We start from the raw sequence: 131,484 nt of genomic DNA on the forward strand, positions 1-131,484 counted from the left end.
AATAAGGAGAAGAGAGGTCAGTGAATATTAATAGTGAATAAGGAGAAGAGCGGTCAGTGAATATTAATAGTGAATAAGGAGAAGAGCGGTCAGTGAATATTAATAGTGAATAAGGAGAAGAGCGGTCAGTGAATATTAATAGTGAATAAGGAGAAGAGCGGTCAGTGAATATTAATAGTGAATAAGGAGAAGAGCGGTCAGTGAATATTAATAGTGAATAAGGAGAAGAGCGGTCAGTGAATATTAATAGTGAATAAGCAGAAGAGCTGTCAGTGAATATTAATAGTGAATAAGCAGAAGAGCGGTCAGTGAATATTATGTGAATAAGCAGAAGAGCGGTCAGTGAATATTAATAGTGAATAAGGAGAAGAGCGGTCAGTGAATATTAATAGTGAATTAGCAGAAGAGCGGTCAGTGAATATTAATAGAGAATAAGGAGAAGAGCGGTCAGTGAATATTAATAGTGAATAAGGAGAAGAGCGGTCAGTGAATATTAATAGTGAATAAGGAGAAGAACGGTCAGTGAATATTAACAGTGAATAAGGAGAAGAGCGGTCAGTGAATATTAATAGTGAATAAGGAGAAGAGAGGTCAGTGAATATTAATAGTGAATAAGGAGAAGAGCGGTCAGTGAATATTAATAGTGAATAAGGAGAAGAGCGGTCAGTGAATATTAATAGTGAATAAGCAGAAGAGCGGTCAGTGAATATTAATAGTGAATAAGGAGAAGAGAGGTCAGTGAATATTAATAGTGAATAAGGAGAAGAACGGTCAGTGAATATTAACAGTGAATAAGGAGAAGAGCGGTCAGTGAATATTAATAGTGAATAAGGAGAAGAGAGGTCAGTGAATATTAATAGTGAATAAGGAGAAGAGCGGTCAGTGAATATTAATAGTGAATAAGGAGAAGAGCGGTCAGTGAATATTAATAGTGAATAAGCAGAAGAGCGGTCAGTGAATATTACAAATATCCTTTATTTACAACATGAAATGATCGGCCTGTGGAGACGATCACGATATGGAGCTGTGGCAGAGAGGGCAGAAGCTGAAGGCGGCGATCTCACGGTCCTGCACGCCATGTTTACAGACACTGCACATCCAGAACTGATAATCTGTGATGGGTCTTCCTGAAGCAATGCATGTTGGGAGTTTACCTTCCCCTCTGTCAAGAGGAAAAAGAAATAAAACTAAATGAATAGTTCTGCATTATCGTTTTGGTCGTGCGATGCTGGTGGCGGAGTTGTGAGTTTCCATGATGCACAGCGTACTCACCCTTCTGGGAACACGTCCGCGTCTGACTTCCGGCTGTCCTTCGGGCTGTGCTTGGTGAAGATTTCCAGGGCGAGGTCTTCGTACTGCTGCCTCTGCTCGGGGACTATCGTCTCTAATGATTCCAGTTTAATGAAGGCCTTGGAGGATGTACCGAACGCCCTGTTTGCACAGCCGCAAAGTGCCACGAGTGAGTAGATCTCGACAGCAGGAATGATGTCCTCATAGTCTCGTAGATGGAGAGCTGGAGATGACAAAGATACAGAAATGAAAATTTCCTTTAAATTAGCCTTAATAAATATCCTTAGGATGTATCATCGATGTGCGATCAGTGGGGTCCAACCCGCCAAGACTATGGCTGAAAACGTGTGATTGAGGCGTCTCTGCTGGTCTATCAATTTAAGAAAATTCTTTAAAGCCTTTTGCCACAAGTGACTGTGCTCCGTTATGTGAAGTACGGTGTTTAGTCTTATTATCGTGAGCTCTTAAATGTATTGTCCGGCCTTAAGGTACAAGTCTGCAGTGACTGGACAGAGGCTGGAAATCCCCTTTAAGGCTCTCAAGTTCTTTGTCTATCACGAGGGTCTTCCCTATGTCAGTTCTCCCTGCCAGCCAACACAGAAAGGGCTCGCCGTACCCCACTACTTGTGCCGACAGCGCCCATTCTAAAAATGACTAAGCCTGGATGTGAATCTAATGAGGTTTAGTTACTCATATGAAGTGAAGAGGCGCCCAGACGTCGAGCTGCTGAAAAGGAATCTACAAATTAATCCAAGGGCTCACCTATATTTCTTTCTATCGACTACTGAAAGAAAAATATTGAATTTCCTGATTAAGAAGTGCAGCTCAATACCCCTCTCAATATATTGTATGGGGTGCGTGGGTGTATCTACTACACTGGTCTGAATGTAGTGTGAGTATTTACATAAACATATACTATACTGAGTAAAGAATTGGAACACACATATTAATCATCGAATTCAGCCCAATCACCCCTCCGGTACATAACATCCAGCCCCATTGTTCCCAATGTATAACATCCAGCCCCGTTGCCCCTGTGAGGAGCAGAGAGCAGAAAAGTCACCACCACTCTGCTGACCCCATAACTGCAGAGTCCAGACCTCCTCTGGTATAACATCAACACAAACACTGCGCCCGCACTGGGAGATTCATGGTCGAGCAGCTGCATACAGCTTTACATCACCAAGCACAATGCTGAGAGCCAGATGGAGAGGTGTAAAGCCTCCATCACTGGACTCTGGAGGAAACATGTTCTGTGCAGTGATGGATCACACTTCTTCATCTGACATCTGATGGACGAGTCTGGGATTGATGAATGCTAAGAAAATGTTACCCGCCTGACTGCATTGTGCTGGGTGGAGAGTTTGGTGAGGAGGGATAATCCTGTGGACTTGTATTACAGATATAATTGCAAAACCATTTCGTAGTTATCATAGTGAATATGGAAGCAAGGCTAGCACTCTATTAAACTTTATATGCGGCTGAGGCTTTCGAACCCCCTCCTTTGCAAACAGGTAATTAAAGAGGATCATCTAATGGATAGCAGATGCAGTCCCATCCCCAGATTGCCTAAGAGTGCAGAAGGCAACAGATTTATGGCGGGTAGAAATAACCTATCACCTCTAGCATCAGCTTTGTACAGAAAAGTAAGTAAATTACTTAAAATCCTTTGTCCTCCTTTTCGAGATTATGAATTGAGTTTTTTATGAATGACATAGATATGAAAGTCATATTTTCGGAGTCGTGACGAAGTGGTGAATGTAAAGCCTTGTCTTAAGTCACTGGGCGGCGACCATAACGCCTTCAAATTAAATATCGGTCAGATGGATGATGCTATCCATGCCATGTCCATGCTATCTTTCCCAGCTATATAAATGTGAAATCGTAATAGGAAACATGACAGTAATATCTCCCGACTGAAACCTCCATGGGCAAAGATAACGTAGAATTTGGGAATCTCTTTTATTTTCTAAGACTTAGCTGCATCCTATGGTTTTCTGAAGACCAGCCCTGTTCTGTCTGTTCCTCCTTCCCCCACCTACCAAAAAACTATTAATTCCACTTCATAAAAGCCAGGACTAGGGTTGAGCGACTTTTGCTTTTTTAGGATCGAGTCAGGTTTCGTAAAACCCGACTGTCTCGAAAGTCGGATCGTGTGAAATCGGCCGATTATTGTGAAAAGTCGGGGGGCCGACCGAAACACGAAACCCAATGCAAGTCTATTAGGATATTATTATTATTTATTTATTTTTTTATTATTTTTTTTCTCTATCTCTCTCTCTCTCGCTCTCGTCCCTGCAAAGTTTGTGTTTCACTGTGCAAATCGCTATATCCCAAACGTTAAGATGGCGGCTTTACCCCCTGTGACGCCACACAAAGCAAGCTGGAACCTATGTCATCACGCGGCCCACACTCCTTCATTGGCTGAAAAAAATGGCGGGGAAAGCGTCATGTGAAACGCGACTTTGGCGCGAAGATCGCCGACCGCATGGCCGATCCCACAGTGGGATCGGGTCGGGTTTCATGAAACCCGACTTTGCTGAAAGTCGGCGACTTTTGAAAATGTCCGATCCGTTTCGCTCAACCCTAGCCAGGACCAACCAAGCAACATCAGGTTTTGTAAATTTCGTCTGTTTATCCTTTTAATATGATGTGATTTTATATGCCGTATTATTAGGTCAATTTGTTAACATCTGTGTATATTTTCATATAAACTGCCTACTTTTTGGATTAAGTAAATACATTTAATAGCTTTGTTCCTCTTGCTCTGTAAACCACACCCCTGAAGCCATATGCTACCTGTTGAGTGTCCAATCTGCCCAGATAAACGATTGGTGGTGGCAGCTGGAATCAGATGTGCATATACTATATGTTCACTGTGAGCTCCTTAATATTGAGCCTAGTAGTGGAAGCAACCGTGGCCAATTACATAATTGTCTTGATGATTGGAGGCGGAGGAGAGCTGGTTCTTGATCATCTGGCAATGGCGGGAAGATATCTGCAGGATCTCCCAGCTGTTCCCCTACAGCTTGTTTTCAGGGATCGGCCTCAGAACCTTAGTTCCAGTGAAGGGAAATCTTAATTCTTAAAGGGAACCTATCACCCCGTTTTTTTCGGTATGAGATAAAAATACTGTTAAATAGGGCCTGAGCTGTGCATTACAATAGCGTAGTTTGTGGACCCCGATTCCCCACCTATGCTGCCGAAATACGTTACCAAAGTAGTCATTTTCGCCTGTCAATCAGGCTGGTCAGGTCGGATGGGCGTGGCTTCTTCCCCCAGATATTGCGTAGTTTTCCGTTGGTGGCGTAGTGGTGTGCGCATGTCCAAGGTCCCCAATCCTGCACGGGGGGGTGAAAATAGCAGCGATGTCCGTTATTCCATTGGTGGTCGGTGGGCGCGGCCATCTTCCTTTGGCCGCGCGTGCGCAGAAGCGGCGCTCTGCTGGCCGCGGCTTCAGGAAAATGGCCGCGGGATGCCGCGCGTGCGCAGATGGAGATCGCGGCGGCCATTTTCCTGAAGCCGCGGCCAGCAGAGCGCCGCTTCTGCGCACGCGCGGCCAAAGGAAGATGGCCGCGCCCACCGACCACCAATGGAATAACGGACATCGCTGCTATTTTCACCCCCCCGTGCAGGATTGGGGACGTTGGACATGCGCACACCACTACGCCACCAACGGAAAACTACGCAATATCTGGGGGAAGAAGCCACGCCCATCCGACCTGACCAGCCTGATTGACAGGCGAAAATGACTACTTTGGTAACGTATTTCGGCAGCATAGGTGGGGAATCGGGGTCCACAAACTACACTATTGTAATGCACAGCTCAGGCCATATTTAACAGTATTTTTATCTCATACCGAAAAAAACGGGGTGATAGGTTCCCTTTAAGCATAAGTTATTGTGGAAAATTGGAGCCTACAACTTTGTGAGAGCAGTATGGTGAAGGTCCATAAAGAGCACACAGACATGAAGGGGGGAGTTTGGTGTGGAAGAACATGACTGGCTGAACAGAGCCCGACCTCAACCCCATCGAACACCTTTGGGATACACTATAATGGAGATGATGAGCCCGACCTCTCCTCAATCAGTCTGACCTCACAAATGTTCTTCTGGATGAAACCAAACTCATGTAGAAATCCTTCCCAGCAGAGTGGAGGCTGTTATCGCTGCAAATGGGAAGAGCCTGTAGGAGCTTTTTTGACCTCCCACTCCATGAATCCATAGGCACTAATATGGAGCTGTTCCCTCTTCACAGCTATAAAGGCTTCCAATATATATACATCATTGGTAAACAGTGAAGATGCAAAGAATTGTACATGTTAATACTAGATCTCTACAGACCTGTTCTCATGGCGGCATCTACATAGCCCTCGTAGAGCTGCCTCTGAGCCAGCAGGAAGAAGTGGTAAGCCTCCGCTCCTCGCCAGGGGTGGTCAATTATCCGATTATCAGATAAGCTATCCTCCTCCAGCAGACCAGCTATCGCAGAGGTAGCCTGCCAAAAAAACACATCGTAACATACAGACCTTTTCATCACCTAAATGACGGACATGAGGAGAGCACGATTCAGAGCTGATCTCATCATCTCAACTGTTCAATGAGCAGTGATCACAAATCAGATTTACAGGGTTTCTATTATTATATTAAGTGTTAGCTTTTATTTCTGCACGCTGAGGTCACGGGAAATACTACCAGGCTGTAGGCTGATGCCATGTCCCAATTCCATACTTTATACTGCAGCTCTGTGTACAAGAACAAGTTCACAAGTCAGTGCTCACTCATCGTATTTCTATTGTGAAATGAATAGACTGATTAGATTGGCATTTTTCCATTAACCTAGCAAGATTATAGCTGGACGAGATGCAGGGTTTTGGTTTTTTTACACTTTTGGGGTATTAATAAATTACTGGCAGACTTCCCTTTATTTTCCTTGTGCCATACAGTACCTATAATAGATTCCAGCGATACCATATATTGATTTTAACGGTTAAACTATTTGCAAACAATATCATACATTTTGCCTAATATGTTGTGAATTATTTATTTATTTATTTTTGGGGGGATTGAGCGTTAATACATTTTTCATTTTATATCACTGTACTGAGAGGGGGACATAAAGCTGTGATCACTAGATGTCTTGGGAGTGGTAGTATTGCGCCCTGTACTTGTCGTACCTCAGTCTGTTTCCCCTTCAGTTTCCCTTTCTGTGTATTCTTCACGTGTGTCTGATATTGTTCCACCAGTAAAGCAGCCAGGACATACAACTTCTTCACACGCAAAGGCTTTGTGCGTTTTTTAGCTTCATCATCAGCGATCTGCAGAAAGGAGAAGAGGCAGATTATACTTAGGATTGCAGATGAAACATGACGGAATAAAAAATACAAAGACTTTGGGCACAAACTTTGATGCCCAGATTCACTGTTCAAAAATGATGTTGCGAAGGCCGAACTTTTAAATTCCTATTTAGCATCTTTGTTCTCTAAGAAAGCAATTGTAACATCTTCACAGAGCCATCAAAGGAATAAAAGAATCCACACTATCCATAAACAGAGAGATGGTGAGGGAACACTTAGCTAATTTAAATGAGTTTAAAATCTATTGGTCCAGGTGAATTACATTCTAGGGTACTGAAAGAATTAGCAGAGGAAATTACAGAACCACTAGCCAGAATATTTGAAAAATCTTGGACAACAGGAAAAGTTCCTTAAGGTAGGAGAGGGGCAAATGTTGTCCCCATCTTCAAAAAAAAAGGAAAGAAAATGGAGCCAGGAAATTACAGGCCAGTGAGCCTTACTTCTATACCAGGAAAGATCTTTGAACAAATTATTAAACAGCGTGTATGTAAGTACTTGGATAAGAATATAGTAATCAACCAGAGCAAGCATGAGTTTGTAGCAAACAAGACATGCCAGACTAATCTAATTTCTTTTCTATGGTAGAATCACCGACTGGGTGGATCAGCGAAATGCAGTAGATATAGTATATCTCAACTTCAGCAAAGCATTTGATAAAGTATCACATACTATCCTTATTGAAAAAAGGTCAATGTATGGGATTGACAAGGCAATGGTTAGGTAGATTCATAACTGTCTCAGTAATCTAAGTCGAAGAGTGGTAATAAATGGTTGCATATCCAATTGGAAGAGTGTTTCAAGTGGGGTGCCACAAGGCTCTGTCCTGGCCCTAGTGTTGTTCAACATTTTTATAAATGATCTAGATAAGGGAACTGAAAGTAAATTAATCTAATTTGCAGACGATGCAAAGCTAGGAAGGATAGCTAACACTAGAGAAGACAGAGAAAGGATTCAGAAGGATCTAGATAAGCTTGAACAACGGGCAACAGCTGCTAGAATGATATTCAACAGGAAAAAATGCAAGATTTTACATCTGGGCAAGAAAAAACGAAAATTACATCTACAAAATGGGAGGAATAGAACTAAACAACAGCACATGTGAAAAAGACTTGAGTACACTAATAGATTGCAGATTACATATGAGTCAACAGTGTGATGCATAAGCAAAAAAGGCAAACACGGTTTTTACCGTCCCCAGTCTTGTGATCACCGTTATTCACTGAATAATGGCGATCACAAAAAAAACAAAACAATGATCTAGCATTCCAGGAGGAGAGAGAAATGGGGTCCCCCGAGCCCACCGGTACCTCCGGCATCACTGGACCCTCCGGCTCCATCCCCCGGCTCGCCGTGTAATTTTCCCGGAAAAAAATGGTGGGCACGTGCGAAGTGCGCTTGCCTAGATCTGTCAGCCAGCACCCAGCAACAATAGGAGATTTTTCCTATTGGTTTATTTTGATCACTGTGATAGACCCTATCACAGTGATCAAAATAAAAAAAATAGTAAATCAAACCCCCGTTTGTCACCCCCTTAGCTAGGTAAAAATAATAAAATTAAAAAAATTTATTTTTTCCATTCTTTGAGGTTAGGTTTAGGGTTGAGGTTAGATCTAGGGTTAGGGTTAGAGCTAGGGTTAAGGTTGGGGCTTGGGTTAGAGATAGTTTTAGGGTTGGGCTAGGGTTAGGGTTGTGTTGGGGTTCGGGTTGTGTTGGGGTTAAGGTTTTGTTGGGGTTATGGTGGTGTTAGGGTTAGGTGTGTGTTGGAGATAGGGCTGTGTTACGGTTGGAGTTAGAATTGGGGGGGTTCCATTGTTTTGGTACATCAGAGGGTCTCCAAACACGACATGGAGCCAGCCATTGATTCTAGCCAATTTTGCGTTCAAAAACTCAAATGATGCTCCTGCCCTTCTGAGACCTGCCATGCACCCAAACAGTGGCTTTCTCCCACGTGCAGGGTATTGGCGTACTCAGGAGAAATTGCACAACAAATTCTGTGGTCCATTTTCTCATGATACTCTTGTGAAAATAAAAAAGTTTGGTTCCAAAGTAAATTTATTGTGAAAAAAGTAAAATGTTCATGGTTTACTTCCACTTTGCTTTAGTTCTCGTGAAGCACCTGAAGGGTTAATAAACTTCTTGAATGTGGTTTTGCGCACCTTCAGAGGTGCAGTTTTTAGAATGGTGTCACATTTGGGTATTTTCTGTTATATTGACCCCCCAAACTCACTCAAATGTGAGGTGGTCCCTAAAAAAAATGGTTTTGTAAATTTTGTTGGAAAAATGAGAAATCGCTGGTCAACTTTTAACCATTATAGCTTCCTAACAAAAAAATGATGTTTCCAAAATTGTGCTGATGTAAAGCTGGCATGTGGAAAATGTTATGTATTAATTATTTTGTGTGACATATCTCTCTGATTTCAGGGTACAAAAAGTAAAAGTTTGAAAATTGCAGAATTTTCTAAATTTTTGCCAAATTTCCATTTTTTTCATAAATAAACGCAAGTAATATTGAAAAAAAACCCCCCACTAAAGTGAAGTACAATATGTCATGAAAAAAAACATTCACCGAATTAGTGGGATACGTTGAAGCGTTCCAGAGCTATAACTTCATAAAGTAACAGAGGTCAGAAATGTAAAAATTGGCCTGGTCATTAAGTACAACCCCTGGCAAAAATTATGGAATCACGGGCCTTGGAGGATGTTCATTCAGTTGTTTAATTTTGTAGAAAAAAAAGCAGATCACAGACATGGCACAAAACTAAAGTCATTTCAAATGACAACTTTCTGGCTTTAATAAACACTTAAAAGAAATCAAGAACAAAAAATGTTGTAGTCAGTAATGGTTACTTTTTTTAGAACAATCAGAGGGAAAAAATTATGGACTCACTCAATTATGGGGGAAAAAATTATGGAATCACCCTCTAAATTTCAATTCCCAAAACTAACACCTGCATCATATTAGATCTGCTCGTTATTCTGCATCTAAAAAGGAGTGATCACACCTTGAAGAGCTGTTGCACCAAATGGACTGACATGAATCATGGCTCAAACACGAGAGATGTCAATTGAAACAAAGGAGAGGATTATCAAACTCTTAAAAGAGGGTAAATCATCACGCAATGTTGCAAAAGATGTTGGTTGTTCACAGTCAGCTGTGTCAAAAATCTGGACTAAATACAAACAACATGGGAAGGTTGTTAAAGGCAAACATACTGGTAGACCAAGGAAGACATCAAAGCATCAAGACTGGAAACTTAAAGCAATATGTCTCCAAAACAGGAAATGCACAACAAAACCAATGAGGAACGAAAGGGTGGAAACTGGAGTCAACGTCTGTGACCGAACTTTAAGAAACCGCCTAAAGGAAATGGGATTTACATACAGAAAAGCTAAACGAAAGCCATCATTAACACCTAAACGGAAAAAAACAAGGTTACAATGGGCTAAGGAAAAGCAATCGTGGGCTGTGGATGACTGGATGAAAGTCATATTCAGTGATGAATGGTGAATCTGCATTGGGCAAGGTGATGATGCTGGAACTTTTGTTTGGTGCCGTTCCAATGAGATTTATAAAGATGACTGCCTGAAGAGAACATGCAAATTTCCACAGTCACTGATGATATGGGACTGCATGTCAGGTGAAGGCACTGGGGAGATGGCTGTCATTACATCTTCAATAAATGCACAAGTTTATGTTGATATTTTGGACACTTTTCTTATCCCATCAATTGAAAGTATGTTTGGGGATGATGAAATCTTTGGTGGAAGTTGAAGAAAATAGGGATTTTTGTGTACTTACCGTAAAATCCTTTTCTCCGAGCCATTCATTGGGGGACATAGACTGTGGGTGTATGCTAGGAGGCTGACACTAAGTAATACAAAGCTCCTCCCCTGCATTATACACCCTCCTGCTGGCTCTCAGCTAACCAGTTCGGTGCAAAAGCAGTAGATCAATAACACCATATGTATTTCTCCTTCGTCTCATTGGGGGACACAGACCGTGGGACGTCCCAAAGTAGTCTCTGGGTGGGGACAACATCAGATCAGGCCCTGTGTAACGGCTAATTACAAGTGCGCCACCGCGGCCTGCCCAGACTCACATCTGTGGAAGTGTGGGAATTATAGTGCTTCAAAAATGCATGTGGACTGGACGAATCCACAAGCTTGCAGCCGTACTTTGCCGACGCCTGGTGCCTAGAACCCTCGATGGACAGGGAGATAGGCTGACATCTAACACGGAAGGACTCCTGGATGGTGAAATGAATCCACCAGGCTAACATGGCCGATGAAAGGCTAAACCCTTCCTGTAACTGTCAGGAAGTCTTCCTCTTATCGTCAGGAAGCCCAAATAAAGTGTCCAACCTTCAGAAGGACGCCTTTCTCAATACGTACCTACTCAGAGCACTCACTTCGTCCAGAATATGGGGAACCCATTCAGTTTTGTGGACTGGAGCCGAAAGAGATGAGGGAAGAACAATGCCCTTGTAACAGTGGGACTACAATACCACCTTGGTAACAAGGGAAGGGGATGGCCTGAGGACAACCTTGCCTTGATGGTAATAAGGAAAAAAGTCTGAAAGAACAGAGCGGCAAGCTCTGAAGACTCATCAGGATGACAAGGTCGCAGAGAAAAAAGGGCGACCTTCCCTGATAGTAAAGTCTGTCCGGATCAAAAGGAGTCTACTGTAAGACTCCCAGGACCATTAAGGTCCCAAAGATCTAACAGTATGCGATAGGGAAGAACTACATGCGAAAACTCCCTGCGAGAAAGTCCCTACTTGCAGTTTTGTTGCACTAAGATGGAAAGATACTAGCTCCGCAAACAAAAAACTGACGTGGTCAGTGTGGATCTCCGAGGATCACTTGGGCCCTTTCTGCTTCCGAAAAACTTTCAAGTAGTGGAAGAGGGGTTATGGAAACTGGTACCACAAAAGAACCAGAACATGCACTGCAATGGCTCTTGGATCTCCAGGCTGAACCATGAACTCGAATACATTGGTGTTCACTCTGGACGCCATCCAATCTACATCTGGAGAGCTCCAGTGAAGGCAGATCTGATGGAAGACATCTGGGTGAAATTCCCACTCACTTGAGGCGGAACCCTGACGGCTGAATATGTCTGCCGCCCAGAGTTCTACTCCTGGGATATGTACTGCCGAGATCACCGAATGATAGAACTTGGTCCATCAGAGAATGTGAGGTACATCGGACATGGCGCCTGACTGTGGGTACCTGCTAGATGATTGACATATGGCACAGCCGTGGCATTATCCAATTGAATTTGGATGGGGTGACAAGCCAGAAGGCAGTGGACCTGCTGTAGGACTAGCCATACCGTTCGGATCCCCAGAGCAATGATTGGGAGAAGAAGACTGGCATTGGTAGTCACTAATAACCACTGAACAGGGAGAAAGGCTCTGGATGAGGAAGGTGCTCAGAGACTACCCTCTGAAAGCCTGTTGGACTTGCTGAAAACGAGCGGAGTGAAGGAAACTGCTTCCATTGTCGTCACCATTTTTCCTCAGAACCCTCCTAGCACATTGAATGAAATGAGGGGATCAGTGATCAAGTGCGCAAGCTCTCTGTTGAAGGGCCACAGCCTTGTCTCGAGGGAGAATTACCATCCTTCTGGAAGTGTGTAGGATCATCCTCAAAAAGGATATCTGCTGGGCTGGAAATGAGGAAAACTTGTCTAAGTTTAGCTGCCAGCCCAGGTGAGAGAGGCTATAGCAAGTGATATAGACGACTCAGCGTAGTCCTGGAAAAGCGGCTAGAAAGTCGACCAAATAGGGCAGGACGATCACGCCTCTAGGGTGCAAGAGGAACATGACAGCCGCGATGACCCTTGCGAACACTCTGGGTGTGGTAGCAAGGCCGAAGGGCAAGGTCGTGACTTGAAAATGCTGTTCGCGAATGGAAAAGAGAAGGAATTTTTGAAGAGGGGAAAAATAGGAATGTGAGGGTAAGCATCCTGAATGCCGATGGATGCCAGAAACTCCACCTTTTTCTGTTGAAGTAATGGCTGAGCGGAGGGACTCTGTCCGAAGAAGGAGGACCTTATCAAAGATTGTTAGAAGTTTGAGGTCCAGGATCGGTCTTACTTTTCGTTCCCCCTTTTGGAACTAAGATCCCTTAGATCTAGACTGTCCTGGACAATCCTTGCACTGCTGGTTGGGTCTGTAGGAAACATACGATCCTTTGTTAAGTCTCCCGCTCAAAAGACTTGATTGGCCAGCTGTACTATCTTCGGGAAAAGGTTACTGGTGTGAATCAAAGTAGTTAAGGTCTCCAACCAGGAGACCATTGCTCTAGCAACCCATCCAGCGGCTAAGGAAGGGTAGAGCGCTGAACCCGAGGCCGCAAGAGGGAATGAACCAGATTTCCTATCTGACAGCCCATGGTATTTTCAATTGATGACCCATCGGGCAGGGATACTGGTAGGTATACCACAGGAAATTCTATCCGGTTAATCTGCCAAGTGGCAGAATGCGCGGCTGCATCCAGCAGGTCAGGGAAAAGCCGTCTCTTGACATTGCCGCTCTCTTTTGACGGTGCAGAGTTAAAGATTAGGAACCCTCGATTCACCATTCTCTTAACAGGGAAGTGGAGAGGGATTGTCCGTCTTCTTGCATCATCTGCTAAATAGTGGTGATGCAGAAGGGGGTGCTCAGACGCCAAAAAGGGTGCCTCTGTACATCCACAGAGTACAGGTCTCCGGGTGGACAGGGCAGGTTGTCTGGCGTTAGGCCTGGATGCAGAAGAGGATACATGGAGGCGACACTCCATGTGCTCGTCTGTTGATGGTGTGGGGAGATCGGTGCCCTTTAAAGGACCCATCACCCTTAAAAATCAGACCAGGCATGGCATTCCACGTCGTAGGGGGTATACATGGAGGGGACACCTCACGTGTTTGCATATTGGCTGGAAAAAAAAGGATACCGCGCTTGAAGAGGCTTCTGTCCAGTGAATCGTTTTTCTGGACTGAATGGTAAATGCTCTATAAGGAAGTTTAGTCTCCTTATGAGGGACACTACATGGTCTAGAACAGAACTGGAGTCCTTGTCAATGTGGAGAGATTGGTTGATGATATAAATAGGCAAGTCCATCCTTTTCTGAAGCTCTGGCAAATCCAGATCCAAGGCAATATCCGATCCATATTCAAAGTCTTGTTCTCAGCAAATCATTGGTGAGAGAGATCAGGAAATGAAAACTTCCGTTTTCTAGATGCCTGTACGTTTCTAGACACCTGTACGTTTCTAGAATACTTGCGGTCCCTGCTAGCCGACGGCTCCCATGTAGGAGAGGGACCATGTATATCGGTCCTGCGAGCACTCCGAGCCACAGAGGGTTCACGGAGGGATTCAATCTCTTGGTCAGAGAAATCATGGATTGCGGTCAGTGACGAAGCCCACTGAGGGGAACTAGGTACTCTGGGATAAACTGGGATCAGCGGCGGAGGGCTCCTGAGCTCATTTAGGGTGACCGGCTTTGGATTGGTCATGTGCCTTTAACCCCTTTCTGACCTCGGACGGGATAGTACGTCCGAGGTCAGAAGCCCCTCTTTGATGCGGGCTCCAGCGGTGAGCCCGCATCAAAGCCGGGACATGTCAGCTGTTTTGATCTGCGATCTGCCCGCGCCTATTAACTAGTTAAATGCCGCTGTCAAACGCAGACAGCGGCATTTAACCTGCTCTTCCGGCCGGGCGGCCGGAAATGAGCGCATCGCCGACCCCCGTCACATGATCGGAGGTCGGCGATGCTTCTCCTTTGTAACCATAGAGGTCCTTGAGACCTCTATGGTTACTGATGCACGGTAGCTGTGAGTGCCACCCTGTGGTCGGCGCTCACAGCACACCTGATTTTCTGCTGCATAGCAGCGAACATAAGATCGCTGCTATGTAGCAGAGGCGATCAAGTTGTGCCAGCTTCTAGCCTCCTATGGAGGCTATAGAAGCATGGCAAAAGTAAAAAAAAAAAAAATGTGAAAAAAATAAAAAAAATATAAAAGTTTAAATCACCCCCCTTTCGCCCCATTCAAAATAAATCAATAAAAAAAAAATCAAATCTACACATAAAAAAACGGGAACAAAATTTGAAACGCCAGAATTACGTTTTTTTTGTCGCCGCGACATTGCATTAAAATGCAATAACGGGCGATCAAAAGAACGTATCTGCACCAAAATGGTATCATTAAAACGCCAGCTCGGCACGCAAAAAATAAGCCCTCACCTGATCCCAGATCATGAAAAATGGAGACGCTACGGATATCGAAAAACGGCGCAATTTTTTTTTTTTTTATTTTTTTTTAGCAAAGTTTGGATTTTTTTTCACCACTTAGATAAAAGAGAACCTAGTCATGTTAGGTGTCTATGAACTCGTAATGACCTGGAGAATCATAATGGGAGGTGAGTTTTAACATTTAGTGAACCTAGCAAAAAATCCAAACAAAAAACAAGTGTGGGATTGCACTTTTTTTGCAATTTCACCGAACTTGGAATTTTTTCCCGTTTTCAAGTACACGATATAGTAAAACCAATGATGTCGTTCAAAAGTACATCTCGTCCCGCAAAAAATAAGCCCTCACATGGCCATCTGGAAGGAGAAATAAAAAAGTTATGGCTCTGGGAAGGAGGGGAGCGAAAAACGAACACGGAAAAACGGAAAATCCCAAGGTCATGAAGGGGTTAAGACCAGGGAATACTTGTCATGTGCCTTTAAGACCAGAGAATACTGGTCATGTGTCTTTAAGACCAGGGAATACTGGTCATGTGCCTTTAAAACCAGGGAATACTGGTCATGTGCCTTTAAGACCAGGGAATACTGGTCATGTGCCTGTAAGACCAAGGAATACTGGTCATGTGCCTGTAAGACCAGGGAATACTGGTAATATGCCTTTAAGACCAGGGAATACTGGTTATGTGCCTTTAAGACTAGGGAATACTGGTCAGGTACTTCCTTACCCGGGTACTGATGTTGCAGAGTCGTTGTGCCCCCTTTAATGCAAAACCGTCGCCCTTGTGTCAGCCGGCCGGGTGGACCAAGATGACCACCGGGAGTTGCAGAGGTGATAAAATCTCGCAGAGAGCGAGAAGTGCCAATTCAGGAGGCGGAAGCCACAGACATGATGTGGGCGGAGCCTCGAGACTTCCATGAATAGGCCCAAGCCAGAGCCTACATTTCTGCAGCCGGCAGGAGCAATACCAGCGGTAGAAGTGAGGGGCGTTGGAGTGGCTGAGAAAATTGAGCGCTCCCGTGCCAGGTGAGAAGCGCCAGAAAAGGTGGGCGGAGCCGCCTTAGCGTGTCATAGTGCGGGCGTGGCTTCCGGGATGCGGCCTACACATCGGCCGAAGCCAGGGGCTACATATTTGCAGCCGGCCGGAGCATTACCTCAGGGAGGTGGGCCACAGGGAAGCCATGGCTGCCTGTCAGCATGTTTATATCCCGCTGCAGAGGCCCATCGCTGACTGGATCCACTCACCATCGGTGCGCGTCCCGGCATGGAGCCGCCGCGGATGACTGAGTTTCAGCGCCGAGGAAAGCGCGCGCCTCTACTGTTCTTCAGGTATTGCAGCGTGGATGGTGAAGGGAAAAGGGGGAAACCTCAAATCGACCATCCCTTTGTTAGGGAGGTGGAGAGGGACCGTCCGCCTCCTTGTGCCATCCACTTTTACAGTGGTGGGACAGTGGGGGCTGCTCAGACGCCATAGAGAGGGGCCTCTGTACATCCATGGAGTTCAGCCCCCGGGTGGACAGGGCCAGTTGTCCGGCATTAGGCCTGGCTGCAGAAGAGGGTACGTGGAGGCGACACTCCATGTGCTCGTCTGTTGATGGTGTGGGGAGATTGGTGACCTTGAAGGGACCCGTTGCCCCTAAGAATCAGCCCAGGCTTGGCACGTCGCAGGAAAGGATACGGAGAGGCGACACTCTCCGTGCTCGCCTGTTGTTGGTTCGGGGAGATCGGAACCTTGAAAGGATCTGTCGCCCCCTTCGTCCGTGGAAAAAATAAAATCAAAAATGTAAAAGGTAAAAATAAAATAATAAAGAGTTTTGGGTCTGAATAGCAGACCTGTCCGTGTGCCTCCTACGGACACTAAGCAAGAACTGGTTAGCTGAGAGCCAGCAGGAGGGTGTATACTGCAGGGGAGGAGATCACTTTCTTTGTATCACTTAGTGTCAGCCTCCTAGTGACAGCAGCATACACCCACAGTCTGTGTCCCCCAATGACGCGAAGGAAAAATGGTCCATGACAAGGCTCCAACCTGCAAAATTGATCTGGCAACAGCAATCAGAGAAGGTTGGAGCCAGATTGATGAAGAGTCCTGTGTGACACAAGTCCATGCTTCAGAGACTGCAAGCTGCTATGAAATCCAGAGGTGGTGCAACAAAATACTAGTGATGTGTTGGAGTGTTTTTGTTTGTTTTTCATGATTCCATAATTTTTTCCCTATGCTTGGTTAAAAAAAGTAACTATTACTGACTGCCACATTATTTGTTCTTGATTTCTTTTAGTGTTTCTTAAAGCCAGAAAGTTGCCATTTGAAATGACTTTAGTTTTGTGCCATGTCTGTCATCTGCTTTTTTTCTAAAAATTAAAAAACTGAAAGAACATCCTCCAAGGCCGGTGATTCCATAATTTTTGCCAGGGGTTGTACAAATTTGGCTCTGTCACCAAGGGGTTAAATCTCCTTGAACAGATGGAGCAGGTATGATCAGTAGATGGCAGCACTCGAATACTTATAGGATTTCTTTGCGTTCATAGTGATTCTGCCTGTATCAGCGCTTTGTAAAAGAAAGTGTCACCTTTCTGACGACTATATGTCGGCTGCCTGCTCAGTGTAAGGCCAGGGCTTCATGTAGACTTTTCACTTAATACAAAAAAAACTCAGCGATATTGCTGTCCATAAGAATGCATTGGGTAGCATATTGTTGCTTAGCAGGCACAACTCCATACAAATGGTAGTGGCTGCGCCTGGTACTGCAGTTCAGCACATTTCACACAATGCAATACCTGGTACAACCACAAGGAGATATTTATTGTCACTGGGCTCTTTGAACACTGACAAAGATGGCGACGGTCATGCTGAATGGATTTTCTCTCACTCCTCTTCCATCAGCCGGTAATTATTGTTCATTTGTGACTAATTGTCTCTTTCTCCCCTGGTAAGGTATATATACAGGTGCATCTCACAAAATTAGAATATCATCAAAAAGTTAATTTATTTCAGTTCTTCAATACAAAAAGTGAAACTCATATATTATATAAAGTCATCACAAACAGAGTGATCTATTTCACGTGTTTATTTCTGTTAATGTTGATGATTATGGCTTACAGCCAATGAAAACCCTAAAGTCATTATCTCAGTAAATTAGAATACTTTATAACACCAGCTTGAAAATAGGGATTTTTGTGTACTCACCGTAAAATCCTTTTCTCCGAGCCATTCATTGGGGAACACAGACCGTGGGTGTATGCTGCTGCCACTAGGAGGCTGACAATAAGTGATCCAAAGAAAGTTAGCTCCTCCCCTGCAGTATACACCCTCCTGCTGGCTCTCAGCTAACCAGTTCGGTGCAAAAGCAGTAGAAGATCAATAACAACATATGAGCGTATAAAATGTCAGATTATCTATGAGAGTATAGAATATCAAATTATAAAAACAAGCACAAGCTAATAACAGGGTGGGAGCTGTGTCCCCCAATGAATGGCTCTAAGAAAAAGATTTTACGGTGAGTACACAAAAATCCCTATTTCTCCTTCGCCTCATTGGGGGACACAGACTGTGGGACGTCCCAAAGCAGTCCCTGGGTGGGGACAACAATAGATCAGGCCCTGTGTAACCGCTACTTACAAGTGCACCACCGCGGCCTGCAGAGTCCACCTGCCCAGACTCACATCTGTGGAAGTGTGGGAATTATAGTGCTTCAAGAATGCATGCGGACTGGATGAATCCACAAGCTTGCAGCCGTGCTTGCCGACGTCTGGTGCCTAGAGCCCTCAGACAGGGAGATAGGCTGACATCTAGCACGGAAGGACTCCTGGATGGTGTAATAATTATAGGGGATAACTCAGGAGACTCTTTGCGTGGAACAAGACAACTACAGACACAGTTTTATAAGTGGTAAAGTCTATATTATCACACGGTGATTCAAACAGGTGCAGAGAGAACTCAAGTCCACAACACTTGGTGCAAATAATAAACGCAGCTTAGCAGTCTATAGGAAACTTCAGAGGAAAATGCAATCAAGCAGAAAGTCTATGAAGCACAGTTATTCTTGAGGATACTTGACACGAATAAATCCTTGTCTTAGTCCAGGCACAGATAGATATGCTTATTAGGCAGTTCAAATCATATCTTACCTCAACCAGGGAGGCCTGGTTAATAGTCTCAGGTTATTGCAAAGCAGAAACAGCTTACATGTCCAGCAAATGCAGATGGAGTAAACACGAACAGCAGATGAAGGAGGATTACTGGAAACTTGTGTATGCAGCAGGAACTCAGAGCAGAGTAGCAGGATCACCACACAGGTTCACAGGAGCAGGTGTATAGCCAGGGAGTAATCAGAGGTCAGGAGCTGGATGCAAGGCAGAATACTCTAGCACAGACTGAAGGCTGGGGTGGAGTTTTATAGCAGGAAGACACAGTGCACATGAGACCAAAGACGCCATCTTGAAAAAGGGCAGTAATGCACAAAAGGTAAAAAATGTTCAGAGTCCTGACAGATGGTGAAACGAATCCACCAGGCTAACATGGCTGATGAAAAGGCTAAACCCTTCCTGTGACCGTCAGGAAGCCTTCTTCTTACCATCGGGAAGCCCAAATAAAGTGTCCAACCTTCGGAAGGATGCCGTAATCGATACGTACCCACTCGGAGCACTCACTTCTTCCAGATTATTGAGAACCCATTCCGCTTTGTAGACTGGAGCCGAAAGAGATGAGAGAAAAACGATGCCCCTGTAACAGTGGTAATACATTACCACCTTGGTAACAAGGGGAGGGTATGGCCTGAGGACAACCTTGCCGTGATGGTAATAAGGAAAAAATACTGAAACAACAGAGCGGCAAGCTCTGAAGACTCATCAGGATGACAAGAACGCAGAGAAAAAAGGGGTGACCTTCCCTGATAGTAAAGTCTGACCAAATAAAAAAAAAGGAGTCTAATGTAAGATCCCCAGGACCATTAAGGTCCCAAAGATCTAACGGTATGCGGTAGGGAAGAACCACAGGTGAAGACTCCCTGCGAGGAAGTCCATATTTGCAGTTTTGTTGCAATAAGACGGAAAAATACTAGTACCGCAAGCGAGAAATCCTGACATGGTTAGTGCGGGTCTCCCAGGATCACTGGGGCCCTTCCTGCTTCCAAAAAGATCTTGGAAGTAGTGGAAGAGGGGTTATGGAAATTGGTACCATGGAAGAACAGAGAATGTACTGCGATGGTCTTGGATCTCGAGGCCGAACCATGAACTGGAGTACATTGGCGTTCAGTTTGGACGCCATCCAACCTACATCTGGAGTACTCCAGTGAAGGCAGATCTGATGAAAAACTTCAGAGTGAAGTTCCCACTCACTTGAGGAGAACATGTCTGCCGCCCAGTGTTCTACTCCTGGGATATGTACTGCTGAGATCACCGAATGATAGATGTCGGCCCATCAGAGAGTGCGAGGTACCTCGGCCATGGCGCTTGACTGTGGGTACCTGCTAGATGATTGACGTATGGCACAGCCGTGGCATTATCCAATAGAAGACGGATGGTTGACCCGCCTGAAGGCAGTGGACCTGCTGTAGGATTAGCCGAACCGTTCAGATCCCCAGAGCGATGATCGGGAGAAGAAGACTGGCATTGGTATTCACTAATAACCAGTGGACCAGGCGAAGGCTCTGGATGAGAAAGGAGCTCAGAGACTACCCTTTGAAAGCCTGATTGACTTGCTGAAAACGAGCGGAGCGAAAGAAACTGCTTCCATTGTCGTCACCATTTTTCCTCAGAACCCTCCTAGCGAATCGAATGAACTGAGGGAATGAGTGATCAAGTGCACGAGCTCCCTGTTGAAGGGCCACGACCTTGACTCGAGAGAGAATTACCATCCTTCTTGTGCAGGATCATCCTCAAAAAAGGATCTGCTGGGCTGGGAATGAGGAAAACTTGTCTAAGTTTAGCTGCCAGCCCAAGTGAAAGGATATCGCAAGTGATATAGACGACTCAGCGTAGTCCTGGAAGAGCGGCTAGAAAGTCGACCAAATAGGGCAGGACGACCATGCTTCAAGGGTGCAAGAGGCACCTGACAACCGCCATGACCCTTGCGACCACTCTGGTGCGGTAGTCAGGCCGAAGGGCAAGGTCGTGACTTGAAAATGCTGTTCGCGAATGGAAAGGCGAAGGGATTATTGTAGAGGGGAAAAATAGGAATGTGAGGGTAAGAATCCCGAATGTCGATGGATGCCAGAAACTCCACCTTTTTCTGTTGAAGTAATGGCTGAGTGGAGGAACTCCATCTGAAAAAGGAGGACCTTGTCAAAGGTTGTTAGAAGTTTGAGGTACAGGATTGGTGTTACTTTTCATTCCCACTTTTCGGAACCAAGATCCCTTAGATCTAGATTGTCCTGGACAACGCTTCCACTGCTGGTTGGGTCAGTAGAAAAGATACGATCCCTTGTTAGTGTCCCCCTCAGAAGATTTGATTGGCCAGCTGTACTGTCTTCGGGGAAAGGTTACTTGTGTGAATCGAAGTAGCTAAGGTCTCCGACCAGGAGACTATTGGTCAAGCAACCCATGTGGCGGCTAAGGAGGGTAGAGCGCTGAACCCGAAGCCACAAGACGCAACAAACCAGATTTGCTATCCGACCGTCCGTGGTATTTTAATTGATGATACATCGGGCAGGGATACTGGTAGGTATACCACAAGAAATTCTACCCGGTTAGTCTGCCAAGTGGCAGAATGCGGGGCTGCATCCAGCAGGTCAGGAAAAACACATCTCTTGCCATCGTCGTGCAGAGTAGAAAATTAGGAACCCTTAATCCACCATCCTCTTAACAGGGAAGTGGAGAGGAATTGTCCGCTTTCTTGCATCATCCGCTAAATAGTGGTGATACAAAGGGGGGGTGCGCAGAGCCCTCCAACCGCTCGAGTCCCGGCACTTACCCAGTATGCAGCTTTGTTCGGCAGGTCAGAAGGTAGGCTGTTGCTGCTGTTTGGACGGTGCAGGGATAAAGAAAAGCCCTCAATCCATCGTCCCTTTAGCAGAGAGGTGGAGAGGAACCGTCCGCCTCCTTGTACCATCCGCTTTTAATAGTGGTGGTGCAGTGGGGGCTGCTCGGACGCCACGCTGGAAAGTGCCTCTGAACAGCCAAGGGTAAAACCTGGTGGGCAGGGCTGAATGTCCGGCAATAGGCCTGGCTGCAGAAGAGGACACTGGAGGTGACACTCCGGTGCTCATCTGATAAGGGAGGGGGGAGATCGGTGCCCTTGAAGGGGCCCGTCGCCCCTAGAATCAGCTCAGGCAGTGGCTTCCCACATCGCAGGAGAGGATATGGAGAGGTAAAACTCCCGTGCTCGCCTGTTGTTGGTTCGGGGAGATCGGAACCATGAAAGGATCCATCGCCCCATTCGACCCTTGTAAAGGTAAAAAGAGTTTTTCGGGTCTGAATAGCAGACCTGTCCGTGTGCCTACTACGGACACTAAGCAAGAACTGGTTAGCTGAGAGCCAGCAGGAGGGTGTATACTGCAGGGGAGGAGCTGAGAGCCAGCAGGAGGGTGTATACTGCAGGGGAGGAGCTGAGAGCCAGCAGGAGGGTGTATGCTGCAGGGGAGGAGCTAACTTTCTTTGTATCATTAATGTGTCAGCCTCCTAGTGGCAGCAGCATACACCCACGGTCTGTATCCCCCAATGAGGTGAAGGAGAAAATGATTTTAACATCTGAAATGTTGGCCTACTGAAATGTATGTTCAGTAAATGCACTCAGTACTTGGTCGGGGCTCCTTTTTCATCAATTACTGCATCAATGCGGCGTGGCATGGAGGCGATCAGCCTGTGGCACTGCTGAGATTCTATAGAAGCCCAGGTTGCTTTAATAGCAGCCTTCAGCTCGTCTGCATTGTTGGGTCTGGTGTCTCATCTTCCTCTTGACATAGATTCTCTATGGGGTTAAGGTCAGGCGAGTTTGCTGCCAATCAAGTACAGTGATACTGTTATTTGTAAACCAGGTATTGATACTTTAGGCAGTGTGGACAGGTGCCAAGTCCTGCTGGAGACTGACATTTACTTCTCCAAAAAGCTTGTCGGCAGAGGGAAGCATGAAGTGCTCTAAGATTTCCTGGTAGACGGCTGCGCTGACTTTGGTCTTGATAAAACACAGTGGACCTACACCAGCAGATGACATGGCTCCCCAAACCATCACTGATTGTGGAAACTTCACACTAGACCTCCAGCAGCTTGGATTGTGGCCTCTCCATTCTTTCTCCAGACTCTGGGACCTTGATTTCCAAGGTCTAATGTGAAGTTTCCACAATCAGTGATGGTTTGGGGAGCCATGTCATCTGCTGGTGTAGGTCTACTGTGTTTTATCAAGACCAGCGCAGCCGTCTACCAGGAAATTTTAGAGCACTTCATGCTTCCCTCTGCCAACAAGCTTTTTGGAGATGGAGATGTCATTCTCCGGCAGGACCTGGCACCTGTCCACACTGCCAAAAGTACCAATACCTGGTTTATAAACAACAGTATCACTGTGCGTGATTGGCAGCTAACTAACCTGTCCTTAACCCCATAGAGAATCTATTTGGCATTGTCAAGAGGAAGATGAGAGACACCAGACCCAACAATGCAGACGAGCTGAAGGCTGCTATCAAAAGCAACCTGGGCGCTTCCATAACCCCTCAGCAGTGCCACAGGCTGATCGCCTCCATGCCACGTAGCATTGATGCAGTAACTGATGCAAAATGAGCCCTGACCAAGTATTGAGGGCATTTACTGAACATACATTTCAGTAGGCCAACATTCAGATGTTAAAATCATTTTTTCAACCAGGTGTTATAAAGTATTCTAATTGACTGAGATAATGACTTTTGGGTTTTCATTGGCTGTAAGCCATAATCATCAACATTAAAAGAAATAAAAACTTGAAATAGATCACTCTGTGTGTAATGACCCTATATAATACAGGACTTTCACTTTTTGTATTGAAGAACTGAAATAAATTAAGTTTTTGATGATTTGCCCTGAAGAAGCCCCGTATGAAGCTGGCTATACGCCTTGGGTCTGCTCCTCCACAAATTTTCTACTGGTAAAAATGACTCCAAATTTATATATATATATATATATATATATATATATATATATATATATATATATATATATACCGTATATATATATATATATATATATATATATTTATATATATATATATATATATATACACACTCACTGGCCACTTTATTAGGTACACCTGTCCAACTTCTTGTTAACACTTAATTTCTAATCAGCCAATCACATGGCGGCAACTCAGTGCATTTAGGCATGTAGACATGGTCAAGACAATCTCCTGCAGTTCAAACCGAGCATCAGTATGGGGAAGAAAGGTGATTTGAGTGCCTTTGAACGTGGCATGGTTGTTGGTGCCAGAAGGGCTGGTCTGAGTATTTCAGAAACTGCTGATCTACTGGGATTTTCACGCACAACCATCTCTAGGGTTTACAGAGAATGGTCCGAAAAAGAAAAAAAATCCAGTGAGCGGCAGTTCTGTGGGCGGACATGCCTTGTTGATGCCAGAGGTCAGAGGAGAATGGGCAGACTGGTTCGAGCTGATAGAAAGGCAACAGTGACTCAAATCGCCACCCGTTACAACCAAGGTAGGCCTAAGAGCATCTCTGAACGCACAGTGCGTCAAACTTTGAGGCAGATGGGCTACAGCAGCAGAAGACCACACCGGGTACCACTCCTTTCAGCTAAGAACAGGAAACTGAGGCTACAATTTGTACAAGCTCATCGAAATTGGACAGTAGAAGATTGGAAAAACGTTGCTTGGTCTGATGAGTCTCGATTTCTGCTGCGACATTCGGATGGTAGGGTCAGAATTTGGCGTAAACAACATGAAAGCATGGATCCATCCTGCCTTGTATGGAGCATCTTTGGGATGTGCAGCCGACAAATCTGCGGCAACTGTGTGATGCCGTCATGTCAATATGGACCAAAATCTCTGAGGAATGCTTCCAGCACCTTGTTGAATCTATGCCACGAAGAATTGAGGCAGTTCTGAAGGCAAAAGGGGGTCCAACCCGTTACTAGCATGGTGTACCTAATAAAGTGGCCGGTGAGTGTATATATATATATATATATATATATATATATATATATATATATATATATATATATATATATATATATATATATATATATATATATATATATATATATATATTTGCTAGCAGGGTTTCCTTGCTCTTAATAGCTTTTTCTATTTTTTTTCTAATTCACCCTTATGTATTTTCGTTTGGGATAATCACTTTACGGGTCAGACCTTCTGGTAGTCCACAACCAGCTGCGTTTTTTTGTATTTCAGTCCTTGTGTACTGACAGGGTGTTGTCAATAGGGTTATTTAGCCTTCTACTGTCTTCGTATTGTGCGTGTTTTTTTGCTCATCTATGGGTTCATGGGTTTAACCATTTACTAAGATTACATATCAATGTTCTGTTTTCTCATGAATCTTTGTTTATATGATTTTTTTCGGCTGGTATTACATACTAATATACGGCCATTTGGGTTTTGTGTACTTCTGTGGAGGTAGGTTATTGCCATATCAAGGACATAACCAGCTACTGAACCTGTTTTCGGTTTTTTTTTAATGTTTTTATGAGGCTGTCTTGTTGCACGTGATGTGTGGTGGTTTACATTAAGGGTATGTTCACACTGGGCGTTTTTTTTACTGCATTTTTTAATGATAATTTTCAGCTGCTTTTTACGGTACCAGCAAAGCCTATGAGATTTCAGAAATCACATGCACACACATTGGTTTTTTTGTCATCAGGATTTTGTACTTTGCTGCTTTTTTTTATTTTGGACATAGAGCATGTCACTTCTTTCAGCCTTTTCAGGTTTGGCTTGAATGGGTGTTGAGGTGTTGAAAAAACGCAGCAAAAACGCAGGTATCATTACTTGCAGCCTTTTTTCAGCAGAAAAGTCATGGACATTAGCATGGACATAGAGACACAAGTTAGCCCAAAAAAAGCACCAAAGCAGCAACAAAAACGCACCTAAACCTGCGTTTTTGACGCAGCTTCTTTCCTGCCAAGAAATCAGGTTTTGCTGTAGAAAAAAAGCAACAAAAACGCCCTGTGTGAACTTACCCTAATAAAGTTCAAATTTTATATATTTTCCTGGGAGTTCCCTATTTTTTAGCATGCGTCTTTTTCTCTTCTATTTTCGTCATTGCTATGCAGCATGCTTTAGGAAAACTCTTCAGTTCAATTATGAATTAGCGGTGCCATCTGTTTCTTAAAGGGAACCTGTCACCCCCCAAAATGGAAGGTGAGCGAAGCCCACCGGCATCAGGGGCTTATCTACAGCATTCTGTAATGCTGTAGATAAGCCCCCAATGTATCCTGAAAGATGAGAAAAACAGGTCAGATTATACTCACCCAGGGGCGGTCCCGGTTCTGTTCTAATGGACGTCGCGGTCCGGGGCCTCCCATCTTCATAGGATGACGTCCTCTTCTTGTCTTCAGGCTGTAGCTCCGGCACAGGCGTACTTTGTCTGTCCTGTTGAGGGCAGAGCAAAGTACTGCAGTGCGCAGGCGCTGGGAAAGGTCAGAGAGGCCCAGCGCCTGCGCACTGCAGTACTTTGCTCTGCCCTCAACAGGGAAGATAAAGTACGCCTGCGCCGGAGCTACAGCCTGTAGACAAGAAGACAACGTCATCGTAAAAAGATGGGAGGCCCCGGACTGCGACGTCCATCGGACCAGAACAGAACCGGGACCGCCCCTGGGTGAGTATAATCTGACCTCTTTTTCTCATCTTTCAGGATACATCGGGGGCTTATCTACAGCATTACAGAATGCTGTAGATAAGCCCATGATGCAGGTGGGCTTAGCTCACCTTCCATTTTGGGAGTGACAGGTTCCCTTTAAGTCTTGCAACACTATGAGATATTTGGCGCTGTGCCTGGTAAATGATGTGGTGCAGAGCTCCCCAGAAGGTCGTGGTCTCCTTAATCATTTGATCACTTTCCATCTGAATAACAGAAGTCAGAGAAACTAACGTAGGAATAGGATTAGATACTGCAGCGAGGTTCTGGGGATGGGTTGGGGTCCTATATTCCATCCTTACCTGGAACAGGAGTTTCGCTGCTTCCAGGAAGTGGTTGGCTTTCCGGTAAAGCTCAATGGCATCCAGCGTCTTGTTCTTCTCTAGCAAATGAGAAGCGTGCTTGGCAAGTAAGGATCCGATTTCTTTCATGTTGTGGTTCTTGGCAAGTTCGACTGCTTTGTTCCACTGTAAAAAAAAAACAAAAAAAAAAACTTCTAATAGATTTGCCGATTCTTTGACATTTTTCATAAACTAGATATCCCATGGAGAGGATGAGTATATACAACACAGGGCTGAAGAGAGCAGATGAAAATGGAAGTACAACCATCAACCTAAGTGTGAAGTGACGGAAGCCAAAATTCAGAACAACCTGCAAATTCACTGGGATAGAAAACTACTAAAGAGGCACAAGGCCCAGGATGCCTCCATGATGTCTCACTATTGTCACGTAATTTTGTATTATTATTTACTTATAGCACGGGCGCCGGCTGATGAGTACTCACACCGGTGGGGCCTGGGCACGCTGCTATCAGCAACAGCAGGCGTAGGCTGATGAGAGTAGTACTCTCTGATCAGCCGACCCCTGTGAGCCGTGATAATCTTTTTACTGCCAGTCACAGCTGCTGGCTCACGCTGTCAACTGACAAGAGTGGGACCGCAGTTCTCTCACTGGCGATAAACATATTACCAACAGTCAGATACAGTGTTTGCCTTGCTGTCTCGCAGATGACAGTGTGGCAAACAACGAATATTCAGGGTGCCGAACTCGAACAGCAACATTTTCTGGAGAAGTCTGTGTTTGGGGTCCGTGCACGGACACTATGTGTTTGGTAATTACCCCGAACTTTACTGTTCTGGTTTGCCCATCTCTAGTTGCCTCCCAAAAAATAGAATACAAATAGATCAGAAAGTTGTAGGGACCCTGAAGTGACACTGATAAAAACTACAGCTCATACTGCAAAATATACGTCCCATATAACTCTACTCATAATTGATGAGGAGAAAAAAAATCAAAAGTGAGCAGGGGCCCACTGGGCCCCAAGGACCACATAAACCTGGCTTAACCATGCTCAGCCGCTTCCGTAGCCCACTTCTTGTGGCGGCACTTGGGTGGAGTCATTCTTGTCCTCATCATGAAAGGCCGAGATGGGAAATACGGTTGAGCAACATCAGGAGCCAACCCACGCTGAGAAAGACGACGCCGAGGAGTTGTCACTCCCTCTGCACATGGGAACTCCGGGGCCTTCTGCTGCAGCTTGGCTCCATTCAAGTGACTATGGCTGCCTACGGTTTTGTTCATGGCCGCGTGGCCGGGAGCCAGCATGGATCGGATTAGTGTGGGTCCCAGAGGTCAGACCCCCAGCTGACATTTGGTGCATAGCCTATAGATATGCCATGACTTACTGAGATGGGAAGACCCTATAACATGATATAATACCTAGGTTTTGTTTTTTGTTTGTTTGCACGACCATAATAAAAGCTAACAAGACTTCCAACAGCAGTGCCGACACTCCAGTGAGTGACAGCAGACAGCTGCCTTTTGTATACGGTACTTGCGGTTACATGACTGCCTGCTCCCAGCACCAGAGAATCCTCACAGCGCACACAGAATGATTGCATACTTGCACCTTAAGGCCGGACAACCCCTTGAAGGCTCTTCTGTTCATCCATTCCATGGCAGGTTCCTGGGATCTCCCAGACTGCATACTTGTGGCATATCTGGCAGCTCCAGATGCCACTCCACCTCCCGACACCATCTTTAGACTTCCAGTCCTCCTTGCATACAATACATTCCCTGTACAGTATGCCCACCCTTCCTGGTAGGTGTCATCAGTAATGTTGTGTTCATTGAGAAAAGAGAACTGTATGCAGGAGATGTCAGTGGAAGCTAAAAAAAAAAATCTAGCCGGAGTGCAACTACGTAACCTGAGATGAGATTGGGCAATCCTGGATCTTCCAGCAAAGCAAATATACTTCAAAGTGCCATGTATTTCCATCCCCATGGGTTGCACATAAGGCAGAAGATGCTTGGCCTGGAAAACCTCCTTAAAAGGTTATTGTCAAGAAAACAATTATTCCCTATACACTGAATAACGTAAAACCTGCTGGTTGCTGGGGGTCCAACCGCTAGGACCTCCAGCAATCCCGAAATCAGGGCTCTGCAGTCCTGACCTGTCAGCAGTGTAGCTGCGAATGCTGGACCTCCATTCCATTCATTGTCTATGGATCTGACATAAGTAGCGCAGAGCTTAGTAGTCCAAAGACACTAAATGGAGCACAGCAGCGAAAGACCAACATGTGCAACTCCGCTCTATTCAGGACAGGACTGCAGAGTCCCATTCCTGAGCTTCCAAAGCCCCAATCTCGACATCACCAGGGGTCCCAGCGGTCAGAACCCAGCGATCAGTAAGCTATCCCCTATCCGATGTATAGAAGATAAGTTAAAGGGTTATTCCCCTAAAAATCTAGTTATCTCCAAACCCGACCTATTGATATAGATCCATAAAAGTCCTCCATGACACCACAGCGACTGATAGAAGCCAGAAGAGATGACATGCGGTCAGAGTCTCTCCCTAGTATGGCCGCAGGTTTTGGGCCTGGAATTTCACGTTGAATGGGGGCAAAACATACATTTCTGAAGTCACTCTAAAGGAGTGCAGACTGCAGCCAATCCCCTCTGATGCCAGCTCGAGAGGTCTGCAGACTCGCAGGATTCAGCAATCTTTATTGCATAGAGTGACTGCAGACATTTCTGTTTAGCCCAGAAATCTCCAAATGTTATGAAGAAAAATATGACCATCTTCAGGTAGGTCCCTCAAAGTTCTAGACATGTATTTTAATCTAGTGAGGAAATGTTCTTAAAAGAGATAAATACAACAAAAATGAAGCAAAGTCAATGTGTTCCACTGACAGCGCTCACCTGATTGAGGTGCATGCAGGCATCTACCGCAGCTTTCGGCATGTTGCACTTCAGAAACGCTGCCACGGCCTGCTCACACATACCCACGGTCACAAACATGCGGGCGATGTCCTGTGCATGAAAAGTGGCTATTAGAAACACTGCACATACATGTGATATTGGGCGGTAATCACTCACTGCTGCGTTACTAGTATGTATAGAAGCATCAATCTATCCATCCAATATCTATTGTAATTATTAGGCAGGTGCGCAGAAAGTGATGCAAAGTAAGAATGGTTTCAAAGAAAGAAACGTTAGTAGTTTATTGTCAGCAATTAACAAAACACAAAGTGAATGAACAAAAGAAAAATCTAAATAAACACAATATTTGGTGTGAAGGCACAGTTTTTTAAGGAGCTCAACAAGGAGGTTTGTCAAGACATCTTGAAGGACTGACCACAGATCTTCCGTGGATGTCGCTTGTAGAAATCCATCTGTTTCCTCATGTAATCCCAGACAGACTGGCTGATGTGAGATCAGGGCTCTGTGTGGCCGTATCATCACTTCCAGGACTCCTTGTTCTGATGACATATCCTGTAAGTTTGGGGTCATTGTCCTGCTGCAGAATAAATTTGGAGGCTGCATGAAGGATCACAATAAGTGACATCACGCTTTTACCTGCACTGGAAGTCCGCTACCTCGGAGTAACCCTTGACCATGCCTTGTCCTTCAAACCGTATATCCAAGCTCTCGCCACCTTCTTCCACCTCTAACTCAAATATATTTCCAAAATCTGTCCTTTCCTCAACCATGAATCTAATAAAATGTTAGTGCATGCCCTCATCTCCTGCCTCGACTACTGCAATATCTTCCTCCTTAACTCTGCTGCCCGAATAATCCACATTTCTACTCGCTACTCCTCTGTTTCTCCCGTCTGAAAATCCCTTCAATGGTTCCCAATTCCCCAACGTATCCAGTTCAAACTACTAACACTGACCTATAAAGCCATCCATAAACTGTTTTCTTCATATATTGCCAAGCTAATCTCCTGATATCTTCCAACACGAAATCTCTGGTCCTCCAAAGACCTCCTTCCCTCCTCCACACTTATATGCTCCTCACCCAATTGCATCCAAGACTTCTCCAAAGTATCCCCCATCACCTGGACTTCTGTGATGCAACATATCCGATTCCGAGAAATTCAGAACTTTCAGACCGAACTTGAAAACCCATCTCTTCAGAACAGCTTACAGCCTGCAATAGCCCCACTGCCACCTCACCACCACCAGAGCTGCTGTCACCCCCTGCCAAACTGTCTCTTTCCTCATTACCCGTAGGCTGAAAGCCCACAAGGGCAGGGTCCTCTCCTTTCTGTAACAGTCCGTCATTATTAGTTTGTTCTAACTTACATCCGTATTTTGTACGTTGCTCCTTCTCATGTACAGCACCATGGAATCAATAGTGTGCTACATAGAAAAAACAAAAATAATAAAAGGAAAAGCATCTGCCTGTATTTCTCAGCACTGAGGACACCAAAAAATGGGCAATGTTGAGGACCTTAGAAGCAGTGGTTGGTTAAGGAAACTTAGTGCAGCAGATAAAATACACATCATACTTATCTTTGAAATTGGAAGATGTCCAGCAGTGCCCATCAGCTCAAAACTGGCAGCAACCAGTGGACTCTAGCTAGTCCCATCTAATGTTCAGAGAAGACTGGCCAGAAGTGGTCTTCATGGAAGAATTGCAGACATAAACAAGTTCACAAAACAATGGGAAATACTTGTCAGTTACAGAAGGCAGTCTGTTGTGTGAAGGCTGAAAAGCAGTACAATAATGAGTGTCTCCAGGAATAGTGAGGTCTAGTGGATGTCCTTGCAGGTTTGGGGCTACATTTCAGCAAATGGAGTAAGGAAGATCTTTATCCATCATGCAATACCATCCGGCAGAAGTATAGCTCCAAATGTAAAAGTCCAAACGTCCATGAAAAACAGTCCGAGTACAGATGGCAACACAAGGACCGGCCATGAATCTCCTGACCAGAACCTGACATCCTCATATATGCCAAGGAGCCTGTCAAGTCTGGGTTAGGAGACCCGCGACAAGTCCATGCATCGCAATCCAAAGTGTGAACATGATACATGAATGTCTGATTTTGGGCTTATTCTGCCACAGGACAACGACCCCAAACATCCAGCCAATATCATCAAGAATTATCATCTCTGTAAATAATTATAAGGAGTCCTGGAAGTGATGATACGGCCGCACAGATCTCAACATCATGGAGTCTGACTAGGATTACATGGCATATACAGAAGATCTGTGGTTAGTCAAGATTTTAGGAACAACCTCCCCGCTGAGGTCCTTCAAAAAAATTTCTGCAAGTACCTAGAAGAATTCATAAAGGTAAAGGGCAGTAACCAAATAGAGACTAGATTTAGATTTATCTTTTGTTTATTTTGCACTTTGTCAAATTATTCTATTCTTGAAACCATTCTTACTTTGCAGCATTTTTTTCCCTCATCTATGATATCTATATACTATCTATCTATTAATTTCCTTGGGGAAATTCAAGAAGAGCATTTAATCACTGATTGCCGTCCTGTCCCTTCTTGAGTCTGTGCAGTACGCGTTCCCCTTCGCGAGCAGTGATCAGCTGTGATTTCTGAATACTCAGCTTTTCATAGCTGTGGGTTCTGTTGAAGTCGTTGGAGCCCATAGTAGTCTAAAGACACTACCGTTTGCTACTGTATACACTTCGTAGACATCTATGATCCTCACCAACTTCGAGAAGCCAACAGAAGACTACGAGGTGTGGAGAGTGTCCTGATCATGGCAGAGCACTCCAGGAGGTAAAGGGGAAACATACTGCACACATTTCACCAGGAGTAAGCAGGATGCCATCCTGGGAGGTAAAAACAGTTCCCAATTGTTTTTTTCTCGTCTGTCTCTCTCCTGTACAGAGCTACCAGACTCTGTGTTCCCTACGAGAAGGCCACTGACAGACTCCTCTGGTGGATTATCCTGCCAAGCAGTCTAAAATCAGACATGCCAGATCCTTATCTCCCCGACATCAGCTGTTGGTGGCATCGAAACACATTAGACCGTCAGCCAAACCTATCAATATTGGCCGACATTAGGCCAATGTCTATGAAGGTCCTAAGTTGGTCAATACTGGGTTGAAGGCTCCAATCCAATGTCATTCCACAAAAGATGTATAAGGGAACTCTTCACCCCTAGATGTGTTCACAGACTATCAGAAAATTCCAGGAAGCCATACAAAGCAGAAGGAACTTACTGGGAGCAGTTTATTGTTTTCAGGCAAGGAATTAGCCAGAATCTCCAGCCCGTCATAGTCCTCCAGCATGTAGTAGCACTCGGCCAGACGCTCCTGATTTCTGCCCTGTACATAGTACTGCACCGCATTTACCCTACAGAGGAGGAACAGGTTGATCACAGGCCACAGCATTACGCAAAACGCCCAACTGAGGGAACGCACAGTCAAGAAGCGATCACACATGACACACCATGGCGGATCCATCATTTATACTGAAGCTGCTGCCTGCCCCCTAACGTCAGCACGTAAGGAAAAAAGGCTGAGTCATGAAGGATATTAATGTGTACAGTCAGCATTACATGTGTCCTGCAGAAGATTATCCTGGTCTCACAAAGAAAACCAACAAACATAAAATGCACGTTCACCCTACTGCACCATGCACGTGTGACGTGGGGTCCAGGGAGAGAGAGGGCAGTTGTAACTTCCTGACAGAGTGACCACCATTTCAAGGGGATGTCTTCAGAAAGTAATATATTGCTTACATGAAGGTTATTTATTTAATTTACTTTTTTAACTTTTATTATAAGAATTTTGGAGATCTTTCTTTCCTTTTCCATCAGTTTTTAAATAAATCAATCCTGAAATCTTGCACTTTTGTTTCTGATTACTGAGTCTTACAATTAGTCGCCATTCTGTAGAGATCAATCCTCAGTGGTCTCGTTATCATCACAGACAGGAACACAATGACTGATTACACAGGATCCACCATTCGCAATAGGTGATGTCACAGCTCACCTCCTCCTCCTGTACAGTGACTGTTATCTACTGTATATAGAGGTGTTATCACAGGATCCACCATTCACAAAAGGTGATGTCACAGCTAACCTCCTCCTCCTCCTGTACAATGACTGAAATCACCTCTATATACAGTAGATAACACAGGATCCACCATTCACAACAGGTGATGTCACAGCTCACCTCCTCCTGTACAATGACTAATAACAGCTCTATATATAGTAGATAACACAGGATCCACCATTCACAATAGGTGATGTCACAGCTCACCTCCTCCTGTACAATGACTAATAACAGCTCTATATATAGTAGATAACACAGGATCCACCATTCACAATAGGTGATGTCACAGCTCACCTCCTCCTCCTGTACAATGACTGATAACATCTCTATATACAGTAGATAACACAGGATCCACCATTCACAATAGGTGATGTCACAGCTCACCTCCTCCTGTACAATGACTGAGAACACCTCTATATACAGTAGATAACACAGGATCCACCATTCACAATACGTGATGTCACAGCTCACCACCTCCTCCTGTACAGTGACTGATATCACTTTTATATACAGTAGATAACACAGGATCTACCATTCCATTTAGGTGATGTCACAGCTCACCACCTCCTCCTGTACAGTCACTGATAACACCTCTATATACAGTAGATAACACAGGATCCACCATTCACAATATGTGATGTCACAGCTCACCACCTCCTCCTGTACAGTGACTGATATCACTTTTATATACAGTAGATAACACAGGATCCACCATATACAATAGGTAATGTCACAGCTCACCTCCTCCTCCTGTACAATGACTGATATCACCTCTATATACAGCGGATAACAGAGGATCCACCATTCACAATAGGTGATGTCACAGCTCACCTCCTCCTCCTGTACAACGACTGATAACACCTCTATATACAGTAGATTACACAGGATCCACCATTCACAATAGGTGATGTCACAGCTCACCTCCTCCTCCTGTACAATGACTGATAACACCTCTATATACAGTAGATAACACAGGATCCACCATACACAATAGGTGATGTCACAGCTCACCTCCTCCTCCTGTACAATGACTGATAACACCTCTATATACAGTAGATAACACAGGATCCACCATACACAATAGGTGATGTCACAGCTCACCTCCTCCTCCTCCTGTACAATGACTGATATCAACTCTATATACAGCGGATAACACAGAATCCACCATTCACAATAGGTGATGTCACAGCTCACCTCCTCCTCCTGTACAATGACTGATAACACCTCTATATACAGTAGATAACACAGGATTTACCAGTTACAATAGGTGATGTCACAGTTCACCTCCTGTACAATGATTGATATCACCTCAATATACAGCAGATAACACAGGATCCACCAATCACAATAGGTGATGTCACAGCTCACCTCCTCCTCCTGTACAATGACTGATAACACCTCTATATACAGTAGATAACACAGGATCCACCATTCACAATAGGTGATGTCACAGCTCACCTCCTCCTCCTGTACAATGACTGATAACACCTCTATATACAGTAGATAACACAGGATCCACCATTCGCAATAGGTGATGTCACAGCTCACCTCCTCCTCCTGTACAATGACTGATAACACCTCTATATACAGTAGATAACACAGGATCCACCATTCACAATAGGTGATGTCACAGCTCACCTCCTCCTCCTTTACAATGACTGATAACACCTCTATATACAGTAGATAACACAGGATCCACCATTCACAATAGGTGATGTCACAGCTCACCTCCTCCTCCTGTACAATGACTGATAACACCTCTATATACAGTAGATAACACAGGATCCACCATTCACAATAGGTGATGTCACAGCTCACCTCCTCCTCCTGTACAATGACTGATAACACCTCTATATACAGTAGATAACACAGGATCCACCATTCACAATAGGTGATGTCACAGCTCACCTCCTGTACAATGATTTATATCACCTCAATATACAGCAGATAACACAGGATCCACCAATCACAATAGGTGATGTCACAGCTCACCTCCTCCTCCTGTACAATGACTGATAACACCTCTATATACAGTAGATAACACAGGATCCACCATTCACAATAGGTGATGTCACAGCTCACCTCCTCCTGTACAATGACTGATAACACCTCTATATACAGTAGATAACACAGTATTCACCATTCACAATAGGTGATGTCACAGCTCACCTCCTCCTCCTTTATTTATTTATTGAAGAAACTGTCTGTGCGAAATCGCAGACACTGTGTCTTAAAAAAATGCCGCCGGATAGCCCTGTACAAGCACACGCTGACTTAGGCGTCATTTCATTAAAGTATTGTACTACAATATTAACATAGCACTGCGCACGCCCACACTTTGGCGCCATTTAAATTTTAATACACCGTGGGCAAAGCATACAAATGCTGGCCACCCGGGCGTAGAACGGGGTCAATAGCTAGTGAATATATATCACTGTCTGTTTTTTGTGATATATGCCTTTTAACTGCGTGTAACAACCGCTGTACTGTTTAATTCACGACCTCTACAATATCACACTCTATATACATCAAGCCAAAAAAGGACAAATCTAAAAATCTGTCTTAATTTATAGATTCACTGATATTATTACATAACCACCATGTATTGACCTTTTAAAGGAGCACTCTGAGCAAACTTATGAACTGTGGTTTTATCTAAGCAGAGCCTGAGCGGGGGCGGAGCATGACAATCAAATAGGGAAGACAAGCTCCGCCCCTGAGGTCCTGGATGACACATTACATGGTGTATTAGCTTTGCTGATTGGTCACATGTGTAATATACTCAGCAAGGGAGGAATGGGGGACTGCCTCCACTTATCAGATCCTACCATTTCTGTCTGTCTGCAAAGTAGTCACCGATGGCATTGTACGCCTGCTCCAGCAGAGAATCATCAGAGTCTCCGGATCCCGTCCTCAGCAGCTGCAACACACGGAACCAGTCTCCCAGCTTTATACGGAGACTGATAGCGAGGTCTCTGTGAAAGGGATTATAGCCTGATTTGTAAAAACAAGCCACAAAGACATGCATGTTCCCCATCATTTATTATTGGCAAATAGTCCTCAAAAAATACACACAAAAAATGAGATATAAGGCTGAGGTTCACACGGCGGTATTTCAGGGGCGCATTTCACGAGCCGTGTCTGGGATTGCAAGGCAAGTGCCAAAATCACTGATAAACCCCCAAGTCTAGGCTTGCTTTAGAAGTTATCACCTATGAAAAGGGGAGATGGCAATTTACTGATCGGTGGGGGTCTGCATGCTAGGACATCCACTGATCCACAAATAGGGCTCTAGCTGACTCGAGAGGTGGTAAACAGTGATGCGCGAGTGTGCTGGGATAGGGCGTTATCTGAGCATGATCATGTACTAACCGAGGGTCTACGGGGTGCTCAAGTAATATGTTCGAGTCCCCGTGGCTGCATGTCTTGAGGCTGTTCGACAGCTGTAACATATTCATGGACTGCTTAACAATCAGGCAATCCATGCATGCGTTGTGGCTTTCGAACAGCCGTGAGACATGCAGCCACGGGGACAAAATGGAAACATATGTATGACAGGTAGAAAGTAATGCTCGGCTTATCACTATAACAGGGGTTGTCTCATGAACGATTTTGGAGCTTGAAAAGAGGCAGGGTATATATTACAATGTAAATTTCTAGGCGCAAGAACCCTTTATCCACAGAGTTACCCCATAGAACTCAATACAAAAGCAGTTACCGGGTCAGGCAACTTCTTACCTCCTGTCCATGTCCAAATACATCCTCTCTGCTTCTTCGAAACGGCCAAAATAGGCGGAAACCTCGGCTTGTTTCATGGGCTCACTCTGCAGATTGCCCAGCCGTTTCACAAATTCTATGCCCTGGTAATCCTTACACCGAACAAAGGCTTGTTCAGCAGTAGAAAGGTCCAGTTTCTGCAGCGCAGCTTCAGCAAGTAAACGCCTGTGTGGAGAAGTCAGGGAGTCCTAGGTCAAAAGCCAGGAGGGTGCTTCATAAACAGAGCGGTGAGGCAAAAGAGTAGTCAAGTCACAGTCAGTGTCAGAATTCCAAGAAGGTAGCAAATCAAGACAAAGGGGCTAGGCAAAGGGATAGTCAACAAAGATCACAATACTATAAATCAAAGCACGGAGTAACACACACCAATTGAGCAGAGCTACAACTGGCAGAGATAAGAAACAGCCACCAGCTAAATAGCCTAGGAATCACTCCAAATACCTTTAGGAAACCCAGCACGTAACGGTCACTCGCCACAATGACAGCTCAGCACGCCCAAGCCTCAGATTAGACAGTTGAAATGTCCATCACGATACAGTTCAGCATGCCCCTGCCCCAGATTGGACGGCTAAGCAGCCACTCGCCACACAAACAAGGAATCGTGACAAGAAGCTTACATTTCTTAAAGTGTACCTGTTTTTTCGTGTCTGTCCTCATCACCCACATCAAGATAAATGTGCTTAGCAATCTAATATGTCCAGGAGCCATCTAAAATCTCACACTCTGCAACCTGCCATCCACTTTTTTGAGTGGGAACTTCCTCTTGAGCAGCATACTGCCAGAATTATAGGAGTTGGAACTTGCTTTCTCTAATTTCCCAGCAGGAACTGTGCTTAATATTATCAATGGCTTGCCTGCCCCAAACAGAAAGAGCACCTCTCTAATAAACCTGTATGCCATATGAAAGACAGCAGAGCAGGAGCAGAGAGACAAAGACCCAGCTCCACTTTCTTTAGAGAGATAAAAGCCTGGCTCAACCTCACAAACAACGATAAAGACTCCCGTCCACTTCCTGTAACGAGATAAAGACCCGCCCCTACTTCCTGCAGAGATAACGATCCACCATCACTTCCTGTAGGAAGATATTCACCCCAACTTTCTGTGGAGAGATAAAGATAATCCCCAACTTCTTGTAGAAAGATCAAGATCCAAACTCACTTCCTGCAGAGATATAGATCCACCCCCACTTCCTGTATAAAGGTAAAGACTCGCACCCACTTCCTGTAGAGAGATAAAGACCCCCACTTTCTGTAGAGCACCATAGACTCATCCGACTTCCTGTAGAGATAGTAAGCCGCCCTCTCTTCCTGTAGATACCCACCTCCACTTCCTGTTAAAAGATAAAAACATGGCTCACTTCCTGTAAAGACAACACCCCCCCACTTCCTGTAGAGATCAAGACCCGCCCCACTTCCTGTAGAGAGATAAAGACTAGCAAGATCTGCCTTGACTTCCTTAAGAAAGATAAAGATTTACCCCCTCTTACTGTAATCCGTCCCAGCATCTCTGCTGTTAGACATGGATTGCACTTGACAACAGGCAAGCAATGGACAGTAAATTACACAGAAGGTAGACACCCATTGCCAGGTACTATGAAGTGATTTTTAGGTGGTAAGAAAACATATAATAAATATTATAAATAAAATAATATTTTGCAGGTTGTCCATTTATTATAATATGATGAAGTTGTGTCAAGGTACAGAGACCATCTAATATGATCTGTAATTAAATTGCACTGTTGTTGGATGCTTTGGACAACAAAAGGGTGAACATCAAAATAACATAAAGTGCAAAAAGTGCTTAATACACACTGGGTACCTCTCTATAACTGATCCCTGCTGATATGCATCCTACCTGCGATATATGTATATACCAGTTATAGCAACGGGGTACTTATCATTTCTGATGTATTCATAGACGAACACCAATGTGGCTCATCAGGAGGCTTGGATAAACAGATGCTGCCATCTGTTGCTATAACTGGTATATACATATATGGGATTACAGTTGTGTATCAGTACTGTACCCTTGTAGCCTACCTGGTGTTTAAGGTGCATGGTCTTAACATTTAGGGCCATTGATGTGATACCTTTGTAGGGATTAGTGTATTTTGTAGGGCTTGCTTTTAGGGTAAGCCGACGTTGAGTGGGGGCGCCATATCCGCTGAACAGTAGGGTGCCAACCTCCACAGACAGGCAGGAGACAGATCAGCAGGGAGCAGTTATAGAGAGGTACCCAGCGTGTATTAAGCACTTTTTGCACTTTATGTTATTTTTGTTGTTCATCCTTTTCACACTGTTCTATGGTCGCCACTAATGAACCAGTTATCGATTGGCAATCATGGTTCTCATTTATAGTTGACAAATAGGAGTCATAGGGACAGCCACCGTTGAGCGGGGGCGCCTATCTGGTATATATTTGTAGGGTGCCAACCTCCGCTGCAAGGCAGGGTAAATTAGTATCAACAGTGCGAGGGGCTGCTTTAGCCCAGCACGGCTGCTTGCATGTTGATTGTCTGTTTAAAAGTGAGAAATAAAGATTTGGTTTTATCTATGATCTGATAAGATACAAGGTTTTTTTTTGGTTTTTTGCCAGAGTGCCAGATTTTGCTGCTATAGGTGTTTTCCACGGTGGAAAGCTCAATATTGCATTGTATGGATATTGCTTCTGAAATATTGCTCATTCACCATGGTCATCATGAAGAAGATCCCGAGGGTAAGGTAACTTGGTGCAGATGATAAATACGGGCAACTTACAGAAAACCTGTTGCCTATCTGGAGCATGCTGATGTATCCTTAAAGGGGTTGTCCAAGCTGAAATGAAATGTCTGCAGACACTACACTGTGTGCAGAATTATTAGGCAAGTTGTATTTTAGAGGATTATTTTTATTATTGATCAACAACTATGTTCTCAATCAACCCAAAAGACTCATACATATCAAAGCTTAATATTTTTGGAAGTTGGAGTGGGGTTTTTTAGATTTGGCTATCTTAGGAGGATATCTGTTTGTGCAGGTAACTATTACTGTGCAGAATTATTAGGCAACTTAATAAAAACCAAATATATTCCCATCTCACTTGTTTATTTTCACCAGGTAAACCAATATCACTGCACAAAATTTTAGAAATAAACATTTCTGACATGCAAAAACAAAACCCCCAAAATGAGTGACCAATATAGCCTCCTTTCTTTATGATGACACAACAGCCTCCATCCATAGATTCTGTCAGTTGCTTGATCTGTTAAAGGGAACCTGTCACCCCGTTTTTTGAAGATGAGCTAAAAATAGCGTTAAATAGGGGCAGAGCTGGGCGTTACATTAGTGTCTTTGTGTGCCTTTATTACCCACCTATGCTGCAGAAATACCTTTGTAAAGTCGCCGTTTTCTGCTGTCACTCACGCTGGTCTGGTCCTATGGGTGTGGTGACAGCGCTGTTTCTCCCCCAGAATCCTGCTCATCATTCCGTTGGTGGAATAGTGGTGTGTGCATGTCCAACAGAGAATATCCACTGCCCAGGAGATGAAACATAGCGCAATCTGCGCTATTCAGCCGTTTACCGGTGGGCGCAGCCATCTTTCCTGTGGCCGCGCGTGCGCAGATGGAGCGCTCTGCTGCCCGGGGCTTCAGGAAAATGGCCGCCGCAATCTCCATCTGCGCATGCGCGGAATCCCACGGCCATGTTTTTCATCTCCTGGGCAGTGGATATTCTCTTTGGACATGCGCACACCACTACGCCACCAACGGAATGATGAGCCTGATCTGGGGGAGAAACAGCGCTGTCACCACGCCCATAGGACCAGACCAGCGTGAGTGACAGCAGAAAACGGCGACTTTACAAAGGTATTTCAGCAGCATAGGTGGGTAATAAAGGCACACAAAGACACTAATGTAACGCCCAGCTCTGCCCCTATTTAACGCTATTTTTAGCTCATCTTCAAAAAACGGGGTGACAGGTTCCCTTTAAGGATCAACATTGCGTGCAGCAGCCACCACAGCCTCCCAGACACTGTTCCGAGAGGTGGACTGTTTTCCCTCCTTGTAGATCTCACATTTTATGAGGGACCACAGGTTCTCTATGTCATGTCTGCCATGTAATTATTTTTTCTTCTTTAAAACCCTTACTGGCCAGCTACGCTGTGGAGTAGTTGGAGGCATGTGATGGAGCATTGTCCTGCATGAAAATCATGTTTTTCTTGAACGATAGCGACTTCTTCCTCTACCACTGCTTGAAGAAGTTGTCTTCCAGAAACTGGCAGTAGGTCTGGGAGTTGAGCTTCACTCCATCCTCAACCCGAAAAGGTCCCACAAGTTCATCTTTGATGATACCAGCCCATACCAGTACCCCACCTCCACCTTGCTGGCGTCTGAGTCGGAGTGGAGCTCTCTGCCCTTTACTGATCCAGCCTCTGGCCCATCCATCTGGCCCATCAAGAGTCACTCTCGTTTCATCAGTCCATACAACTTTTGAAAAAAGTCAGTCCAGAGCAGCAGGGAACGGGAAGAGGCGAGTAATTTTTTTTTGCTTGCTTTTGAAATCAATAAAGTATGGGGAGATTTGGGGACCATTTACTGTATGTGGGGGTGAGCGAACTGCGTGGAAGGCTATATTGGAGGGTATTATTCTGTGTGGAGGGCTGTATGGGGCCATTATACTGTGTGGGTCCATTATTCTTTGTGGAAGGATGTTTGGAGCGATTTTACTGTGTGGAGGGCTAAATTGGGGGCCATTATACTGTGTGGATGACTAGATGGGGACCATTATAGTGTGTGAAGGGCTATATAGGGCCATTATACTGTGTAGAGGGCTAGATGGGGTAATATTATACTGTGTGGAGGGCTAGATGGGGACACTATACTGTGTGGAGGGCTATATGGGGCCATTATACTGTGTGGAGCTCTATGTGGGGACCATTATACTGTGTGGAAGGCTGTGTGCAGCCATTATTCTGTGTGGAGGGCTGTTTGGGACCACAATACTGTGTGGAGGGCTAGATTGGGGGCCATTATACTGTATGGAACCATTATACTGTTTCGAGAGCTGTTTGTGGCCATTATACTTGGTGGAGGGCTTTGTGGGAGCAATTATACTGTAGGAGACATAATGAGTTTTGGGTCTGTGGGGGCCATCATATTGTGCTGTAGGACTGTGGGGGGCTCATACCGTGTGAGGGACTGTGGAGACATCACTGTGTTGATGACACTGATGGGGCATCAAACTGTGCATGTGGAGGGTACTGTAGAAGAATTCATTGTGGGGGTATCGTACTTTATTTGGGGTTCAATTGTCTTGGCACCGTACTTTATGGGAGCTATGAAAGGTTTATCGTACTGGGTGAGAACACTAAAGGTCTTCAATAGGGGCAAAATTCCTTCATAAGTGCCACAATACAGGTCCCCTGCCTTTAAAAGTTGGGTGATATGGCCTTTTATGAGGAGGCCTATGTGCCATTACCCTGTCTACTCCGCCTCAATGATGATCTATTGCAAAGTTGCTTAATTTCTCATTGTAAATGCATTGGAGCTTGAATTACCTTCCTTTTCCCCAATTAAAAATATACTGGTAAAAAAAAAAAATAAACATTAGTAATCACCAGGTCCGCAAAAGTCACATTATTCCACTGTAGGGTAAACCATGTAAAGAAAAAAAAATCAAAACACCAGAACTGTGTTTAGCAGTGATGAGCGAATATACTCGTTACTCAAGATTTCTTGAGCACGCTCGGGTGTCCTCTGAGTATTTTTTAGTGCTCGGAGATTTAGTTTTCTTCGCCGCAGCTGGATGATTTACATCTGTTAGCCAGCATAAGTACATGTGGGGATTCCCTAGCATTCAGGCAACCCCCACATGTACTTATGCTGGCTAACAGATGTAAATCATTCAGCTGAGGCGATGAAAACTAAATTTCCGAGCACTAACAATTACTCTGAGGACCCCCGAGCGTGCTCGAGAAATCTCGAGTAACGAGTATGTTTGCTCATCACTAGTGTTTATTTTGGTCATCACACTTCACAAAAAATACACTAAAAGGATCTAAAGATTATATTTACAACCAAAATGGTCCCAATAAAAACTTCAGCTCGCCACAAAAAAGCAAAATATCACTCAGCTCCATCAACAGGAAAATGTAAAAAAAAGTTATGGTTTTCAGAACACGGTGACACAAACCAAATATTTTCTTTTACAATGTTATGAATTTTTTTTCACCACTTAAAGAAAAAAAACTAATACAAGTTGGTATTGGCGTAATCATACTGACCTGAAAACTAATGACGTTGGGTTATTTTTACCGCTCAATGGAAGCTGTAAAACATAACCCAAAAGCAATGGCTTTTTTTCCCCATTTGTGTACATTATATGGAAAAATGATTGAAGTCGAACAAAACTGCAACTCGTCTTGCAAAAAGCTACGGAAAAATAACAAAAGTTCTTAGTCTTCAAAAAAGGGAATTTGCAACTCAATTCCTTCCTGGGGTTTTGAGACACAAGATCGATGTCCGAGAAAAGCCCAATGAAGCCTAAAAGGAAATGAGGGCTACAGTATGGACTTGTCCATCCCGGGTGGAAACAAAACCCTGGACGGGGAATAAAAAGAAGAAGTTCTGTTTATTGTCCCTGTGTGTAATCCCGGACCGGAGTCCCGGGCTGAACTATCCGCATATTGCTGGGATGGGTTTATGGCCCGTATAACACCTGGGTAGAAGGTGTCCACGTAACAAAAAGCAGCCTTGTGACGGAGTTTATTTTCATACTCGGCTGTTTCCATCGGTCCGGCATCAGGCGGCATTCCTGCCAAAGTCTAGACCTCAACGTATCTGACATTCCACACGGCCATGCTGGAAGTAACACGTACAGTACAAATCCCCTCCACGACCGTCGCAGTATAAATCATCCCCCTAATCGGAAAACAATCCCATAAACTAGTCCTTTCACGGGGAGAGAAAAAAAAAAACAAAACACACCACATTTCTCAAGGGGAAGAGCACAGAGCATCCTAAGTGATTTATATTTTTAGATTTCTGCTGAAAATCATCATCTCTGAGATTGTTCGGTCAAAAACAACAACAAAAAAGTAAAGAACTTAAAAAAAAAACTAAAAAAAAAACTTGACAAGTTGAAATAGAATGACACAACTTTTTCATTTTGCTATGATCAAAAAATCCCTGTCTTCCCATTTTTAAGGGTCTGATGATATCAAGGAGATGACCGCGTTATAGCTCCTTCCTGACCAAGCAAATTATCCTTGTTGGTTTTGTTTTGTTTTTTTTTGCATTTACTTTTTTTTCTTCCCCCTTATTCCAAAATTAGTAACCTTTTTTTTCCGGAGACATAGCTCTATAAAGGTTTTTTTTTTTGTTTTTTTTGGAGAGACGTATTGTAGTTTTGAATGAAGCCGTTTAATTAACTATTTAAAGTACTGAAAATGGCAAAGAAAACAAACTGCTTTCATTTTTTGGGTTTTGCTTTTATGGCGATTATTACCCTAATCTAGAAAATAAGAAGCAGGCAACAAAACCTTTCAGGGCGGTACGTTTACTTTGATACCAAACTTATACAGTTTCTCATTGAATTTAAGTGGCTAAAAAATAATATTTGAGTTGTGTCCCCATTTTCTGAGACCCAGAACTATTTTGTTAATTCTCCATCGATGGCTCATTTTTGCTGACTGGCAAGCTGACGTTTTTCTTGATATTATTTTGGAGTGCATTTAATGTTTTAATTTCTTTTTATTATTCAATCACCAATTCTGGAATTTTTTATTTTTTTTCCTCTTGATGACTTTTATTATTAAAGCTTTGCTTTACTTTTACATTGATGACCTATTATCTTATGGAAAGGACATCGATATCAGATCGGTGGGGATCCGGCACGTGGCGCAACCACCGATCAGCTGTTCCTGAAGCCGGATATTAGCAGTTATGGAGCTTAACAGCACAGATCTATCAGCTGTGTAGCAGCCGCTGCCGGGTACTGCAGATCCGCCCCGATCTCAATGGATAGGAGAACAGCTGCAGGCACTTCAATATACTACAGTGTAGCTGTCAGGGACAGACAGTGGCTTAAAACTTAAAAAGTTAAACAGCAGCAATCGGAGCGCGCTCCTGTCGCTGCTGTTACAGGCAGATGCTGAGTAACAAAGACGGAATCGGAATCTTCGCTCAAGATTATGATAAACAGACAATCGCTTAATATTTAAACGTGTCCCCCCCGACTGCAGCAAGATGCTGCGGCTGGCAGCATGTCCGAAGCTCCACTCATAGGCGTGACCAATGGGAATAAGATTGTGTCTCCCTCGTTCCAGTGATCCCTTCACTAAGAGCCCGGTTCACTTCTGTTGGCGCTTGTTTTTTGTCCACTTTTCTTGTGTTTCGAAGACTTATTTTGATTTGCAACAAATTCTTAACTTTCACTTTTTTTCCTCTGCTCGCCATTTGTGGGCATGTTTTTTCTTTACTTTCTAGATGTTTGCAGCCGATTTATCAATTCTAACTTTCTTTTAAAAAAAAAAAATAATAATTGCCAAATTTTGGCTCAAAGTGCTGAGTGCATCATGCATTTTAACGGCTCAAGAAACTTTAAGAGCAAAAAAGCAAGACAAAAATAAAAAGCTTTTTTCTTTTCTATTACGTGCAAAATACATGAAACAAGTTTGTCATTTTTAAAAAGTGTGATGCAAACGATGGCAAAGAATACCACAAGCCAAGAAAAGTGACTTAAAATAAATAAAAAAAAAAAAAAAAAAAGACTGATGAATCAGGCCCTAAACGTTCAGTCATACAGTAGGAAAATACAGAATTCCCAGCAAACATATCTTGCTGCGGATAACCTACAATGTGTGTACTGGGCATTATGGACGGGCTTGTCTTATGATTTCACCATGTGACACCTCTGGGCATTTGGGGGGCTTTTTAATACGAGTAATGGAACTCTTAAATGTAATGTGGTGTAAAGCAGTAGGTCCTTTTTTCAGAGAATATGAATGATAACACCAAAACTATTTCTCCACTCATGGTTAGTGGTTTGGTGAAGCCATTTATTCCCAAACTACTGTGTTTTCTCTTTTTAAATCATAATGGCCTCTGAATGGCTGACAGTGTGTTTTACAGCGCATGAACCAGACGGTTCTTGGCACCGCAAAATACACTTAAGCTGAATGTGCGTCCTCGGACGCACATCCAGTTGAGGTTTGAACAGATGTCAGAGGGCCCCCTCACGAGCTGCGACCGCGATCATTACACCCCTGGTAAAATAGTTTTCACTGGTTTTGGCCCTAAAAAGGCTCTCCCACCAGCCCCCACCATGTTCCATAACCATACAATGTGATTATATATGGTCAGTGTAATCCAGTAATCTCTTACCATAGTCTAGGGTGGGGGTTGTCCTCTATAAACTGAGAGGCGTCTTCGATCCCAACTTTTTCAATTAACGCTCGGCTGTCCCGTAGTGAACGGATTTCGAAGTTTATGATGTAATCCTTGTTAGGATGCTCAGGATCCTGAAAGAAAATTTGTTATGTCCAAATTCTATCATTATACACATGGCTGCTTTCAGGGAAGTTTACATACAGCAGATACCTATGGATACCATGATACATATATACTGCATGCATACATGCAGCACGTACCTTTAACAGTTCATCCAAGAGAACAGATTTGATCTCCAAGTCTTCGAAATTACAAATATATCCTGAAGTCTGAATGGGTTCCTAAAATCATTAAAAATGACTTGATAAGAAGCAGGGGAATATGTTACGCAGCTCTACACTTGACCACATCCAAGCCATTCTGAGAAATATTCAGGAACTAACCCAAAAGTGGTCCTGGGCTACGCAGCAAATACCATAGGCATGAGAACAGTTATGAATCATTTACCTCTGGATCCAAGTTCCTGAACACATACATCCTAGTCTTCTCCATCATGGCGAACAGGTCTGGGTTGTCATTGGCCCACTTCATGTCCCAGACATCCTTACGCTCGAACTTCAGCTGCTCACCGATGATCTGCTGTCCGGAATCGTCTGTGAAGCGGGCCTCCAAGTCCAGAAACATGAGGACTCCGGAAATATCTATAACAGCTAGGCGGCTGGAAAAGGGAGGACAGAACACTGTGATAGGAGGACACCATATTGTTATAAAGGACGGAGTCACTGCTAGCAAAGGAGTCCACCATAAACCCCCCACCCCAACTGCAGCAGCAGTGGTCGTCTAGGGGTCGGGGCACTGGTGAGACAACTAACCATAGGTCTATGCTTTCAAATTGGTCCACGTATAAAGAAGATGAAACAAAATAAAAACCCTTGCCAGGAAACATACACACAACACCTGTCCTATTCTAGTGATCGGAGGGTATCATACACCTGTCCTATTCCAGTGATCGGAGGGTATCATACACCTGTCCTATTCCAGTGATCGGAGGGTATCATACACCTGTCCTATTCTAGTGATCAGAGGGTATCATACACCTGTCCTATTCCAGTGATCGGAGGGTATCATACACCTGTCCTATTCTAATGATCGGAGGGTATCATACACCTGTCCTATTCCAGTGATCGGAGGGTATCATACACCTGTCCTATTCCAGTGATCGGAGGGTATCATACACCTGTCCTATTCTAGTGATCGGAGGGTATCATACACCTGTCCTATTCTAGTGATCGGAGGGTATCATACACCTGTCCTATTCTAATGATCGCAGGGTATCATACACCTGTCCTATTCCAGTGATCGGAGGGTATCATACACCTGTCCTATTCTAGTGATCGGAGGGTATCATACACCTGTCCTATTCTAGTGATCGGAGGGTATCATACACCTGTCCTATTCTAGTGATCGGAGGGTATCATACACCTGTCCTATTCTAATGATCGCAGGGTATCATACACCTGTCCTATTCTAATGATCGCAGGGTATCATACACCTGTCCTATTCTAGTGATCGGAGGGTATCATACACCTGTCCTATTCTAATGATCGGAGGGTATCATACACCTGTCCTATTCTAATGATCGGAGGGTATCATACACCTGTCCTATTCTAGTGATCGGAGGGTATCATACATCTGTCCTATTCTAATGATTGGAGGGTATCATACACCTGTCCTATTCTAGTGATCGGAGGGTATCATACACCTGTCCTATTCTAGTGATCGGAGGGTATCATACACCTGTCCTATTCCAGTGATCGGAGGGTATCATACACCTGTCCTATTCTAATGATCGGAGGGTATCATACACCTGTCCTATTCTAATGATCGGAGGGTATCATACACCTGTCCTATTCCAGTGATCGGAGGGTATCATACACCTGTCCTATTCTAATGATCGCAGGGTATCATACACCTGTCCTATTCTAATGATCGGAGGGTATCATACACCTGTCCTATTCTAATGATCGGAGGGTATCATACACCTGTCCTATTCTAGTGATCGGAGGGTATCATACACCTGTCCTATTCTAATGATCGGAGGGTATGATCGGGGCAGCACCAGACACCACCCGCAGCAGCAGCACCAGACACCCGCAGCAGTGGCAGCGGACATCACTCGGAGCGGACATCACCCGCAGCAATGGACACCACCAGCAGCAGCAGTACCAGACACCATCCGCAGCAGCATCGGACACCACCCGCAGCAGCACCAGACACCACCCACAGCAGCAGCACCAGACACCACTCGCAGCAGCAGCACCGGACACCACCCGCAGCAGCACCGGACACCACCCGCAGCAGCACCGGACACCACCCGCAGCAGCAGCACGAGACACCACCCGCAGCAGCATCATCGGACACCACCCGCAGCAGCAGCATCGGACACCACCCGCAGCAGCAGCATCGGACACCACCCGCAGCAGCAGCATCGGACACCACCCGCAGCAGCAGCATCGGACACCACCCGCAGCAACAGCATCGGACACCACCCGCAGCAGCAGCATCGGACACCACCCGCAGCAGCAGCATCGGACACCACTTGCAGCAGCAGCACCGGACACAACCCGCAGCAGCACCGGACACCACCCGCAGCAGCAGCAGCACCAGACACCACTCGCAGCAGCAGAAGCACCAGACACCACCCGCAGCAGCAGCACCAGACACCACCCGCAGCAGCAGCACTAGACACCACTCGCAGCAGCAGCACCAGACACCACCCGCAGCAGCAGCACCAGACACCACCCGCAGCAGCACCGGACACCACCCGCAGCAGCACCAGACACCGCCCGCAGCAGCAGCACCAGACTCCGCCCGCAGCAGCAGCACCAGACACCGCCAAAAGCAGCACCAGACACCGCCCGCAGTAGCAGCATCGGACACCACCCGCAGCAGCAGCATTGGACACCACCCGCAGCAGCAGCAGCACCGGACCGGACACCACCCGCAGCAGCATCGGACACCACTCGCAGCAGCACCGGATACCACTCGCAGCAGCACCGGACACCACCCGCAGCAGCAGCACGGGACACCACCCGCAGCAGCATCTGACACTACCCGCAGCAGTAGCATCAGACACCACCCGCAGCAGCAGCACCGAACACCACCCGCAGCAGCAGCAGCATCGGACACCACCCGCAGCAGCAGCATCGGACACCACCTGCAGCAGCACCGGACACCACCCGCAGCAGCATCGGACACCACCCGCAGCAGCAGCACTGGACCGGACACCACCCGAAGCATCGGACACCACTCGCAGCAGCACCGGACACCACTCGCAGCAGCACCGGACACCACCCACAGCAGCACGGGACACCATCCGCAGCAGCAGCACCGGACACCACCCGCAGCAGCAGTATCTGACACCACCCGCAGCAGCAGCATCAAACACCACCCGCAGAAGCAGCAGCACCAGACACCACCCACAGCAGCAGCATTGGACACCACCCGCAGCAGCATCGGACACCACCCGCAGCGGCAGCAGCACCGGACACCATCCGCAGCACCAGATACCACCCGCAGCAGAAGCACAAGACACCATCCGCAGCATCGGACACCATCCACAGCAGCATCGGACACTATCCGCAGCAGCATTGGACACCACTGACAGCAGCAGCATCGGACACCATCTGCAGCATCGGACACCACCCGCAGCAGCAGCACCGGACACCAGCAGCAGCAGCAGCACAGGACACCATCCGCAGCACCAGACACCACCCACAGCAGCAGCACAGGACACCATCCGCAGCACCAGACACCACCCACAGCAGCAGCACAGGACACCATCCGCAGCACCAGACACCACCCGCAGCAGCGTGCCGCACATCCAAGCACTCCCTCATCCCAGCCTTCCGCCTGCAGCAACGCTCCACTCTTGCCTCCTACAGCAGTGACCCTGGGACCCTGCTCCACCGCAGCCACCACCCCCGGTAAGCAACAAGACACCTGGATTATAAGAAGTAGAACCATTTTATTAAAAAAATGTTTTTTTTTCCTATTTTTCTCCTCAAAATTTGGGGTGCGTCTTATAATTTGGAGTCTCTTATAATCCGAAAAATACGGTATTTTTCATTTCGGAGACAACTGGCGCACAAGTCGGACTAGGGACGATACAGAACTAATAGTGATCGATGGATCCCTATATAGAGGCAGAATGGGGGTATTCACTAAAAAGAAGATGAGGCAGAGCGGAGAGAACATGATCCAGGCCATGCCCTCACCTGGAGTTGCAGTTCATGCTCATCTGGTACGCTCGACAGCTCATGCTGTACTTCTGCACTAGACCCATGTTCGGTAAGCTGTACCTGTGCACCGTCCCAGACTCGCGTGCCTACAATAGCGAACAGGCAACACTATTATAAAAGGTAGATAAAACCAGGCCTCAGGAGACAACGGTAACCTGTTCATACCCAAAGGTCTTTTAAGTGTAGCAAAACTTTCCAAACCAGAAAACAACATTTTTCACGAGCAATTCCCTAAATCCTCCAATGTTGTTAACACTGTAAATATAGCTCGCTAGCTAGAGGGTCCATTCACAGATCTAGGCCCCGACCTGTAGGCAGAACGGATTCCCTGGTCTCCTGTTTAAAATGTCAAGTGACTGTAAGTCAGATTTATAAAAGAGTTAAAAGGGTTATAACACAAATTGAAAAAAGAATTCTAGAGTAACTCAGGAAGGTAAGGGGTAAGTTTTCTCCTTGTAGTGAGTGGCATGCCAGTGTGAGGAGACTTGAATGCCTTGCATGCTCCTCTGGGACATTAAACATGCAAATTGTCTCTTCAGAGCAGAAGAGGACTAGAACTCCAGTGTCACTTGGGGACATCAGACTTCTAGTCCTCTTCGTCTCTGAAGAGACAATTTGCAGTCATTCAACCATATCAACACAAAACACGCCAATTTCCAGTGTAATTTTCACCACTTTCAGCCTCTTTTCTCGCTCTTTTGCAATTTTGGTCTCTTCACTTTCTGTAGGCGGGCAATGACACCTCCTATGTCACCAGGAGCCAACAGAATGTCCAAGGAGTGAACTGCAGTCAGACTCTGTCTATGGATCAGATCTCTATCTCTATAGTCGTTACGTGTGGTATCTACTGTACATCGTCCATATTAAAAGTCTAGACACCCCTATTGAAATGCTGCGTTTTGTCATGTAAAAAAAAAAATCATACCAAGAAGAATAATTTCCGAACGCTTTCCACCTTTCATTTTGTCAGGTATAAAAAACATCAAGAAGAATCATTTCAGAATGTTTTTCACCTTTAATGTTCACTACAATCTGTAAAAATCCATTAATAAACTCAAATCTTTTGGAGTGGGAAAAAAACGTGGATGCATAAATATGCACACCCTTAAACTAATACTGTTCTGAGGTAACCTTTGAATGTGGTTATAAATTGAGTCTTTTTGGGTAGGAATCTATCAGTACATCATATCTAGAATTGGCGATCTTTGCGCACTCTTCCAGCAGTAGCTACAAATCTGCCATATTGTGAGGATATATCTTGTGTACAGAGCCCTCTTTAGGTCTGGGTTTTGGCTTGACCATTTCAAAACTTTGATCTCCTTCTAGAGAAGTCATTCTTTGTTGATTTGAAGCTATGCATAGGGTCACAGTGGTGCTGAAATTTCTTTTCAGCTTTTTAGCAGAGGCTTTAAGGTTTTGCGCAAAATTAACTGACATTTTAAATACTTCATAATCCCCCCCCACCTTCATTAAAGTTCCAGTCACACTATTCGAAAAGCAGCACCAAAGCATAACACTGCTTCCACCATGCCTCACTGTGGGTATGGTGTGCTTTTGATGATGCACAGTATTGGCTTTTTTCCAAATATACCTTTTGGAACTGCGGCCAAAAAGTTAACCCTTGATGTCATCATATGATAACACGTTTTCCCTCATGCTTTTTGCAGGCCTGATGTAGGTTTTGGCAAAACATGGCTGAGTGTGGATAATTTTCTTTGTAAGAAAAGACTTTAGTCTTGCAACTCTACCCCACAGTTCAGACATATGAAGAATATGGGAGATTGTTTTCACAAGCAGTGCAGAGCTAGTACCGTACTTGCCAGAAATTCCTGCAGCTCCTTTAGTGTTGTTATATGCCTTTTGACAGCCTCCTGGACCACTTTTCTCCTTGTCTTTTCATTGATTTTTGAGGGATGTCCATTTCTAGATAATGTCACTGTTCTGTCAAATTTAAGCCACTTCTTGAAGATGTATTCACAGTCTTCCATGGTATTTCTACTGCCTTGGAAATGTTTTTGTAACCTCTGCTAACTGATAACTTTCAACAATGAGATCCCTTTGCTGTGTTGTAAGCAGTTTAGGGACCATGGCTTTTGATGTAAAATGCATTTAAGAAAATGTCAGGAAAATCCTGCTAGAAAAGCTGAACTTCATATGGGGTTAATCAAAATTACTACTATTAACATGAGTGTAAATGTGACTGGCTAATTCTGAACACAACCACATTCCCAATTATAAGAGGGTATTCACACTCGTGCAACCACATTATTTTAGTTTTGTTCATTTTATTTTTCCGCTCAAAATGATTTTGTGACAGTGAGTCACTTCTCACGGACAAGCCATGAGTCGGAGAAGTCAAGGAGTCCGAGGTCAAAAGCCAGGAGGGTACGTCATAAATAGGGGGGGAGAAACAAAGGAGTAGTCAGGTCACAGTCCGGGGTCAGAACTCCAAAGTCAGAGAGCATTAAGGCAAAATGGATAATACAAACAGGAAGGTAAAAGGCAAGTTCAAGGCCCATCAACAAAGATCAAAATATCAGGTTACAGAGCAAACACATCACAGCTTATTTAATTCTGCCCAATACTGTGGGATAAAAATGTATATAAAACAATAATAATAATTAGCAGAATTAAAGTCGACCGGTTGGTTTGGACCTCCACAACAGTCACGGTCTCTCGTGTAGCCCCTTAGGAAAATTAATTGTTCATCCCTGCTATAAATATATAATATGGTATGTAACAGTGACATCAAGTAATGTGAACACGTACCACAATCAAGACTCTATCAGATGCGGTTACGGAGCAGATGAGATCTCTTGTTGCCTAAAATGAAAAATAACATTTACAAAAGAAAATAAATTGAACGACACGCAGACCCATATTTCTGCGTGATCGGATGACAACATTATGTGTATGGCCGTAATCTCAGCCATGTTTGATTTCACAATGCCAATTCTTTGTGACCGTGAGAGATAATGCTCTGTCACTGGTGTGTGGAGACGTCATACTGCATGGGTGGCTGTGTGGAGACATCATACTGTGTGGGGATAATAAGGAAGCATGGTTTATTGAGTTCAGTGTGCATGTGTATGGAGGGACCGGGGTAGAGAGCTGACAGCTACCTTACTAGTGTAGCAAGGTAGCATGCTTAAATCACGTCATACGGCCAAGACAGCTTTCAGCACTAACAGGGACTGCTGCGATGTTCTTCTCCTGCACAGCGGCGCTGCCAATGCTGCACCCGGCCCCATGCACTGGAATGGGGCACTGCTACATTTCCCTTTGCACAGTGGGGAGCTCATGCAATACTGTGTAGGAAAGGACCGTGAAGAGGTCACAGATTTGAATCAGTGTTGCGGTCCATTCATTTTTAGGACAAATTTGGGTCTAAAGGTAAGACCCCAAACCTTTAATAGGGCTCCAATAGCTGAATAGTGATTGAATGCAAAAGTTAGCGCATATAACCGCTCCTCCTCGATATGCCGGGGTGAAGGCCAGGACAGGTGTCAATGAAAGATAGGTGATAAAATATTTGTTTTGAATATTTCTGATTAGGTATCCATAATGAACACTGATAACAAGTCACTGATCCCTCACTGACCCGCCCCCTAGTTTGCATAATGATTATGCGATATATTTAAGAAAAAAAAATTAAATATATACAGTACATATCCATATATATATATATACAGTGTATATATATATATATATATATATATATATATATATATATATATATATATATATATATATATATATGGAGAGAGAGAGAGAGAGAAAAAAAGCCAACCAGCACTCCTAATGTGAACACATGCAAAGCTGCAAACTGCATCATATAGATAAAAAAACACAGCAGCACATGTACATGAATCTAGGCCATGTGAAAACACAGACAAATATTCAATATGAATTATACTTCTCAAAAATATTTTTTTCACAAAATTTTTTTTTCATAAAACTTACAGTAATAGATGAAATGAAGATTCTTAGCGCATAAATTGGCCAATTCATGTATGCCCATCAACCACGGCAAGGTGACCTCCCTCTGATGGGTCCTACTCTACCGTACATGCCACTCTTGGGCCACCAGCCTACAACTATGGACAAAACATGTCACTCTGGGCTAAACGTACAATTTATGGGCAGGTAGAGTTGATTACCGCCACCTGCAGGGTCAATGGGAGGAGTGCAAGATCAGTCTGGATGCAGCCACATCCAATAACTAGAGAAAAAAAGCCAACCAGCACTCCTAATGTGAACACGTGCACTCTGCAAAACTGCATCATATAGATAAAAATATCTATAAATAGATGAAATGAAGATTCTTAGCGCATAAATTGGCCAATTCATGTGTGCCCATCAACCACGGCAAGGTGATTTATGCGCTAAGAATCTTCATTTCATCTATTACTGTAAGTTTTATGAAAAAAAAAATTTTGAAAAATTTGTGAAAAAAATATTTTTGAGAAGTATAATTCATATTGAATATTTGGTGGGGTTTTCACATGGCCTAGATTCATGCACATGTGCTGCTGTGTTTTTTTATCTATATGATGCAGTTTGCAGCTTTGCATGTGTTCACATTAGGAGTGCTGGTTGGCTTTTTTCCTCTATTTATATGAATGTGGCAGCATCCAGGCTGATCTTGCACTCCTCCCATTGACCTTGCAGGTGGCGGTAATCAGCCCTACCTGCCCATAAATTGTAGGTTTAGCCCTAGAGTGACATGTTTTGTCCATAGTTGTAGGCTGGTGGCCCAAGAGTGGCATGTACGGTAGAGTAGGACCCATCAGAGGGAGATCACCTTGCCGTGGTTGATGGGCACACATGAATTGGCCAATTTATGCGCTAAGAATCTTCATTTCATCTATTACTGTAAGTTTTATGAAAAAAAAAATATTTTTGAAAAAAAATTTGTGAAAAAAATATTTTTGAGAAGTATAACTCATATTGAATATTTGTCTGTTTTCACATGGCCTAGATTCATGTACATGTGCTGCTGTGTTATATATATATATATATATATATATACACATATATATACATATATATATATATCCCCTGCAGGCAGGCGCCGCACACAATGATCGCATCCATATTGTGCATTTTTTTTTTTTAATTCTTTTTGATGGTATATAGTCCTAAAAAGAAAATCAGATTGAAAATGGCGCCAGCTGCATCTGCACAGTATTAGCTATTGGCGATCCGATAGCTAATACTGCACAGGCACCGGCAGCGCCATCTTGAAGGAGGCTGTTATTTTTCCTATAGCAAGATGGTGCTGCCGGTGCCTACGCTGTGGTAGCTATCGGATCGCCAATAGCTGATACTGCGCCCAGGCATGGCCGGCGCTATTTTCAATCTGATTTTTGTTTTTTAGGAATTTATGGATACCATCAAAAAGAATAATTAAATGCACAGTAGGGATGTGATCATGCTGCAACTGGTGCCAAAGTCGATGTCTGCCTGCAGAAGGGGATTTAAATATATATATATATATATATATATATATATATATATACACACATATATATATATATATATATACTATTCATTATGTAAACTAGGGGGCAGGTCAGTGAGGGATCAGTGACCTGTCAGCAGCATGCATTATGAATACCTAATCAGAGCAGCACATGAAGACCCCCACAGGCCGCCCCGGAGCACGAGCATATCATTAACTGAAAATAAAGATTATACAATAACCACAAGACGGATGTCATCACCAGGTATCATTGTAATCAGTATAACGGCGCTGACCTGACACTGTCTGTAGGTTACTGTGCACAATCCTGCTGACAGGTTCCCTTTAAAGTAGAAAATGTTGATACATATCTCATCAGGAGGTACAATAACTCATTAAATATAAAGGTAACCTGTCAGGCGATTCATGCAGCCCAAAGTGTGGGCAGGATGAGTTGCAGCCTGTCAGCACTATTTTATCCAGGTAAATTTTCCTGGTAAAAAAAAAAGTGAAGATCCGGCCAAGGACCATAGTCAGACTTCAGACTAATCCGGCTCTGCCCCCGGCCGGCTCTTCCCAGGGCTGCAGCAAGTGACTGACAGGTCTCTCCCTCGCGCGCACATAGGGAAAGACCAGTCAATCACCTGCAGCAGAGGCGCTCTAGAGAATTATATACGGTTTGGCCATCATGAATCGCCCGACAGGTTCCCATTAATGTTAGATACCATTATAATCGGTCACAGACTTCTACCCTTGCTTACCACAAACGCTCTGTTGACATCCATGAGCCCTTCCCCTGTTCCAGACGGTGCATCATCAATGTGAAATATCCTGCGAAGAAACCGAGAAGAGAGATAAATGACACATGATCCTTTAACGCTGTATACAAAGACGCACGTTATACTTTAGGTTACCGTTCTCTTCCCTCTTTTCTAGTCCGCAGCAGTTGATTAATCTCCATTGCCGTCAGCTTCTTTGCTACTCGATATTGCCAGACATAAAAGGCTTCCTTGGATGCCGCTATAACATGCGTTTTTGTCATGGTGACGAACAAGGGTACTGCGGAAAAACAGAAATGTACGTTTGTACTAAGCAGCAGTCGGATCCCCAGTGATCAGTAAATGATCTCCTCTGCCATGCAGAGGGCACAGCTTACAGTCCTGGTACAGCAGATTCATGTGTTATGTGCAGCGACCGCTCCCATCTTCTTGCTATACAACGACAGCTGCATCATTGAGAATATACATATGTTCAACAAAGGAGGACGAATCCAGCGGTCAGACATCATCTATATATATATATATATATATATATATATATATATATATATATATATATATATATATATATATATATATATATATATATATAAAATCGTCTAAGGGTATGTGCACACGGTGCGGATTTGCTGCAGATCCACAGCGGATTTTACCGAGCAGAAACGCTGCAGATCCGCACTGTGATGTATAGTACAATGTTAGTTAATGGGAGAAAAAAAAAAAAGATGTGCAGACGGTGCGGAAAAATCAGTGCGGAATTGTTAAAATGTTATGCAGAGCAACAGCGGTGTCCTTTTCTTGTATATTATGCAGCTTGCACCTGTTTACACCTGCTTCATTCTCTTCAAAGGTGCTGGTCGGTTTTTTGGGGGGTACTTTTGTTTTTTGTAGGCGAGAGATAAAATGCAATTGCATATTAACACAGCTTTCCACTTTGAAATCCCACCTCTGTGAGGCTCATATACTTTATAAACAGCTCAATCCACCATTAAAATATATATTTTCTTTGTTATATTAGTATTGATATTATTATATTTTATTATTTTTTTGTATATTATTATTATTTTAAAGGGGGAAAAGCACGAATAATAATGATAATTTTTATGGATCTATAAAAATGTGTGCCATAAACCTGATGGATGGTGTTTATGCGCGGAGAAGTGAAGTGATCCATAGGCGTCTTAGAGAACACGAGCGCTGATGTGTTTGCATTCCTCGGAGCCATGGAAGCTTCTTACCGAGGTCTAGAGAGGAGCTGCTGAAGCCGCCATCTCCAGGATAAGGAGGAATGTTACAGGCGGAGGATAGAATAGACATGTGGCTGTGTTTACCGTGGAGCTATGAAAGGTCCGCTTGTTGGGAGAGTATTGGAGGCCGATGAATGGACGCACTGCGGTTTACTTTACGCGGAAGGCGAGCGACTTAAACATATAAATTCTCACTTGCGAGAGTCGGGACCTGAGCGTTGCTGGATATTATGCAATAAAGTAGCACCTACTGAATAGGAGGAGAATATAAAACAAGCTGGAGATTTCGCTTATGTTCTGGCTCATGGGGTAATGTTATGCAACGGTCTGTGATGGACTCGTGTATACTGCTGTATACAGCCCCGGATCTGTGCACAATAACCCTGTGTGACGGAATAACTCAGGCATTATAGTCATCGCCGTGCACAGCGACAAGCAATTCTAAATGACGGACAAATATCATAATGTTAGAGTGTGATTTGTGGCTTTACATAGGACTGCAGGTGAGCGGACCACATTCTCTTACACCAAAAATCCACTGTTTATTCACCTTTTTAGCCATTTTTGAGCTATGAACACTTTGCATTCCTTACGTTTACAGCTCGATGACGAGGAGACCGACCACCTCTGCTGTCTAGATTGTAAGTGCTGCACTGGCCAAGATTAGAAGGTAAAAGTGCACTCCAGTGATCCAGGCCAGCTTCAAAGCAGCGCTCCGCAGAAAAGAGCAGGTTCGTCCACTGCTCATAGACGCCAAAGGTGGTCGGACGCCTTGGAAACGAGCTGTAAACAAAAGAAACGAAAAGAGTTATTATCTCAAGAACGGCTGAAAATTGTAATAAATAATACACTGCAAAAGTGCTTGTATATACAAGTATCATCCAACAACGCCCATCTATAAAAGAGGGGAATAAGACGTTGTAATAACTCTGCTGCGGAGAATGTTCTTTTACTCCTCCACTACCGGTAAGCACTAATTCTCTGCGGTCTGTAATGGTTCTCACACCTGTCTACATATTTTAGAGATCAGGGTAACATATTTAGAAATGAGTGGGAGAGATTATTCTTCTCGGCAGTTGTTTATGCTATATGTGTTCTATATATGCAGGCTCAGACTGGCCCACCGGAAAGCAGGAGAATCCTCAGGTGGGCCCCCCATGCAGGAATGGGATCTCCACTCCACCTGTATGAGAAGACAAGGGCATCATCTCAACATACATTTAACGAGCTACCCCACTCATTATCATATAGAAATATAGGCACATTTGTGAATGAGGGTAATGTGATATTTGCATGTAGCTGAACAGTGGGCCACCAGAGTCAATGTCACTGGTGGGCCCTTGGAACCCCAGTCTGACAACCCAGGAGGGAAATGTGATGGGGGTTGTAAAGAGCTAATCAGGCATAATGTACTGAATTTATATAAAGGAGAGACTAGAGATCTAAACTAAATGTGAGCAAAGGTACAAGTGGACACATCTGTATCTCATGCCAGAACAAGCCTTCCTTTACCGTTACCCCTTCCCTCACTTTTATTCATGTGTTTTGTCAGGAAATTGCTAAATCTTGATAAAAACAATTAAAAATAAGTAAATATATAATGTACAGCAAGGAAGATTATGAGTCAATACACCTTGAATACGTTGGCTTTCCTTACCTATATCTATGTACTTGGAATCCAAGGGTGTTCCGATGGAATTGCATAAGACAAGCACGTACTAGAAAAAGGAAAATACCAGTGACGCTAGTAAAATACGACATACAAAGAGCCTGATTCATCGAGACGGACATTTTGTACTGTAGTCTTGATCACATGTGCGCTGGACTATAGAGACATGCAGCACAAAACAAATTTGGTGCATCTTCCAGCTGCCGTGCGCCATCGCCAGAAGTTACTCCAGTCATAGACTGGAATATATTTCTTCCTGGGCAGGACAATGGGCGGTATTGCGTTAATATAGTGATAAGAATATAGATCTATAACACTGAATAGAACATTAAAATAATTTACCTGCGCTCCAGATGCTGATACTCCCTAAAAACAAGGAACCAAATAGTGATGATTTAGCAAAGAACAGAAAAAAAACATACAAAGCGAATCTATATATGATCTACACCAATACAGAACTTAAAGTACTGTGTTTTTCCGCTCTCCATTATTTAATATGGCTGTATGAGGTTTTGCTTTTTCGCAGAATAAAGCTGTACTTTATATATGTATTTATATGAATATAATCATATATATAACATAGTCAGAGATTGGACTGCAGAGCATGGACTGGCCGGCGGCTCTCCTCACCTGACCTGTTCCCATATGGTTTATTATTAACTACGGTAATCAGTGAATAATAAAAATAATTTCGATTTTCCTTGGATCCCACAGGGATTTTTACTATAGTGTCATGGCATAGTGAATGTCTCTGTGATTACAGCAGTCTGTGTACTAATGCCCAGGTATGCCCTAACAAGGGCAGACAGCCATGTGGCCCTTCAGTGTTTGCCCATCATAGGCAAAGGCTTTACGTTGTTTTTACAATGAAAGGTCTCACTTAGGGAACCTGTAAGAGACGATTGTACATGGTACATATACACAAACGTCTCACCGAGCAGATGAGAGAAAGGTGATATTAAATCCTGATTTCCCAAAGATCAGCCAGGAAATGGGTGGAAGCAAACAACGCTACTGAATGGTACAGCGCCCAGGAAAGCCACATATGCTCTCTATCTTACCAAATGGTGAGGGTCCCCGTAGTCAGACCCCCACAGCTAACACATTATGGTATTTTGTGTTAATATTCTGCAGTCACCAAGAATTAGTCACAATCACTGGAGTCACTGCCTTCAGATACAGGAGATGATAGAGAGAAGTCAGGGCCGTTACCTTCAGCCTGCTGGTCTCCGACTCACTGTCATCCTGAAAAGAAGAAAACCATCGTTACGACAATGCATACCAATATCCCTTAATAGCTCTTTTGTGTCTTCAAGTTTCTTGGTGGTGTGTGAACAGGTTCCTACAGACTTGTTCACTGTGCAAGTAGCCCATGTGTTTCTGTTTCCATAGATAGATAATAGATAGATAATAAACAGATAGATAGATAATAGATAGATAATAGATAGATAGATAGATAGATAGATAGATAGATAGATGATAGATAATAGATAGATAATAGACAGATAATAGACAGACGATAAATAGGTAGATAATAGATAGATAATATATAGATAGATAATAGATAAATAGATAGAGAGACAGAAAATCGATAGAGAGATAGATAATAAATACAGTGGGTACGGAAAATAGTCAGACCCTTTACATTTTTCACTCCATTTTTGTTTCATTGCAGCCATTTGGTAAATTCAAATAAGTTCTTTTTTTCTCATTAATGTACGCTCTGCACCCCATCTTGACTGAAACATTTTTTGCAAATTTATTACAAAAGAAAAACTGAAATATCACAGGGCCATAAGTATTCAGACCCTTGGCTCAGTATTGAGGTAGAAGCCCCTTTTGAGCTAGTACAGCCATGAGTCTGTGATGTTATGCCTGCTGCTAAAGAGAAATGAATATTCACTGAATTCCACGCCCAGTGAATATTAATTTCTCTTTAAGAGCATCCTGTTATGCATAGCTGCATCCTTATCCTGGAATTTCTGCAGTACTCAAGGTTCCCAAGTGCACAGTGGCCTCCATAATCCTTAAATGGAAGAAGTTTGGGACCACCAGAAGTCTTCCTAGACCTGGCCATCCAGCCAAACTGAGCAAACGTGGGAGAAGAGCCTCGGTGAGAGAGGTAAAGAACCCCAAGATCACTGTGGCTGAGCTCCAGAGATGCAGTAGGGAGATGGGAGAAAGTTCCACAAAGTCAACTATCATTGCAGCCCTCCACCAGTCAGGCCTTTATGGCAGAGTGGCCCAACGGAAGCCTCTCCTCAGTGCAAGACATATGAAAGCCCACATAGAGTTTGCTAAAAAACACATGAAAGATTCCCAGACTATGAGAAATAGGATTCTCCGGTCTGATGAGACGAAGATAGGCCTTTTTGGTGATAATTCTAAGCGGTATGTGTGGAAAAAATAGGCACTGCTCATCACGTGGCCAATACAATCCCAACAGTGAAACATGGTGGTGGCAGCATCATGCTATGGGGGTGTTTTTCAGCTGCAGGGACAGGATGACTGGTTGCCATTGAAGGAAACATAAATGCGGCCAAGTACAGAGATATCCTGGATGAAAACCTCTTCCAGAGTGCTCTGGGCCTCAGACTTGGCCGAAGGTTCACCCTCCAACAAGACAATGACCCTAAGCACCCAGCTAAAATAACAAAGGAGCGGCTTCAGAACAACTCTGTGACCATTCTTGACTGACCCAGACAGAGCCCTGACCTAAACCCAAATGAGCATCTCTGGAGAGACCTGAAAATGGCTGTCCACCAACATTCACCATCCAACCTGATGGAACTGGAGAGGATCTGCAAGGTAGAATGGCAGAGGATCCCCAAATCCAGGGGTGAGAAACTTGTTACATCATTTCCAAGAAGACTCATGGCTGTACTAGCTCAAAAGGGGCTTCTATTCAATACTGAGCAAAGGGTCTGAATACTTATGACCATGAGATATTTCAGTTTTTCTTTGCAAATAAATAAATTTGCAAAAATTTCCATATTTCTGTTTTTTTCAGTCAAGATGGGGTGCGGAGTGTACATTAATGAGAAAAAAAAATGAACTTTTTTGAATTTACCAAACGGCTGCAATGAGGCAAAGAGTGAAAAATGTAAAGGGGTCTGAATACTTTCCGTACCCACTGTAATTATTTCCCCCACGATAGATAGATAGATAGACAGATGATAGATAGATAGATAGATAGATAGATAGATAGATAGATAGATAGATAGATAGATAGATAGATAGATAGATGAGGGCGTTATTATGCGCACTCTGGCTGCAGAATTTCGCTTTTCAATATCATTTGTCCATCTGTGAACAAGCTTTTATATTCCTTCATCAAAAAATATCTTAGACTGAGCTGGGAGCCATGAATGCAACGCTGTCTCCACCTTTGTCACATAACCCCGTTATACATCTGTCCAACAGAATCACGTGTACGCTCAATGTTGTCAGACACGGACGGGCATCCAGCGCCTTCTTTATGGCTAAACATATACTGTATATTATATTATACAGTCATGGCCAAAAATGTTGGCACCCTTGAAATTGTTCCCAGAAAATTCTTGCAGTTACACATGTTTTGTTATACACGATTATTTCCATTATGTGTATTGCAACAACAAAAAAATTCACACAAAACCCCAAAAATGGCCTGGACAAAACTGCTGGCACCCTCAACTTCATATTTGGTTGTCCAACCTTTGGAATAAATAACTGCAATCAATTACTTCCTATAACCTTCAACAAGCTTCTTTTGACCACTCTTCTGTTGCAAACTGCTCCAGGTCTCTCATAATTGAAGGGCGCCTTCTCCCAATAGTAATTTTTAGATCTCTCTACAGGTGATCAATAGGATTTAGATCCAAACTCATTACTGCCAATTCAGAACTCTCCAGCGCTTTGTTTCCATCCATTTCTGGGTGATTCTTGAAGTATATTTGGGGTATTTGCCCTGCTGGAAGATCCATGACCTATGACGAAAACCCAACTATCTGACACTGGGCACTACATTGCAACCCCAAATCCATTGATAATCTTCAGATTTCATGATGCCTTGCAGAGTCAAGAAACCCAGTTCTAGAGGCAGCAAAACAACCCCAAAACATCTTTGAACCTCCACCATATTTGACTGTAGGTACCGTGTTCTTTTCCTTGTAAGCCTCATTCAGTTTCAGTAAACAGTAGAATGATGTGCTTTACAAAAAAGCTCCATCTTGGTCTCATCTGTCCACAAGTTGATTCCCACAAGGATTTTGGCCTACTCCCATACATTTTGGCAAACTGCAGTCTAGCTTTATGCCTCTGTGTCAACAGTTGGATGGAACAATTTCAAGGGTGCCAACACTTTCAGCCATAAATGATTTTACATATCTACTATATAATTGTCTAAGGGTCACTTCCGTCTGTCTGTCCTTCTGTCTGTCACAGATATTCATTGGTCGCGGCCTCTGTCTGTCATGGAAATCCAAGTCGCTGATTGGTCGCGTCAACACAGCCACGACCAATCAGCGACGGGCACAGTCCGGAAGAAAATGGCCGCTCCTTACTCCCCGCAGTCAGTGCCTGGCGCCCGCATACTCCTCTCCAGTCACCGCTAACACAGGGTTAATGCCGGCGGTAACGGACCGCGTTATGCCGCGGGTAACGAACTCCGTTACCGCTGCTATTAACCCTGTGTGTCCCCAACTTTTTACTATTGACACTGCCTATGCGGCATCAATAGTAAAAAATGTAATGCTAAAAATAATAATAATAAAAAAAAAAACCTCCTATACTCACCCTCCGTAGCTCGCGCCGGCCGTCACCTTCCGTTCCCGGCGATGCATTGCGAAATTACCCAGAAGACTTAGCAGTCTCGCGAGACCGCTAAGTCATCTGGGTAATTTCGCAATGCATCCTGGAACGGAAGATGGCGGCAGCCGCGTGCCCATCGCCAGAGCACCGTTGGATCCCAGGGGGTGAGTATGTAACTATTTTTTATTTTAATTCTTTTTTTTTTTTTTTTTTTAACAGGGATATGGTGCCCACACTGCTAAATACTGCGTGGGCTGCGTTATACACTACATGGCTGCTATATACTACGTGGGCATTACTATATACTACATGGCTGCTATATACTACGTGGGCAGTACTATATACTACATGGCTGCTATATACTACGTGGACAGTACTATATACTACATGGCTGCTTTATACTACGTGTACAGTACTATATACTACATGGCTGCTATATACTACGTGGGCAGTACTATATACTACATGGGCAGTACTATATACTACATGGCTGCTTTATACTACGTGTACAGTACTATATACTACATGGCTGCTATATACTACGTGGACAGTACTATATACTACATGGCTGCTATATACTACGTGGGCAGTACTATATACTACATGGCTGCTATATACTACGTGGGCAGTACTATATGCTACATGGCTGCTATATACTACGTGGGCAGTACTATATACTACATGGCTGCTATATACTACGTGGACAGTACTATATACTACATGGCTGCTATATACTACGTGGGCAGTATTATATACTACATGGCTGCTATATACTACGTGGGCAGTACTATATACTACATGGCTGCTATATACAACATGGGCAGTACTATATGCTACATGGCTGCTATATACTACGTGGGCAGTACTATATGCTACATGGCTGCTATATACTACGTGGGCAGTACTATATACTACATGGCTGCTATATACTGTGTGGACAGTACTATATACTACATGGCTGCTATATACTACGTGGGCAGTACTATATGCTACATGGCTGCTAAATACTACGTGGGCAGTACTATATACTACATGGCTGCTATATACTACGTGGGCTGTGCTCTATACTACATGGCTGCTATATACTACGTGGGCAGTTCTATATACTACATGGCTGCTATATACTACGTGGGCAGTGTTAGAAACTACATGGCTGCTGTATACTACGTGGGCAGTGCTATATACAACATGGCTGCTATATATTACGTGGCCAGTGTTACATACTATGTGGCCTGTGTGTTTTGTACTGCGTGGGCTGTGCTATATATTGCGTGGCCTGTGTTATATACTATGTGGCTGCTATATACTGCGTGGGCTGTGTTATATACTGTTTGGGCTGTGTTATATATTGTGTGGCCTGTATTAATGCATCGGGTATTCTACAATATGTATGTATGTATATAGAAGCCACATACTACATAGCACAGGCCACGTACTATTTGTATGCTATATACTACATGGCTCCTATATACTACATGGCCTGTGCTATATACTATGTGGCTGCTATATACATACATATTCTAGAATACCCAATGCGTTAGAATCGGACCACCATCTAGTATATATATATACTAGATGGTGGCCCGATTCTAATGCATGGGATATTCTAGAATATGCTATTGCCCAGCCACGTAATATATTGCCCAGCGACGTAGTATATTGCCCAGCCACGTAGTATATTGCCCAGTGGCGTAGTATATTGCCCAGCCACGTAATATATTGCCCAGTTACGTAGTATATTGCCCAGCCACGTAGTATATTGCCCAGTTACGTAGTATATTGCCCAGCCACGTAGTATACAGTGCCTACAAGTAGTATTCAACCCCCTGCAGATTTAGCAGGTTTACACATTTGGAATTAACTTGGCATTGTGACATTTGGACTGTAGATCAGCCTGGAAGTGTGAAATGCACTGCAGCAAAAAAGAATGTTATTTCTTTGTTTATTTTTTTTTTTTAAATTGTGAAAAGTCTTTTCAGAGGGTCATTTATTATTCAACCCCTCAACCCAACAGAATTCTGTTTGGTTCCCCTAAATTATTAAGAAGTAGTTCAGGCACAAAGAACAATGAGCTTCACATGTTTGGATTAATTATCTCTTTTTCCAGCCTTTTCTGACTATTTAAGACCCTCCCCAAACTTGTGAACAGCACTCATACATGGTCAACATGGGAAAGACAAAGGAGCATTCCAAGGCCATCAGAGACAAGATCGTGGAGGGTCACAAGGCTGGCAAGGGGAACAAAACCCTTTCCAAGGAGTTGGGCCTACCTGTCTCCACTGTTGGGAGCATCATCCGGAAGTGGAAGGCTTATGGAACTACTGTTAGCCTTCCATGGCCTGGACAGCCTTTGAAAGTTTCCTCCTGTGCCGAGGCCAGGCTTGTCCGAAGAGTCAAGGCTAACGCAAGGACAACAAGGAAGGAGCTCCGGGAAGATCTCATGGCAGTGGGGACATTGGTTTCAGTCAATACCATAAGTAACGTACTCCACCGCAATGGTCTCCGTTCCAGACGAGCCCGTAAGGTACCTTTACTTTCAAAGCGTCATGTCAAGGCTCGTCTACAGTTTGCTCATGATCACTTGGAGGACTCTGAGACTGACTGGTTCAAGGTTCTCTGGTCTGATGAGACCAAGATCGAGATCTTTGGTGCCAACCACACACGTGACGTTTGGAGACTGGATGGCACTGCATACGACCCCAAGAATACCATCCCTACAGTCAAGCATGGTGGTGGCAGCATCATGCTGTGGGGCTGTTTCTCAGCCAAGTTGCTTGGCCATCTGGTCCGCATCCATGGGAAGATGGATAGCACGGCCTACCTGGAGATTTTGGCCAAGAACCTCCTCTCCTCCATCAAGGATCTTAAGATGGGTCGTCATTTCATCTTCCAACAAGACAACGACCCAAAGTACACAGCCAAGAAAACCAAGGCCTGGTTCAAGAGGCAAAAAATCAAGGTGTTGCAGTGGCCTAGTCAGTCTCCTGACCTTAACCCAATTGAAAACTTGTGGAAGGAGCTCAAGATTAAAGTCCACATGAGACACCCAAAGAACCTAGATAACTTGGAGAAGATCTGCATGGAGGAGTGGGCCAAGATAACTCCAGAGACCTGTGCCGGCCTGATCAGGTCTTATAAAAGACGATTATTAGCTGTAATTGCAAACAAAGGTTATTCCACAAAATATTAAACCTAGGGGTTGAATAATAATTGACCCCCACTTTTATGTTTAAAATTTATAAAAATTTAACTGAGCAACAAAACTTTTTGGTTTGTAAGATTTATGCATCTGTTAATAAATCCTGCTCTTGCTTGAAGTTTGAAGGCTCTAACTTATTTGCATCTTATTAAACCTGCTAAATCTGCAGGGGGTTGAATACTACTTGTAGGCACTGTATTGCCCAGCCACGTAGTATATTGCCCAGTCACGTAGTATATTGCCCAGCCACGTAGTATATTGCCCAGTCACGTAGTATATTGCCCAGCCACGTAATATATTGCCCAGTTACGTAGTATATTGCCCAGCCACGTAGTATATTGCCCAGTTACGTAGTATATTGCCCAGCCACGTAGTATATTGCCCAGCCACGTAGTATATTGCCCAGCCACGTAGTATATTGCCCAGTCACGTAGTATATTGCCCAGCCACGTAGTATATTGCCCAGTCACGTAGTATATTGCCCAGCCACGTAATATATTGCCCAGTTACGTAGTATATTGCCCAGCCACGTAGTATATTGCCCAGCCACGTAGTATATTGCCCAGTCACGTAGTATATTGCCCAGCCACCAGCCACGTAGTATATTGCCCAGCCACATAATATATTGCCCAGCCACGTAGTATATTGCCCAGCCACGTAGTATATTGCCCAGCCACGTAGTATACAGCATATCCCTGTTAAAAAAAAGAATTAAAATAAAAAATAGTTACATACTTACCCCTCCGTTGGCACCCAGATCGAAGCGGCGGGTCACCGATGCTCCTCGCGCGCTCCGGTCTGAAGAGTGCATTGCGGTCTCGCGAGATGATGATGCAGCGCTATGTCATCATCTCGCGAGATCGCAGCATGGACCGGTTACCGGAGCGTCGCGATCGGGAAAGGCCTGCTGTCGATCCGGGGGCCGACGGACTGTGAGTATGTAACTATTTTTAATTTTTTTAAATTATCTTTAATGCATGCATGCATAGGCAGCATGAATAGTAAAAAGTTGGTCACACAGGGTTAATAGCACGTTAACTGAGTGCGTTACAGCGCGGTCAACGCTGCCATTAACCCTGTGTGAGCGCTGACTGGAGGGGAGTACGGAGCGGGCACTGACTGCGGGGAGGAAGGAGCGGCCATTTTTCCGCCGGACTGTGCCCGTCGCTGTTTGGTCGTGGCTGTTTTGCCACGACCAATCAGCGACTTGGATTACATGACAGACAGCGGCCGCGACCAATGAATATCCGTGACAGACAGACAGACAGACAGAAGGACAGACGGAAGTGACCCTTAGACAATTATATAGTAGATTATATATATATATATATATATATATATATATATATATATATATATATATATATATATATATATATACACACACACACACATATACACACGCACATATACACTTTTTGTTTATTCGCAAAACAGCTTTTTTTACTATACTATATTTTTCATGTGCATGCCTATAAGCCCCTACAAGATTTGAATGGGTAATCCTATTTTCCTATATCAAAAGGGATCAACATATTGACATCTGCACAACACCACTCAGAGCCACCTAGGTAGCTGCTTCCAGTCCAATTTACTTGAATGGGGTCCATGCCACAGTACCCTGCACATTGGGTGACCGGACACAATATAGGAAAAAGTTGCGAAGGTGCCCTTTCCTTTTTACAAAATGTATGATGTAGGGGCCCCTGCCTGCCTAATCAGTGCTAACAATGTCTGGCTGTGTAGGGACACATTATGCTAATAAGGCGGAATAGTGATACCCAGTTGTCAGTTTACCTGTATGTCCTGATGCAGGAATGGGTTAGTGTGTCACTATAATCATAATTGGTTTATCTGTATATGATCTGGACAGCAACATTTTATTACATATTATGTGCCTACCGATAGGGAACAGCACCAGGTGGAATTCCTCGACAAGGCAAAATATACCATCCATTTGAAGAATACTCAAAAAATGCCCTGAAGAAGTCACTAAGGGGGAAATGCGTTGGAATAAAACTAGGATGAATAGCGAATATACCCATGTGGAAACATAGTTACCGCATTTTTCGTTCTATAAGACGCACTTTTTTTCCACCAAAAACATGGAGGAAAATGGGGGAGTGCGTCTTATTGTCTGGATGTACCTACTCTGGCTGTAGTGGGGAGGTGGAAGAGCGGCAGCGGCGGAGCAGCAGGTCACAGGAGACAGGAGCCAGCTGCTGTGGCTAACTTGTGCCCGCTGATGAAGAGAAATTAATTTTCACTGCATTCCACGACCATGGGTGTGGAGGACAGGGAATATTCATTTCTCTTTAATAGCATCCTGGTATGCATGGCCCCATCCTTATCCTGGTATGATTGGTCCCCATCCCCATCCTGGTATGCATGGCCCCATCCTTATCCTAGTATGATTGGAGCACATCCCTGTCCTGGTATGCATGGCCCCATCCTTATCCTGGTATGCATGGCCCCATCCTTATCCTGATATGATTGGCCCCATCCTTATACTAGTATGATTGGCCCCCATCCCCATCCTGGTATGCATGGCCCCATCCTTATCCTGGTATGATTGGTCCCCATCCCCATCCTGGTATGCATGGACCCATCCTTATCCTAGTATGATTGGCCCACATCCCTATCCTGGTATGCATGGCCCCATCCTTATCCTGGTATGCATGGACCCATCCTTATCCTAGTATGATTGGCCCACATCCCTATCCTGGTATGCATGGCCCCATCCCCATCCTGGTATGCATGGCCCCATCCTTATCCTGGTATGATTGGTCCCCATCCCCATCCTGGTATGCATGGACCCATCCTTATCCTAGTATGATTGGCCCACATCCCTATCCTGGTATGCATGGCCCCATCCTTATCCTAGTATGATTGGAGCACATCCCTGTCCTGGTATGCATGGCCCCATCCTTATCCTGGTATGATTGGCCCCCATCCTTATCCTAGTATGATTGGCCCCCATCCCCATCCTGGTATGTATGGCCCCATCCTTATCCTGGTATGATTGGTCCCCATCCCCATCCTGGTATGCATGGCCCCATCCTTATCCTAGTATGATTGGCCCACATCCCTATCCTGGTATGCATGGCCCCATCCTTATCCTGGTATGCATGGCCCCATCCTTATCCTGGTATGATTGGTCCCCATCCCCATCCTGGTATGCATGGACCCATCCTTATCCTAGTATGATTGGCCCACATCCCTATCCTGGTATGCATGGCCCCATCCTTATCCTGGTATGCATGGCCCCATCCTTATCCTGGTATGCATGGCCCCATCCTTATCCTGGTATGATTGGCCCCCATCCTGGTATGCATGGCCCCCATCCTTATCCTGGTATGATTGGCCCCCATCCTGGTATGCATGGCCCCATCCTTATCCTGGTATGATTGGCCCCCATCCTGGTATGCATGGCCCCATCCTTATCCTGGTATGATTGGCCCCCATCCTGGTATGCATGGCCCCACCCTTATCCTGGTATGATTGGCCCCCATCCTGGTATGCATGGCCCCATCCTTATCCTGGTATGATTGGCCCCCATCCTAGTATGAACGGCCCCATCCTTATCCTGGTATGCATGGCCCCATCCTTATCCTGGTATACATGACCCCCATCCCTATCCTGGTACGCAGGGCCCCATCAGAAAAACATAAAAAAAAAAAATTATACTTGGCCTGCCATGTGCAAGCATAAAGCAGCTGCTGGCATCAGAACAAGAGGCTGCAAGGGAGCGCAGGAAGGGAAGTGTAATGGTTTGGGGTTTTTTTAAGTTTTTCTGATGGGGCCATGAATACCAGGATGGGGATGAGTGCCAATCATACTAGGATAAGGATGGGTTCCTGCATACTAGGACAGAGATGGGGGCCCAACAAATCAGGATACGGATGAGGGGAACCATTCCTACCAAGATAGGGATGAGGGGGACCATTCCTACAAGGATAGGGATGAGGGGGACATGCCTACCAGGCTATGGATAATGGGGACATGCCTAATAGATTAGGGATGAGGAGCCATGCATACCAGGATAAGGATGAGGGGGTCCACACCCACCCGGATGGCCATGAGGTGGCCATGCATACCAAGATGGGGATCAGGGGGACATGCATACCAGGGTATGGATGAGAGTGCCATGCATACCAGGATAGGGATGAGGGGACCTTGTATACTAGGATAGGGATGAGTGGGCCATGTATACCAGGATAGGGATGAGGGGGCCATGTATACCAGGATAGGGATGAGTGGGCCATGTATACCAGGATAGGGATGAGGGGGCCATGTATACCAGGATAGGGATGAGTGGGCCATGTATACCAGGATAGGGATGAGGGGGCCATGTATACCAGGATAGGGATGAGGGGGCCATGTATACTAGGATAGGGATGAGTGGGCCATGCATACCAGGATAGGGATGAGGGGGCCTTGTATACTAGGATAGGGATGAGTGGGCCATGTATACCAGGATAGGGATGAGGGGGCCTTGTATACTAGGATAGGGATGAGTGGGCCATGTATACCAGGATAGGGATGAGGGGGCCATGTATACCAGGATAGGGATGAGGGCACCATACATACCAAGATAGAGGACATTAATTACAGATTTGAGCACGTTTTTTGCTTCAATTTTTGTATCTAATTTCCTCCTCTAAAACCTAGGTGCGTCTTATGCTCCAGTGTGTCTTACAGTTGGAAAAATAAGGTATATAGAGGTTTGGAAGGAAGGAGACATCAAAAGGTGCCACAACTGGCATTTAACGTCAAGTGACATCAGTGAAGACATGGTAAGAGTAGGGAGGGATATCATTTAACCACGAAGAGAACAGAGACCCTCATGATCCATTTACTTTAAGTGATGCACTACAACTGTGCTACTTGATGTATAGCAGATTTTTACCGACTTATATAATGACAGGTAAATACATGTAATAATACACTCATTACATGCAAATCTAACATAAGGAATGATAACGTAAGGATACAAACCTGTGGATGGTTCTCGTCAGCTTTAGTAGCCAATATACAGAAATCCCCGCACGTTGTTACAGAGATCAGGCTCTTCACGTACTTCACATATTTCTCATTGTTTTTGGTGTCCCAAAAGACGACGCAATATTCTGGACGATCCGGCCTGGTGTAAGCGTACACAACTGTGTTCGAGCAATAACCCCACTGTAAAAGTACAAGACAAAGCGTTTACTGTGTAGCTATTATTACTGTGATATATGTAGACTTATGTCCTGCAATAATGTGGGAGCCAGGACTTCTCCAGATTTGGCAGAGAGTCGGGAACATTATGACCTATGTGTTCCCATCCACCTGAATCCCAGCTCTAATTATCAGGACCAGGAGTGATGAACTGTTCATAAGCCACCTGATCATTTCACCAAGTCATTAGCCATACATTTATACGTGATCACGGAGGCCAGCGATTGGCTGCAGTGGTCAAATGACCAAAGAACTGGATGTCATGTTACTGCAAAAGATGATATTACGGGGGTTTGAGTGACAAATAATGCCTACTTCTTTATTTTCTAACGATCCTTACTCTGTGACAGTCTCAAAATTCATAGTAATCCACTTGAGGAATGCAGTTTTTTTATTACTTTTTTCACGCTCCCTCCTTTTTTCAATCAGTGTAGATGTATAAGTGTTTGCATTTTTGTTATTCTCTGTGGGCGGTACAGGTTTTGGATTTTTTTTGGAAGGTTGGATAAATAATTGTTCACAATGTATAAGCCTTATCCAAAAAGGTGGAGATTTTACCCCTGGCCTTCCACTCTGGTTGACCTGATCCACTTAGAAATGGTTATCTTGTGTGGTCCATCAGAGGAGACAAAGAGAGAACAATAATGTTGGGAAGAGTCCCGTGATTCTACTGACTCTGACCAGATGCAGACGGTGGAGAGTGTGCTCCAGGGGATGAACAGGACATTGGCAAAAGGAGGGGAGAACGATGTTCTCATTGATATGAGAGGCCAAGAGCACTTTTGGAAGTAAAGATAGCAAGGGGGAAAGACCTTGTCCAGATGGACAACAAAAAAGGGAGCCTTGCAAGAAAGGGTAGAAAGCTCAGACACCCTGGAAATTGGGATTTTTGTGTACTCACAGTAAAATTCTTTTCTCTGAGCCATTCATTGGGGGACACAGACCGTGGGTGTATGCTGCTGTCACTAAGAGGCTGACACTAAGTGATACAAAGAAAGTTCTCTTCTCCTTTTTAATTGATGACCCATTGGGCAGGAATACTGGTAGGTATACCACAGGAGATTCCACCCGGTTAATCTGCCAAGTGGCAGAATGCGCGGCTGCATCCGGAAGGTCAGGAATAGCCATCTATTGCAATCGCCACTCTTTTGACGGTGCGGAGTTAAAATGATGAACCCTCAATCCACCATCCTCTTAACAGGGAAGTGGAGAGGGATCGTCCGCCTTCTTGCATCATCTGCTAAATAGTGGAGATGCAGAGGGGGTGTTCGGACGCCTAAAAGGGAGCCTCTGTACATCCAGAGTTAAGGTCCCTGGGTGGACAGGGCTGGTTGCCGGCATTAGGCCTGGCTGTAGAAGAGGATACATGGAGGCGACACTCCGTGTGCTCGTCTGTTGATGGTGTGGGGAGATCGGTGCCCTTTAAAAGGACCCGTCGCCCCTAAGAATCAGACCAGGCATGGCATCCCACGTCCTAGGGGGTATACGTGGAGGGGACACCCCACGTGTTCGCATATTGGCTGAAAAAGGATACCGCGCTTGCAGAGGCTTCTGTCCAGTGGATCGCTTATCCGGACGCTCCCTGTGAGGGTGAGTGGCAGATGCTCTGCGAGGGAGTTTAGCTTCCTCATGAGGGACGCTGCATGATCTAGAGTAGAACCGAAGTCCTCGTCAATGTACAGAGATTGGTTGATGATATAAATAGGCGAGTCCATACTGTTCTGGAGTTCTGGAGTCCAGAACCAAGGCAATATCCGATCCATATTCAGAGAGTTGTTCTCAGCAAATCATTGGTGAGGGATCAGGAAATGAAACTTCCGTTTTCTAGACGCCTGTACGTTTCTAGAAAACTTGCGGCCCCTGCTAGCCGACGTCTCGCATGAAGGAAAGGGACCATCTATATTGATCCTGCGAGCACTCCGAGCCACAGAGGGGTCACGGAGGGATTCAATCTCTTGTCAGAGAATCTATGGGTTGCGGCAGTGACGAAACCCACTGAGGGGAACTAGGTACTCTGGGATAAGCTGGGATCGGCGGCGGAGGGCTCATGAGCTCATTTAGAGTGACCGGCTTTGGACTGGTCATATGCCTTTAAGACAAGGGAATATTGGTCATGAGCCTTTAAGACCAGGGGATACTGGTTCTGTGCCTTTAAGACCAGGTAATACTGGTCATGTGCCTTTAAGATTAGGGAATACTGGTCATGTTCCTTTAAGACTAGGGAATACTGGTCCTATTGGGTCTGAATAGCTGACCCATCCGTGTACCTCCTACGGACACTAAGCAAGAACTGGTTAGCTGAGAGCAAGCAGGAGGGTGTATACTGCAGGGGAGGAGCTGAGAGCCAGCAGGAGGGTGTATACTGCAGGGGAGGAACTGAGAGCCAGCAGGAGGGTGTATACTGCAGGGAGGAGAGAACTTTCTGTATCACTTAGTGTCAGTCTCCTAGTGGCAGCAGCATACACCCACGGTCTGTGTCCCCCAATGAGGCGAAGGAGAAAGAAACTTTTCCTATCCTGGAAATGAACTTTGAGCAGACTGTGTAAAGAGGCTCAAAAGGGAAAAGCCAGAAGTGCACATAGTATCAGTTTGAGGTCATAATGTTAAACTGAAAGGGATGTCGCATAAGGCAACGAGCCATCTCCTTGAAGGTCCTAACCTGTTTGCAAAAAGTCAGCATACGCTGAAAGAGTATTGTGCTCCTGCAAAACTATAATTAGATGAAGACCGATAGGAGAGGATGCCAAGCTTCTTGCTCCAGGGTTTCTTCGGTGAGACAGTCTGCGGCCACGTTTTCCACACTAGAAGTGTGAAAAGTAGATATGTGCTGGAACGTGATGCTCAGCCAAAAAAATAATCCTGGCATCTGCCTTCACGGCAGATGGGCTCCTGGTGAACCCCTGATGGATCAGACAGGCCACAGTGTTGATTTGTCTGCCTGCACTTGAACCTGGAAGAGAGGATACGTGGTAGAGAGGCAAGAAAATTGGCACTCAGATTCAGAAAGTTGATGTGCCAGTGAGATGGTTAACACTGCTCCTCAGCCTGACAGGTTTTCATCAGTCATCACCATTTGCCATTGGGAAGGAAAGCAGGATCATCAAAGAAGGTCTCTGTAGACTCAAACAGTGAGACACATGCCATGATGCAAAATGTCCACTGACTTCATCCATACAGACACAATAGGATGCTGTAGCGCACAGGAAAATGAGAAAAGTGACAGCTTCAAAGACTGAGACAATATTACCCAGAACTTTTATGCAAAAAAACACATGAAGTTTCCGTCTACAAATGAGGCACTCCGACTCAAAGAAAAGACAGCTTGTCGGAGCGAATAAAGACCCGACTCACCCAAGTGTTGAAGGTCATGCCCAGAAATTCCAGGCGAGATGATGCTGACTTCTGTCGGTGGATGAGCCAACTGAAAAGGTCCAATGAATTCAACATTATTTGGAAATTGGACAGATTCTCATATCTGGACAGTCAAGATAAAGGATGATTGCCACCCCAATGGCACGGAGAAGAACCATTGCTCTTTCTCTGCACCCGCTCTTGTTCTCCTATGTCCTTCTTCTACACTGGAGACCAATATTGTACACACTATAGTACTGAATTGTACAGAGGCAAAACTATGTTCTCGTCATGTGCATTTATGTCTCTATTTAGGCCATGTTTTCAGGCATTTTTTTCTGCAGCCAAAATCTGCTCTCTTGGCATTAAAAAGCTGCATTCAAAACATTCTATTTTTTGGCTTTTTTCGCTGTGTTGTTTGGATGCGGATTGCATGTACTATATACAAAGCACACAGTTTAATAAAGTTTTATTTACCAAAAACAATTTTTGCGGGTTGCGGCGTTTTTTCATTTTCTCATTGCTCTCTATGGGTGAAAAAATACTGCAAAAAAGCTGAAAGAATTGACGCGACGCCGATTTAAATAACGCTGCAGTTCTCAAATTCAGTCAGGAAAAAAAACAAAACCCTGCATGTGAGCATCGCCTTACTATAAAAACCCGCATGTCACTTTCTGATGACACACTCTCCTTAACACACTTGCAATTTGTTGCATGTTTTACCTTGTAGTCAGGCCTGATGTTTGCAAAGTAAATGAATGAGTCCACCGCCAGCCCGATTCTCAGACCACCACCTTCCCACGACACGGCAGACATCTGTTTCCCAGGAACCTTCAAGGTGCGCAGGTGCTTCAGAGACAAACAGGTCATTAATATTAATGGAGCAGAGAAGGCAGACGGGCATACACTGTATGTGAGATCATCTCTATGCTAAGAACCGAATTTAAGTGGTTAGAAAAACAATAGACAAGCAAAAAAAAAAACTATCAAAGCATCACATCTACCTGGGAATCAATAAAAATGACAGCTCGGTGCGCAAAAAAACAAGCCCCATCAACAGGCAAAATAAAAAAGTGAGAGGTCTCAGAAAATGGTGACACAAACCAAGATTTTTATTAGATTTTCACTACTTAAATACATTTTTTTTTAAACTATGCAAGTTTTTATCACAAAATGAGCTTCGTAAAAACAAAAACTATGTCAGAAACGTGGGGGCTTTCACTAGTTCACCGCACTCGCCGAGCATATAAAAAAGCCCTCATTTAACTTACATATCAAGCGGATGTTCATTTAATGGAGACATTAATTTAACTAAATGTATTCTCTAAGAATGTAATGCTTGAGTTTTTTTAATAATAAAGAATATGCAAAAAAAAAAAATAAATAAATAAAATTATATATATGATATATTATATGTATATATTATATATACCCTAATAGTAAAAAGTAAAGAAATAAAAAATTGTGACCCTTAGATGGAAAAGGGATGGAAAAACCAAAAGTGCAAAAAAGAAAATTGTCCATGGCAGGAAAGGCTTAATGCCTGTAGTCCCATTTAGACGTTCGCTATCCTTATGCCTTGATACAAATGTGATCAGATACCTCTCCGAATGGGGTGTAGAACTGGATGATATTGATGTCTTTATCTTGATTGCTTGTCCTCTGGGATCCGGCCACAGCCAGCACGCTGCCACAGTGATTCCACTGGATGCTGACCACGTTCATGCCAGTGTCAACCAAAACCGGGTCTGGAAAATCAGAGGAAGCATTACGTAGTTTCCAGTTACGTGACTGTTAACTCTGAAAGCATTAAAGCTGCAACTATTCCAGATACAAACATTGAGACTGCCAACGCCGTCCACCATACATCATCCACGTGTAGCCCCGGCCTAAGCGTTGGGCCTCATTCAGACACACGTTTATTCACAAATGCCAAAGAAATTATCCAGTAGTCATCGGTGCTTGGTCCGTTTGTCAGTTTTGTACCATCAGTGTTTCATCAGGGATTCTGATCTAAGGGGTAACGTTTTTCTTGTGTAGAGTGACAAGCCAGGCCTGGCATGTCAGAGTGTGGAGACTTATAGGCCATGCATGCTCCTCTGGAAAATTAAATGATTTTCACGTATGGAGAAATAAATACATTTCCAAGCTTTTCACATACATTACACGTACAATGGTAATCAGCATACGGAAAGCACACACATTGTGCACCGATAACATCCGTGTGCTGAACGTGATTTTCGGACTGAAAAGACCCTTCCTTTATCGCTTCATTGGGGGACACAGGTAACCGTGGGTGTATGCTGCTGTCGCTAGGAGGCTGACACTATGCAAAGGAAGATGGCTCCTCCCCAGCAGTATACACCCACCGACAGGCACAAAGTACCTCAGTTTAAGCTTAGTGTCTGTAGGAGGCGGACCTGCATCTGATCCCAGGTCCGTCTTTTCCTTTTCAGGTCACCTGTTGTGTTTTATTAATCTTTTTCCTTTGTCTTTCAGGTACTTCAGCCTCAGGGTAACAGGGTGTAATGTCTCACCCTGCTTGCCCACACTTATGCGACTGAGAGAGCAGTGTGGTGTCACCCACATCGCCCACTCTCGGACCCGCAGGCAGGACTTCATCCCCTGTCACCTTTACTGGTGATTCAGGGTGATTACTGGTGGCCAGTCCTCGCCTTTTCCACTCCTCACCCATCACCTCGGACAGGGCTGAGAGGAAGTCGATGGTCACCAGCGGTGACCTCTCCCCTTCATGTAAGGGGTTGATGCCGTCTTCTGCACCGTCTGGGGACAGTGCGGGAAGGAGGATCCCGGTTCCAGTGACCCTCACCCACCCTGAGGGCTCCTGATGTGATCCTCGTCAGTGAAGAGGGATTCAGGACTCACCTTTTACAGGTATGTCCCTTTTCTCTGTCCCCGGCAGCTACACGGCTGCCTCACTGTTTACCCATGACAGAACTGCGCACAGAATATGGCATCTCTGAACGACAGCGGCCATCTTCTCCTTCATGCTAGTGCTTCGTTAACGCCCCCACATTAAGCGCGCGTAATTATCGCGCTTTTTTCCCTATCAAGGGGCCTCCTCTTCCTGCCCAGTGCACTCCTCCGTTGGCACAGCCAATAGGAGCCCCTACTCCCTGATACCGTCAGACGTGGCCAATTCTCATACCAGACTAGGACCTTAATTAACGCCATTTTCCGGTCCTGTCATTGCAGGTGCCGAGGCTTCGCATAATTGCATGTCCTCTGTTAATTTAGCCCCCGGCTTTGGGCCTTCTCCCGGACTCTGTGTAGCCACACCTGTTTACCGGGCCCCGGCCAGTAAGCGATCGCCATCCGCTTAGCCACACCCCCTTGCTGGACTCTCGGCTAATTAGGGCACGCAGTACGCTGCGGCCCCGTCTCCTGGCCTAATAAGAGAGTGTGTCTTTTTCTCTATCCCTCTCTACCGAGACGCACCCCGCAGGGGAGACATAGTATATCTCTGCCTGCAAAGTGTGTGAAGATCCAAAAGCGTATGAAGAATTGTGCAGTCACCATCGTCTAAAGGGCACAACAGGCGTCCATCACTAACGTGCACTGGATCTGGGGGACGCTGCAGCCTGAGCAGTGACCGCGCCGTCTCTGTTATCAGGTAGGACCAGCCCACACTGGTTATTTTCTCGCTTCACAAGGGTTTAGCTCTCCCCAGCTGTAGCCCTAGTCTATCACTTATGTCCAATCTCAGAGAGGCCCATTCCTGTCCCTATAATCCGTGACGCCTGTGCCATCTGTAAAAGAAAAGTGGCATTCAGAGAAACCCTCTAATGCCCGGGATGAGAGCACTCCCCTCCCTCCGGAGTGGGTTGTTGCCATATCACAGTCGGTCTCCGATCTGACTAAAGTCTCGGTCCAGGTCCTGGAGAGACCTCCACGTTTGTTTTCTGCCACCAGTGATCTGAACACCTCTCACGGTGATTCGCACGTACCTGACCGCGACCTTCACAGGGACAAATTGGGTACAAAGCAAAGGAAGCTGCGGGTCCCTCTAATTTCTCCTGGATGCATTTCTCATCCCATGTCCCCTCCTCGGAGGCGGTTTTTGGGGTTGGATATGGATTCCCAGTCTGAGTCCGATACGGACCAGACCTGAAAGATGGAAGATATGATCAATAGCCTCATCTTGGCAAATTACCAATATTCTGAACTTAAGGAAGGACGAGGCACCTGCTCAGGAGCACTCCGTTGCTTTCTAAGGGGTAAAATGTCCTTCCCGCAGTTTTCCCTAATCTCAGGGAAGTTGTCATGATTATTTCTAAACACTGGGAACACCCTGAAAAGCACTTCCCAGGTAGGAAGAGGCTACACATCCTCTAATCCTTTAGCCCAGACCTTCTTGATAAATGAGCAGAATCCCTAATGTGGATCCGCTGGCTTCTCGTCTGTCTTCTAAGGGTACTGTCACACAGTGCAATTTTGATCGCTACAACGGCACGATTCGTGACGTTCTAGCGATATCGTTACGATATCGTTGTGTCTGACACGCTCCTGCGATCCGGATCCCCGCTGAGAATCGTACGTCGTAGCAGATCGTTTGAAACTTTCTTTCGTCGTCTAGTGTCCCGCTGTGGCAGCATGATTGCATCGTGTGACACAGGTTGTATACGATGTGCGCACAGTAACCAACGGCTTCTACATCGCAAATACGTCATGAAATTATCGCTCCAGCGCAGTGTATTGCAACGTGTGACCGCAGTATACGACGCTGGAGCGATAATTATACGACGCTGCAACGTCACGAATCGTGCCGTCGTAGCGATCAAAATTGCACTGTGTGACAGTACCCTAAGACAGTCTTATCTCTACTGAACCGTGCATTGCTTAAGGATTCTACAGATAGACAGATTGGATCCTTTGCTAAAGGTACCGTCACACTAAACGATATCGCTAGCGATCCGTGACGTTGCAGCGTCCTCGCTAGCGATATCGTTTAGTTTGACACGCAGCAGCGATCAGGATCCTGCTGTGATGTCGCTGGTCGCTGAATAAAGTCCAGAACTTTATTTGGTCGTCCGATCGCCGTGTATCGTTGTGTTTGACACCAAAAGCAACGATACCAGCGATGTTTTACTCTGGTAACCAGGGTAAACATCGGGTTACTAAGCGCAGGGCCGCGCTTAGTAACCCGATGTTTACCCTGGTTACCAGCGTAAAAGTAAAAAAAACAAACAGTACATGCTCACCTGCGCGTCCCCCAGCGTCTGCTTCCTGCTCTGACTGAGATCCGGCCCTAAAGTGAAAGTGAAAGCACAGCGGTGACGTCACCGCTGTACTGTTAGGGCCGGAGCTCAGTCAGTGTCAGGAAGCAGACGCTGGGGGACGCGCAGGTGAGCATGTACTGTTTGTTTTTTTTACTTTTACGCTGGTAACCAGGGTAAACATCGGGTTACTAAGCGCGGCCCTGCGCTTAGCAACCCGATGTTTACCCTGGTTACCCGGGGACCTCGGCATCGTTGGTCGCTGGAGAGCGGTCTGTGTGACAGCTCTCCAGCGATCAAACAGCGACGCTGCAGCGATCGGCATCGTTGTCGCTATCGCTGCAGCGTCGCTTAATGTGACGGTACCTTAAGTCAGCCTTTGAAGCAGTTGGCGCCTCTCTCTGTCCCATATTTGCCTACGCCTGGGTGTCAAAATCCATGTCTGCCGGGGCAAGAATGATTACTCAGGGTATTCTAGTTGCAGCTTCTCCGGGTGGGATGCCGGATCTGGCATGTCAGATTGCCCACGTCGGCAAATATCTCGTGACCTCTCCCTTTTGATGCGGCTGATTGTTCCGCCACAGCTACCAGCAACATTGTTGCTATACACTCCAAGGCTCTCGACTTTTTTGGATCCAAGCTGGATCAAATAATTTCGGATGCCAATGGCGGGAAAAGCGCCCCGCTTTCCCGGTCCAAGTCTAAATGTCCTTTTAATAGGAAAAGGTTGTTTCAATCTCGAGAGAGATAGCGACTTCCGGCTACAAAACCAACTTTTCTTCTCCCCCAGGTAGAAGCTTCCTTCTGTTTCGCCCGCCAAGACATACGTCGCAGGCCCCAGGAGTTCTTCAAGCCGTCTTTTCCCTACCACGGACAGGAGTGATCGTACCTGTCCCCAGAAACGTAAGTTTTTCGGGGTTCTGCTCTATTCTTTTCATAGTCACGAAGGAGGACGGACCACTCCCTACGTTTTTGGACCTCGAGGGGTTTACCTGTCACATCCGGTTCTGTCTTTTCAGGACCGAGTCCCTACGTTCGGGTATCACTTCCATGGACTCGGGAGAATTCTTCACATTCCTGTTTGTGTTTAGCATCAGAGGTTCCTATGGTGTGCGATCCAGGAGGGTCTTTATCAGTTCACGGCCCTTCCTTTCGACCTGGCCTCTGCTCCCAGACTAGTCACGTAATGGCAGCGGTCATGGACACCCTTCTCTCCAGGGGTTTTTTCATATTTCCCTACTTGGACGAACTTCTGATCAAGGAGCCGTCCAGCCGAGACTGCAACCAGAGTCTTCAGTTTACTCTGGCTCATCTCTGCTAGATTATAACAGAGAGAAGTTCTCCCTCACCTGTGCTGTGCATCTGGTGTTTCTAGGTATAAGGTTCGACACCACCCAAGCCCGTGTTTTCTTTCCAAATGAGAAGTTTTTCATCCCTCTGCCTGGGAATCCGTACTCTACACTATGTTCCAAATTATTATGCAACTGACATTTTTCTCGGATTTTCCTAAATGGTCGGTGCAAATGACAGTCAGTCTAATAAAAGTCATCACCCGTTAGATTATACATCGAATTTTATTGAAAAAACCTCCCAATGATAACAGTATAATCTCCAAAATGAATAAAAACTCAAAATGCACTGTTCCAAATTATTAGGCACAGTAGTATTTCTAAACATTTGTTTTAAAGAACTGAAAATGCTCATTTGTGGAATTTGCAGCATTAGGAGGTCACATTCACTGAACAAAAAAGCTATTTAACTCCAAAACATCCTAACAGGCCAAGTTACATGTTAACATAGGAGCCCTTCATTGATATCCTAGCATTGTGATGGTATGTTCATCCAGCTCTCCTACATGAAGCGCACATAATACATCACCCAGCTTTGCGCATAGACTTTCCCCTGCTCCTAGCATTGTGATGGTATGTTCATCCAGCTCTCCTACATGAAGCGCACATAATACATCACCCAGCTTTGCGCATAGACTTTCCCCTGCTCCTAGCATTGTGATGGTATGTTCATCCAGCTCTCCTACATGAAGCGCACATAATACATCACCCAGCTTTGCGCATAGACTTTCCCCTGCTCCTAGCATTGTGATGGTATGCCTTTCAGCTAACCCCCAACTTACTGTGTGATATTTATGACCTTGTTTACTTAGTCTTGATTGTATGCATCTGGTCGACCCTTAATTCTCTGACCAAGATGAGCAGAGACCACTCCTCTCTGCTCCACACCTGACCGCACTTAGTTTTCCATATATTGTATAGCACAAGTCTGCTAGACTTCAGTCTGCAGTGTGATTTCTAGAAGTGTGTTCTAAAAGTGTGGATTACATTAGAATTAAAACCTGAATTGAACCTGAAGGGAACTGAAGGTAACTGGTCAGTCACTGCAAACAATGTTTCTGTTTGTTGTCACTTTTACTACTATAATCTTTCACTTTCTGCAACCTCCCCCAATCCCCACACCAAGTAAGGAACTGTTCATCTCCTCTTCAATCCTCCCCATCCATCTCACCTCCTCCTCAGAACTGTTCCTTAACATACAATCCTCTGTCTCAAAGCACAGGCAGCCCCCTCACGCTCTCTCCTGCTCCCACCTGCTAACACTATCTCTGCTCCTTCTCACTGCTGGTGATATCTCTCCAAATCCTGGTCCTCCTCACCATATTCCCACAGTCATTTCTACCTCCCATCCACGCTCCATCACAAACTTCCGTAACCTCTCTAACCTTATACCCATTCGCCCAGCCCCCGCTTCCCCAGTCCCACTAACAGGAGCTCTGTGGAACGCTCGCTCTGTCTGTAACAAGCTTTCCTACATCCATGATCTTTTTGTTACTACCAAACTTTCCTTCCTCGCCATCACCGAAACCTGGCTCACCCCTTCTGACACGGCCTCTCCTGCTGCACTCTCTTACGGTGGCTTCCACCTTTCTCACACACCCCGCCCCAGCAGCAAGCATGGTGGAGGAGTTGGTTTTCTCCTGTCAGATAACTGCTCCTTCACCCCAATCCCACTGCCACCCTCTGTTACCCTCCCTTCCTTTGAGGTGCACTCTGTGCGCATCTACTCCCCCTCCAACCTCCAACTTGCTGTCATTTACCGCCCCCCAGGGCCAGCCACCACCTTCTTTGACCACTTCACCACCTGGCTACTTCATTTCCTTTCTGCGGACATCCCCACTATCATCATGGGCGATTTCAACATACCCATTGACACTTCCCTCTCAGCTGCCACTAAACTTCTATCTCTCTCTTCCTCCTTCGGCCTCACTCAATGGTCTTCTGCAGCCACTCACAAAGATGGTCACACACTGGACCTCATCTTCACCCGCCTCTGCTCCCTATCTAACCTCTCTAACTCGCCTCTTCCTCTCTCTGACCACAACCTTCTCACATTCTCATCTCTCTCCACTCCATGTCTAGAGTCCCCACCCCACAAACTTTCACACCCTCGCAGAAATCTTAAACATCTTGACCTACATTCATTCTCTGAATCCCTCCTCCCTCTCACAGACATAATTTCCATACACAATGCGGATGACGCTGCCGCTCTATATAACACCACAATAGCTGTAGCTTTGGAATCTGCTGCCCCACTTACACATACCAAAGCTCGCAAAATCAACAGACAGCCCTGGCACACCAGCCTGACCAAAGAACTGAGGCGAGCTTCCAGGGCTGCTGAGCGCAGATGGAAAAGATCCCACTCCAACGACCACTTAATCGCATTCAAACAGTCCCTCACTACTTTCAAGACCGCACTCGCCACAGCTAAACAAACCTACTTCTCATCTCTCATATCCTCCCTGTCTCACAACCCTAAACAGTTATTCAACACCTTCAATTCTCTCCTCCGTCCCCCAGCACCTCCTCCCTCCTCACTTATCTCTGCTGAAGACTTTGCCTCATTCTTCAAGCAGAAGATTGATAACATCAGAGACAGTTTTGGTCAACAAGCCCCAGAGCCCTTCCTCCCAACTTCCCTACCCTCCACCTCCAAAACCAACTACTCCACCATTACAGAAGATCAACTCGCCACTCTACTCTCAAGATCGCATCTCACCACCTGTGCACTTGACCCGCTCCCAACCCACCTCATCCCAAACCTCACCACAATCTTCATCCCAACCCTAACCCATCTCTTCAACCTATCACTAACAAATGGTGTTTTCCCCTCAAGCTTTAAACATGCCTCCATCACACCTATCCTCAAAAAGCCCTCTCTTGACCCATCCTCTGTATCTAGCTATCGCCCTATATCACTTCTCCCCTATGCCTCAAAACTACTGGAACAACACGTCTACCTTGAACTGTCCTCCCATCTCTCTTCTTGCTCCCTCTTTGACCGCTTACAATCTGGCTTCCGGCCACACCATTCCACTGAAACTGCCCTAACTAAGGTCACCACTGACCTTTTAACCGCCAAGAGCAAGCGACACTACTCTGTTCTCCTCCTCCTCGACCTGTCGGCTGCCTTTGACACAGTGGACCATTCCCTATTATTACAGACCCTCTCATCCCTTGGCATCACAGACTTGGCCCTATCCTGGATCTCATCATACCTAACAGACCGGACATTCAGCGTCTCCCACTCACACACCACCTCCTCACCTCGCCCCCTCTCTGTCGGAGTCCCACAAGGTTCAGTCCTTGGGCCCCTGCTCTTCTCCATTTACACCTTTGGCCTGGGACAGCTCATAGAATCTCATGGCTTTCAGTATCACCTCTATGCTGATGACACACAGATCTACATCTCTGGACCAGATATCACCTCCCTACTAACCAGAATCCCTCAATGTCTGTCCACTATTTCATCCTTCTTCTCCGCTAAATTTCTGAAACTTAACATGGACAAAACAGAATTCATCATCTTTCCCCCATCTCACGTGACCCCCCCAACGAACCTATCCATTACAGTAAATGGCTGCCCACTCTCCCCAGTCCCACAAGCTCGCTGCCTCGGGGTTATCCTTGACGCTGATCTCTCCTTCAAACCACATATCCAAGCCCTTTCCACTTCCTGCCGACTTCAACTCAAAAATATTGCACGAATCCGTTCATTCCTCAACCAAGAATCTGCAAAAACCCTAGTCCATGCCCTCATCATCTCTCGTCTTGACTACTGCAACCTCCTGCTCTGTGGCCTCCCCTCAAACACTCTCGCACCCCTCCAATCTATTCTAAACTCTGCTGCCCGACTAATCCACCTGTCCCCCCGCTATTCTCCGGCCTCTCCCCTCTGTCAATCCCTTCACTGGCTCCCCATTGCCCAGAGACTCCAGTACAAAACCCTAACCATGACGTACAAAGCCATCCACAACCTGTCTCCTCCTTACATCTGTGACCTCATCTCCCGGTACTTTCCTACACGCAACCTCCGATCCTCACAAGATCTCCTTCTCTACTCCCCTCTTATCACCTCTTCCCACAATCGTATACAAGATTTCTCTCGCGTATCACCCCTACTCTGGAACCCTCTACCACAACACATCAGACTCTCGCCCACCATCGAAACCTTCAAAAAGAATCTGAAGACCCACCTCTTCCGACAAGCCTACAACCTGCAGTAACCACCGATCAACCAACCGCTGCACGATCAGCTCTATCCTCACCTACTGTATTCTCACCCATCCCTTGTAGATTGTGAGCCCTCGCGGGCAGGGTCCTCACTCCTCCTGTACCAGTTATGACTTGTATTGTTCAAGACTATTGTACTTGTTTTTATTATGTATACCCCTCCTCACTTGTAAAGCGCCATGGAATAAATGGCGCTATAACAATAAATAATAATAATAATAATAATATCACCTTCACAATTCTTGCATCCATTGAACTTGTGAGTTTATGGAGAGTTTCTGCTTGTATTTCTTTGCATGAAGTAAGAATAGCCTCCCAGAGCTGCTGTTTTGATGTGAAGTGCCTCCCACCCTCATAGATCTTTTGTTTGATGATACTCCAAAGGTTCTCTATAGGGTTGAGCTCAGGGGAAGATGGTGGCCACACCACGAGTTTATCTCCTTTTATGCCCATAGCAGCCAATTACTCAGAGGTATTCATTGTGATGCATGAAGATGATTTTGCTCCTGAAGGCACGTTTCTGCTTTTTAGACCATGGAAGAAAGTTGTCAGAAACTCTATTTACTTTGCTGAGGTCATTTTCACACCTTCAGGAACCTTAAAAGGCCCTACCAGCTGGTTCCCCATGATTCCAGCCCAAAACATGACTCATCCACCTCCTTGCTGATGTCGCAGCCTTGTTGGGGCATGGTGGCCATCTACCAACCATCCACTACTCCATCCATCTGGACCGTCCAGGGTTGCTCGACACTCATCAGTAAACAAGACTGTTTGAAAATTAGTCTTCATGTATGTCTGAGCCCACTGCAACAGTTTCTGCTTGTGAACACTGTTTAGGAGTGGCCGAATAGTAGGTTTATGCACCACAGCAAGCCTTTGAAGGATCCTACACCTTGACGTTCGAGGGACTCCAGACGCACCAGCAGCTTCAAATAACTGTTTGCTGCTTTGTAATGGTATTTTGGCAGTTGCTCTCTTAATCCAATGAATTTGTCTGGCAGAAAACTTCCTCATTATGCCTTTATTTGCATGAACTCTGTCTGTGCTCTGTTGCAGTCACAAATCTCATCAGAGTATGATGATCACTCTTAAGTTTTCGTGAAATATCTAATTTTTTCATACCTTGTCCAAGGCATTGCACTATTTAATGATTTTCAGCAGCAGAGAGATCCTTTTTATTTCCCATATTGCTTGAAACCTGTGACCTGCATAATAATGTGGAACATCATTTTTGAGTAGTTTTCCTTTAATTATAATCACCTGAAAAACTAATTATCACATGTGTTTAAGATTGATTTCAGTGATTCATTGAGCCCTGAGACACAATACCATCCACAAGTTTATTTGAAAAACAAAACAATTAAATCTTTATAACACTTAAATCCAATTTGCATAATAATTTGGAACACAGTGTAAAGCGTCCAGCTTCTCTCTTCCTACGGTCCTGCATTGTTCTAGGGGAAAGGGATTGTCGCCATGAAAGCTGTTCCTTTTGCCCAGTTCCATGCCCGTCCTCTTCAGCTGGCTATCTGGTCGTCTCCATGGATGATCCCGTGCTTCTACCTCTCAGGGTGAGGCAGTCCCTCTCTTGGTGACGCTGTCGGCATCAGTCCTATGAAGGAAGTCCTTCCTTCCTCTCGGGTGGCAGTTCATCACCACCTACGCCAGTCTCCTCATTTGGGGAGCCGCTTTTTTCTTCGTCACACAGCGCAGGGCCACTGGAACGCCTAAGAGGCCTCTCTTCCCGTTAATCTCCTGGAGATCAGGGCAATTTTTTCTTTGCTCTTCGCCACTGGCATTCTTTCTTTCCAAGCCAGCCGGTCTGCATACAGTCGGACAACGCCACGGCCGAGGCTTACATAAACAAGTTATGATAGAGGTAACAAGGATTCTGCAATGGGCAGAACGTCACATTTCCACCACGTCAGCCGTGCACATTCCGAGGGTAGAAAGTCGGGCAGCCGATTTTCTGCGTCATCAGGGTCTCACTTCGGGAGGGTGATTGCTCAGCCCCGCAGTCTTCATCCAGAGAAATGGGGCTCCTCAGACGTCGTCCTCATGGCGTCTCGGATAAACCACGAAGTTCCTTAGTTCGTAGCCAGGTCACGGGATCTGCTAGCCACCTCTTGAGATGCTCTAGTATTCTCGTGGTCACAATTCCAACTGCCTTATCTTTTTCCGTCTCTCCCCTTGTCCGAGTGTCGTGAAAGGGATAAAGGAAGAAGGGATCCCAATAATCCTGATAGCTCTGGACTGGCCAAGAAGGGCCCGGTGAACATGTTCATGGACACCTCTTGGAAGCTTCCAGGCTGTCCAGATTCTCTCTCTCTCTCAAGGTTCCCTTTTCCACCAGAGTTTATAGTCTCGAAGTTTAACAGCATAGCCGTTGAGACTGTAGTCCTGAGGGAGGCTGTTTTTTTTCCATCTGGTAATTCAGACCATTATTGGGGTCAGGAAACCAGCATCCTTGCATATCTACTACAAATACTGATAGGCCTTCTTCCGGTGGAGTGTGGACAAGAGTTTGGTCCCTATGTCCTTTTTTCTCTTCCTTCCATTCTTGGTTTTCCACAAGCGGGTCTTGACTTGGCTCTATCGTTTCTGTCAATTCTTTTCCAACGAAGTCTGGCTTATCGTTCCCAGGTAAAGGACCTTTCTTGAAGGTGTCGCCCACCTGGTACCTCCTTATCGTCTTCCTATAGATCCATGGGTTTTTAACCTTGTCTTTGGCGTGCTGCAGCACGCTCCTGTTGAGCCCATTCAAGACATCACGTTTTTTCTCCTGTCTTGGACAGTTGTCATCTTAGTTAAATTACGTCCATCAGGAGAGCTTTTGAGTTAGCGACATTGTCCTGCCGTTCCATGCTCCTGATTCTATATCAGTGTGAAGGGACAAATTAAGAAAGATTCTCCATTTTGTGCTTTTCGACTCCATTTTGCTGTTCTAAGATAAATTTTGTTAGTAGGCTAAAGTTTACAGCTGTTATGAGACCTTGATTGTTGCAATCTAAACAGAACATGAGACTGAGGGTGTATTGTTCTACGAAACTTTGACGCACAGACTGTTCCTGCATTCTTATAGGTTAAGAACTGTGAGCGTGTTCTTATGCTGATTGGTTGAAGTATAATTTCTATGACTATGAAAAGTCATACAGAATAAACGGGGGCCAGAGAGATCAGCTTGATCCCCCCAAACAGAGACACACGTCTCCGTCTGGTCATTTTGAGTTGCCGGCAACGCCTTGTAGATTAATTTGGAAATCACTGAGTTAACCGTGAAGGATCACTTTAGATCCTCCCTCAACAGTTGGCGCCCGAAACGTGGGGCCCCAAACAGGAATGCCTCTGCCCCCCGGAGGACAACAAGACAAAGGACCCTCGGACCGGACACAGGCACTGGAAAATTGGGACTGATCATCCCCCACAACAACCACGGTAAGTTGGCAGTTATACTGTCCAGACTGACCGTTTGGTGTGGTTTTCCTGTGTTTGTTGCTGCAAAGAGGATCTGAGGTTTGTCCCCGATGGTGGGGTGATTCTTGGGTGGAATCATATAGAGGTGTAGTTCCGTTGGGAGCCCAGTGCTCGAACCGTACCTCATAAGGGACGGACACCCCGGATTGACCAGTGATGTAATTCTCTTTATAGTTAAAATATCCTGAATTCCTGATCACTGTTAGAATCAGGCGCGGTGAGGTGATCGAAGATGGGTAGGATGCGTAACTCAGGAATATATAGGTATACAGTATATATTTCCAGAGGTGTCTGAAGGGAAAGTCTGAGACGCCCTCCTCCTTTCGCTGAGTACCGCGATTTTGGGTTGTCCCAGCGGGGGACAGGTAAACCTAGTGGAATAGACTATACGGCCGCTCTAGTACTATGCACGACAAAGTAAGGATATTTAGCTCTAAAGGAGAATCAGTTTCCGTGGAAGAAGAAGACTACTTTGAATTTGTGTGATGAATTTGATATTGTTAGCCCAAAGACAGGGAAAGAAATCTGTCAGGAATGCAGGGAAAATATTCTCAATCTGGCATGTGAATTGTGTGATGAAGGTTTTGTAGAAATTAATTAAGTCTGAGAACTGCTGTATTCCGTTTCTGTGTGAAATTTTTAAGATACCAGATGGGAGGGGTCAAACAGCTGCGCTATTGCTTTCTTCTTTCTGTGCTGAGGAATGCTGCGATTTTCTTATCTCTGTGTTTCTGGTGTGGAGGGGGCACATGGCTGCGTTCTAGGTTTCTCTGTATTTTCTTGGTGTAGTACGTGCTGGAAGATCTGTGTTTTGTTTAAAGCACCTGCTTCAAGTTGAGCGGTTGATATATAGCAAATTGAGGATCAACAGAGGATGTGAATTCTGATTGTTTTTGCTACGTTGAAAAAGAAAAGTTGTCTATTACTATGACAAAAAACTGGATGTTTTGTGGTACTAGAAGGGACTGAGAAAGTGACTGAGATTAATGTGTCTGGAAAGCAAATAATTAAAAATTTGGACAGGGGTCTCCCTGCTAGATAATATGGTCCCTCACCAAGAAATTAAGCCTCTACTCCCGACTGTAAGCCCTATGCCCCTTAACCCCAAAGCACCAATATATCCTGGACTGCCGAGAAGTTCTATGGGCGTCTTATGGTAGTATTTAAAGATCTGGGATTCTCATTGTAAAATAAAGCCCATTCACACCTTTTTGTGGCAGCTTTCATGTCCGGCCTTAAAACTGAATTGAAAGAGGCAATAATGTCAGTTAGACCTGATATCGAGACTTCCATTCCAGATGATGCACTAAAAGTAGTAAAGAAGGTTTTAAGAACTTAGCCAATTCTGCATCAGCAGGGAAATTAAAGGTTAAATCAGTGGCCGCAGTGATTCCTACCCCAATCTCAGCCCCCCCCCCCCCCACAGCTGCAAGGACGCAGCTCAGTTCCTTATCAGTGGCCCACGCCCACGTAACAAACTTCAGCTCCTGCCCTCCCCACCTTACACAAATCCAATATCTTTTTTAACCCTATGTCTGGGAATCTCCCTCCCAAGCCCCGCCATGTCTCAGATTCTCAGATCAAGAGCTTGTTTTAATTAGAGTAGATGACAGACCCAATAAATATACTCTTACAAAACCCTGTGGGTCCTTTCCTTGAGGTTACTGTTCAGTTCCTAATCTCTCCCTTATGTCTGGTAAATTTACTGGGGGCAGATTTATTATCACAGTTCCGCTCCAGAATACAATTCCAAGATGATGGTCAGATGGTCCTTACGTTATATAACCCCTATGCAGATGAACACAATGAGATCTGTATCCTACACACCCTTCCCACGGTGATGATGGCCCTGATAGGCTCAGATCCACCCCCAATAATGCCTGTAGAACCAGTAAAAGTGTTTCTCAAACCTGGTGTCCCTTTTTCCAAAGTCCATCAATACCCTTTGAAATATGATCAGGAGCGGGGCTTCAAGGGGCAAATACAAATGTTACTCGATAATGATACCGTGTTTCCCCATGTAACACGCCCTTGTTTCCCGTTAAGAAAAGCCCCCACCCGGCCAACCCCGTGTACCGGCTGGTACAAGGTCTACGGGCAGTTAATGCAGCTACTGTTCTGGAAACTCCGGAGGTGCCTAATCCACATACTCTTTTGTCCCAGATATCTCAGGATGCTGCTTGGTTCACAGTTATTGACCTTGCCAATGTCTTCTTCAGCATTCCATTACACCCAGATTGCCAGTTTCTGTTTGCATTCACTTATCAGGGATGACAATTGATGTGGACAGTTATGCCACAAAGGGCCCAAAAAAAGTCCCAATCAGTTTGCAAAAAATATGGGCGAGTGTCTTTTACCCTGGCAGTTAGAACACCCCTATGTCACGCTGCTTCAGTATGTGGCTGATCTTTTGTTGTGTGCACGAACAGAGCAGGAAGCCATTGCTGCCACTGTTAGCCTCCTCAAGTATCTGGCAGATCTGAACTGTCGGGTTTCGGCCTCGAAAATCCGGTTCTGCCTTGGTCAAGTGATATTTTTGGGTCACTGTCTCCTTCAGGGTGTCAGACACCTCGCAAAAGAAAGAAAAATAGCCATCAGCTCCCTTCCTTTTCCAAAAGATGAGACTGAACTCCAGCTTTTCTTGGACTATGTACTTTTTGTCGTCAGTGGATACCGGACGCATCCCGCATAATGCAATCTCTCTATAATGCCCTGAAAGACGGTTCAAGATATGCTGATGATTTTGGCAGATTCCACACCAGATACGCTGTTACTACGGAAGATACTGTAGTGCACGCAGCTGCGCTCCCGCCCTCACAGTCAGCACAAGAAGCAGAACTTCAGGCTCTGTCTATTGCATATGTTCTGGCCAAAGACAGGCGGGCTAATATATACACGGACTCACAGTATGCATTTGGAATTGCTCATGATTTCGGAGCCCTATGGGCCAATCGAGGGTTTATTACCACCGCCGGGACTCCAGTGAAGAATGCTGAAGCTGTTAAAACCCTCATGGACTCAATCAAATTTCCTACCCAGGTGGCCATTATCAACGTTAAGGCGCATGGTCCTAAGAACAGTCCACACACTGTTGGTAACGCTTTTGTGGATATGCAAGCAAAAGCTGCTGCTCTCCTACCCGTTGAACCGACCATACCAGCTATGGTGACCACACGCTCTCAGCGTAAACAGTTACAAGAAACAGTGACTCTACAGGAAGCTGATGATCCACGCCAGACTGAGGTTTTCTGTCGGACCCCGCGAGACCGCTTAATGACGATGCAGAGACTGTCCCCGAAGGAAGAGGTGAAGCGGTGGAAGGCTGATGGAGCATGTATGGACAATGGTCTCTGGAAAGAGGACCAACTTGTGTGTCTCCCTAAGCGGATGTACCCTGCTATTGCCATGTGGGCATATGGGCCCACACATCGAGGAAAAAACAGGCCCTAGCCCTGGTACAAAGATTCTACTGGGCTCCAGGTATTTCTACAGTCCTGACAGCACTCAACCGTGCATGTAACATCTGTCAGACCTGCAATCCCGGTCAACTTCAACGTGTACCCCCGAAGCACCTTGCTAAGCCCGACTATCCTTTCCAAAGGCTCCAAGTGGACCACATCACGTTGCCTAAGTCTGGAAAGTATGAATATTGTCTGGTTGTCGACATGTTCTCCAGTTGGCCGGAAGCATTCCCCGTTACCAACATGACTGCAAAGACTACAGCGAAGAAACTGGTGATGAAAGTCATATGCAGATATAGTGTTCCAGAAGTCGTGGAAAGTGACCAAGGCCCGGCCTTTTCTTCTCATGTGTATCAGGAGGTTCTGATAATGCTTGGATCCACTGTAGCCCTCCATACTCTGTACTATCCACAATCCAGTGGGAAAGTTGAGAGGCTGAACGGCACACTGAGGGGACAATTGACCAAAATGATGCAGGAGACTACGGCTCCATGGCCAGAGCTCCTACCCATTGTACTGTACCACATTCGAACTACCCCTCTAAGGCAAAACATGGCCTGTCCCCATATGAGATATTGTTTGGTGCTAGGCCCCCAGTTGCAAATTTCCAGCCTCAGTAGTTGTCAGAAAAAACTGACCGTGCTGTTCATTATGTTATTCAGCTTAGTAAAAATCTTGCTAACCATCTATGTTTTAGTTTCTTCTTCCCTTTCAGATTTAGCAGAAACTGATACTTGTCACAACTTGAAGTCTGGTGATTTTGTGGTCGTGAAAAGCCATGTCAGAAAACACGGACTAGAATCCTTGCATGACGGCCCCTACCAAGTCCTCCTCATTACTCCTATGTCAGTAAAGCTGGAAGGAAGGCCGACGTGGATCCACGTATCGTGATGCACGCTGGTCAAACAGACTAATAGCAAATAAGGGGACATAATGTTTTGGTTTTTCGAATTTCCATATAATAATATTGGTAACCATATGGGACAGCCTAAATTCCCCAATATCCTTGAATAATAAGTTTGTACAATATCATGAAAGATTAGTAGTACAGATGGGTATAGCCAATAAAATTGTCAGTTCTATTTTCATTTACCCTATGATTACACAAATGTGGGATAAATTGCTTAGGGCCACAGATTATCTAGATCAGAGGTCTCCAACGTTTCTGACCTTGAGAGCCACATTCAGCTCAGAGAGGGTCGTGAGCCACATCCAGCTCCCGGTCCCCTCAAAATAGTGGCAACCAAAACCCCCATTACAGGCATAATGGTAACCAAAGCTTTTCCACAAAAATCAATCACCCCAAGACAGTATACAAAGATCCAGAGGTTCCTACAATACCCCCCATTCAGTATTCTCCTATAAAGCACTCCCAAGACACTGTCATATCCAGCTTCAAACACCTCCTTTGATAGGTGGTGTCATCTTGTCTCTAGCGTACCGTACTTAAATCATCTCAAAATCCCTAAGACCAGTATATGTGCTTCCAAATCTGCTCTTCTATGCAGAGCTGCTCACAAAATTCACCATTTTCCTATGTGCTCTTCATACCTGTTTTCTAGAACTGGAGCTAATGCATCAAGCTGACAGACAGCAACGAGCCACAATTCATGGGACCGCGAGCCACATGTGGCTCCCGAGCTACAGGTTGGAGACCCCTGATCTAGATGATCAAATTTGGGATATATTAGATATACTTAATACTACTGTTGTTGTCCAAAGCCAACTTATCATAGTCACTAATTAATACACTGTAGTACTGAATTACTTAACGGCAGCACAGGATGGTATGTGTCAGGTTATTGGACCCGCTTGCTGTCATTATACAGATCCCAATAGCACTATGAAGTTAAAGTTAGAAGACATTCAAAGACTCAGAGATCAATATAATAAAGACAATGACCGTAATAAGGACAGTTGGTGAGCAGACACCTTCTCCTTTCTTAATCTAGCCAATTGGTTTGAGGGACCTGGGGGCTGGATAGCTGGAATCTTGCAAAGTTTGTTACAGATCGCTGCCTTTATCCTTGTTATGTATGTAATACTAAAACTTGTTCTTTGGTGTATTTCTGTGTGTATTAGGAAATTCTGCACTAAGACAACTAATGATAAAACCAAGAGCGTTGCCACACCTGCTCTTCTCTACAACGATTTCACAAAGTTATCTGATGAAGATGTTGAAGCCAAGCGCATGGCTATCTTCAAAAGATCCCCACTACTGTTATCAATAATTGTTATTCGTAAATTCTAGTATACAGGGGGGACGGGTATGCCGCAACAGCCATGGCTGGTAACATGGCACCATTCATGTGAAGACCAGTACCCCTCAAGCTTATAGCTTGGGATAGTACCTCTGATGCTGGACATTAACAAAATGTATCTAGGGGGGAATGTGAAGGGACAAATTAAGAAAGATTCTCCATTTTGTGCTTTTCGACTCCATTTTGTTGTTTTGATATAAATTTTGTTAGTAGGCTAAAGTTTACAGCTGTTATGAGACCTTGATTGTTGCAATCTAAACAGAACATGAGACTGAGGGTGTATTGTTCTACGAAACTTTGACGCACAGACTGTTCCTGCATTCTTATAGGTTAAGAACTGTGAGCGTGTTCTTATGCTGATTGGTTGAAGTATAATTTCTATGACTATGAAAAGTCATACAGAATAAACGGGGGCCAGAGACATCAGCTTGATCCCCCCAAACAGAGACACACGTCTCCGTCTGGTCATTTTCAGTTGCCGGCAACGCCTTGTAGATTAATTTGGAAATCACTGAGTTAACCGTGAAGGATCACTTTAGATCCTCCCTCAACATCAGGACAAGGTAGTTCTCAGGCCTGTTCCTTTCTTTCTACCCAAAGTGGTCTTGTCATTGCTCATTAATGAAGACACTGTCCTTCCTTCTGTGTCTCTCCGGTCCATCTCCTGGAGAAGTCCCTCTACAAGCTGGATCCCGTCACAGCTATCCAAGTCTACCTTTCAAGGACTGCTCCCTTTCGTCAATCTGATGCCCTGTTCATCATCTCTGAGGGTTTTCTTAATGGGTTCCTAGCTTCTAAGTTCACTATTGCCGTGGAGGCATTCCGTGTTCAGGACAAACAGCCTCTTCCGGAGGTTAAGGCTCTTCCGGGAGTGAAGGCTCCCTCCGCTCGGCAATAGGGGCCTCCTGGGCTGTTCGTTACCAGGATTTGGCTTTCCAGATTATAAGGCCGCAACCTGATCATCTATGCACTCCTCTGCGAGTTTTTACGGGGTTCATACCCCTGATGCAGGTCTGGGAAGGAAGGTGCTGCAGGCGGCGGTTTTGCACCGGCTGACCCGAGTCTATTTATTCCTTGAATCTTCCCGTTTCCCACCCTAGGGACTGCTTTGGGACGTCCCATGGTTACCTGTATCCGCCAATGAAGCGATAAAGAAAGAGGTTTTTTGGTACTCACCATAAAATCTCTTTCTTGGAGCCTTCATTGGGGGACACAGCATTCTCCCTAACTGTTTATACCATTATTTGGTCTATGTGTCTTCGCTGTTGGATTGGTACATATGTTGTACCAATATTTGGTCTATGTGCCTTCGTTGTTGGATTGGTACATATGTTATACCAATATTTGGTCTATGTGCCTTCGTTGTTGGATTGGTACATATGTTGTACCAATATTTGGTCTATGTGCCTTCGTTGTTGGATTGGTACATATGTTGAGTTTTTTGGTTGTTTCTCCTACTGCTCTAACACTAACTTTGTGCCTGTCGGTGGGTGTATACTGCGGAGGAGGAGCCATTTTCCTTTTTTTGGCATTGTGTCAGCCTCCTAGCGAAAGCAGCATACACTCATGGTTACCTGTGTCCCCCAATGAAGGCTCCAAGAAAGAGGTTTTACGGTGAGTACCAAAAATCCCTCTTTTTCTTTGCAAATGCATGATCCAAAAAAAAACAAAATACGGACATGTGAACAGCCCCATAGGCTACAATGGGTAGAACAACACATACATTAAAAATGGCCATCTGAATGAGGCCTTATAGATTGCCCTTTGGCAAAAAGAAAAAAAAAAAACTTACTCTCATCGTTCTCGTGTCTCATGATCTGGCATCGCCCGTTATCAAAACATATGGCAAGGCAGGGGCAATCTGGCTCCACGTAACCTTTACTGCCCGGATACCAATGCATGCCAGCGATACTCAGGGGACTCGTCACGTTGACCAAACAGCTCAGCACCATTTTTACCTACAGAAGGATAATCCATGACAGTGAGTTCAACCCTGATTAAGAGCAATGATGGACCCAGCAAACAGAAGTGAAGAATTTACCAGCACTTACTATGAAATTGCCCTGGTTGTCGTAAAGGTGGATTTCGCCATTTGCCATGCCGAAAAGAAGAATCTTGCTGTCTGGCGACCAAGCGACATGGCACAGCTGTATGCCCTTCAATTCTTTGCCCCAAATACGATTACCTGGATAATATTGAGGATAAAAATAAATATTAAAAAAATAGATATCGTAAGACTGGGTGATATCGGAAGCAAACACAATGATGCCGTGTCGTTACTTAATACCACTGCCATGATGGGGGCACTTGGTCTGTACAATGTTAGGTAGTTGGTACATGTCATTACTGAGTATCACTGCCATGATGGGGGCACTTGGTCTGTACAATGTTAGGTAGTTGGTACATGTCATTACTGAGTATCACTGCCATGATGGGGGCACTTGGTCTGTACAATGTTAGGTAGTTGGTACATGTCATTACTGAGTATCACTGCCATGATGGGGGCACTTGGTCTGTACAATGTTAGGTAGTTGGAAACAGGAACACATGGGCTACATGCACAGTGAACAAGTCTGTAGGAACATGTTCACACACCACCAAGAAACTTGAAGACACAAAAGAGCATAGTAAAACCAAAAACACTCCGTTGGAAAAAAAATCACAGTAATCAGCAAGTGCTAGTAAAAAGATGTAAAGAACAGGGTATTTGGTTGATACGTTTTTTGCAAAAAATGTATACTAAGCTGCTCCACCAAACGTCAAGGTATACCCATATCAGAGCAGTCCTAACTGATGTATGCAATCCCTATCTGATGTATTTAAAACATGATCATCTGTATATAACCTGTGTGAACAGGGTTCAGAGAGGAAAAGTCTATGTGGACGTGCTGAGTGGAACAGCTTTTGTGCAGATAGCCCAAGAGGAGTGGTGGGTAACTCCCCAGTCTTGTAGACACAAGAGAACGATTATGTAAACAGGGACACATGGGCTACTTGCACAGTAGATGATCAGGTTTTAAATACATCAGATAGGGATTGCATACATCAGTTAGGACTGCTCTGATATGGGTATACCTTGACATTTGGTGGAGCAGCTTAGTATACATTTTTTGCAAAAACGTATCAACCAAATACCCTGTTCTTTACATCTTTTTACTAGCACTTGCGGATTACTGTGATTTTTTGAAACTGAGTGTTTTTGGTTTTACTATGCTCTTTCGCGTCTTCAATGTTAGGTAGTTGGTACGTGTCATTACTGAATAACACTGCCATGATGGGGGAACTTGGTCTGTACAATGTTAGGTAGTTGGTACATGTCATTACTGAATACCACTGCCATGATGGGGGCACTTGGTCTGTACAATGTTAGGTAGTTGGCACGTGTCATTACTGAGTAACACTGCCATGATGGGGGCACTTGGTCTGTACAATGTTAGGTAGTTGGCACATGTCATTACTGAATACCACTGCCATGATGGGGGCACTTGGTCTGTACAATGTTAGGTACTTGGCACATGTCATTACTGAATACCACTGCCATGATGGGGGAACTTGGTCTGTACAATGTTAGGTAGTTGGCACGTGTCATTACTGAATACCACTGCCATGATGGGGGCACTTGGTCTGTACAATGTTAGGTAGTTGGTACATGTCATTACTGAATAACACTGCCATGATGTGGGCACTTGGTCTGTACAATGTTAGGTAGATGGTACATGTCATTACTGAATAACACAGCCATGATGGGGGCACTTGGTCTAATGTTAGGTAGTTGGTACATGTCATTACTGAACACCACTGTAATGATGGGGGGCACTTGGTCTGTACAATGTTAGGTAGTTGGCACGTGTCATTACTGAATATCACTGCCATGATGGGGGCACTTGGTCTGTACAATGTTAGGTAGTTGGTACATGTCATTACTGAGTAACGCTGCCATGATGGGGGCACTTGGTCTGTACAATGTTAGGTAGTTGGCACGTGTCATTACTGAATATCACGGCCATGATGGGGGCACTTGGTCTGTACAATGTTAGGTAGTTGGCACGTGTCATTACTGAATATCACGGCCATGATGGGGGCACTTGGTCTGTACAATGTTAGGTAGTTGGCACGTGTCATTACTGAATATCACTGCCATGATGGGGGCACTTGGTCTGTACATTGTTAGGTAGTTGGTACATGTCATTATTGAGTAACACTGCCATGATGGGGGGGCACTTGGTCTGTACATTTTTAGGTAGTTGGTACATGTCATTACTGAGTAACACTGCCATGATGGGGGGGCACTTGGTCTGTACAGTGTTCGGTAGTTGGTACATGTCATTACTGAATACCACTGCCATGATGGGGACACTTGGTCTCTACATTGTTAGGTAGTTGGTACATGTCATTACTGAATACCACTGCCATGATGGGGACACTTTGTCTCTACATTGTTAGGTAGTTGGTACATGTCATTACTGAGTAACACTGCCATGATGGGGCACTTGGTCTATATAATGTTAGGTGGTTGGTACGTGTCATTACTGAGTAACACTGCCATGATGGGGGCACTTGGTCTGTACAATGTTAGGTAGTTGGTACATGTCATTACTGAATACCACTGCCATGACGGGGGCACTTTGTCACTACATTGTTAGGTAGTTGGTACGTGTCACATCTGTCCACATGATTTCCCTGCAGGACATTGCCCCATTACGGAGCTGTCACCAGCTTGTCTTATTCCCATAGCGGGGCCATCCCTATCCCAGGCAAGTGACAAACGCACCCACTCGTCTACCTGATGTAAAGGAAATGTGATTCCCCTGGAGGCCACTTTCTCCCATTGCTCCATGGTCCACTTCTGATTATCACTTGCCCTATGTAGGGGTTTCTGGCAGTGGGCATTAGTCTACCATCATTACTATTTTCAGCTTTTTATATTACAGTAGCTCTTCCGTAGGATCCGACCAGCCGGATTAGCCTCTGCACCCCAAGTGTATCAATGAGCCTTGGACGCCTATGACTCTGGATCACCCCACAAGATCCACCCAGTCGCTTTGCCATCACCATTTGGCCCTTGTCGCTCGGGTCCGTACACTTGCCCATTTTTACTGAATGCAATATATCAACTGTTCACTTACTCATAGTATATTCCAGCCCTTGACAGGTGGCATTAACATAAGCGGTGTTACTTCACCTGTTGATGGTTTTAATATTATGGCTGATCCTTGTATATCTCATTACATGTATAGAGCCAACTTAGGGTGATCCCACGTGCTGCATCTCTCCGCACGCGCCCCAAACCCTACCCACAGCAATTCTGACGAGCTGCACGATCTCGAAGCCACATGGTGTGTCCATCGGGAATCACGTGTCATACACTGGTTGTATATGGTAATGACACTCCGATCAAACTCTGATCAGAGCGTGAGCCGAGGGTCAGCTTACATGAGAGATCGGCAGCACAGGTGCGGCGAAGACGAAGGACTTAAACCTCAATCATTGAGCTCCCCCCCATTGATCTGGAGAACAGAGGGGCCTGAAGTCCCCTGCGTGAAAAGAATAGTGGCTTTCATCACAGCTCCTTCCACTTCTATGGGACTACCAGGACGACCATCACCGTCAGTCCTATAGAAGACAATGAAGGGGTGGTCACAGATGTATTTAGGGAAAACCTCTTTAATCCAAAGCGGAGCTTTGTGTCACCCACCAAGAGTAAGGTAAGAGGGAAGAAAGGGCACCTGGATGACAACACGTCCTTACCGTCCACTGACCCAACGATGACAGCCCCGTCCTCATACACGATGCAGATCTTCTGACCGTCCGCGTTCCAGCTCATACTGCGGACAACCGATTTGTTTCTGTTGTTGATCATCTCTTCGTACCATGAGCCTAAAAGACAGGACCAACATCTACAAGAGGCAAAGCCACGGAGCGCAACAGTCCAGGCTGATTTCGCTTCCAGCCCTGTAGACGGCCATCATGTCTCCCCCTGCAGGAGTCGGAAGCAGGCCGGGCTAGTACGGGTACTGTGATACAAGCTATCACACGCCTTATGAGTTCTACATCCATGACACTTTTTTAAAAAAAATGTTAACGGTTAAGTAGTAAACTTTTTTTATATATATAAATCAATAGTTTGAGTGAATATTAGAAACTTTCTAACATATCTTATTAGAGACATCGGCCTCTTTCTCCTCTTCTTAGTCAATTTTTGTCTCTTGCACTGATCATTCACTCTCAAAAACTGCTCAAATCTATCTACAAATCTGTCTACAGTGAGGGGTCAAAATGACACTTGCTGCCTATAAAAGTCTATGGAGACAGAAGGGAGAAAGAGCTGGAGGAAAAGACACAGAAAGGCACATGGATAAACCAATGAGGCTTCTTATGCTAAACATGGAGGACACGAGCTGTGTAATGGGCATAGTGTTATTCCTCACGTACACACACGGGGCGCTTATCAGAACCTGAAACTACAGCTACACTTAAAGGGCTCCGTCGTTACAAAAGCAGCGTTCACGCGGCTGACTACTGCACCTAGCATCCCGTGAACAATGACATTGTGTTAAAGGTATAGGGTGTACTTATTTTATGCACAGGGATACACTTTTTAGACTCCAAATATGGTCTAACGGTTCACATATACTGTATATATTCAGGCCCGCAGTCAGTAATGTACGGAGAGGTTTTAGGGTTACCCTTGTACAGCATCCAGACGATGATCAGCCCATTCTGGTCACTTGTTGTCAATTTCTGGAAATGTTCATTCCAGGTCACCACCTGCACGGACCCTGGAGAAGAAATACAGAACGAGGAAGACTTGCCGTTATCTCTATTTTTATACACCCTTATTATAGCATTAAGGATGGAGCGGTCACTGCCCCCCACATAATCAGCCCACTCCTCTACTGCTGCGGATGTTCTTGGTAAGTGCGGCCCCGCCGTATAGACACATACTGTAGTGGGGGGGTTTTAATGGACATCTAGAAAAAAATCAGCCACAATGATCACTTCGACTGAACACTTCATACTTCCAGCTATACGAAGCTTCAGACATGTTTTGCTTTTTTTTTAGGTCAACTTTCATAAGCTGTAAACTTTGCTGATCCCTTTAAGGGGTTGGTTGTCTCATGAATAGCCCATATGGGCTATGGACAACATAAAGGGGGTCCCCACTCAGTGCTCTATAAGAATAGCTTCCGCCTGATGGACTGGAGACATCTTTCTTTTATTACATATCCCCTGCAGAATAAATCCATAGTGTAGATTTCCTTGGTAAAGGTATATCCCTGATTATTACCCTCTAAGCTGGAGCGCCCCTTTAAGAGTAAATGGTACAGGACTCGAAAAGCTGCTCCGTCCCCCGATCTGTAGCCCCTTACCACTGTGCCCCTCCAGGGTCTGATTCATGGAGAGATTGCTGGGTGCGGCGAGCCCCTTCAGTTTAGCATCGTCTGGAAAGAGAAATCACATGTTTGGGACAATAATACGTAATATAGGGAAATAAAGACATACCGGTAATTGTGATTTTTTTTTTTTTTTAATGAACAAAAACTGTACACCACAAAAACATGGTTCATTAAGCAATAAATAATGAGGGTATTATTGAGGAATTCCTATGCTGAGCCATAAGCTACAGATAAGTGTCATTTGAGCAAAAATTACCACTAAGCAGGAGAACAGCTCATTAGTAGCACAGAACCATTTTTCTTCCTGGTCCTATACTATGTCACACGAAGCTTCCATTGCTCACACTGTTCAGCAATATATAAAGCACCATACTTGCCATGCAAAGACTGCCTAGTCTGGATCCCGGAAGTCCAGTGGGCGGTCCTACTCAGTCTGGGCCCTGGAGTCCAGTGGGCTTTCCTACTCAGTCTGGGCCCCGGAGTCCAGTGGGCGGTCCTACTCAGTCTGGGCCCCGGAGTCCAGTGGGCTTTCCTACTCAGTCTGGGCCCCGGAGTCCAGTGGGCTGTCCTACTCAGTCTGGGCCCTGGAGTCCAGTGGGCGGTCCTACTCAGTCTGGGCCTGGAGTCCAGTGGGCGGTCCTACTCAGTCTGGGCCCGGAGTCCAGTGAGTGGCCCTACTCAGTCTGGGCCCCGGAGTCCAGTGGGCGGTCCTACTCAGTCTGGGCCCGGAGTCCAGTGGGTGGTCCTACTCAGTCTGGGCCCCAGAGTCGAGTGGGCGGTCCTACTCAGTCTGGGCCCCGGAGTCCAGTGGGCGGTCCTACTCAGTCTGGGCCCCGGAGTCCAGTGGGCGGTCCTACTCAGTCTGGGCCCGGAGTCCAGTGAGTGGCCCTAATCAATGAATGACAGCGATCTCAATGTGCACACACATACAGAAGAGGCTCTTTTTATATACCACTCGTACCTATATTAGTGAACGGGGCCATTCACATGGCCATGATTCTTTGCAGACTGTGTGGTCCACAAAAAATTGTGAAGACGTGTCTGATATTGATCCGAGTGTCGGATCAAAATCAACAATGCAATTTTATGGGTCCAGGAAAAAATTTGGATGCCTTCTGAGTGCTGTCCATTTTTTACAGACTGATAAAGAGGAAAAGATAAAAGGAACTTATTTTGTTTGTTATTCATCTTAGAAAAACTGATGAAATCGGATCAAACGCTGATAGAAAAAAAAAACAATAAAACTCAGACCGATCTCCTCCAGACAAGATGTCTTAATGAAGAGTCCTTATTCAATCAGTAGAAAAATATTCTTAGATGAGAAAGTACTGAATTCACAGTCTTCCTCTCCTCGGGGGCCGGACTATTGCTGCTGGTGCCCAGATACTAAGAGCCCATCTGAAAATATCCTAAGGTGGCCTACAGTCATGGCCAAAAGTATTCACACCCCTGCAATTCTGTCAGATAATACTCAGTTTCTTCCTGAAAATGATTGCAAACACAAATTCTTTGGTATTATCTTCATTTAATTTGTCTTAAATGAAAAAACACAAAAGAGAATGAAGAAAAAAGCAAAACATTGATCATTTCACACAAAACTCCAAAAATGGGCCAGACAAAAGTATTGGCACCCTCAGCCTAATACTTGGTTGCACAACCTTTAGCTAAAACCGCTTCCGGTCAATGAGTTTCTAACAATGCTCTGCTGGAATTTTAGACCATTCTTCTTTGGCAAACTGCTCCAGGTCCCTGATATGTGAAGGGTGCCTTCTCCAAACTGCCATTTTTAGATCTCTCCACAGGTGTTCTATGGGATTCAGGTCTGGACTCATTGCTGGCCACCTTAGAAGTCTCCAGTGCTTTCTCTCAAACCATTTTCTAGTGCTTTTTGAAGTGTGTTTTGGGTCATTGTCCTGCTGGAAGACCCATGACCTCTGAGGGAGACCCAGCTTTCTCACACTGGGCCCTACATTATGCTGCAAAATTTGTTGGTAGTCTTCAGACTTCATAATGCCATGCACACGGTCAAGCAGTCCAGTGCCAGAGGCAGCAAAGCAACCCCAAAACATCAGGGAACCTCCGCCATGTTTGACTGTAGGGACCGTGTTCTTTTCTTTGAATGCCTCTTTTTTTTCTCCTGTAAACTCTATGTTGATGTCTTTGCCCAAAAGGCTCTACTTTTGTCTCATCTGACCAGAGAACATTCTTCCAAAACGTTTTAGGCTTTTTCAGGTAAGTTTTGGCAAACTCCAGCCTGGCTTTTTTATGCCTCGGGGTAAGAAGTGGGGTCTTCCTGGGTCTCCTACCATACAGTCCCTTTTCATTCAGACGCCGACGGATAGTACGGGCTGACACTGTTGTACCCTCGGACTGCAGGGCAGCTTGAACTTGTTTGGATGTTAGTCGAGGTTCTTTATCCAACATCCGCACAATCTTGCGTTGAAATCTTCTGTCAATTTTTCTTTTCCGTCCACATCTAGGGAGGTTAGCCACAGTGCCATGGGCTTTAAACTTCTTGATGACACTGCGCACGGTAGACACAGGAACATTCAGGTCTTTGGAGATGGACTTGTAGCCTTGAGATTGCTCATGCTTCCTCACAATTTGGTTTCTCAAGTCCTCAGACAGTTCTTTGGTCTTCTTTTTTTTCTCCATGCTCAATGTGGTACACACAAGGACACAGGACAGAGGTTGAGTCAACTTTAATCCATGTCAACTGGCTGCAAGTGTGATTTAGTTATTGCCAACACCTGTTAGGTGCCACAGGTAAGTTACAGGTGCTGTTAATTACACAAATTAGAGAAGCATCACATGATTTTTCGAACAGTGCCAATACTTTTGTCCACCCCCTTTTTTATGTTTGGTGTGGAATTATATCCAATTTGGCTTTAGGACAATTCTTTTTGTGTTTTTTCATTTAAGACAAATTAAATGAAGATAATAATAACAAAGAATTTGTGTTTGCAATCATTTTCAGGAAGAAACTGAGTATTATCTGACAGAATTGCATGGGTGTGAATACTTTTGGCCATGACTGTACATGAAGGAGGCCTCCAGGGACGCTTCATCTCATTTCATGAAGGCTGAAGAAACGCTAAAGGATCCACAGAGTGTCCCGGACTCCGACACATACAACATCCCCCGCTAGCTGTTCTTTTAGGAAATTAAGCAAACTGGAACGCGTCCAAAGCATCCATGAAAAATCCATTCATTCACCTGTTTGCATTTCCAGTTTGAGGACCTTGAGCAGCCCGGATTCTCCACCACATGCGATGTAACCCTGCTCCTTGTTCCATGATATGCATTTTAACCGGATGTTGTTGGGAATGGCGATCTAAAAAAAAACAAAAAACAAGACATTGTTCCCACACCTCTGATTGGCAGCTTACTGTGTACAAGCGTCCCATCAGTGGTGGGGGCGGAGTTACACAGATTATCTGGACTACCTGGCATGTGACACTTAGTCCTGCAATGATAATCTCCTGCTAATAAAACACTGATTGTATTGAAACAACAGCACACAGCCTAATAAGTGATACCTCCCTAGAATCAAGCTCTTGTGCCCTATATTATGGTGCCCTCAGATTAAATAGCAAAAAACTTCTGACAGAATCTCTTCAAGTGTGTATATTTATGGCACATTTTTTTGACGATTATGTGGATACCAAAATGTTGGGGTGTTTTGCAAAAGTAAAAATTAATTTTCTATTAAAAAAAAAAAAAGAAAAGAAAATGTGGTGTCCTTTTTGCAAAAGGAAAAAAAGTGAAAAATCTCTGGTAAGCCCCCCTTGAACGTAACTTAAATTATAACATAACCTTTACAAGCTAATATCTCCGCAACAGAGAGGAGAAATGAAAAAAAAAATTAAATTGATGTTTTACTCTGCTCCGCAGGCGCTATTACATGATGCGGCCACTTTAATGTGGTCAAACTGGCTTTTCCAGCAGGACAATGCGCCATGCCACACAGCGAGGTCAATCAAGGTGTGGATGAAGGACCGCCACATCAAATCCCTGTCATGGCCAGCCCAATCTCCAGACCTGAACTCCATTGAAAACCTCTGGAAGGTAATCAAGAGAAAGCCTGCCAAGATGCATGAAAGCTGTCATTAAAAATCATGGTTAGTCCACAAAATATTGATTTCTGAACTCTTCATGAGGTTAAAACATTAGTATTGTTGTTTGTAAATGATTATGAACTGTTTTTCCTTTGCATTATTTGAGGTCTGAAAGCACTGGGTTTTTTGCAATTTTGACCATTTCTTCTTTTCAGAAAAAAATAGAAATATTATTGCTTGGAGATATGTTGTCAGAAGTTTATAGAATAAAAGAACAATTTACATTTTACTCAAAAATATACCTATAGAGAGAACAATCAGACAAACTGAACATTTTGCAGTGGTCTCTTAATTTTTGCCAGAGCTGTATATGAAAATGGCTGCATTGACATTTTTCTCGGTTGCCATACCTCTCCTCGAAAATTCAGTGAAGTGATGAAAACATTGAATATACCCAAAAAAAAGTGAAAACTACAGCTCACCTCTAAAACACAGCTGGAAGCTTCATAGAGTGAAAAACAAATAAAAAGTTCGCTGAAAAGGGAGACACAAATAGAGTTTCTTTTTTTTTACTTTACAAAGTTCATAAATTTTAATTAACCAATAAAATAATAAAAGAAAACCCATCGCGCTGACCAGCTCAATACCCCAAAAATGATGGAGAAATCATATTTTCTTTTTCACCGTTTCACCTTACTTGGAATTTTTTCCCTCATTTCTCAGTACATTTTTCAATAAAAAAAAAAAACGTACGGTTATGTGGAAGGAAAAATAAAAAAAAAAAGTTATTACTCGCCTTCCGAAAGGGAGCAAATGACAACAGCATTAAAATTAAAATTGGGAGTGGCGGAAAAGGTTACAGCTAGAGTTGGCATATTTCTATCGACCCCAGCTCTGACTACGACTACGGCATTGCACGCAGCCCTGCTAATAACACCAGCGAGTTACCAGGAGCCCAACTACACAGCTATATCCCAAAAGTCTAGTAGGAGACCCCAAACATTTGCAGAAAAAATTAAAACTTCATTTTATTAGATGACTCCTTAAACTCACGATAGAAAATGGTGAAGGTCAACAGTGCTGAAACACGTCCGACGCATTTCCAGCCTACTGGAGGCTCTTATCATCGCTATTTCCCGTGTATAGAGCCTATTGGAAACTCGTAATCATTGCGATGGTCTTTGCGTTTCGACCTTATTGGAGGGTCTTAATAATAGCAATGCTCTGCATATTTTTAATCTATTGGACGTTCGTAAATTAGAGCCATTTCCTATGCGTTTTGATATACGTTGTTCTTAATCGGAGATACAGCCCAATCATTTCTAACTTATACGTTCCACAATATATAGGTTTCTAATCATAGTCATGGTCTCTGTGTATCGAACCTATTGGAGATTTTTGATTAGAGCTATAGTCCACGCATTTTGAACCTATTGGAGGCTCTTAAAGGGAATCTGACAGCGTTATTTCACACCAAAACCATTTATATGTGCACGTAGCTCTTTAATAGACAAGTCCAGCAATACCTTTACAAGTCCAATCCTCTGTTCCTCAGAAATCAGTGTCTGAATAGATATGCAAATGAGGCTGAAGAGCTATGGTAGATCTGAAGCGTCTGTCACTCCAGCTCTATTCCCCGCCCAGTGACTGAAGGCTCCTTCTGCCTGAAGTCACTCATGTGGCCGGGTGAATTGACGGCCGTGCCCCATGTTTTTGATTATTTGAATAATAATGAGATTAACTTAAAATTTACCTGCTCAGCTCCGGATCTTAAAATTAATTATGGGGGTGTAACACTAGAAGACAGTGCCAAAACTGTAAAAATTGATTGCCCCATTTACCGCGAACCAGTCACTCTGCTGATACCATTAATTCAACTCCTTATGGTGAACTCATCAGGGCCAAAAGAATTTGCTCTGATGAAAAAGTTTTTTCACCTTTATTAACAAAATGTCGAATTATCAACAAGAGAAAGGACATAAAAAAATTGTAACACTAAGGCCGGCGTCCCTGCATCCTCCCTCTCCCTCCTCCAGGCAGGGAGGCCGACATACTCACTACCTCAGCCGCTCTCCAGCATCTCTTGGTCCTGCCCACGCACGGGTCCCCCGGGGCATGCTTAGCTGGGAGGAATCTAGTATTTAAGGCACCCTCCCCTGTAGGGAGGTGCCTGTATTGTTGTATTAATATTTCCAAATAAAGCTTGAAGACCCTAACTTACTCACGGTTGTGACTGTCCATGCTTGAGTTTTCTTGGACATTCCTGAACCTGTTCCAGAACTTATTCCGTTAGACCCTGAACCTGTTGCTGAACCCGCCTAACCTGAACCCGAACCTGTTGCTGTTATCCGTGTTACCTGAAGCCGCTTCAACGGTATCTGATCCAGCACCAGGGTCCGGCCTGTCAAGTGTTTCAGGACCCGCACTGTCTGAACCTGCATCAGTATACAGTCCTTGGACTTCGAGACCCTTGGGGTCAGCTGTGTAGTATCGGGAGACTACTCTTGGAGTGGTACCTGGTAGCCACCTAGAGCTCGAGCCTAACTCCATCATCAGGAGCTGTATCAAAAACCAGGTGGCATATATCCGCGCCCTTCCAAAAGGTAAGCTGGGACCGTGGTGCCGTGGGTCCATCCACATGCGTGACGGAATAGACAGATCATTTAACAAAATCAAAAATGTCCTTAGGAATCGGAATTCGAGACCAAAAAAAAAGAAAATGGCAACAAAATATATATATTATTTCTAAATACGGTACATGCCACACAGATGTGTGACCAGAGAAGAGACACTCGCCAGGTACCAGAGACAATCATTACACCTGGTTATCAGTTATTAAAATTGTTTTCTTTGTTGTTTTAATGTGTCGGCAACAAATGCAACATGTAAAATTGCTCAAAAAAAAAAAATTGTGGGCCAGTAATTACTTTGTAAATTGTGACAAGCAGTATGAAATGGATGTTTTTTCTAAATTTGGCATTGAGAAGGTTAATCCACCTGTTAGGGGAAGGGATTGGGAAAAAAAACTCTGTCTGAGAGAATCCCTAATTAATGTAATTCAGGCATGAATTATAGAAACGACACCATGTTTAGTTATTTATGTATTTTGTATGCTGTCTGTTTCTTGACTGACGGCTCCTTTTGCCTGAAGTCACACAGCATAGAGACTGTCAGTCAATCAGAAGGAGGTGGCGCCGGGCGGGGAATAGAGCTGGAGTGACAGAGGCTTCAGATCTACCATAGCTCTTCAGCCTCATTTACATATCAATGGAAATCCTGATTTCTCAATAACGGAGTAGCGGACTGCCTGGGTAAAGATATTGCTAGACTTGTGTTTGAAAAAGTTCCCTGCCCATATACATAGTGTGGGGGGTGACATCCTGCTGACGCTCCCCTGTAATCATACCTATACAGTGTGGGGGGGTCACATCCTGCTGACGATCCCCTGTAATCATACCTATATAGTGTGGGGGGTGACATCCTGCTGACGCTCCCCTGTAATCATACCTATATAGTGTGGGGGGTGACATCCTGCTGACGCTCCCCTGTAATCATACCTATATAGTGTGGGGGGTGACATCCTGCTGACGCTCCCATGTAATCATACCTATATAGTATGGGGGGTGACATCCTGCTGACGATCCCCTGTAATCATACCTATATAGTGTGGGGGGTGACATCCTGCTGACGCTCCCCTGTAATCATACCTATATAGTGTGGGGGGTGACACCCTGCTGACGATCCCCTGTAATCATACCTATATAGTGTGGGGGGTGACACCCTGCTGACGATCCCCTGTAATCATACCTATATAGTGTGGGGGGTGACACCCTGCTGACGATCCCCTGTAATCATACCTATATAGTGTGGAGGGTGACATCCTGCTGACGCTCCCCTGTAATCATACCTATATAGTGTGGGGGGTGACATCCTGCTGACGCTCCCCTGTAATCATACCTATATAGTGTGGGGGGTGACATCCTGCTGACGCTCCCATGTAATCATACCTATATAGTATGGGGGGTGACATCCTGCTGACGATCCCCTGTAATCATACCTATATAGTATGGGGGGATGACGACACCCTGCTGACGCTCCCCTGTAATCATACCCATATAGTGTGGGGGGTGACACCCTGCTGACGATCCCCTATAATCATACCTATATACTGTGGAGGGTGACATCCTGCTGACGATTCCCTGTAATCATACCTATATAGTGTGGGGGGTGACATCCTGCTGACGCTCCCCTGTAATCATTCCTATATAGTGTGGAGGTTGACATCCTGCTGACGCTCCCCTGTAATCATACCTATATAGTGTGGGGGGTGACATCCTGCTGACGCTCCCCTGTAATCATACCTATATAGTGTGGGGGGTGACATCCTACTGACGCTCCCCTGTAATCATACCTATATAGTGTGGGGGGTGACATCCTGCTGACGCTCCCCTGTAATCATACCTATATAGTGTGGGAGGTGACATCCTGCTGACGATCCCCTGTAATCATACCTATATAGTGTGGGGGGTGACATCCTGCTGACGCTCCCCTGTAATCATACCTATATAGTGTGGGAGGTGACATCCTGCTGACGATCCCCTGTAATCATACCTATATAGTGTGGGAAGTGACATCCTGCTGACGCTCCCCTGTAATCATACCTATATAGTGTGGGGGGTGACATCCTGCTGACGCTCCCCTGTAATCATACCTATATAGTGTGGGGGGTGACATCCTACTGACGATCCCCTGTAATCATACCTATATAGTGTGGGGGGTCACATCCTGCTGACGCTCCCCTGTAATCATACCTATATAGTGTGGGAGGTGACATCCTGCTGACGATCCCCTGTAATCATACCTATATAGTGTGGGGGGGGTGACATCCTGCTGACGCTCCCCTGTAATCATACCTATATAGTATGGGGGGGGTGACATCCTGCTGACGCTCCCCTGTAATCATACCTATATAGTGTGGGGGGTGACATCCTGCTGACGCTCCCCTGTAATCATTCCTATATAGTGTGGAGGTTGACATCCTGCTGACGCTCCCCTGTAATCATACCTATATAGTGTGGGGGGTGACATCCTGCTGACGCTCCCCTGTAATCATACCTATATAGTGTGGGGGGTGACATCCTACTGACGCTCCCCTGTAATCATACCTATATAGTGTGGGGGGTGACATCCTGCTGACGCTCCCCTGTAATCATACCTATATAGTGTGGGAGGTGACATCCTGCTGACGATCCCCTGTAATCATACCTATATAGTGTGGGGGGTGACATCCTGCTGACGCTCCCCTGTAATCATACCTATATAGTGTGGGGGGTGACATCCTGCTGACGCTCCCCTGTAATCATACCTATATAGTGTGGGGGGTGACATCCTGCTGACGCTCCCCTGTAATCATACCTATATAGTGTGGGGGGTGACATCCTGCTGACGCTCCCCTGTAATCATACCTATATAGTGTGGGAGGTGACATCCTGCTGACGATCCCCTGTAATCATACCTATATAGTGTGGGGGGTGACATCCTGCTGACGCTCCCCTGTAATCATACCTATATAGTGTGGGAGGTGACATCCTGCTGACGATCCCCTGTAATCATACCTATATAGTGTGGGAAGTGACATCCTGCTGACGCTCCCCTGTAATCATACCTATATAGTGTGGGGGGTGACATCCTGCTGACGCTCCCCTGTAATCATACCTATATAGTGTGGGGGGTGACATCCTACTGACGATCCCCTGTAATCATACCTATATAGTGTGGGGGGTCACATCCTGCTGACGCTCCCCTGTAATCATACCTATATAGTGTGGGAGGTGACATCCTGCTGACGATCCCCTGTAATCATACCTATATAGTGTGGGGGGTGACCTCCTGCTGACGATCCCCTGTAATCATACCTATATAGTGTGGGAAGTGACATCCTGCTGACGCTCCCCTGTAATCATAGCTATATAGTGTGGGGGGTGACATCCTGCTGACGCTCCCCTGTAATCATACCTATATAGTGTGGGGGGTGACATCCTACTGACGATCCCCTGTAATCATACCTATATAGTGTGGGGGGTGACATCCTGCTGACGATCCCCTGTAATCATACCTATATAGTGGGGGGTGACATCCTGCTGACGCTCCCCTGTAATCATACCTATATAGTGTGGGGGGTGACATCCTGCTGACGCTCCCCTGTAATCATACCTATATAGTGTGGGGGGTGACACCCTGCTGACGCTCCCCTGTAATCATACCTATATAGTGTGGGGGGTGACATCCTGCTGACGCTCCCCTGTAATCATACCTATATAGTGTGGGAAGTGACATCCTGCTGACGCTCCCCTGTAATCATAGCTATATAGTGTGGGGGGTGACATCCTGCTGACGCTCCCCTGTAATCATAGCTATATAGTGTGGGGGGTGACATCCTGCTGACGCTCCCCTGTAATCATACCTATATAGTGTGGGGGGGTCACATCCTGCTGACGCTCCCCTGTAATCATACCTATATAGTGTGGGGGGTGACATCCTGCTGACGCTCCCCTGTAATCATACCTATATAGTGTGGGGGGTGACATCCTGCTGACGCTCCCCTGTAATCATACCTATATAGTATGGGGGGGGTGACATCCTGCTGACGATCCCCTGTAATCATACCTATATAGTGTGGGGGGTCACATCCTGCTGACGCTCCCCTGTAATCATACCTATATAGTGTGGGGGGTGACATCCTGCTGACGCTCCCCTGTAATCATACCTATATAGTATGGGGGGGGTGACATCCTGCTGACGATCCCCTGTAATCATACCTATATAGTGTGGGGGGTCACATCCTGCTGACGCTCCCCTGTAATCATACCTATATAGTGTGGGGGGTGACATCCTGCTGACGCTCCCCTGTAATCATACCTACAGTTAGGTCCATATATATTTGGACAGAGACAACATTTTTCTAATTTTGGTTATAGACATTACCACAATGAATTTTAAACAAAACAATTCAGATGCAGTTGAAGTTCAGACTTTCAGCTTTCATTTGAGGGTATCCACATTAAAATTGGATGAAGGGTTTAGGAGCTTCCGCTCCTTAACATGTGCCACCCTGTTTTTAAAGGGACCAAAAGTAATTGGACAATTGACTCCAAGGCTATTTCATGGGCAGGTGTGGGCAATCCCTTCGTTATGTCATTCTCAATTAAGCAGATAAAGGGCCTGGAGTTGATTTGAGGTGCGGTGTTTGCATTTGGAAGGTTTTGCTGTGAAGTAAACGTGCGGTCAAAGGAGCTCTCCATGCGCAGGTGAAACAAGCCATCCTTAAGCTGCAAAAACAGAAAAAACCCATCCGAGAAATTGCTACAATATTAGGAGTGGCAAAATGTACAGTTTGGTACATCCTGAGAAAGAAAGAAAGCACTGGTGAACTCATCAATGCAAAAAGACCTGGGCGCCCACGGACGACAACAGCGGTGGATGATCGCAGAATAATCTCCATGGTGAAGAGAAACCCTTTCACAACAGCCGACCAAGTGACCAACACTCTCCCGGAGGTCGGCGTATCAATATCCAAATCTACCATAAAGAGAAGACTGCATGAAAGTAGATACAGAGGGTTCACTGCACGGTGCAAGCCACTCATAAGTGTCAAGAATAAAAAGGCTAGACTGGACTTTGCTAAAAAACATCTAAAAAAGCCAGCACAGTTCAGGAAGAACATTCTTTGGACAGATGAAACCAAGATCAACCTCTACCAGAATGATGGAAAGAGAAAAGTATGGCGAAGGCGTGGTACAGCTCATGATCCAAAGCATACCACATCATCTGTAAACACGGCGGAGGCAGTGTGATGGCTTGGGCATGCATGGCTGCCAGTGGCACTGGGTCACTAGTGTTTATTGATGATGTGACACAGGACAGAAGCAGCTGAATGAATTCTGAGGTATTCAGAGCCGCCATACTGTGTGCTCAGCTCCAGCCAAATGCAGCCAAACTGATTGGTCGTCGTTTCATACTACAGATGGACAATGACCCAAAACATAAAGCCAAAGCAACCCAGGAGTTTATTAAAGCAAAGAAGTGGAATATTCTTGAATGGCCAAGTCAGTCACCTGATCTCAACCCAATTGAGCAGCATTTCACTTGTTAAAGACTAAACTTCAGACAGAAAGGCCCACAGACAAACAACAACTGAAAACCACCGCAGTGAAGGCCTGGCAGGGCATCAAAAAGGAGGAAACACAGCGTCTGGTGATGTTCATGAGTTCAAGACTTCAGGCAGTCATTGCCAACAGAGGGTTTTCAACCAAGTACTAGAAATGAACAATTTATTTAAAATTATTGAATCTGTCCAATTACTTTTGGTCCCTTTAAAAACAGGGTGGCACATGTTAAGGAGTTAAAACTCCTAAACCCTTCATCCAATTTTAATGTGGATACCCTCAAATGAAAGCTGAAAGTCTGAACTTCAACTGCATCTGAATCGTTTTGTTTAAAATTCATTGTGGTAATGTCTATAACCAAAATGAGAAAAATGTTGTCTCTGTCCAAATATATATGGACCTAACTGTATATAGTGTGGGGGGTGACATCCTGCTGACGCTCCCCTGTAATCATACCTATATAGTGTGGGGGGTGACACCCTGCTGACGCTCTCCTGTAATCATACCTATATAGTGTGGGGGGTGACATCCTGCTGACGCTCCCCTGTAATCATACCTATATAGTGTGGGGGGTGACATCCTGCTGACGCTCCCCTGTAATCATACCTATATAGTGTGGGGGGTGACATCCTGCTGACGCTCCCCTGTAATCATACCTATATAGTGTGGGGGGTGACACCCTGCTGACGATCCCCTGTAATCATACCTATATAGTGTGGGGGGTGACATCCTGCTGACGCTCCCCTGTAATCATACCTATATAGTGTGGGGGGTGACATCCTGCTGACGCTCCCCTGTAATCATACCTATATAGTGTGGGGGGTGACATCCTGCTGACGCTCCCCTGTAATCATACCTATATAGTGTGGGGGGTGACATCCTGCTGACGCTCCCCTGTAATCATACCTATATAGTGTGGGGGGTGACACCCTGCTGACGATCCCCTGTAATCATACCTATATAGTGTGGGGGGTGACATCCTGCTGACGCTCCCCTGTAATCATACCTATATAGTGTGGGGGGTGACATCCTGCTGACGCTCCCCTGTAATCATACCTATATAGTGTGGGGGGTGACATCCTGCTGACGCTCCCCTGTAATCATACCTATATAGTGTGGGGGGTGACACCCTGCTGACGCTCTCCTGTAATCATACCTATATAGTGTGGGGGGTGACACCCTGCTGACGATCCCCTGTAATCATACCTATATAGTGTGGGGGGTGACATCCTGCTGACGCTCCCCTGTAATCATACCTATATAGTGTGGGGGGTGACATCCTGCTGACGCTCCCCTGTAATCATACCTATATAGTGTGGGGGGTGACATCCTGCTGACGCTCCCCTGTAATCATACCTATATAGTGTGGAGGGTGACATCCTGCTGACGCTCCCCTGTAATCATACCTATATAGTGTGGGGGGTGACATCCTGCTGACGCTCCCCTGTAATCATACCTATATAGTGTGGGGGGTGACATCCTGCTGACGCTCCCCTGTAATCATACCTATATAGTGTGGGGGGTGACCTCCTGCTGACGATCCCCTGTAATCATACCTATATAGTGTGGGGGGTGACATCCTGCTGACGCTCCCCTGTAATCATACCTATATAGTGTGGGGGGTGACCTCCTGCTGACGATCCCCTGTAATCATACCTGTGGCCTGTACATTGCGCACCTACTGGAGGATGTCATCCATAGCTTTGTCCGACCTGGTTTGAAACCTCGATAGATTAGAAACCCATCAGAACTCGGCGTCACAGCAGCGTTTACAGATATTTACATTGGGGTTTTAAGGCGTTGTCTAAAAGATTGTGGCCACAGTTTCTTCAGCACCGGTGACTTCTACGACTGTCACAGCAGGGAAGACAACATGGATCAGGATGACCGCCCGCATCTTCACCATCAGAATGACGGCAGTCACCTGCAGCCCACTCACTGGGGCGCTTAAAGGGGTCCTCCAAAAGGGAAATTATCTCCTGTCATGTGAGCAGCCAGCACCGATATGATGTGAACGTAGACTGATCTGGGCACTGCGGACACGGTGAGGGCGGTGGTCACACTGGGGGCTGTGGTCTCGCTGGGGGCTGCGGTCTCACTTGGTGCGGTGGTCTCGCTGGGGGCTGCGGTCAGACTGGGGGCTGCGGTCTCGCTGGGGGGCTGCGGTCTTGTGGGCGATGCGGTCTCGCTGGGGTGGCGGTCTCGCTGGGGGTGGCGGTCTCACTGGGGGCTGCGGTCTCGCTGGGGGCTGCGGTCTCGCTGGGGGCTGCGGTCTCGCTGGGGGGGTGGTCTCACTGGGGGGGGTGGTCTCGCTGGGGGCTGCGGTCTCGCTGGGGGCGGTGGTCTTGCTGGGGGGCTGCGGTCTCGCTGGGGGTGGTGGTCTCGCTGGTGGCCGTGGTCTCGCTGGGGGCCGTGGTCTCACAGGGCGCGGCGGTCTCGCTGGGGGGCTACGGACTCGCTGGGGGGCTGCGGTCTCGCTGGGGGGCTGCGGTCTCGCTGGGGGGCTGCGGTCTCGCTGGGGGGGTGGTCTCGCTGGGGGCTGCGGTCTCGCTGGGGGGTGGTCTCGCTGGGGGCTGCGGTCTCGCTGGGGGGGTGGTCTCGCTGGGGGCTGCGGTCTCGCTGGGGGGCTGCGGTCTCGCTGGGGGGCTGCGGTCTCGCTGGGGGCGGTGGTCTTGCTGGGGGGCCGCGGTCTCGCTGGGGGTGGTGGTCTCGCTGGGGGCCGTGGTCTCACAGGGCGCGGCGGTCTCGCTGGGCGCTACGGACTCGCTGGGGGGCTGCGGTCTCGCTGGGGGGCTGCGGTCTCGCTGGGGGGCTGCGGTCTCGCTGGGGCGGTGGTCTCGCTGGGGACTGCGGTCTCGCTGGGGGGGTGGTCTCGCTGGGGGGCTGCGGTCTCGCTGGGGGGCTGCGGTCTCGCTGGGGGGCTGCGGTCTCGCTGGGGGGCTGCGGTCTCGCTGGGGGGGTCTCACTGGGGGCTGCGGTCTCGCTGGGGGCGGTTGTCTTGCTGGGGGGCTGCGGTCTCGCTGGGGGTGGTGGTCTCGCTGGGGGCTGCGGTCTCGCTGGGGGCTGCGGTCTCGCTGGGGGCCGCGGTCTCACAGGGCGCGGCGGTCTCGCTGGGGGCTGCGGTCTCGCTGGGGGCTGCGGTCTCGCTGGGGGGTGGTCTCGCTGGGGGCTGCGGTCTCACTGGGGGGTGGTGGTCTCGCTGGGGGCAGCGGTCTCGCTGGGGGGCTGCGGTATTCTTATTCCCCGCAGACATGAGCTGGGGCATAAAACTAACAGGGGCATGAAGCCTGTCCGGGGGTCGTGCCCTCTCTGGCCTATACTGACACCGGGCTGTGACCCCTTTTATTGAGACCGCTGGGTCCCAGTGATCACGTAGCCATAATGGCGGCCATATTGCTCTTATACAGAAGTGATTTATTTATGGGGGAGATTAATGATAGCACTGTCCTCCCCAGACGCTGTAGAACTACAAGTCACAGCAAAACAGCATGTAGTCAGTAAATACAAAACAAACACAAAGCCCCAGTCCCTGCGCCCCCGGACGGCAGCGCCCTCACCTTCTTACTCAGGTATATAAACATCCTGCCGGCGGGGCCACAACGGAGGAGCCACGGCTGCCACCAACGTAACTAAGATGCCGAGTCCTCCCGTCTCTAGGCAACAAGGATACCCGGCCACGGGCGCTGACGTCACTTCCGGTTCAGAAACGGCAGCTCGCAGTCCCTAGAGGCCGATATGTAATGTGTAATCACGTCACCGGTGCAGCAGAGGAGCCGCCATGTTTGTGGAGACCAGATGGCAGAAGCTGCCCCTGTAATCACTGCCTGCCCATATAACAACCTCCAGCTAATGAGGGTCCCATTACCAGTACTCTGACAATTGTAGCAAGAACATGGTGAAGGCTTATTAATGCTCACTATTACTGGTGGATCAGTGCTGACTCCAAAACTGCGCGTGCTGCCGCCATTGACGTAATCATAGCCTTTTTGGCGACTGTCGTAGGCAGTAAATAAAGCCTGTTCAGATGTTTGTTTGTTTTTTTCACTTCTTTTAGGCTGCGTCTTTTTGCAATGTTTTTGTTTTGTGCAGATAACGCTTCAAAAAAAAGTAGAAAAACACTAAAAAAGAATGGACATTTTCATTTTAGGTAAAAACGACATGCTATTTATATGTTCAGGCTGGGGTTGTCTATTACTCGGAAGACCACTTCTGAATCCCTGTCTCCCCCCCAGTAAAATAAATAATACTTATACTCCCCTCCGGTAACCGTTCCTGCAGTATGGGCACCGTCTCTCCCGGGGATTGTGTGACACTTATGTCACGCGATCCCTGCTGATCAGCGCCGGCTTCCCTCTCCTTCAGACATCCGGAGGAGGCGAGAGCGGCGACTGCAGCGCTTTCTCCTTCAGGCGTCTTATGTTGGGAGAGCCGGTGCTGACTCCGCAGGTGAGTGTAAGTGTTATTATTTTACTGGGGGGATAGGATGTCTCCCAGTAGTGGACAACCCCTTTAAATGCAGTAACATGTCGCTTCTTCAGTCTTTGCCACTAATGGCACCATCAATACTTAACATACAAGTCATTTGGAAGCCTATAAGGGTATGTCTCCACGTTCAGGATTGCATCAGGATTTGGTCAGGATTTTCCATCAGTATTTGTAAGCCAAAACCAGGAGTGGGTGATAAATGCAGAAGTGGTGCATATGCTTCTATTATACTTTTCCTCTGATTGTTCCACTCCTGGTTTTGGCTTACAAATACTGATGGAAAATCCTGACCAAATCCTGATGCAATCCTGAACGTGGAGACATACCCTTAAGATGCCAAGAAACCGTCGGAGCGTTTTTTTGCACATTTTTTTCAGCGTTTCCACTCAAAAAAAAAAAGACGCTAGCGTTTTCTTTGCTTCTTTAATCCCGTTCATGTGCGGCGTCTTTTCAGATTTTTTTTTAATTTATGTGCAGAAAATGAAATTGTGACTTGTAGGATCGCTACTTCCAACAGGTGGCGCTATAGAGTTTAAGTCCTCTTTTTCTCTGAAGAGGCAATTTGCATATTATATTTCCCAGAGGAGCATTGTACTGCGAATAATGTTTTTAATGTTGCACTCATTTTACACTTTTTTTTGTCCTTTAGACTTGAGGCTGTGATCAGTAAACCGCTGTACTTCATTATTGGAATATACAGGACAGGTCACGGCTTAACAGAAGGACCAACATGGCGGCGGTGGGAACCTTCAACAGTCCTCCCGCTATCATGGCAACCCACCGATGCCTCGCAATTACGTCACAGAAGGTCCAATGGGCACCTGAATGGACATTCTGACAGGATTGTAATCCTCCAAGGGATAGACAGGCGCCCGCACGTCTGAGCAGGATCAGGCTGATTAAATAACCCACATAAATTCATCCTAAATGTTGATATTTATTAACTAGCTCTGATCGCTGCTAGTACAGGCAGATGCCTACTGCTTAGCACAGCCAGCATCTGCCGTGGGTGGAGGAGGCTCATCCGTGACCAGAAGCGATGGGTGCCTGAAATGGCGCACCCGTTGGACCTTGTGCCATAGATTTCACTTATAAAGGCATTTAGGGTGTTAACAGCAGCGATCAGAGCTCCGTAATCTTACAGTCAGATGCTTCCTGTGTAACAGCTCCTGAGCCTGCTCCATACACCCGCATCTAACATGCACCGCACAGGTCCGCCTGATGTCAGGAAGGGGTTAACAACTGCAGCGCTTTCAGAAGAACCCCTCAGCATAGAATCCCTGAATGACTACGTGTCTTCTGGTGGAAATCGTTTCTGGAATCTCTGCTTCTTTGGGGGAATTTTTGAAGGAGTTTATCATTTCTTGAAGGAGTTTTTAAGAGTTTTGGAAGTTTTTGCTTAGACCGGGTAAGGAGACCCATGGCCACCCCGGGCGTTGCGTTCTGTGCTCGGATAACACCTTCGCTCATCACTAATCATGACACTTGTATGTGTGAATCTAAGCTTATAACTCTACTGGCTAGGATCTGTCTACTGTGATGTTTGAGTGCATGTTAAAATATGACAAGTCAATAATGTTGTCCAAAAAGTTAAGGGGTTGTGTCCACTTTTAGAAAAACCCATTACCCTAGCTACAACTGTTATATAAAAAAGTTTACTTTATTCACCCTCCCCAGGTCCAGAGCTGAGTCTCAACTGCGGCATCCAGTGTCGATTATTGGCTGCAGCGCTGATGTCACATGTACATCGTTGCAGCCAATCAGTGGCTCTGAGCGGGGTATTCCATCTACGCAGGTACAGCCATTTAGCTCGCTGATTGGCTGCCGCACTGTCGTCGTGAGATTAGCGCTGCAGAAAATAAGAAACACCTGAACAAGTGGCAGAAACTCATAGGTGGACCTGGGGATGGTGAGTAAAGAACTTTTTTTTTGTAACTAACTATGCCTGGGGACAGGGATTTTTTAAATCTAGACATCCCCTTTAAGAGATCATTGCCTTCACAAACAAGGAAAAGGATACAAAAACATACAAAGGCATTAAATGTTCCTAGTTCCTAGATGTCACCTTTACTGACCTAAAAGCACCAGAATTGTCACCTCCAATAGGCTGAAAACCATATAAATAAGTTACAGAATTTTTTGGACTCTGATTTGTGTAGTGATATAAGAAAATTGGAACTTTTGGGGCTTATGGATCAAAAAGTCTGAAGGAGAGATAATGAAGCATATGCTAAAAATAACATGCTGCTGTAGTGCAGCGGGGTTGGTTCAGTGTGACAGACAGTGACCACAGGGAAAGTTCAGAGCAAACATGTTTAATGTCCACACTCACACAGTGTACAGCACACAGTATCCTCCGGATCGCAGCCGGGAAACAAAACAGCCCATGGGAGTCCGGTTGCCGAGGGTCACTGCACCACCGTATCATGCTGCGGGGTGCCAGTAGTTCGATCTGCTGGCACTGTTTTAACATACACAGGCCGAGCTTCTGCAGAGCCGTCTGCTCCGCAAGTTGCAAACTCCAATCTGACACACGCAAACCCTTACTGCAGGTTTTTTTTCAGCTGGAATATGTGGCTATGGGCCACTTGCAAGATCCAGCCTGGAGGAAACGTACTGCACCGCTACCTTCCTGTAGTCCGTTTAAAAAATAAAAGCCCATAACGGGTTTTCCTGAACAATGCCTTGGCCAAATAGCTTGACCAGGTCCATGCTTACTTTTATTTTGCTTTGTGACTCACAGGCGTCCTGCTGTGACCACAAGGCACTCCAGCGGGTCTAATAGGATCCGTCTGCATCCTGGGGGATACATGTCGACCCTCGCATATGATCCTCCTCCCTGCCTCACACTGCCTACAATGAAGCATGGAAGTGGCTCAGTGATGCCTACAGTGAAGCACAGTGGTGGATCGGTGATGCCTACAATGAAGCATGGCAGTGGATCGGTGATGACTACAGTGAAGCATGATGGTGGATCGGTGATGCATACAGAGAAGCATGACAGTGGACAAGTGATGCCTACAGTGAAGTATGGTGGTGTATCAGTGATGCTCACAGTGAAGCATGGTGGTTTATCGGTAATGCCTACAGTGAAGCATGGCGGTGGATCATGATGCCTACAGTGAAGAATGACAGTAGCTCGGTGATGCCTACAGTGAAGCATGGTGGAGGCTCCGTGATGTCTATAGTGAAGCATGGCGGTGGCTTACTGATATTCTGGGGCTGTTTTGCTTCCTTTGGCACTGGAGACCTGCAGTGTGTAAAGGGCAAGATAGTAAAAGGAAATCGTAGAATTAAATGTCATGCCTTTTGTAAGGAAGATGAACCTTAGGCATCAATGAACCAAGGTTTTAGAAGACGTCCTCAGGAAGATTCTCATCCTGACACATCCTATTTCAAAGAGTTTCCTGAAGAATTACTTACATGAACATCAATTGTGCTCACTGTGGAGTTTGATGGATGAGAGTTTTGGCCATTTAGAATCAGACTGTTTTTATAATGTAGCAGTAATCATTGTTGATCTTAACAAGGTATCCTACAATTGTAAATGTACCAGGAACGGGGAAATAGAATAACCTTGTTACTCCACCTTGTGATTTATGAGGGTCCTCACGCCCGTCCTTCTGAATGTTATAGAACAGTCCTGGGAACATTTCTATACTCAGATAGACGGCTGTGGATTTATGACAACATCTACAAATATTTTGTAAAATAAATTCAGGACTGACACCATAATAGATATTAAAAAAAAATTAAGTGATGTTTTATTGTGGAATGAATGAAATCACTCTCATTTTTATATATTTGCACAAGAAGAATTGGAAGCCACAAGACATCGGCAATATGACATTACATGACAAAGACAAGTCATTTTACAGAACATATACAGTAGGATAAAATATATATAATTGTCTTTAATGATCTTTTGCCTGATCCCACAAATTATTGTGTTGGTGATGACTTTAATTAGTAAACTATGAGATGATCATTGGCCATGGGACATCCATCACGTTGGGAGGGCTTGATGCCATTGGAAAGGTGTTGAATGTGATGCTTCAGTGATGGACTGTGATGAAAGGCAGCACTGTTATGTGATCACACCGGTTCCTTATGTGTGGCACCTTTGCCCGACGATACCAATATAGGCTGAAAATTCAGTTTTGGGTCAAAGATTGGAAGCATAAAAGCACTGGATCATTCGTGGATGCACAGGAATAGTTGAGCTATAACTATAACCATGGAGGACATTTTCTATGGATTTGCAGGTCTCGTAGCTCCTCTGATGGGTTGTGTGGGTAATAAAGCCGGCCAAACATACTAGATGGCTGTCGGACAAAAGAGCGTTGGCTGGCAGCCATCTGAGCCAAAAGTCCCATACTCGCTCGGCCAAGTGCTCCTGTGTTCTCTATGAGAAAGCCACCAGCTGACGTATCGGGCATCGGTTTATCTCAGGGAGAACAATGCGACCGGACCGGCAGTCCAAAATCGGACAAGTGGGATCGACATCTCCCCTAGCCATAAGTCGGCCGGTGCCACATTAGACCGTCGCCCAATACCTTCGATATTAGCTGCTTGTGTTCAAAGGGCGGTATAATATTGTAACTGACAAAGATCGGACTGGAGAAAGTCAAAAAGACTTCACAAATAACGAGACAGTAAAAAAATAAAAAACACAAGACACAAAGATCAGGGTTTAGCTCAGAGAGGACAACCTACCCAAATATAAAGGTATCCGACAGGTTCTCAGCCAACATTCACGTCCCAACAGAAGTCGGTCCTGATTAATTTCATTCTTAAAGATTTTCGGCATCTGTATCCTTCTGATATAGACTATCAAACCCCGGCATAGACATGGCATTCAAGGAGTATTCCCACCCCGGACATTTATGGCATGGCCACAGGATACCCCGTAAATGACTGATAGGCGAGGGTCCCTCCTCTGGAACCTGCACCAATATTGAGAAGTAGTGTCTATCTCGCATGGCCAGGAAGGTAGAAGCGGCATGCTTCCCTACGCCCACTTCTATGGTAGTACACTTGCAGGGGGGAGTGGTATTTATGGTATATCCTAGGTATACACCATAAGTTTCCATAACTGAATGATACCAGCGCTGCCACTCCGGTGTTCCCCGCTGTTCTCTGTTTATGTCTGTGCAGTGGTCACATGATCTCCGGACCACTGCAGCCAATCTGTGATGTATGCTCGCTGCTCCGTTCCACTCTTTATGGGGCTGCCGGAAAAAGTCAGGTGCAACACTCAGTAGCCCCATAGGGAATGAATGGAGGGGTAGTCGAGCATGAGCACTGATGCTCCATTCTGTCAATCGGTGAGACTTCGAATGGTCGGACCTCCACTGATCAAGAAGTTATCACCTATCCTGTGAATAGATGGTAACGTGTTTTCACCACACAACACATTTAAAGGAGATGGCCACTACTTTTTTTATTGATGGCCTATCCTTAGGCTGGACTAGCAATATCTGACGGGTGGGAGAGCGACATCCGGCATGCCCGCCGATCAGCTGTTACCGGCGCTGTCCGGAAGTTCTCGAATGCTGCCGAAACATAGCCGAGTACTGCAGATCACCCCCTATCCAAATAGACAAGGGGTGAATCTGAAGTACGAGACCACTAGAGTTTTGACATAGCAGCATCTGAAAAATCCGTCCATTGCCAGTAACAGCTGATCTGCCTGGGTGCCGCATGTTGCTCTCCCATCGATCACATATTGACTGCCTATCCTAATGATCAATGCAAAAATAGTGGCCAAAACCTGTATACAGTAAGCTCCCCTAGTGGTGGCCGCAGGTAGCCAGTATCTTCTTCTTTATGTCTATGCTGAGTAATTGAAGCTCTGGATCAGAAAAACAGAGCTCCATCTATCACAGTGATCAAGACAGAATTATTGGACCTAAAACCACCTGACGTTAAAAATGTGGAGGTTCCCTTTAAAAACAAAAGTGATATATACTACCAATGATTATATTTTCAGATTCAAACGAACTATATGGCCTATAAATAATCTCGCTACTCACTACTGCACAGAAGTATCTTCTTTCCTTGTTTCTTCTATTAATTCTACCAGCAAATTAATAAGGGATAGTAATTTAGCAACATAAAAATAAAAACAGCAAAAAAGCTTTAGGCTATTGCACAAAGACGGAACGTCCACTGAGTTTTCTCTTTCAGTTTCTTCTTCCTTCATAGACTTGTAATTTCTTAGTGAGCTCATCTAGTGCATGGAGGTTAAGGAAGAATATAGACAGATCCATGGCCATGTTCAGGGGGCCATATGAGAGCAATTAAAATGGGCTGTCAAACGGAGAAGTTTGTCTCTTTTACTCTCATGCCGCTTCCCATCTATTGTTACGCTCATGCCCCTTCCCATCCATTGTTACGCTCATGCCCCTTCCCATCCATTGTTACTCTCATGCCCCTTCCCATCCATTGTTACGCTCATGCCCCTTCCCATCCATTGTTACGTTCATGCCCTTTCCCACCCATTATTACCCTCATGCCCCTTCCCATCCATTGTTACTCTCATGCCCCTTCCCATCCATTGTTACTCTTATGCCCCTTCCCATCCATTGTTACTCTCATGCCCCTTCCCACCCATTATTACTCTCATGCCCCTTCCCATCCATTGTTACTCTCATGCCCCTTCCCACCCATTATTACTCTCATGTCCCTTCCCATCCATTGCTAGGCTCATGCCCCTTCACATGCATTGTTACGCTCATGCCCCTTCCCACCCATTGTTACTCTCATGCCCCTTCCCATCCATTGTTACGCTCATGCCCCTTCCCATCCATTGTTATGCTCATGCATCTTCCCATCCATTGCTACGCTCATGCCCCTTCCCATCCATTGTTACTCTCATGCCCCTTCCCATCCATTGTTACGCTCATGCCCCTTCCCATCCATTGTTACGCTCATGCCCCTTCCCAGCCATTGTTACTCTTATGCCCCTTCCCATCCATTGTTAGTCTCATGCCCCTTCCCATCCATTGTTACTCTTATGCCCCTTCCCATCCATTGTTACTCTCATGCCCCTTCCCACCCATTGTTACGCTCATGCCCCTTCCCATGCATTGTTACGCTCATGCCCCTTCCCATGCATTGTTACGCTCATGCCCCTTCCCATCCATTGTTACTCTCATGCCCCTTCCCATCCATTGTTACTCTCATGCCCCTTCCCATCCATTGTTACTCTCATGCCCCTTCCCATCCATTGTTACTCTCATGCCCCTTCCCACCCATTGTTACTCTCATGCCCCTTCCCATCCATTGTTTCTCTCATGCCCCTTCCCATCCATTGCTACGCTCATGCCCCTTCCCATGCATTGTTACGCTCATGCCCCTTCCCATGCATTGTTACGCTCATGCCCCTTCCCATGCATTGTTACGCTCATGCCCCTTCCCATCCATTGTTACACTCATGCCCCTTCCCATCCATTGTTACGCTCATGCTCCTTCCCACCCATTGTTTCTCTCATGCCCCTTCCCATCCATTGCAGCATGACAGCATGACTTGGACTGGTCATTTGGTATTATTGCCAGTGTAGTGGTATATGAGCAAGCCTTACATACAGTTCTGTGAAAAAGTGATTACCCCCTAAACCTAATAACTGGTTGGGCCACCATTAGCAGTAACAACTGCAATCAAACGTTTGCATTAACTGGTAATGAGTCTTTTACAACACTCTGGAGGATTTTTGGCCCGCTCATCTTTGCGGAAATGTTGTCACCCATATTGGAGGATTTCCTAGCATTTTGGTTTTCTTAAGCCATTCAGAGGTGGACTTGCTGGTGTGTTTTTGGATCATTATCCTGCTACATGACCCAAGGGCCCTTCAGCTTGAGGTCACGAACAGATGGACAGACATTCTTCTTCAGGATTTTTTGGTAGACAGAAGAATTCATAGTTCCATTTACCACAGCAAGTCTTCCTGGTCCTGAAGCAGCAAACCAGTCCCAGACCATCACACTACCACCACCATACTTTACTGTTGGTATGATGTTCATTTTCTGAAATGGTGTGTAAGTTGTACGCCAGATGTACTGGGACATACACCTTCCAAAAAGTTCAACTTTTCCAGACTGGTAGATCTCAATTACTTTGTTTCTCATTTGCCCCAGAATTTCTTTTGTTGATGCCTAGCTTCTGAGGAACTTTTGGTCTACTTCACTTTGTCAGGCAGGTCCTATTTTTTATTTCTTTATTGAAAACAGGTGTGGCAGTAATCAGGCCTGAGTGTGGCTAGGGAATTTGAACTCAGCTTCCCAAAGATGTGATAAACCACAGTTAATTTATGTTTTGGGGGGGGGGGCAATCACTTTTTTTCACACGGCGCCCTGTAGGTTTGGATTTATTTTTCCCTTAATAATAAAGAACTTAATTTAAGAACTGCATTTTGGGTTTAATTCTGCTATCTTTGTCTAATATTTACATCTGTTTGGTGATCTGAAACATTTATGTGTGACAAATATGCAAAAGAATAGGAAATCAGGAAGGGGGCAAACACTTTCTCACACAACTGTAAGCTTACACAGCATATTGGAAAATGGCAGTGGAGGTTCCTTAACTAGCCCTGTACTAGTCACTTGGATTGCTTACATGGTATATACAGTCTTACACATCTCTTTAGATTTATTATACAGTAGATCATGTAATAACTCTGTTAGGGTGCCTACTGCTCTTTGATGCCTGTAGTTTGTAGACGTGGTCCTAATTACGGGAACCCACCTTCTAAATATCTACAGTATAATGCCTAATAGTGCCAGTCAATCATGGCTGTCCAGTGATTTTCTCAACTAAAAAAAGGTTAAATCGTGTCTCTTGGATATTTCACACCAGAGTTCTTATAGTGCGGTGGTCCCCAATCTTTCACACTTTGTACACCCAGAAGTTCTCACATTGCCCCCATTTGGTATTTTCGCACCCAGATCAGTCCCCACACTATTGCCTCCAGGTTCAAGCCCCCCTGTATCTGGCAGTATCATCCTATCTGCAGGTTATAGTATTTATCTCCCCCGATGTTCATATACATCCAGATCTTCTCTTCTGTGCAGGGGTCAGGGGCAGATTAAGAGTAGCCAGGGCCCGGGGCAATTTAGAACACGTGGACCCTCCCGTTGTATCACATGATCCTCTTTTGATAGATCATGTGATAAGTCATGTGACTAACACACAAGTGCTCATGTGACAACACTATACACAACATAGCGCTCTATAAAATAGAGCAGGGGTGGGGAATTAATTTTCCCAAGAGGCCACATGACAGACCATGACTATTATGGAGCCCGAACCAATAGACTGAAATTAATTCTGCTCAATATTAACATATTAATTATATATTTTTTTCATATTAATTGCACAACTTAATCTTGAGCAGAATTAAGTATGCTGACATCCCTATATACAGTATGACCAACCACAAAGCCCCCCACATACAATATGAGCCCCCACATAGTCCCCTCAATCAACAATCAAGGCGATCAACCTATGGGGCCCTTATACATGTAAAGCATAACAAAAAAAAACTTAAAAAATTATTAAAATGTGTCTTTTATATAGTGTATGGAAACTTCTGGTTTCATCTGTAATCTGAATTAGTGAACAGGAGCGTAAGGCTATACATGGCAATACTGAATTGTGAAGGTCTGGCAGTCAAGTCCATCTCATAAGGAAAGGACATGGCGACTAGCTACATGTACTGTATCTAGATGAAAGTGTCTTAAATGCTGGAAAGCCCACTGACCATGAATAGGTGGAGTATTTTGGATTCGTTAGCAGGTACCAATAAGGACACAATCATGTAGTGTAACCCTAAATAGCACCACAACAGATAAACTGCTTTAAGAACCTTCCTGGTGTAACCGTAGGGGTCATGGTTGGAAGGTTGGACTGCAGATCTTGAGGTGCTACCCTACTGAATAATGTGCGAGGGAGGACTCTGCAGTGCCGGAAACTTGAAGTCGACTGGAGAATTTCCTGTAGAGTGGAGAAACGAAGGTGTATATAGCTGGATTAGTTAACAATGGCCTTAGAGGAGATCCCTACCAACGTCCAGTCTTATCTGCCATTCTGATGTTTCTCTGTGACTCTTTTCGTATCTTTACTCTACTTCTTTAAGTTTTATTTAAGCAGCTTCTGTTATTTTCTGGATTCTTATTACATCTGGGTTGCCCAACTTTACATCATACTGCTGGTCATAATCTCTTTA

General features: G+C 45.3%; 1 protein-coding gene across 1 annotated transcript; it reads right to left on the reverse strand.

Moving 5' to 3' along the window:
• Positions 1-951: 951 nt before the first annotated feature.
• Positions 952-120,480, reverse strand: WDR35 (WD repeat domain 35). The gene is made up of 29 exons (XM_077291476.1): positions 120,331-120,480; positions 107,767-107,884; positions 104,524-104,595; positions 103,840-103,932; positions 102,902-103,030; positions 99,205-99,338; positions 98,946-99,111; positions 78,738-78,883; positions 77,859-77,984; positions 73,563-73,748; positions 61,787-61,819; positions 60,917-60,940; positions 60,563-60,623; positions 57,794-57,938; positions 57,641-57,710; positions 54,185-54,238; positions 51,392-51,501; positions 47,622-47,832; positions 47,375-47,455; positions 47,109-47,245; positions 37,714-37,917; positions 36,804-36,950; positions 33,139-33,271; positions 29,865-29,975; positions 26,966-27,130; positions 6,468-6,608; positions 5,635-5,788; positions 1,273-1,513; positions 952-1,162 (listed from the first exon to the last, which is right to left on the reverse strand). Exons 1-29 carry the CDS (start codon positions 120,352-120,354, stop codon positions 1,012-1,014), a joined length of 3,567 nt encoding a protein of 1,188 aa, XP_077147591.1. The 5' UTR covers positions 120,355-120,480; the 3' UTR covers positions 952-1,011.
• Positions 120,481-131,484: the final 11,004 nt, after the last annotated feature.

This window comes from Ranitomeya variabilis, chromosome 2, assembly GCF_051348905.1.
Source record: "Ranitomeya variabilis isolate aRanVar5 chromosome 2, aRanVar5.hap1, whole genome shotgun sequence".
NCBI lineage: Eukaryota > Metazoa > Chordata > Amphibia > Anura > Dendrobatidae > Ranitomeya > Ranitomeya variabilis.

Excerpts from the sequence above, each read along its gene's own strand:
- WDR35 (XM_077291476.1), bottom strand. The coding sequence starts at position 120,354 with ATGTTTATATACCTGAGTAAGAAG. Across the intron at positions 54,239-57,640 it reads ATGTCAACAGAGCGTTTGTG|GCAACAAGAGATCTCATCTG; the intron begins GTAAGCAAGGGT and ends TTTTCATTTTAG. Across the intron at positions 51,502-54,184 it reads CTGATAGAGTCTTGATTGTG|GCACGCGAGTCTGGGACGGT; the intron begins GTACGTGTTCAC and ends TCGCTATTGTAG.